At 36.9% G+C, this 128,938-nt stretch overlaps 3 protein-coding genes across 5 annotated transcripts in view; 1 reads left to right on the top strand and 2 right to left on the bottom strand.

Annotated features, from left to right (window-relative positions):
- Positions 1–12,446: 12,446 nt before the first annotated feature.
- Positions 12,447–32,690, bottom strand: FAM76B (family with sequence similarity 76 member B). 2 transcript variants are annotated; one of them, XM_008688380.2, is made up of 10 exons: positions 32,399–32,690; positions 31,507–31,571; positions 30,580–30,634; positions 29,387–29,542; positions 27,391–27,590; positions 23,914–23,961; positions 23,586–23,666; positions 22,792–22,924; positions 20,137–20,238; positions 12,447–15,119 (listed from the first exon to the last, which is right to left on the bottom strand). In XM_008688380.2, the coding sequence occupies exons 1-10, from the start codon at positions 32,483–32,485 to the stop codon at positions 15,030–15,032; spliced, it is 1,017 nt and encodes a 338-aa protein (XP_008686602.1). In that variant the 5' UTR covers positions 32,486–32,690; the 3' UTR covers positions 12,447–15,029. The 2 variants fall into 2 exon arrangements, with proteins under 2 accessions (XP_008686602.1, XP_008686601.1); XM_008688379.2 differs by having other exon boundaries at positions 22,792–22,927; positions 32,399–32,688.
- Positions 32,691–33,483: 793 nt separating this feature from the next.
- On the top strand, positions 33,484–68,893 carry CEP57 (centrosomal protein 57). Its single transcript, XM_008688381.2, has 11 exons — positions 33,484–33,750; positions 44,054–44,210; positions 52,554–52,733; positions 53,120–53,241; positions 54,546–54,662; positions 55,234–55,311; positions 57,556–57,663; positions 58,211–58,288; positions 64,201–64,442; positions 65,213–65,357; positions 67,074–68,893. Exons 1-11 carry the CDS (start codon positions 33,706–33,708, stop codon positions 67,305–67,307), a joined length of 1,506 nt encoding a protein of 501 aa, XP_008686603.1. The 5' UTR covers positions 33,484–33,705; the 3' UTR covers positions 67,308–68,893.
- A 7,018-nt stretch (positions 68,894–75,911) lies between these two features.
- The window catches only part of MTMR2 (myotubularin related protein 2), a 118,824-nt gene continuing 65,797 nt past the window's right edge, over positions 75,912–128,938 (bottom strand). For both annotated transcript variants that reach the window (XM_040630977.1, XM_040630978.1), the window contains 12 exons: positions 125,489–125,583; positions 125,223–125,333; positions 122,216–122,317; positions 121,014–121,097; positions 105,085–105,234; positions 104,139–104,327; positions 90,859–91,044; positions 88,030–88,236; positions 83,324–83,416; positions 80,033–80,146; positions 77,974–78,150; positions 75,912–77,253 (listed from right to left, as the gene is read on the bottom strand). In XM_040630977.1, the coding sequence (XP_040486911.1) occupies positions 77,092–77,253; positions 77,974–78,150; positions 80,033–80,146; positions 83,324–83,416; positions 88,030–88,236; positions 90,859–91,044; positions 104,139–104,327; positions 105,085–105,234; positions 121,014–121,097; positions 122,216–122,317; positions 125,223–125,333; positions 125,489–125,583 (1,670 nt within the window). In that variant the 3' untranslated portion in view covers positions 75,912–77,091. The remainder of the gene's footprint in view (positions 77,254–77,973; positions 78,151–80,032; positions 80,147–83,323; positions 83,417–88,029; positions 88,237–90,858; positions 91,045–104,138; positions 104,328–105,084; positions 105,235–121,013; positions 121,098–122,215; positions 122,318–125,222; positions 125,334–125,488; positions 125,584–128,938) is intronic.

Raw genomic sequence — 128,938 nt, 5'->3', positions numbered from 1 at the left:
TCTCTCTCAAATAAATAAATAAATAAAATCTTTAAAAAAATAAATAAAATAAAAATATTTAACTAAATATGGCAAATCCACTCTAAAGGTTAATTCCTATTTGTATGTGTATGTACGTGTGTAAATTTTTTAAAAATTTTCAGGGCGAAAGTTTTCAACCATATGCAAAAGAGAAGAAAATAGTATAGCAAACCCCCATGTTCTCATTTCTGTAATTATTTAGCCAATCTTGTTTGAGCTATACTCCCATGTCCCCCTTCTTCCCTTACTGGGTTATACTGAAGTAAATCCAATACTTCATATTATTTTATCTGTATTTACTTTAGCACATTTGTTATATCAGAAAGAACGAGTTCTCAACATTTGCTGCAACTTGGACGGCACTGGAGGAGATAATGCTAAGTGAAATAAGTCAAGCAGAGAAAGACAATTATCATATGATTTCTCTCATCTGTGGAACATAAGAACTAGGAAGATCGGCAGGGGAAGAAAGGGATAAAGAAAGGGGGGGGTAATCAGAAGGGGGAATGAAGCATGAGAGACTATGGACTCTGAGAAACAAACTGAGGGCTTCAGAGGGGAGGGGGGTAGGGGAATGGGATAGGCTGGTGATGGGTAGTAAGGAGGGCACGTATTGCATGGTGCACTGGGTGTTATACGCAACTAATGAATCATCGAACTTTACATAAAAAACCAGGGATGTACTGTATGGTGACTAACATAATATAATAAAAAAACATTAAAAGAAAAATAAGGCCTCTTTTTTAAAACAAAATGACATCATTTTTAACATACCAATGATATCATTATCATACCCGAAAATTACAGTAAACTTTCAGTATCAACAATGTTCCAATTTCCCTAGTTACCTTCCCGACTCAGTCTGCAGTGAGCCTTTGCTTGGTAGGCCTCCACATGCACCTTCCCTGGTCTTCATCTCTGGGGTCCCGGATGCCCTTCCCCTGAAGCTCCTGAGCCAGAGTTTATCAAGCCAGGAATGGTAGTGGCAGCTTCAGGCACCAGCAAGTGGATCGGGAAATTAATTTTGTTGCCATAACCCTTTATCGACCAGGGCTCAGTCTGATTTTAATTTGGGCTTCAGCTTGGATTTTCCCGATAAGCCACTGACTATTTGTCTACTGCTTTCATGATTGTCTGTGGTGGTTTTAAAACTTGGCTATGAATTCTTTGGCACTCCTTCTTTTGAGAAATGGTGTCTATGCCCACTTGAATCTGGGTGAGTTTTGAATGCTTTGACTAATAGAGTACAGCAGAAGTGATACATGACTTAGAAAGCTGGGTCATAAATGGTCAGGGAGCTTCTGTCGTGTCTGCTGGATCAGTCCACCATGCTGTTAGGAAGCTCAATCAACATGGAGATTGCGTGTGGGCATTCTAGTTGACAATCCCAGATGAGCCCAGTTTTTACACCATCCCACCAAACACCATATCCATGGTTGAAGACATTTCTAGATGATTCCAGTCCCTAGTCATTTGAGTCACTCCAGACATTTGAGTGTTCCCAGTTGAGACTCTGAAGGGGTATAAAGCAGAGAAAAACACCCCCAATTAAGTTTTATTAGAGAATACCCTGCCTGAAATCCTGACCACAGAATCATTAGCATAACAAACAGTTTATGTTTTATGCCACTGAATTTTGTAGTGGTTTGTTATATATAAAATTAATAATCACTCCAGGTCTTGTCATGCCCGTTTCCTTTAGAGAGCTAAATCCTCCCAAACTCCTACTTCAGTGCCATATACTGACTGTCCATGATTTGGGAGACCAGTGAAAGAAACAGACTGAGAGATCTTACCATTCATTGTGCAGAATTTAATGGAATCCCTATTGCTAGAAGAGTGACTCATTCTGACCCCAGGCTATACCCGTTCTCACTAAGTCCAGAGTGTTGAGGTTCCAATTTTTCTGGAAAATAAACCTCTAGATGCCAGGGTTTGTAGTGGTGGGAGAAGGGCTCAAATAGCCTAAATTTCAGTCTATCTTCATTAAGCCGTCCCCACCCTGCCTCCAGTTCCCCAGCCGTTCCTGGGTCCTGCAGAGTGAAGCCTCGTTGGCACCCTGTTTGCAGGCACTTACATTTCAGTTGTTGTCACTTGGCTCAGTTAACATCCACCAGCTTTCTCCCTTCTAGAGTATCCATTGGCATATCATACCTGGTGTGGTTTTCTAGCCCCTTTTCTCTACCCTTGTATATTTGTATCTTGTTTTATTCATTCTCAGGTTTCTGATATCCTAGAAGAAGGACAGGGAGAGTGGCTGGATTTTCTGAATGTGGACTCTCCCTCATTCCCTGCTTTCTTAACCTCCCCTCACCCTAGCCACACACAATGCCAAATATGGCTGGGTTCTGAACTCGAACTTTGCTAGAGACCTTCAAACAGTCTTATTTTCTGGCTTGTGCCTCATTCCCAACCTCCACAGTACCTTACACCTCCGAGTTCTGAGCCTTGTAAGATCTCTGTGGGGTGGACCAGCTCACTACTGGCAAGTCTCTTCTTTTGCAGACTCAACTTTGGTAAAGTTCTATATAGATCTTATATAGATCTTAATTTTAACAAAAGAAAAATGATTGGGAAAATTTGAACACTGATACTTAACACACTAAGAAATTATAGGCTGGTGATAGGTATTGAGGAGGGCATGTATTGCAATAAGCACTGTGTGTTATACGCAAATAATAAATCATGGAACGCTACATCAAAAGCTAATGATGTGTTGTATGGTGACTAACATCATAATAAAAAAAGAAATTATAACTTTTCAATGATAACTGCATTAAGAGTTATGTTTTTTGAATCTTTTCCATTTAGAGATACATACTAAAATATTTATGAATGAAATTACATGATGATTAGGATTCGCTTCAAGATACTTGGGGGGAATTGGGTATAGATATAGATAAAATAAGATTGACCTTAACCTTGAGTGAAACAGCTGGTTTCCTTTCCTTCTCCAGACTTTTCCTTTCCATGTAGCCTTTCCATGTGGTCTCCTTAGCAGCACAAATGGCCTTCTTACAGAACGGACACCCTGAGAACACAACACTGGAAACTGCCAGAACATCTTGAAGCTTAGGTCTAGAACTGGCACAGTGTCACTTCCTTTGCATTATATTACTTAAAGGAAGACTCCAAGCCATCCCAGATTCAGTGTAGGAGGGGACGACCCGAGGATGTGAATACTGGAAGGCATGATTCATGGGTTAATTTTTGGAGACAGCTATCGCACCTATATATTAATGAAAACTTCACAATTTTCAAGTTAACATGTCTTTTCTTCTCCAACTGAGAACGGCCATGGGCTAGCCATTTGCAGTCGGTAGAGAGATCAAGATCCTTCTTTCCCCCTATTCAGCATTTGTCCTCTTCTGTAGCTTGCCACTGTTTCTGACCCAGCCAGTATCAAAGCAGAGAGATGCAAGGGCAGTAAGCAAAGTGGGAGCTTTTAGTGTCATTATTTTATTATTATGTTATGTTAGTCACCATACAGCACATCATTAGTGTTTGATGCAATGTTCCATGATTCATTGTTTGTGTATAACACCCAGGGCTCCATGCAATACGTGCCCTCCTTAATACCCATCACTGTACTATCCCATCTCCCCACCCCCTCCCCTCTAAAACCCTCAGTTTGTTTGCTGGAGTCCATAGTCTTTCGTGGTTCTTCTCCCCTTCTGTTAATGTTATTATAAAACGGTCTCAATCTATGAGGTTTGGCCAATGTTTAGAGCTGATGTCTTCTCTTGCGATGGGATGGGTAGCTGTGGCCAAGTTGGTGCTTTCATGAAAGTTCTTTTGAGATCTCCCTCCATGCCACTGTGAACTTTTTATTGTACTTTCCATGACTCGGGCAAGATATTTTCCTGTGGCTCACTGTGTGTCCTTAAAGCCCAGGTTTTTGTTTTGACTATTCAATGAAGATTCTTTGCTGGAATCCCCTCACTACTCATCTTCTACCCACCCAAAGCAGCTCTTGGGCAAAACTTGGAACAGTTCCAAGCTGCTGAATCACATTTCACACAACTGAAAATACTATCCATTCATCCTTGACCAAATAATCTCTGAGAATGGAAATTAATCTTGATATAACATTTCCTTTCTTGGTGCCATCAGAGAAGCTAGTCAAGCCAGCCGTATCTACCAGGTGTTATATATTCCAGGAAGAAGTCAGACACCAGTCCATTTTGTCCGCACAATGGCAGGGAACATATCAAGCTCTTCAAGTGAACTCACTGAAGATCCTCTTTTTGAGGGATTATACACCAAATGTCCTTCCTTGGATGAAGATGAAGGGCTTGTAGCTCAGCTCTCCCCAAACAAATCTTCTCCTAGTTACCACCCTCAACTTTTTTAGACCCTCATTGTTGGTGAGGGATTTAAAAATTGTGTCCTGAGTTTCCAGTTACCTCCTTTTCACAAGTCCCCAAGGGTGACCCACCTCACGCTGGAATCTGCTATCGAGTCTTGGTGTCTCAATCGTGACTTTCAATCTCGTGTCCTGTCACAAATGATCTGTGTGCACAAGCTGAATTCATCACCCAATTCCTCTTTTTTTTTTAAAGATTTTATTTATTTATTTGACAGAAAGAGACAGCCAGAGAGAGAGGGAACACAAGCAGGGGGAGTGGGAGAGGAAGAAGCAGGCTCCCAGCGGAGGAGCCTGATGTGGGGATTGATCCCAGAACGCCAGGATCACGCCCTGAGCCAAAGGCAGACGCTTAACGACTGCGCCACCCAGGCGCCCCCATCACCCAATTCCTAATTCAACTATTTGCTTTGCACTCCTTTTCAACTGCTCCCAAAAGGTACTTTGAGACAGGTGGATTGAGAACACAGTTATTTAAAGAATACAGAAAACATATAGTGCTTTATGCTTTAAAAATAATTTGTATCACAACATCCTCATATTTCTTTACTTAAAGGAGAGACTAAATACTGACAAATGCCCTTTTCTCCCTTTACTCTGTACAGCCACACAGATATTTATAGTCTAGGAACCAGGCCACTTTCCTGACATAGAAGATCAGGCATCGTGGGCCCATCTTGGTAACCATAGAAGCAGGGAGCCAATGACAACAGAGGCTTGTATGTGGCTCCTGTTTGCTCAGTGCTATTATGTTTCACGGAATCACAAGGTGATATAAAGAAAACATTATATAAAATGCCTTTCAGTCCTTTTAAGATGTACTTGGGAATGATTTCTAAAAGAAGTATCCAAATTCCTGCAGCCATTTTTGAACCATCAACTTGTATTAATGAAATTTATATTAGAAAAGAACTTAAGATAATTTGAAAATGATGTAAAGTAATAAGAATGTAGATTCTATTAGCAATTTGGTTGGTTGTTCCGTAGGCAAAGGAGAAATGATTTTTCTAGCTGCATTGACAATTAAGAGTAGAAAAAGAGGAGCTTTCAGTAGAAGCTGAATGGCCCAGCTCATATAGGTTCCTGATACCTGGCAGATCTGTGCCATTACTAAAGAATAAGGGAGGCTTTAATCATCCACTCAAAGAAAAATCCATGACACATGAAATGTGCAAAAATGAGCAAAATCTACAAAGAAAGGATCATTTCAGAGCCATCCAACACAAGCAATAGCTTGACTTAGAGCCTACCATTCCAGCCCAGTGGGTACTCCAATCTCAGGCCATCATTCACAGGCTGTATATTAATAACCCCAGGACTCCAGGACATTGTTGACACAGCCAAGTCCATCTCTGCTGAGTCCCTGTCAAACCTCTCTGAGAGACACAGCTTAGCTAGAGACGGTGGGCTTCTGACTTAGAAGTTATGCTACCCTATAATGGGTGCAAGAACTCCCTCACAAGTAGGAGGAGGAAGGAAGAGCCAAACAAATGTTGTGTTTCGTGCAAAAGTGGGACTGGCTTTAGAGAGAAAGAGAAATGTGCACGAAAATTCAAGAGAGAAATCTTTAAGCAACTCTTTAAAAAATAATACTTCTGAATTAACAAAAAAACCTGTCTCAAAACAAACATTTTTAAACTCTGTGTGTGTGTGTGTGTGTGTGTGTGTGTGTGTGTGTGTGTGAGCTAATCCATTGACTGAATTAAAGAATGGTACGGTGGAATTGTGAAAAAAGCAGTCGCTTCTTATCGTATATAACAAAACTTGTTAAGAAAGGTAGTTATAAGAAAATAATGAATCATGGAACATTGCATTAAAAACTGGGAATGTACTGTATGGTGACTAACATAACAAAATAAAAATTATTTAAAAAAAGAAAAAAAAAAAAGAAAGGTAGTTAGGAGAAATGCTTGCTCTTAACCACGGTGACTCCCAGGGCCTGTCTGCTAAGGCGGTGTGGTATTATTCAGCAGTGCAGTGCTCCATCTAGTGGGCATAAGCAGGAATTTACGTAAAAAGGTAAAATCTTCAATATATTTCATTTCCTCTTTAATATTTAACTCATGGTATTAAAGAAGTAGTAATCGCTGCTTCCCTGATGGACCATAAAGCCTGTACTGTAGCAGAAAGACTTGTGTTAAGGTCAAATCTTTTTAGGCCATTGTAAGAGTAGAGATGTAAAAACCATTATAGGGTTTCGAGCCGCCCACATTTTCTCAACCTCAGCACTATCGGCATTTGGGGCTAGATAATTCTTTGGGGGGGGGCTGATAATTCTGTGTATTGTAGGATGTATAGCAGCATCTCTGACCTCCACTTAGTTGACATCAGTAGCACAACCCCCCTCCCCCCTACTAACCACCAGTCCTGATGATGAAAAATGGCTACAGACATTGCTAAATGTCCCCAAGGAAGCAAAACACTGCCCAGCTGAGAACCATTGGAATAGAGAAATGACACGACATGACATCATTTACTAAGATTGCTCTCTGCTTCTCTGTTGCAAAAGGCCTGCAGGCAACAGAGAGACACCAGGTAGGGATAGAGATAGTGAAAAGTTGTCAAATTCTGGATATACTTTGAAGTTAAAAACTGACGGAAAGTTTAGGATAGGAACAGATACAGAGTGAGAGAGAAAAGACTCAGAGGTGACACCAAGGATTTTAGCCTGAACAACTAGAATCAAGTTGCCACGAATGGTGGTGGGAAGACAGCAAGGGGAGCTGGCTGGGGATTTGTTTGGACTTAGGGAACACACAATTGTGGGCATGTTACATTCTTGAGAGGCTTTTAGACACCCACTTGGAGATGCCAAATAGCATTGGATAGTCTGGGAAATTAGGAGAGAGATCCAGGCTGTTCATATAAATCTGGGAGTCATTAGCTTATAGGTAACATTTAATGAGCTTATCTAGGAAGTGAAGAGTGGAAAAAAATTATGTTGTAACATGATCATAGCCATTTCTCATGAATAATGCCAGAAGAAAATGTACCAAAGAGAATTTGGTAGACTTATGAGTGGGTGAACTTTTTTCCCCTTTATTTCTACTCTTTTTTTGTATGTTCCTTTTTTTTTTTTTAGTGAGCCTGTATTTTTTTGTTTTTTAAGATTTTATATATTTGTTTGACAGAGAGAGCGAGAACAAGCAGGGAGAGTGGCAGGCAGAGGGAGAGGGAGAAGCAGGCTTCCTGCTGAGCAGGGAACCCACTGCAGGGCTTGATCCCAGGACCGAAAGGCAGATGCTTAACTGACTGAGCCACCCAGGCACCCATAGTGAGCCTGTATTTTTAAGGTGAGCTATAATTTGGCAGGGGTAATGGTAGGGGTGATGGTAGTGGTGATGTTGTTACTTTTCATTATGAAAAGAACTTACATAAAGTTGAACTGAGTAGTGTAATGACCTGCCATATACCGATTCCTCAGTTCCAATAACAATTCACAGCCAATCCTGTTTCATTTATAGTCCCATTCACCTTCCACCTTATATTTTCTTGAAGAATACTGAACATCATGATATTTCACTATACTTTAATAGGTGTCTCTAGAAGGACTGTTTAAAAAAACATATTTGCAAATTATACAAATATCAAATTATTATGTTACATACTGGAAACTGGTGTTACACGCTAATTATACCTCAATAAAAAATTATACATGGCTACACCACCACTATCACACTTCAAAAGTTAATAATTCCTTAATGTCATTAAAGAAACACCATTTAAATTTCCAGTTGCATCCTACATGATTAAAAACATTTTTCCTCCATTTTTAAGTTTCTTTGATTCAAGGTCCGCACACTGTGATTGGTTGGTATCTCCTAAGTCCCTCTCACTCCATACTATTTTCCCCTTGCAACTTACTGAAGAAACAATAGGCCAAATCACATCCCTTCGGTGTCGTTCATCATGATCTCTGTCCTATTTCCTGTAAATTGGTACATGTTTGATCGGATCTAGGTTTGCGTCTTTTCTGGAAAAAGTATGAGCAGCAGTATTCCTCGATCAGAAAGCGTGTGATGTTAAGAATGTGTGTGTGTATTTTCAGCAGCTGACCTAAGCATGAGCAATGCTTATTACTCCATCAAGTCATTAGAAGTTGCAAAACGGAGATACTGTAATTTCGGCATTCCTTTTTTAATTATTAGCTGGAATGCTTTTTCAGAGAGAATGTATCCCTCATTTACTATTTACCTACCCAGAGATACAGTTTGTATGAGAACCATAGAAAATATTCTTGTCTGTTTATTTATCAATTTTTAAAATAGTTAGCTCACTAGCATCCTCTAATGGTGAGCAATTAGTGCTTTGTTTCTCGTGTGGCGTGTCTATTTAGTATCATTTTGAACTCATGTATTTAAAACATATTCAATGTTTCAACCCATTGCAGTTATGATTTTCTATATTGATGTTCAAATTGTGCGATCTTCCAATTGTCTTATGAGTCTTTTCAAGAGCACACTAAATAGTCCTTAATAGCTTTCTTACTATCTGGCATGATAAGATGGTGCATACTTTTCCCACTAAATATGTCTATTTTTTTCTTAAAGTATCTTGAGTTTATACAGATAATTCTAATTAAAAACATGACATGGATTTTGCTAAACGTCTCTCTTTTCTCTTTAGCCAAGAATCCCAGGCCTGAGCGACAAATGGAATAATAGAATATCACATAATTATTCACTTGCTTTATCCCACAAAATTTTATCCCACACCATAATTTCAGAATAATAATACTGACACTGCCACCAACACTATGATTATTGTCAACAGTATAAAATTATTTTTGCAGATTTTTTTTTTTCACCTTAGAACGTATCCCACTTAGGAGACACAAGCTATTGCGTTGTATGGCAATTGGAATAGTCCTCTGTGCGGTTATGGCACCAATTGGCTGTATTTTAGGTACATTTCTTTCTTTTTTTTTTTTAAGACTTTTACTTCATGAATGAAGGGAGAGGGAGACACAGGCTTCCAGTTACGGGATGAATAAGTCATGGGAATAAAAGGCACAGCTTAAGGAATATAGTCAATGATACTGTAATAGTGTTGTATGGTGACAGATGGTGGCTACACTTGTGAGGATAGACAGCATCATGCATAAACTTACAAATCACTATGCCATTTACCTGAAACTAACGTAACATTGGGTCAACTATACTCAAATAAAAAAATTAAAGATTGTTTTATTTTTATAATTTTGTAAAAATATCTAAAGGACTCCAAAGTCAAATCAATAAAACATATGTTCAAAGAACTCTAATTTCTAACAGTGTCCCTCCAACATATTTTCTTCCCCACCCCTCACTGGTAACCATTTTTAAACAATTATGGTTAAGCGTTCAATTTTTAAAAATGTAAGCAGATACTTCTGTGTATGTATGTGGGTGTAGCCCTACCCTTCTTAACATGCTGCAGCGTGACTTCTTCTCCTTTGCCTTTTTCACTTCAACAATGTAGTGTCAGAAGCTGAGCAAATTCTACAGCTACATAGATTCCATTATATGGATGTCCCAAAGTTTTTTGACCAACCCCTTAATTTCAATTGTTTTCTGTTTCTGGTACTGCAAATAATTTTGAGTTGTGCATATGTCTTTTCATTTTTGTAAGAATGTGTTTGGAACAGATTCCTAGAAATTGGATTGCTAGATCAAAGCATAAATGTGCATGTAATGCTGCCAGTTATTAAAACTCCATAGGACTCTCTTGCAATGGCCATCAGGAATGTCAGAGTGTCTGTTTTCCTACAACTTTGTCAACAAAGTATGTGGTCAGATTTGGAATATTGCAAACCTATAGGTGAGAAATGGTTAACTTCACACACTTAATTTAATTTTCTTTTTTTCTTATTATGAGTAAGGTCATTTTTTAAAATAATTTTTTATTATATTATGTTAGTCACCATACAGTACAACCCTAGTTTTTGATGTAAGGTTCCATGATTCATTACTTGCGTATAACACCCAGTGCACCATGCAATACGTGCCCTCCTTAATACCCATCACCGGTCTATCCCATTCCCGCACCCCCCTCCCCTCTGAAGCCCTCAGTTTGTTTCCCAGAGTCCATAGTCTCTCAGAACTAGGAAGATTGGTAGGAGAAGAAAGGGAAGAAGAAAGGGGGGGTGGTAAACGGAAGGGGGAATGAAACGTAAGAGTAAGGTCATTTTTTCACATGGTTAAAAACCATCCGCATTTTCCCTATGAACGGTCTACTCATTCCTGTGGCCCGGTTTCTATATGGTTGTTGGTCTTTTTCTTATTTTAGAAACAAGTCAATCATTTTAGTCAAAGTACATTTTTCAACCCTCTTATCATATGACTTCTCAGATAGCATTTTTCTTGAAAAGTGGTGACTAGCATAACAATTCCAAATGTGGTCATACCAGCATCAAACATGAGAGAAAAACCACTGGGCTTGTCATCTACTATCCCCTTGTCAATTAAAAAACAAATTCTGCACCTTATATGCCAAGACGTGGTTTAGAATTAAAGTTTTTCTCTGCCCATAAGCTTGTCCTATCCAATTGACGCCGAATTGATGATTCTCATCATCCTCCACCTCTTGGCTATGTCTGAGAGGACAACCATCCACACACCTCTTCAATAATGATTTTCATTTGTGTTCCAAACTGTCTAGGTACAAGTCACTTGAACCAAGCTACCTCAAATTCTTTTTGGAGAATGGCAGGGCATTAATAAAAGTCAATACTCAAGTCATGTACCACTTCCTGCTCCACTTCCTTGGCTACAAAATAAAGCAGTTGGAGAAAATTATATGTAACCATCGTCTCAACGTGTTCAATTATCTGGTCTTATATCCTTTCCTTTTCAAAACTCTAGTAGAGACTAGCCAAACTGCCTTTAAAACATAGCTCCAAATAATTTTTCCAAGTTCACTCCCCAACTCTTCTCAAATGTCCTCTACTCATTAGCCCTTCAATCTTTCATGCCTTTTTTAATATTCCACTTGTTTCCAGAGTGTGCGCTCTGGGCCAGAAGCATTAACATTACCTGGGAACTCAGAAATGCAAATTCTTGGGACCAATCCCAGATTTATGGATTCAAGAAATTGGGGTAGATGCCCAGCCACATGTGCCTCACGAGGTCCTCCATCACGCCCTGTGACCGATGCATGCTCAACTTTGAGAAAGCAATGACTTAGATTAACCTTTCCCACAATTCTTAGAATGCCCTTGCTAAAAGCTATTAGCTTCCTAATTGCACTTCCTAATACCAAAGTTCCAGATATTTTTTCACGTACATGGTCTCTCCAACTAGACTATAAAGATCTCGAATAGGTCTATAGACTATAAAGGTCTATAAATCAGGTCTTTAATCATTTTATCAAACATAGCACGGTTTTAGTCATGTTCCAAAGTTTGCTAAAACGTAACTACATCTAGCTTGATTTGCTTTATTGTTCCTCTGAAATATCTCAATAGCTCGATAACTTGTTTCATTAAAGTCTTAATGAACATGTAGCAAAACTGAATGTGTTTGCCTGATCCAGTTCTCTCAAATCTGTTGTTAATTTTAAAGCTTCATACTGGGGAAATGTAGATAAAGCTAATAGTAGGCTTAGTGATGGTCCCCCAAGATGTCCATGTTCTAATCTCTATGACTAGGTTATGTTATATGACAACAGGGAGTTTGCAGATGTGACTAAGAATTTGAGATATGAAGATCCCTGATCATCCAGGTGGGCCCAATGATGTCCTTATAAGAGGGAGTAGAAGGAGATACCATAACCAAAGAGAGAAGACCACATGATGACAGGGCTAGAGAGACTTGAAGATGTACATTTTTTAGCTCTGAAGATGGAGGAAGGGGAAAAGGGCCAAAGAACACAAGGAATGCAGCTCCAAAAGCTGGAAACGGCAGGAAAACAGATTTTCCCCTAGAGCCTCCAGAAGGAACCAGCTCTGCTGACATTTTGACATTAGCCTAGTAAAACTGATGTTGGACTTCTGGCCTCCAGAACTGAGAATTAATCTTTGCTGTTTTAAGCCACTAAGCTTATGGTAATTTGTTGCAGAAGCAATAGAAAACTAATACAATACTTTTGACAAGTTTTTATTGTGAAATATTGGATTTAGAAAAAAGTACAAAATGTCAACAGTCAGATGTGTACAAGTACAGTATTTCAATAGTCTATACATGTGAACAGCTTACCAGGTTCACTGGAGAATGCATATTTAGACCAATACAATCTAAAAAGAACTGCAATATTCACAGGCTAGTAATACATAAATAACTTGGGCCAAAATGACCCTCACTGGTAAATGCTAATTAATAGCTGAAAACGGGCTAAAAAGCACAATACGGCACACCATAGTATCTCCTTACAGGGCCACATTTAAAGAATATCAGCTCATTATGTCAATACACTACAGATCCAGGACTGGGACTCAATTACTAGTTTATACAATTGCAAAAAAATTAAGTTATAAAGTAAGGTCATGGAATAAAGAGAGGGCATTTAATTAGGACTAAATACTGTGAAGCCCCTAAAAAGTTTTAGCCTTGGAATTTACAAAGGTTAATTATTGAGACTGATTTTCAATTTTTAATCTGTTTCCTAAAAAAGGGGGAAGGGGCACCTTGGTTTTTAGTAGCAGCTCCAACATGTTATAAGAACTATTACACAGTTTATTTTAAAACCATAATGAGCACTGTGGATTGATAAATGGCTATGAAACCAGAATATAAAACATTATAAATTTTAAAGAAAGGTAATGACTATCTTAGGAATTTAGCAAATCCTGCAAACATTAAAATCTGTGTTAAGAAGGTATTATCTATCATTGTTGAGAGTACTGAATTTAGGAAGATTATTGCATGAAGAGCTCATAAAAATAAATTGGTTTAATTTTTCCAAGTCAAGTCTGACTGATTCAATCTTTTGCTATATTATTTCAAAATTACCCTAGATAATAATGTTTTCAAATTGGTTAAAGAATTATTTGATATCAACATATAATGAAAAACTGCAGGAATCATCTCCTGAAACATCAGTTATGTTAAAAACAATTATTATAATCATCTTGTGTTCTGAGGAAAGATGATCTTTGACCTGACAGTCATAATCATTCTTTAAAAACAACTTAAAAATTAATAAATTTAATAACAGTTTACTTAAAACAAATTTATCCTTACCCATGAATTCCGAAGAGAAGGAACTCTCTCCCACTCTACAAAGTATATCTAGCTGTACAATTGAACTAAAGGTCTGAACTGGCATTTATTAAGGAGATCAATTCCATTAAAGGCTGAAAACCACTGGACCAGAAAATAGTCAATAACTTTACATAACGTATCCCAACCTACCTTAACCTTTTATAGACAATTTTAAAGACTCTGATATAATTTTCTTATAAATAGTGCCTGTATCTTACAGTAGATTCCAATTTATTCAAAGATACTCATGGATTGATTTAAGTTATTTAAATTTTTCCAGATTTGTTTTAAACTTACAAATCAAACATGGTGTACATAAATATTAACTTAGATAACCACATATTATAGGGAAAGCAGATATATGGACCACTGCAGAAAAATTAAAAATTTTTAAAAACTTTATAAAAGAAAAATAAAGCAGAACATGTAACTCACGAAATATGAACATGAAGCCATGACATAAAAAATAAAATTACTCTATCAGAAATGATTTAAAATTAAATCTTTGGGGAAGTATTTTTACATAATTCAATGAATTCAGTGACCAACAGCTTCTCATATCACACAGAAACAAACCACAAAATCATCTAGAGTCTATACGCATTATCAGTTCTTAATGCAATCTCAAACATTTTACTAACAACTTTGATTTCCTTTTGAATAGGCTTCTGTACATATGCATTTATATACAAACATTTATTAAACATGATTTTAAAACAAACTGTATGTACAAAAGATCAGCATTCCTATAAATAAAAACATTAGGTGGCAAAAAGGCACTTGTAAGTAAAAATCTACAGTAGTTTATACAAAACAGAACACATTTTACCTTGGATACTGTACAATAAACATTAATTCCTATACCAATAATGAAAATACTAGTTTACTAATTAATGTTAATGATGTAACTTTTAAAAACATATTTACATATACTCTGAAGTTCATTTAATAAAAGCACCATGATTTTCTCCTAAATTCATGTTGATGCAAAGTAAAAACACAATTCCCAAAAAACCAGTGTTTACCATTTTCCTTGTTTAAAAGTTTTTGTATTTCTAATTGAAAACTGTTTATCTGAAATCAGCATAGTGTAAAACAAAAAACAAAACAAACCGAAAGCCCTGCTGCTCTGACTTCTGAACACTGTAATCTACTCTATTATTGCATGTTGCATTTTATAAAGAGCACGACTCATGCACTCCTTTACAAGTGTTTAATACTATTGCTGGCAAAAAAGTTCCTGGATATCAAATCATTAAAAAGTAACTTCAAGCCAGTTGAAGTTTTATTTGAACGTTTTACAACTTAAAAAATGCTGTATATCAGTTACAAAAGTGAATAGGAAACACGCCAATTCATCTGGTGTGCAAAAATATTTCTCCACTACACAGAATTTAAGGGCTTCACAGAATTTTTCTCAAATTTACATTTTCAGCAGAAACACTACATGAATAACTACTTTCTCAAGGGGACGTTAGTATGCTTCCACTTTTGTCAAACTTTTTACCCTTTGACAATGCTGCGACCTGTTTGAGTAGTTCTCTGTTTTTGGCCTGTGGGAGACAAAAACATTTCAGATGAAAAATGCTTGAAATATTAAGTCATGTTGAAGAATACTACTTATTTAATACTGTTCTTTTCACTTATACAACAAGATTTCATTTAAACACTAAGACCAGATGAAAGAGTTGGTAGATTAAGGTTCATCTCTTTAATGCTGGATATGAAAAAGGAAAATTCTAGACTGGTTTATCAGCCCCCTTTGTAAATGTAGATATTAGTGTAACTGTTGTCCAAAGATACAATCAGTTAGAAAAAAGGCAACTTAAGCAATTCACATAAGAGAGGGTCAAATTTTAAATAAGGAAAAAATGTCTGGCTCTTTAACTTAAAGATAAAATGAAAACTATGAAAATAAATTTTATAATTAATGACTCAAATAATGATTTGGGAGGAATACTGCCCAACAAACTATACAAAGTCTTCCATTTGATGTTTACCTATTTATAGAATAAGCAGAAGAGGTCCATTTTGCAAAAATATTCACACTTTATCACTTTGCCAAAGGGACCTTCTCAACTTAATGCTATTCAACTAATTTTTTTTGAAGCACCCATCAGAAATGCCCTCTCTGATCTCATTTTTGTTTCTTTAATTGCCATAACAGTCTTTAGGTACTGGCTTTCATGTAATTGGAACATCTACACATCATTGTTTTCAGACCTGTGAAAAGATGAAATTATTTTTCAAAGATTCCAAGTTTCACCTTGCCGCTGATCTGAACTGAATGTGTCCTTCATTCAAATGTTCCAACCGGCAAAGACACTGTCCTTGAGCCAAAGCACTAGGACAATCACCAGTGTTTAGTGAAGAGGAATGTGTGAAGAGAGACCTTCAAGTGAGTACTTTCATATTTTGACTGCCTTTGTCTCCCTATGCGATCTCTTAACTGTGGAAACACAGGTAATAAGAACACTCCATATCTACAAATATATCAATGATCAAACACTTCTGGAGTTTTTGAGCCAAAGTAGGGACAGTGTTGACAACAGCCTAGAATCTGAGTGCTGCCCTAAAAGCAACAAAATTTTTCCTCTGGTTTATGTAGGAAAAGCATTTATTTTCCTTCACAAGTCTCAAAATTTTTTATTATCTAGATAATATATTCTTTTAACCTCAGTGCTTCATCTTCTACTTAACTTTGGCCTTTGTATGGCAAGATAACACTCTGCCTTCTCTGTACACCATCTTAAACCAGTTTCATGAAACATAAACCTTTTCTAAAGCTTTGTACTTCCACTCCCCCATCTTTCTTCAACCAAACTCTCCCCAATACCTATTACCTCCTAAATGCAAATATTCTTAGAACGGTTTCATATTTGCAAACCTAACCATTTTTATGTTCGACTGCCTGATTAACTGCATTTCTCTCTATTCAATAGTTTTTAAATAAGGTGGTAATTAAAAGTTTCAATTTCAGGGGTGCTTGGATGGCTCAGTCAGTTAAGCGTCCAACTCTTAATTTCAACTTAAGGTCATGATCTCAGGGTCATGAGATCGAGGTCCACGTCGGACTCTGTGCTGGGCATGGAGTCTGCTTAAGGTTCTCTCCCTCTGTCCCTCAGCCCCCAGCCCCCAGCCCTCTTTAAAAAAAAAAAAAAGTTTTAATTTCAAACTTGATTTCAATTTTAAATCTAGAAAATCACGAAGAATTTCATAGGACTTTGTTTTCCCTTTAAGTAGTTTGAGAAACTCAGAAGACAAATAATGAGAATGCCTGGTAGTTAGCAGTAAGTCAAGTGAGTACACTTATGATCAACTGGTTTATCACTCAGCTGACCAGTCCTAGTCAGTGTAATAGTTTTAAATTGTTTTCTTTTTATTGTTAGCTACATGTTAATTTGTAACTATAACAGATTCTCTTTGCCAAAAATAACAGAAATCTTAACAGAGATTTTAAAATACAGATTAATGAAGGGGATAAAAAAATGGTGTTTGCAAATGTGGTTCAAAGAAATCGCCATCAGATCTGTAAGTTATATTTATCCAAAACCTTTATACTGACAATATTCAAATTATCTTTTCTCAGTCACCAATAAGAAGCAAACACAAAAATCAAAGAGTTTATAATTTTCATATTCTAAGTATGAAACACAAGAACTCAAACATTAGGTGTTGAAAGCAGTTTTCCCTTTTAATTTTTTAGCAGCTAATTTTCAATTGGCATTTATATATTCAGTCTCCTAATTGCAGCAGTAATAAATTTGCTGATAAATTATGTAAAAAAAAAGACCTTAAGAAAACAATGTATCAGTTGTTAAATGGAGGTAAGTCCAAATGTGTCTTATTCTAATTTAGGTACATAAAAAATGTATTTTACAATGTACTTAAATATGTATGTATTTAAAATTTTTTATCCTAATGTTAGTTCTTTATTATGCACCCTGCAAAAATCAAATAATTTAAAACTCTTAACAAGTTAAGCTAAAAATGTTTAGAAACACTGGCCTAAACACTGACTATCTGGAGTAACACTGATCCTACTGTGTAACCTGGAGTCGATTTTCTTGTTGGTGAGACAGAAACCTCACCACCACCTCAAGAGGAGTTGAAAGAACTAATCAAGTATATAAAACACTTAGCCCAACACAGAGGATGATACATAGCAGGCACTCAAATCTTAATCCCCTTCCCCCCTTCATTAACTTCACTCTTGAACAAAAAGTAGATTTTTTATTTGGTATTCTTGTTAGACAACTTAGGTTGTTTGTTTACTTTGGTATTTTGCACAATTTTCTCTTCTGCTGCTCACTGCTTATTTCCCAGGTTTAATAGTTTAAAATGTTTTGAGAACTATTAGAACATAGTGAATTTTCTGCTACAGGGTTGTTTGTTATGACAAAAAGTTAAGAAAAATAGTTAACTGTTTACTCAACTAAATGGAAAACCTACTAGTACATGGTTGCTGAAGGGACTACAGTTAAAAGAGGGTACACAACTGTAACAAAATGTCTTCAGCAATTAACACAAAAGGTATAGGGAAGTGGTCTGATTACAAGGAACAGAAACCTAGGTGACCTGAGGAGGTAGGAACACAAGAGAAAGTAGTTTAATCTGAGTCACAAGATACAGGTTTCTATGTCAGTTCTGATTAATTATGTGACCACCATTTCATCTGTAAAATGGAACTCAAAGTTACTGTAAAGAGCAAATAAGACAGCCTATGTAAATTCATGTTAGAAATGTCATACTTCTATCAAAACATTAGTTGCTATTCTGTTACATGGAAGTTCAGCTACTGATCAAGAAGAGTTATCAGGCTTAAGCTACCAATCAGGCTAAGATGTCAAAGAGAAGGTCCCCTCTGTTTACAACAACAAAATAAAACAAAAAACTGCTCTTTTGGACAGTGAGGTGTACTAAGTTGTATCATAAATTTAAGTATTGGTCACAGTTTTTCTGTTACCTCGCTTCTGGATTTACTCCAGAGTTTTGGTTACACCGCTTTAAATCAGAGATCATCATGCAGAAGATTCTGTTGCCAGATAATCATTCAGCATTAATAACTGAATGAGAAAAATAAGAAAATTAGAAAGCAAATATATACTGGTGGATGATAATGTCCAAGAACCCCAATTATATGGGCAATTTCTCAGGACAGAAGGCAGACAGACACCTCCATAAATCAACACTCATTCAACAAATTATTTGAGTGCCTACTATGTGCCAGGCTCTACACAAAGTTTCTCTTTAAAACTCTTTGTAGGACCAATGTTAAGACTGGGCTGTAACTGAAATTCACGTTCTTAAATCTATTTTACAATTTCATGCAATTTAAGCTACCTCAGAGAAGTATGAAGAATACAAACCAAAAGGCAAGAATAGCACATATAGCCTGGTTTTACAATGAAAAAAAAAAAAACAAAAAACCCAAAAACCTCAGGGCACTACTACTCCCTTCCTTCCCAAGCTGCGTTCTCCCATGAAGTCTAAACTCTATGTGCTGGCATGCATCCTCTATGCTTTTAAGACTTAAAACTATTAAAGTTTAAAAGATTAATTAAAGGATTAATCCCTCAGATGTCAGAATGTATAAATTGACAGAACATGTAATTAATTTAGTGTGGTCTGATTTCTAAATTTATGAAACCAAGGTGAGAAAAGGCTTAAATAAGGGAGTAATGTCTATCCCTGCTGGATGCTCTCATATCTGCATGCCGGACATCAGATACTACCCTGTCACTATGGTAACTCCTGGCTTCACCATTCAATTGTTCTGCATATTGAAATCCTCCTGAGTATACCTTGCAGGACTCTTGGGAGCCTGGCCTTGGCCTTGATCACTAGAGGCTCCCTGCTACAGCACACAGAATCCTATCTGGCACTTTGAAAATCACAGCACAAAAGTTAAAGTGAACTCCTTTGTCTTTCATTACTGCATGTAGCATAAATTTCCTCCACTTGAGGGCCCTGAAAATTGGTTTTGTTCGCCACCTCCCTTCCCATTCTCTGGGAAGAAATAAGAATGATTGCACAATGTTCTAAAGACCTTATTTTCACCTTACTTTCATAAATCTGATCTTTAATTTTTTGTTTTTCATGCAATGATCAACTGAACATACTCCACTGGATCCTCCTCTGAAAACCCCATAACAAGTTAAGGCAAGTTTTCAGAATTAATATACTGAATCCCCTTATCAAGTGATTTCAAGTAATAACTCTTAATGGGAGCAGGATTAAGAAGTGGTAAAAAGTCAAAATCAGGGATGCCAGGGTGGCTCAGTTGGTTAAGCATCTGCCTCTGGCACAGGTCAAAATCTCCAGGTCCCGGGATCAAGCCCCGTGATGGGCTCCCCACTCAGCAAGGAGTCTGTTTCTCCCCCTTTCCCTGCTCCTGCTCTTGCTATCTCAAATGAGTAAATAAAAAAATCTTTAAAAAGTCAAAATTGAAGTTGAAAATGCACCAACTACACATCAAATAGGGATACTAATACCAGTCTAAGACAACATTAACAATTAAGCAAGGTTAGCCCTCCTTGCCTAACAGCTCGTATAAATAATGTCATTTACCTGAAGTTGTTCCACAGTTTCTTTGTGAGCTTTTTCCATACTGTTCATCTTTGTTCTCAAATTTGACTCTTGGTATTGAAAGTCCGCCTTTAGTTCAGTTAACTGAGAAACAGATAGGCATATAAATTTATATACACGCATGTGTAAAAAAATATACATGCACAAACATATCATTTTAAACATTCTTCATTATAAATTCACAACTCATTATAGAAGTGGAAGATGTCAGCAGTTTCCTGAGGTTTATAACTTATTTAGAGTTTCTATTTTGTGAAATGAAATTCTACTTTATTATATTTTAAAGTTAAGATAATACTGAACTGTCAGTAAAACTTTTGAGAAGATGCCTTTTATTGTTTCAATTTAAAGACGGCTTCACTACTGGTATGCCAACAGGAAAGTTTAATAGCTCATACCAGGGAAAAATGCTTCAGTTACAACATACTTCATATTATATATAAACAAAGTAAATGTTAAAAGTGGTTTCAGGTTAAAATAATCCTTCAATGGCAAAAGATGAAAATTTCACACTGGGCAAGTACAAAGAGGAGTGGTTTTATCAACCATGAGCTGTACTGCTTTTACTTTAAAATTCACATCCAGAATTACGAATCCAATACTACCTAAGACTTGAGGTAAAATGGAGAACAAAGTACAGAAATACAACTAACATGGAATGAGAAAGAAAAGGGAGTTAATTTAAAATTTCTGCTAACTTAGACAAATGTAAGAAAAAAAATCAGTGGTTTGAGGAAGCTACATTTTCTTCTTAAATATCAATGACATACATAAAAACACAAAATCCTTAAGACCTTGAACCAAAAAATAACTTGATATTAGTTTCATAATCAGAACCATGGATAAGAAAGCTTAAATGGTTTTTATTATATATAAACTTTAAAGGTTTGCATGTTCTTTTTTGTATAGATATGTAACAACAGCAAAAAGAGAATGGAAGTCATGGTGTAGAATATTCTTATTGTCTGAATAAAAGCCCTTGCTTCTGCCAAATTCAAAGAATAACTGAATTCTCTCTCTGTTTACTACATTACAAAGGAATTCCTGTTCTGAAATGTCAATTCACATCAGATCAGCTAAGATAATTATTCTTGTCACTCCATTGTGTGTTGCCTTCAGATTATGAATCTCTGGAAGATAAGGATCGTGTCCAATTTATTTATTCATATTTGTATCCTCATAATCACTATAGGATACATGGCTGGTCCAGAAGTCACTGAATAAAATGAAATAAATTTAAGAAAATATCTTGGTTGCCTTAGATTTACATTATAAGAAAAAAATAGTAAATATGTAGCTATTTTAGGTTTAGAATTATCATTTTCCTTACAATACTGCTTATTTCCATTTCCATTATTTCTTTTAAAGGAACATTAACAAAAGCAGAAAACTTTCAACAAACTGCACTAACACAGAGGAGTCACGCTATGGAAAAAAAGTCAAAATTTCACAATGCATTACTACTTGGTTTTGGAATTGTTCCTTTACAGCAAATTTACTATTTTATTCAACTTCTACCTAGATTACCTAGGTTAATATAGATAAATCTTTGTGCAATAGAAATGTCTCTAAAATTTTGTGCATAAAACAAATTTCCATAAAAGCTCATTAATTCAAAAAATTCTGTTAATCAAAAAAGAACCATAAAAAGTAAGACACTCCTAACTATCCTATTTTTATCTCATGTCAATCCTAAATTTCATACACTGAATTTGCTTAAACTGAGATACAAATCTATTAAAATAAATTTTAATCCACTAACCATTAAGGCTCGGGAAAATTTAACACAAAAGTTGTTAAACGCGAAGCTCAGATTCAAGCATCACTACGGATACTCAGAAATAGAGATAATTCATACACATATTTATAATCAAGTCTTATTCATAATTTTAAAAGGAATGTTTTTAGTGTTTTCCTACTGCATAAGGCATTTGAAATAAGTCAAACTCTAGAACAGTCTAAGACTATTAACAAGTACAAAAGTTGGCTTTACCCTTGAAGACGATCCAACATCAGAAATAGCAGCTATGAGCTCTTATACATGGCAGGAGCTGTAGTAAGTACTTTATATTTTCATTTAACCCTAACAACCATCTCCTGAGATGGTATTAATACTCCCATTTTTAAAAAAGTGAGGACCAAAGATGTGAAAACATTCTGCTCAAGAACTTTTCATTAAATTGACAACATATATTTGATCCTCCTAATCTGACAAAGTCCTCAGAAGTACACTTAGTTCCTATAAAATGATCTTAGACACCTATTACTAATCACTGACTACCACACAGGAAATTCCCAAAGTATGTCAAAGACTATACTCAACTACTTTCTCAAATCACAAGAATTTACATAATATTCCATTTACGTGTCATTTTCAAATTATTAGGCTTATTTTTAAACTACAGGCTTATTGGAAACTAATGTTCAGAAATTATTACAATTCTAATTAGCTCTCAGTTAATTCTGAAAGACCATTTTTACCTACCTTCTTTAGATGGCTTATGTTCCAATTTGGTTTTTGTAATGTCTTATAAGAATCATGCACATTACCAAATTATTAAAGTCTAATAAAACTTGCATTTTTAAGCAAAACTCAAGATGTCAATCTTACCAGGCTTCAGTGAACCATGTTCTTACCTTTTTATCTTTTTCTAAAATGGTCTGGTCTCTCTGCTGTAAGAGACGTTTAAGTGACATCACTTCTTCTTTCAGTTGACTTATAAGGACAAAATTGTCTGTTCCCCCACTATCTGCTGACTGATTTATAGAGCTACTAAAAAGAAAAAAGTAAAACACAGTTAAATGAAGTAGAAGGAAAATTAGCAGGTGTTCAAATTGCATAAATTAGACAATTCCACAAACATCCTTAAGGCTAATGCAAAAAAATATGTACCTGACAGAAATGGATGCAACTGGCAAATTACCTTACTAATGGCACACATTACATACACCTGCAGAAATATAATTCAGTATTAGCTTTTAGGGGGTCAATACTTCTAGTGTAAAGCAATAGGCAGCCAATTTGTACAGTAACATCAGCAAACTTTTGGCTAATGAACTAAAAACAAACTCACGCTCATAATACTTTAAATTTATATACATTTTCCAAGCAGGTCAATTTAAAACATCACAATAAGATTTTTAGATTTGTGTTTCACTGAAGAATAATTAAGATCAAGAGAATGTTCTATTCAGATTTGTTCTTTTTTCAAAACCCAATGTATTCCCCAAATAGAACAGTTCAGTGCCACTTGCTTATTGCCAAAATTAAGTTAAAAATTTTAACTAATTATGGTTACTTTTCTAGGTGACTCAAAAAGTCAATGCAGAAGATACATGTTTCTATTCTTTTACCTAGTAATAACTGGCAATCAACTGTAACTGTTCAACTAACTTGAATCTTTCGTAGCGCTAAAGGAATTCATTTTTACCTATCTCCATTAGATGGCTTAGATTCCAATTTGGGCTTTTTCTTTGGAGTTTCATTCTGAATTGCTGCAGAGGATTTATGGCTGAAACCAAACATTAATAAGAATAATTAGAGTGAAAAGAGCAGAGGCACCAAGTGATAAGTTATTCTTCTTCCCCTAAAATATTACTGAATATTATTGATTTTTTAAAAGCATAAATAACAAAGTTAAAGAGATATCACATTAAATAATATATATGTGTGTGTATGTATGTGTGTGTATATGTGTGTGTGTATCCATATATGTAATATATATCAAAATGCTTCAGAAAATATGTTAACATATTTACCTCTGTTTCCACAGTCCCTGCTCTTGTTCTGGACTCAGACTGCTGATTCTGAAAAATATACAAATGATATCTAACAACAACATTTAATACATCTATCTTTAACAACATTCTTCCTAATGGACTCAAATTACATATGTTTAGAATCTTTTGTTCAGAGAATGCATATAAGTTTTTGAACTAAGCTAATATATAGTGAATAAATCACATTCTGTTGAGATAAGTTCGATTCAAATAACTGCTAGCCAATTGCTACTAAGTTCTTTAACAAAGGTACAGTGATAGGCATTAAATGATAGGTATTAAATGCTCTTTTTAATCAGATCATTTTCCAAAAGTCAATTTAATATCATACTAAGAGTTGGGGTATATAAGCATGAAACCCACCACGATAAGGTTCTATAATTATAAAGTATGACAATCATCATACCTAGGCTGCCTTTACTATTTCAGACAGGAAATGTTCTATCTTTAAAGTTACGGCCTTCCTAATAATCCTATCTGGAGATTCCTCCTTTGGAGTAACTCAAGTTGTTCAGAATAGTGTGTCAAGTTGAACCAGAAAATATCTTAATTTGTTTCTTTCCTAGTTTTCCTAAGAACCCTCTCCAAAGTCTCTAGATGTTTCTTTAGTCAGTAATGTGGAACAGACATGCTGAAAATACTGGAAAATTTCATAGTAAGAACTGATTTTACTTTTACTTATAATTAAATGCTGTATTACTAATTCTTTTCCATTATGCTGTACCACTAATAATGACTTTATAATTCACTATGAATCCTAGAAGTTTTCCTGTAGTTGCATATCAGCCAATCCTGCATTAACCCCTACTTTATTGATTTGACATGTATAGAGCACCTCCTACATACCAGACGCCACATATTTATACAATGTAAGATGTTAAAAGACCTAGGATGTATGACCTTTTGCCAGTTACTTAAAATTCCTGAGCCTTAGTTCCCTCATCTGTGAAACAGGTATAATTTATAACTTATAGGGCATCAGACTTAAATGAGTTTATATACATAAAAGCACTTCATACATTACTAGCACACATACAATAAATAAAAATATGTACAAATATTTATGAGTATAATATGTACTACTGTAGCTGTATAAGTTTTTCAAGCAAAAGTAAAAAAAAAAAAAAAGAAAAGAAACAATCAGACCATGTTCTTAAAACTCAGCTGTAAATAAATACCAAGTTGGGGAAAAATGCTGTAATTCTATAAACCTGAGTTATTCTTTATTTGTGGCAATAAATGGCAACCCTACTGAGGAACTCAGATGCCCTTTCTTTTACAAATTCCATCAAAAGCATTAGCAAACCATATAATCACACATGAATTAACAGCACTATCCAGATCTCAAAGTAAGAACAATCACATTACTAATGGCTTAACAAAAACACTTGGAATTCGCATCTTTGCTTTCTGAGGTGGCCATTCCTGGATCCAGACCGATCTGGTTTTGCTCTCCTCTATCGCCACCCATCACTATATATCACAATATGTACACTCCTCCAACTGTTCTACTAAACTTAAAATAGAACCTCACAAACTGGATGCCTACTCATTAAATGGTCTATATCCATCAAATACAAAATAGTACTTCTATTTCTTAAGCAATGAAAGGAAAAAAATTAAAAGTCAATACCATCCTTATTGCTTTTACTTTTGACACCTGTTATTCTTTCTAAAGATTAAGTTACTGTCACAGAATTTGATCTTTATAAACATACTCTGGGTGTGTCCTATGACACACTAAGAAAAATGTATCTATAAAGGACAGGGGGGAAAGGGACCCTTCAGTTAAGTTTCAGGAGTAGGTCTGTGATAGTTACTTTGTCACAGTTTTTCTTAAAGAAGCAAAACCAAGAAAGATTTATGTTCCTTTGTTCCTTGAGACAGTCTGACAGAAGCACCACAAGATTTCCTCAGAAGACCCAGATTAGAAGTCACTATGCATTCCACCACTGTGACATGCAGAAAGCACTACAACAGGGTAAGGCAAGTGGAAAAATTGCTACTAAGTAAACATCAGTACCTCGATAAAACTTCATAATATGTGCTTGCCTACAATTTAGAATCAAATCTTGTTAATTAGCACTACATTATATTCTAAAAATGTGTTCTTAAATGTTGTAGGCATCAATTTTCTATAAATGAAATTGTATTTTATCTACCTGGAACTTTAAAGACTTGAGAAATTTGGGAAAAAACAAGTTCTTCTGAAAATTGGTTATCACATTCCTGTTTTATCCATTTTGTGTTTAATGTGTGCTTTAATAGTTTGATTTTTCCATAAAGACTAAAACCACAGTTCAAAAAACTTTATGCTACACACATATTACCACTATATACGTTTTTCCTCCGAAAGCATTTTAAAAATCAAGTAGTTGTTTATATTTGAATAGAATTCCTGCCTATGTGTTTTAAAAAAAGAAGCAACGTATTGCTAATTTAAAAGATTATTTTTCATACTTTTGGAAACTTCAAGATTTAGAACGCTTCTATCATGATCAAAGGATATGTACATTCAATATTTTTGTAGAACAGATAGTCTCAATCTGTTCTACAAAAATATTGAATGTACATATCCTAGTCACTAGTAAATATAACTTCATAATTTGTATTTGTAACTGCAAATACAATTTTTACAAGTAAAATCCTAACAGTTATTTAAACAAAAAAAGAATATCGAGGGCTTTGATAACATAAACCAATTAAGTATTAACTCTGGTGTACTTGTATTTTTACTTCGTATGACCATAATTTTATGTAATTCCCTTAATGTCCTATCTTTATTTTTACAGTAAACAGCTAAACACACTCCAAGTGTATAATTTTATACAGGCTTACCTCAAAGATACTGTGGGTTGGGTTCTAGACCATGAAATATAAATAATATTTCAATAAAGCAAGTCAAATAAATTGTTTGTATCCCAGTGCACCTAACTGATGTTTATACCATTCTATAGTCTATTAAGTGTGCAAGAGCATTACATCTAAAACAATTACATACCTTAAAAGTAATTAAAAAATTATTGCTAAAAAAATGCTAATGTCATCTAAGCTTTCAACAAGTCATGAATCACTGATCACAGATCACCATGACAAACATAATAAGGAAAAAATCTGAAATATTGTGAGAACTACCAAAATGTGATGCAGAAATGTGAAGTGAGTAAATGCTGTTGGAAAACGGTGCCCACAGACTTGCTCAATGTGGGGTTACCACAACCCCTCAATTTGTAAAAAATGCAGTATCTGTGAAGCACAATAAAGCAAAAATGTGATAAAAGAAAGTGTGCCTGTATACTGAATAAAGTAGGGAAAAGGCCCTAAACACTCAAGAAGCTTACCATATACAATAGAAACTAGACTTGCACAAAAGTAGTATTTGCAAAAAGTTAAACACCAATACATGGCATTAAAATGCCAAGAAGTTTTTAGAAAACTTGATTTCGAAGTACTTACTTGTGATGGCTACTGCTGTGACGATGGTGATGGTGATGATGGTGGTGGTGGTGTTTTGAATGATGCTGGTCTTTGTCGGTAAGAGATGAAGAAGATGAGTTTGAATGTGAAGATCCCAGGCTCTTCCTTTGTTCTTTTGTCTTCTGTAAAACTCTCTTGTATGATAAAGTACAGAGCCAGCATAATAACTTTCCATCAACCTTTTTAAAGAAAATATCTGTATTAGATTAAGCGTACCTATAAACTGAGTTTAAGTGAAAAATAAACTATTCAACTTCTAGTGCAGGCGTGCACTCACGTGCACGCTCTCTCACACACACACATGCACACACAGTTGCAAAATGGAAATAAAATTAAACTTTTATGAAACTTGGGAAAATGCTCATTCGGTATGTCATAAAATTGGTGAGGATGATCTATGGACTTCCATTAGTTTTGAGGCATTTTTTAATTCTGAGAGAAAAGTTTGTTTTCTTATTACTGGGAAATAAGCATAAATTGACATACTTCAAAGTATCTTACCTAAGCACCGGCCTGAATTCTTAGGTCAATGTGTAATTACTAAAATGAAAAAGTAATTCCCACTACAGTGAAAATTGTTAGTTTATAGAAATAAGGAGAGCTTGAATGACATATACATTTGATTCTCATTATCCACAGGTTTTCCCCATTTGCAAATTCAACACCTACTTGCTAAAATTTATCTGTAACCTCCAAATCAACTTGCAGTGCTTTCATGATCATTCACGAACAAGCACAAAGCAACAAAAAATTTCTGTAGCCGGACAGGAAACATTCCCTGCGGAGGTTTAACAAGGTGACACTCCATGGCCGCCTTCTTTTAGCTCTTACACCATAAACAAGTGTCCTTTTCACGGTCTATTTAGTGCCATGTTTTCGCATCTGTGCTTTCTATTGGTGATTCCACTGCTTGTAATGGTCCCCAAGTGTAGTGCTGAAGTGATGTATAGTGTTCTTTAGTGCAAGAAGGCTGTGATATACCTTATGTAGAAAATACATATCTTGGATAAGTTCCATCAGGCATATAGTGCTATTTGTCATGACTTCAATGAAATCGAACAACAGTTTATATTAAGTAAGATGTCTCTGAAGAGAAACATCCACAAAACAAGATTAAGTATTGATCAAATGATTACCATGTTGTGACCAGAGGCAAGAACCTAATCCTATATTGCCCCCTTTGAAGCAATAGTTCAATATTCTCTAATTCAGTGTTTGCAGCAACTTAAGAGAACCTATCTATCAGGGATAATGAAGATCATATACATGTGTCAAGGGGGAGGAAAAGAGACTTCTTCCCAAAATTAAGACTAAACCCTATAAAAATAAAATTAAGTTTCTTTCTTCTACTTGTTCACACAAGAAGTGCTGGAGGAACATGTCTTACAACTAGGGTACATATACTGCTGTAGAAGAACCTGGGGGAGCTTCTCAAAGAGACAGTCATCCTCCAACTCAACTGAAACTGACAGACAACAGGAGGCCTAGTGAATGCGGATCAGCAGAGGAATGCCACAGGCACACACATACTTTTTAAGTCACTGTAGGTAGAGAAAAACAAACAATAGTTGAGAACATGAGCCCCAAGTCAAAAGGCACGAGACTAACTTTGAATTATACGTTTTAATGTGCCATCAGGTATTTTTTTCACACCAGCAACTTCAAGTAACCAGCAAAAGGATAAGTAGCAGAAAGGATTTAAAAGCAGTTAGTAATTCTCCCGAACAAAACGTTGGATAACCAAATAGTACAGAATAGCTATCACAGAGTATTTTTTAAAAATACAGTAATCTCAAGTGATCAACATAAATCTATGTATAATGCAAACACAGAGAAAATGCAATGTTTCTGCACTTCCATCTTAACTGTTTTCAGGGATCCAAAGGCTACGTCATGTAGCAGTAGTGTATTCATTAAAATAACTCCCAACCCGTGTGTTTCATTTAATTTCCCGAGGATATCATAATATAAATACCTTTCTTCTTCCTTCCTCCTTGCGATCAAAAGCACATTGTTGTTTGCACTGTTCACAGGTCTGAGGAGGTCCATATTTTTTTTCTGAATTTGTACAACGCTGACATTTTGTACCAATAAATGCTGCAATTATGTTACAGTACTGACAAGGCTTAGGCTGAAAAGCAGATATACATTTTAACTGAGATATGTAAAAATATTAAAAATTTGCCACATAAAATATGTATTTCTGGAACTAATTAAGGAAACAGATAAAAAATTTTTCTGTCAAGTATGTTACCCTGTCATATTTAATGACATTCATCATGTTCCTTTCATTTACTAACATTTATTTCTAGAGTTATGCAACTTTTTGTTAATGCTATTAAATAAGATCATGAGAAATGTATTTATGATTGGATAGTATGTTACATAAAAGCTACATATGAAAAAGATCTCAAAGAATGAAAATAAAGATACACACTCATAGAAAAGTTTTGTGTATTAAGTATTTAGGAGTATGAACTAATTTAATATCCTAATTACTCTTATTACTGTTTCATTTATTAAAAATACATTTAATGACATTTCATCATATACAGCTATAGATGATGAAAACAATATACATTACATATGAGCTTTCAACTTAAGAATTGGCACAAGCATATTCAACCTAAACTATAACAAACATACCTTGATTTTCTTTGATACTCAAAAGACAAATTCAGGATTTTAAAGAACCTTAAGGCCAGCACTTTGACTAATCATGACTGTACTATACCAATAATGACTGTCATATACATGTGAAAAAAATTTATACTAGCATAATGTCATGACTTTTGCGAATAAATGCCTGTACTGTGTTACTATATAAAAACTGTTGGAGGTTCCGAAGAGGGGGGGGGAAAGTATGATTATGCAAACTTTATAGATAAGTGGGTTCTCCATAACCAGGAGTTTGTTATATTTGAGTCTTTAAAGAATAAAATCATACATTTCACACTGAAATTCAATATACACAAAACATGCACATAATATGACTGTTTTTAAATGTTGTCATTCTCCAATCAGACTGTCTACAGAAAATTTCTTTCCTGGAATATTTTAATATGTTGAATATTTAAGGACACATAACAATACATATTTTTTACAAAGTCCATTTTGTGAAAAACACTGACTAGTAACAATAACATGAAATAAAAATGTAAGACTTACCGTGCCAAATTGCTTCACATTTTGAGCACACTTCTTACAAATTGTATTAGTTTTGCTGAAAAGGAAATTGAATATAGATGATCAAAATTACATAGCTTTCTGAGGTTATTAGCACACTGTCGAACTAAAGCAAATACAGTTTATATCTATTTGCTTTAGTAGTTCTTAAAACTTCTAATACAGACCAAGGATCTTTTTAGGGATATGTATTTCACACATTTTCTCTTCTCTCATTAACTTCAGATAAATAATAAATGTTTTTAAACATTTTTATTGTGTATCTTTTGGTAAAGGAAACAAAACCAAAAAAAAAAAAAAAAGAAAGAAAATCCTAATGCTTCCTACCTAAGTTCCAAAATCTTCACATCTGCCACTGTTTAAGCACAGCCTTACATCTCAGTGCCTACCTAACCTTCCTCTGGGCTTTCTCCACTATTATGATGCCAGTTATCTACTTATGAAGAAATTACTTGTTCTTCTCCTTAGGCTACGCTCTTATATGTGCTCTGATCCTTTAACAGGAATCACCCTGTTAAAATGTGCTGTTCTTCCACTGGTAACAAGTTACTAGATTTCACCCTTCGAAGATAGTTGGTAACATTATAGACCTTTCTTCAGATCCATGTCAGCACTAATGTCTTGTCATTTTTTACAGCTCAATAGTAACTTTATATTTGCATTTTTAGTCAGCGAGGCTGTACATTTTCCATGCAATAATTTATTCTTCATTTCCTCACGTGTAAACTGAAGTCTAGCTATAAAAGTCATTAATTTTTTGTCAACATGGTCTCTCCCACCACATATACAAGGTTTACAACTTAAAATTTAAGAAGCTAAACCATATAATACCACAAATACGGGATTACAACCCCCCAGTATTCCTTACAGACAATGGTGTCTTTATCAAAAACTGTTTAGTATACAAACCTCTCTTGCTGAAATTCTGATCTGCAGTAAGTACATTTTACAATAGGATGCGCAATCCGACATTCCTGTAATAAGACAATACGTTAGTATCTATCTCAACGTCCTAAATTTCACTTTTCTAGTAGAAAATTGTTACACAACCTAGTCAAATTCCTAAAACATCAATAATACCTGTCCTGCAACGTACACAATTGAGTAATTTATCATATAAGCAGCCAATTACAGCATATTTCTTTAGGAAAGGCATAGGTGTCTTTGTCTTTATTTGATGTGGGGGGTATGCTACAAATAAATTAAGAAAGCTGTCAGGGCCGATTTCAAGGGTTGGTTAAATGTGAAACTACTTAAAATTTTGCACCGTTGCTCACAGACAGCATCCCGGCTTTAATGGGATGGGAGGAGCTCCAAATCATAGAGCATTCTGTCCCCAAACCAGTCGCTTCGCTTTCCTGGACAGGGAAGAAGGATGCCATCAGCTTTGCGGCTTCAGGTTCCTAGCAAGAAAGTGCAAAAACCGTCCCCTGCCTCCCGGTGGAAGGAGAGGACAGTCCAGGCAGAAAACCGAGATGAAAACATCTCCACCCCAGGGTCTCTGCGGCATAGACAGGTGGCTGCCGCCTCACTCAGCCCCACCCCTGAGACCCCTGAATGTTGGTGGGGGCCCGGCCCCCTTCTGGGCCGACAGGAAGAGGGCAGAATTTTGTCTTCCCCTCAGGGGCCCCTCCCATCTGATGCCCACGTCCTCGGATAAAGGGGTCCCGGTTGAGGAAGCAAGAAAGAGCTCCAAGCCCCCAAGGCGCCGGCGAAGAGAGCCGGGCTGCAGTGCAGCGGACACCCAGTTCCCTCGGGCTCTGGCCGAGGAAACCCCGCCCGCCGCCCAGCGCCCACGGACCTTGCAGAGCTGCTGGCCCTGGGAGAGCTCCTCGAAGGGATAGCGCTGGGTACACTTGGTGCAGGCGTACAGGGCCGAGGCCGCCATCCTGCTCCTCAGTCTCCTCCTCCACCGCCGCCCGCTCCAAGGCGGGGCCCTACGGGGAACTCGGGCGCCGCCGCCGCCGCCCGGGCCGCGGGCTCCTCCTCCTCCCCCTCCCCTGCCTCGCGCCCACCAGAGCCTCGCCGCGAAGGCCCAAGGCCCTGCGGTCTGCACCGTCTCCCTCCGCCTCCACTTCCGCCCCCAGCCCTCTCAGTGACGCCGTCCCAGCCGCTCCCGCTTAGGCCCCTGTAGCGGCGGAGGGAGACGAAGAGGATAGTTCGATGCGGTTTAGCTGCGCGGCAGTGGATCCGCTTCCTTCTCGGCCTCCCCTCCCCATCTCTGATTGGCTGGGAAGGCAACTGCGTCACCCGGTCGCTCCTCCCAACCCCTAACCCAGGCTACGCTGGAAGCTCCCACAAAGGGAGGAAGTTGCTGGCCAATGACGGCCCGACGCTCTCAGCGCGCGAAATCCGCTTCAAACTCGCCCCGCCCAAAGGCCCCGGTAGCGCCTGTACATAGCAGCCAGTCCCAGGTTTGGGTGAGACCACCCCCATCCAATTGGGCAAGTGTTCATGAAGGTTTACTCTCTGCCTCCACTCTTTTTTCCCCTTAACTTCTATTGGACCAAATCACTAAAGCTCCTCCTGATTCTATTTGTTATTGGTCAAAAGCTAAGTACTTCACCTAGAGAGGCGTCTCCGAGTCGAGCTCACGCTCTCTCCGGCGTTTAGTCCAAGGGAACTGATGGAGTGTTTGAACTTCGCACTCGCTTTTATTCTGTTTCAGTCATTCTATTTGATTGCCATTGGAGACAACACAACCCGTGGCCCATGTTTCCTCTTCGGTGTGGCCCGCCCCTTTGTAGAGTCCCCTCAGAACCTTGTGGGGGCCGGGTGCGTTAGCGCCCCCACAGTTTCAGCGTTGCGCTACCTTGTGACGTCAGCGAGGGAAGAGGCGGATTCTCTCCTACACCGGAAGACGTCCGCTTTTTTGATTGGCTACTCATACGTCCGTTAGGACGTGTTGCCTTTTCCGTGTGCACTCTGAGCGTGGGCGTCCCTGTGGGGGTGTGTGCAGGGGTTTCTAGACCCGGCACCAACACCCCAGCCCCTTCCATCAGGGGTTCGGCTTAGGGTCGCCCCTGGTGGGCGGCTCTCGAATCTTGAGGAAGAACTCGAAAACCCAGACCCCCCAGGGCTGCGGAGGTCCTCGGGGTAGGCAGGAAAATGGCGGCAGCATCCGTCTCTGCGACTTCTGGTTCTCAGATCTCGGTAAGAAGAGGCCGACGTTCGAATAGCCTCGGTCCCGGTGCTTTTTTCCTTTTCCTCACCCTTCAAAGCGCTCTGGGCCCAGAGTCTCAGCCATCCCAGGGATGCCTGGTCGCCCCTTGCTCCTCGCACGCCTACTGCTCCTCTGTTGAGGCTGCACCCTTACCTCGAAACAGGCCTGGCCCGCCTCCATCACCTGTGCTCCCTTCACCTTCCGGCCTAGCAGCGCAGGTTGCCGAACTTTGCCAGGATTCGCTAGGGTGTCTACCCACGCCCTGGCCCGGCGAAAACATTGCAGCTTTGGTCACGTGGGTCTAACGGCCCCTCTTGGAAACTAGCCGAGACCAGGTAGGCTCACGAGTTGGCTTATTTGGCAGCTGTTGAATAGTCATCAGTCGCAAGTGCTTACTAGTTGCTGCTTGTGCTGATTCCATTGCCTGCAGTGCCTCCCCTCTTAACATTCCCGGTGACTTTGTTCTTGTTTGTACCCAGAGCGCGCGCTTTCCACCTCCGGTATTACTTTGCAACGTGTACATGCCGTTCTAGAGAGGCGACAGCGGGAGCTGCACATAAATATTGTTTTTCGCGTCTCCAAGGGCTACCAGCCAGTTCAGTCACTATTATTTGTCGAATTGGAATGTCAGTGCTTAGTGTTGGGGATCCGCCACCTTGGGAATAGACAGAAAATGGGAGGAGGCTCAAGTGAGAGCTATTATATCTTCATTTAGCTAAGGCGGAGGGCTTGGCATACTTTGAGGCTCTAAGATTACACAGGTAAGTGAAATAGAATCCCTGCGCTGAAGGAGCAGATACTGAGGAGAAACTGCGTGTAATTAAGCTGTTACACAGTTCAGTTTGATAAATGCTGCTCTACTAGAATAACATAGGCATGAGTGGTTTGCAGTTCTTGGGTAGGCTAGAAATAGTTTCCTAGTAGGGAAGATGGAGCCAGCTAGCTGGGTGGGGAAGGAATTGTAAATGCTTGTCACAAGAACTGAAAAGAAGAAAAAGGCATCACAGGCATTTCTAGGTATATGCCAAGACAGTAGGAACTTTCAGGAAACTAAATAATTAGGAATGAGCAGAGTTCATGTGCTGGTAGAGTTGGGTTAGATGAATTGTGGAAGTAGGTAAAAACGTGAAAAAAGAGGGATAGTGAGGGAAGAAAACAGGGAACTATCAGAGTAAAGTTATGTCATAGACACTAAGGGGGAGAAGTTTAGGGAGCATTAAGGGCCGAGTCATCTAGGGGAAGACAGTTTTCCTCAGTTTCAGCTTTTGGTGACTTAAGGTTTATGATAATGAGGCCAGAAGTAACTCAGAGTTTCTGCAGAATGGGAGTGGAGTTTGCCTAGCAGTCAGGGAAGATGAAGGAAAAGGAATGAATGAAGCACTTAGAGTTCATTCTGGAATTAGGTCAGTGAAAGGGAATATAAAAAGAGGAGCTGTTAGGAAGTGTCCCTAAGTAGATGGATGAGATTATATAGGAGTTGTGATTAATTAAATTTAAATGGGAGAAGAAGGTTTTTCACTGCTTTCAAAACTTAGCACTTGGAGACTGTGCAAGAAATACTCCTATAAATGTTAATTGAGCTGTACTCTGCCAAGCGCACCTAGCTGAACAGTGGTACTGGGATGTGCTGTCAACCCTTATTCCTTAAGGTAGCCTGGGCGTAAATTTCCTAGAGTGTTTAACAGGAAAGCATTTACTTTATTAGCGTATAAGAAATGGCCCTGCTCAGACAGTTTAACTGGCCTGTCAGAAATAAGGCTGGCATTTCCAGCAAAATTTAAAAAGCACTTTAGCTTAGCAAACAGCTGATCATAAAATAAGAGAACACAAAAATATCTTTAAAAACTACAGCATAAACTCAGAGGCTACTCATATTCACATTTTAGGGTTGTATTAACAATTCATATAAAATCAATTCATATGTATTCAACACTCATAAACCCAGCTTGGAACTTGGTATAGTAAATAGAGATGCTCTTACTAGGCAAGGTATTTAACAGGCAAAATCACAAATAGCTTTCTTGAGAAAGCAGCTACTATGTAAATCTCAAATGTGAACAAGATGGAAGCAGGTGATACATGCAAATTGATTTTTTTAAAGTATTTTTTGCAACAGCAGCAAGAAGAGTAACATGGTAACAACAGGTAACATGTACTGAGTGATTGCTATGTATTCTTTCAGGAGTGGCAGCCTCAGGAAAGCAGCTGTGACGGGGCACAGTGACATTAAATAGAAGTATAGGCAGCATAGTGTTGAAATAGAAGAATATCTTTCCTGTCAGCCCTTTTTTATTTTCCCAGTATCCATAGTCAGAAATCTTACGTCACTTTGGACTTAAGCTAATCTCCTAACTGGTCTCTGTGGCTTTTTAGCCAGGCCCTGTAAGTAATGTGCTCCATATTTTTTTTTCTTAAAAATTTTATGACTATATCATAATTTTTTAATACTAAGTATATAAAAGATTTATCTTTGAGAATAATAAAATGAATACCTTTATGCTCCTTCATGCATCTTCCTGCTTTTCTCTCACATACATAACACCCCCATATGTTTTGAGATTATAAAATCTGTAGTATTATCTGGCAGTCATAGTTTTAAATGCTTTTCATATATTAGCTCATTACTATTTCATTTTTGAATGAGCAAAATGAGGCACAGGGGTTAAGTCAAGTTTACACAACTAGTAAATGGCAGAGCTAGTTTTGTTGTTCACTAGTTTGCCAGCCATTCAAAAACATTTCTCTGTGATCATCCCTAAATGTTCCACTAGTGCAAAAATTTCTCTAAAGCAGCAGTTTTCAAAGCATGGTCTGAAGACAGTTGAGGGTCCCTGAGGCCCTCCCAAGAGGGTCTACAATTACCTTCTTTACCCAGCCACTTTGTAGGGGACCAGATTTTCTTGTGTATCAACCAAAATCGCATTATCCAGCAGAGTGAATACGAAGCAAATGTAAGAATTCAGCAACCTTCTTTTTAGAATTCAAGAGATCTGTAAAAATGTGTTAAAAAAAGAAAGTGACTCTTTTCATTAATTTTTTGGATGTAGTTATTAGTAAATATGTTAACATTTAGATAAAACCCACATGAACAAAAAGTTCTTGGCGTTTTCAGTAATTTTTAAGAGTGTAAAGGGGTCCCAAAACCCGAAATATTTGAGAGGGGCAGTAGTGGTTTTAACTGCAAATGGGGCTGTGGGTTACAACTCGGTGGTGGGTTGTGGAATATGTTTAGTGACTGAGGACATAATCATTTTTTTTAAAAAAAGAGGAAAGAGAGAAAATAGTTCAGCAAATAGACCTATGATTGAAATGGCAGGGTCATAGAGAGTGCATCTTTGGCTTTCTTTGATGATGCTGAATTGTTTTCCAAAGCAGTTGTACCAGTATATTCCCACCAACAGTCCCTTTAATCCATATCCTCTTGAACAGGTGGTATTGTCTCACTTTTGAATTTTTGCCAAGAAGGGAGTGTGATATGCTATCCCGTTCTTGTTCTGACTTGTGCTCCCCTGATCAATGGAGAAGATGCACCTTTTACTTTTTCATAACTTTACTCATAGTTTTTCTTCTATGAAATGCTTGTTTGTGTCTTTTGTTTGTCTTTGTCTTTTCCTGTTGATTTATAGTCACTCTTTATGTATTCTGGATGTTAATGCTTGCCTGTTTAGCCATATTCTAATTACTCTTTAGCTTGTCTTTCACTTGTCTAATATCTTTTAATGGGAGTTCTTAATGTTCATGGGGTAAAATTTATTAGTCTTTGTGTTTAGTGCTCTTTGGTTAGGACATTCTTATAGCAAAGGCCATTAATGACGTTCTTACGTATTTTTCTCTACAAGTTTTAAAGCTAGCCCTTTTAAGTCCTTAATATGCTTGAAGTTAATTTGTGTGCTGTGAAGTAGGGATCTAGTTTAATCTTTCTACTTAAGATGCACAGTTTCTCCAACATTACTTGTTAAATTTATCTTTCCCCAATGGTTTGCATTTCTAGCTATCAATATATTTCTCTATGTGTATGTTTGTTTTACTGGGCTCTTTGTTCCATGGTTGTGTTTGTCTCTCCCTGTATCTATACTCACTGTCTTAATGATTCTCCTTTTTATATTTCTGAGAGAGTACCTGCCTGTCTTCCTTGTTCCTTCAAGAGAAATGTTAGCTATTCTTGGTCCTTTGCTGTTCTTCAGTAGAAATTATAAAATCTGCTATTGGAATTTCAGTTGAAACTACGTTGAATTTCTAGTTCAATTTGGGAATAACCAATGCCTTTACGATACTGAGGCTTCTCTCTGTTTCTTGTTACTCCAGTTTTTTTGAACTTAAACATTTTTCAGTAAGATTTTATAATTTCAGGTCTTGTACATCATTTATTAAATTTATTTTTAGTTTATTTTTTATATGTTTTCATAAGTTGCATTTCCTAGCTGGTATACAGAACTATTATACATTCTTTCATATTAATTTTACTCAGCAATTTGTCCTAAACTCTAATTCTAATAATTGAGGATTCTTTGGTATTTTCTATTTAGATGATCATAACCTGTGAAAGTTTGATTCTTTGTTTTCAGTCTTAACATTTATTACTTCCTTTCTTTATCTTAATATGCAGGCTACAAAATGCAACACAACATTGACTAGAAGTTGCCTTGCAGATATCTTTGCCTTGTTTCTGAATTTAAAAGGAATGTTTTAAATTTTGTACCATTAAATATGTTGTCATGTGTTTTTGTAAATTTTCTTATTACTGTAAGAAAATAGTTCTTTAATAATGGCTGGATATTGAATTTTATTGATTACTTTTTTGCATTTGTTGATGATAATATGGATTTTCACATTAAAGTGAAATGGATGTTCTAATGTTCACTCAGTCTTAAACATTCCTGGAATAACCCCATTTTGATCATACTGTATTATTTTTTCTATATAGTTGAGTATTGTTTGCAAAATTGTATTTTTTTTATGTACCTGATTTCTTCCAGCCATGTTGCACGTTTCATTTGAAAAGAAGGCAAATAATACATGTTTCTTATCATCCTTCATACTTAATGCAGTGCCGTACACAGAGATGTTCAATAAATACTTGAATCGTAAGTGTTCCTAAGTCGGAACTAATGTTACCAGGGAAGAAAGTCATCAGACTAAACGTTTTGCCTTTAATCCTGAAAGTTTCTCTTAGAATCATATCATTTTAGGTGGAAAAATATTTACTGAATGCTTGGGGTCTTGGAAAGCATACTGATTAGGAGTTAGACTCGGGCTAAGTAGCTCTGAGACCTTAAGCAAATGGTTTAAGTTTTCTTAGCCTGTTTTTTTCACCTACAAAATGGGGACAATAATAGTTGCTATGCTTCCTTTGGGGGCTTTTGTAATAACTAAAAGAATATGAATGTGCTTGGAAAAAATAAGTTGACAAATCTAAGATTCTATATTTACTGTTCTGAAAAATCCCAAATATATTTTTCTGAACTCTAAGTGTAGATACTTTCTTACTTATCAGGATTGTTGTGAGGATCAACCGAGATAATGGAAATTGTAAATTGTAAAGTACCATGCAAGTTTGAGGTTTGTGGGTTGTTTTGTTTTTATTTTGCATATGTATATATTACATGCATATGGGGGAGCCTAATTCTGCTTGAAAGATCCTTTGCCCTTCAGTAGTTCTCAGGTACCCATGAAAGCAAGAAGAATTCACTTGAAATCTATCATCTCAGATGGCTGCTATCTTTAGAAAGGACAGTTGTCAGGGTTAGCTCTTGGTAAGCAGGTGTGGACTTAAATGGTGAACAATTTCTTACACTAATACAAAACTTTAAATGATGAGTACCTCACTCTGCCTAAACTGTACAAACAGTGTGGTTTATGCTGAACACCTGCTTTCTTTCTGGGAGTCAGGAATGTAACCAGCCCCCAATGAAAACTTTGGCCACTGAGTCAAAGGAGCCTTGGTAGAAAACACTTCACAAAAGTTGTCACTATTAGTTGCTGAAGGAATTAAGCATATCCTGCAAGCAGCTAGAGAGGAATTTTGAAAGCTTGTGCCTGATATCTTATGGACTTCACCCCCATGGGTCTTTTGCTTTTCCTGATTTTTGCTTTGTATCCTTTTGCTGTAATAAATCCTAGTGATGAGTATAACTATATGCTGAGTCCTTTCAGCCCTTCTAGCAAATCATCGAACCTTGGGCTGGCCCTGGGGACTGCTCACAGTCATGGTGACAGTAGTTGGAACCTTCTCTAAATTCAAGTTCCCAGATACCAGCCAAGAATCAGCCTTGTAAGCAGACATCTCTTAAGTATAGCAGTTGAATGTCTGCTATGTTAATCCTTTCTGCACAGTCTTTCTATGACGTTTGTGCTCTTTGTTGTTGTTTGGTTTAAAGGAAATTGTATTTTGTAATTTATATTTTATAAATATATGTTTGTAATGTTATAATTTATATACTTGAATGGAATAATTCAATTTTATGGACAATGTGCAGTTTTCCTGTTTTGCAGAGGAATTATATAATTAATTCATTCAACAGATTTATTAAATATCATTATTGAGTGTTTTTATTGGAACTTTAGTGGGGATGACTATGTTTTTCCAACATCAATTCTCCGGTGTTAACTGGGTGTCTTACAATCTATTTGATTCTGCTGCTAACTAGTTGAAGATAGTGCAGGTCCCACAGGTTAAGGGGCTGGGTCCCACATAACTGCCCCTACGTCAGTCCCAGGTGTCCTGAAGGTAGGTTTTTGCACTTCTGCCCAGTCAACAACAAATGAAGGAGTTCCCATGACCCTTTCTCCTCACATTTATTAATTTGCTAGAATGACTTACAAAACTCAGGAAAGTCTGTTATGCTTACAGTTAGTTTTTTTTTTTTTAGAACTCAGAAACAGCCAAATGGAAGAGACACATAGGGCCAGATATAAAGGGTCTTCCATGACCACTCTGGATGCTCCTGGAACTTCATTGTTCAAGAGTTTTTATGAAGGTTTCATCATGTACTTGTGATTTATTCAATTATTGGCATTAGTAATTGAACTCAGTCTCCAACCCCTCCCTTCTCCTGAGGTCAGGGTGTGGGGCTGAAATTTCTAACACTAATCACTTACTTGGCTTTTCGGGCTACCAGCCCTCATCCTGAAGCTATCTAGGGGGCCCCACTATTGGTATAACAAAGACACTTATCACTTTACAAATTCCCAGAGCTTTTGAATCTGTGTGTCAGGAACCAAGGACAAAAACTTTTTTTTTTTTAATTCCACATGGCATAGAGATACTAAATATATCAAGTAGGGATAAGCATTTTTTTTAAAAGAATAAAGGCTTCAGAGTGACAGAAAGGTGCTATTTTAGGGATGGTAGTCAGGGAAAGCCTTACTGACAAGACTTTTGAGCAGATGACTAAGTGGCATGAGGACGGGAGCTTTCCAGGCAGATAAATCTAGCAAAGGAAAACAGTGTACTTTGCATTTTAGAAATTCAAAAGTTGGTTAGTATAGCTCAAATAATGAGGGGGCAGAAGGGTGTGGAGAAAGAGTGGGAGGGAATGAAGTCAGAGTTAGCCTGAGGTCAGGTATGTGGGGCCATAAAAGCCATGGTTAGGAGGCACCTGGGTGGCTCAGTCAGTTGAGCTTCCGACTCTTAATTTCAGCTCAGGTCATGATCTCGGGTGGTGAGAACGAGCCCCACATCAGACTATACGCTCAGCGCAGAGCCTGCAGGAGATTCTCCCTCTCCTTCTGCCCCTCCCCCTGCTCGTTTGCGTGCACATGCACTCTTATGTGCGTGCTCTCTCTCTCTCTCTCAATGCATAAGCCATGGTGAGAATTTTGGATTCTATTCTGTGATGGAAATCTATTGGAGGGTTTTAATTAGGGGTATTACTCTAATATACTTTTTTTTTTTTCTTAACTATCATAACTATTACTACTTGGAGACAGACTAAGGGGATGAGGACAAGAGTGATTAGAAGGCTATTAATGCAGTCCAGACAACAGATCACAGTAGTGTCAACCAGGGCATTCGTAGTGGAATTAATGAAAAATTGGAGAGTTTCTGGAGATACTTTGAAGACAGAGGCCCAACAAGATACTGAAAAATTGGACATGGGTGTATGAGAAATGACTTCATCCAAGTGTTTTGACCTGAGCAGTTGGGTGCATAGTGGTGCCAGTTGTTGTGGTATGCTGGGAGAGGAGCAGGTTTTGGGAGTTAGTTCAAGAATTTGTTATAGGCATATAAAATTTGAGGTGCCCATCCAAGTGGAAATAATGAGTAGGAAGGTTAGTTTGAATATAGAGTAAGAGCGCAAAAGAGCTCTGGATTCCATAATTAAACTTGGAAGTCTCAGCAAGTAAAGGCTTCTCGAAGTCCTAGGAGTTGATGAGATTAAAGGAATTCATGTAGAAGAAAACCATAAGTAAAAGGACTAAGCTTTGGGGCACTTCGGCATTTAGAAAGAGGAAGAAGAGAGCCAAGGAGATTCTTAGGAAGAAGCCTGTATTGTTAGGAAAACCAAAGAATGTGCTCCATCTTCTAAGGAAAGTGTTGGGATGAAGTGATCTCTATCACATGCTTCCAGGGGTCACCGAATTCAGCAGTGTAAAAGTCACTGGTGAGCTTGATGAGCTGTTACTCTGAATTGGTGAAGACTCAAGTCTGATTGGAGAGGGTAAGAAGTGAGGGACTAAGAGGCAGCAGCAGTTACAATTATTTTAAGTCTTTGTTGTAAGTGCTGAGAAATGAGACAGGCGCTGGAGGAGAGTCCTAAAGTTCAGGAAAGCTTTTGTTTGTTTTGTCCTTAATGATGATGTGAAAGGTCTAGTGGAGTGAAATAGCATCAGGAGTGGAAGGGATTTTATGGGAACCAAAACTTTGAGCAAGTAGGAGGAGATCAGTCCTTTAAACAAACTTTAAACAAACCTCATTCCTTATTTCAGGGGAGGGAAGGCAAAATGTATGGGAACAGGTGTAGTAGGTAAGCTGGTGGTTCTCTTTTGAGAACTAGTTAATTGTTCAGTTAACCACCTCTGATTCTATAGAGGGTGAGATTGGGGTGGGGGTGAGGTAGGTAGGCAAGTCTAGTGTTTTGAACCTCCTTTTCCTCTTTTGTAAAACAAGGAGCGTATATTGGATTGTTTCTGTAGTTCTTCCCAACTGTTAATTTATTACTTTTCTCATCCCTGAAGTTTATAACTTATCCCCAATTGTTTTTCTCACTTGGAAAGACCTGGCTATTAAGACCACATACTGTTTTTTTCTTGCTCTATTATTATTCTTAGGTGTTTACCTAACTCTTTGCCATCTTAACCATTTTTAAGTGTATGGTTCAGTAATGTTAAGTATAATAATATTGTGGTGAAACATCTCCAGACTTTTTCATCTTACAGAACTCTCTCTCCATTAAACAACTCTCCTTGGCAATCTCCCCTGCCCCAGTAACCAACATTCTGCTTTCAGTTTCTATGACTTTGACACCTCATGTAAGTAGAATCATAAAGTATTTGTCTTTTTTGACTAGCTCATTTCACTAAGCATAATGTCCTCAAGGTTTATCCATTATGTCCCATGTAATGGGATTTCCCTCCTTAAGGCTGAATAATACATATGTACATACCACATTTTATCCTCTTACTGTTTTTATTAGATACATTTGTGTGTATATGTTAAGGGTTGCCAGTTCTGTATTTCTTGGTTTAATTTTATTTCAAAATAATTCTTGTAAATAATTTTTTCAAGTCCATTTTATTTTCTGTTTTGCTTTTGATTTATGTATTCTTCTCATTCATAACAGAATGGTGTTTGTGTGTAAATAAAATTTTATATTTGGGTATTTGATATTTCTAATTGCCCCCCTCCTACCTCTTTTTCCTAAAGCATAAATTTTTTGAAGCAAGAACTATGCCTTTCTTTCTGTATACCACAGCGTCTGTATATTTTACACTACATATTTTTAAGTAAAACATACTAAATTTATTATGAGTATCATTTAAGTATTTCTGTGCAGCATTTCTATTCAAGTTGTTTGAAAATTATTTCCTTTTTACAGTGTCTGGCATATGGCTATATTTAGACACATAAGAAACACTTGAAAAGTTTTATTTTTTTTAAGTAATGATCGAATTGTGTTGTGTATCGTCAGTGGGCTCTATTTTTTCTGTCATCTCTGTCGGTGGAACATGAGCAATACAATTCTGAGTCAGGAATAAATCGTGTGTGTGCGTGAGCTTGTGTAAATGTGTGTATTCACATCCCATTTGCAGTTTAAAATTTTGAAAGGTAATTTTTATATTTTTATTTTTCAGAACATCTTAGTCGAACCTGCAAGGTCTAATGGAAGTATGGTTCGCCATTCCTCATCTCCATATGTAGTATATCCACCTGATAAGCCTTTCCTTAATAGTGATCTACGGCGCTCCCCGAACAAGCCTACATTTGCCTATCCGGAAAGTAACAGCAGAGGTAATAGAGCCTAACAAAATAGATGGTTTTTTGGTTTGTTTGTTTATCCACTGCTCTAAAACTCTTGTGTCTTCCATGTATTTTAAAATTAGGGGCGTGGCACCTGGGTGGCTTAAGTCAGTTAAGCATCCAACTCTTGATCTCTGCTCAGGTCATGATCTCATAGTCTTGATTCTCTCTCTCCGTGTCTCCCACCCTAACCCTACTCCCCGCTCACGCACATGCTCACTCTCTCTCTCTCAGAAAAACAAACAGGAGTATCTATTTCCCCTTTCCTATTTTTAATCTCCTCAAAGTACAGCACTTTTCTTCTGTTCACTGATTATTAAACAGTATCATCCACCAAATCATCCAGGCTAATAGATACTTTGAGAAATCTAGGACTGCTCTGTCATATGCAGTATCAGTCAGAAGCCAAAAATCAGTATTTTTGCCTCTGAAATATCCCAAAGATTTATTGGTTTTTTCTCTTCATTCTCATTGCTTTTGTGCAGAGTCTCATCATCTATCACATAGGTAATTGTGATATACTTCTAAATGATTGCTTAGCCTGTGGTCTCCCTCTCATCCCCATTTAAACAACATTCCTGCCATCATCTCTCCTACTTTTCTTTTTTTTTTTTTAATTTTAATGTTTTTTTATTATATTATGTTAGTCACCATACAGTACATCCCTGGTTTCTGATGTAAGGCCCAGTGCTTCATTGAGTATAACACCCAGTGCACCATGCAACACGTGCCCTCCTCACTACCCATCACCAGTCCATTCCATTCATCTCTCCTACTTTAAACAAATTTTAGCACCTCTCCATGGCTTACATAACAAAGTCCTAGATTTTTTTTTTTTAATCTGGACTCTATCTGCCTTACCAATTTCATCCCTATCTTCTCTTACGTTCTTCCTTACCCACAGATCCTTTGCCCTGGCTACTTTGAAATATATTTGTTCCCAGAACTTGCCATCTGTATTAGCTTTCTTGCTGCCTTAACAAATTACCACAGCTCAGCAACTTTAACACAAATGTGTCATCACACAGTTTCTGTAGGTGAAATCTGGATGGGCTTAGCAGGGTCTTCTGCTTAGGGTCCTATGAGCCTGAAATCAAGATGTCGAGGGCTGTGTTCCTTACTAGAGAGTATAGGGAGGAATCTGCTCTCAGCTCATTCAGATTTTTGGCCACATTCAGTTACTTGTAGTTATAGAACTGAGGTTCCATTGTCTTGCTTTTAGTCAGGGCAAGTCTTTCCTCCTAGAGGCTGTCTGCATTCCTTCGTTTGCTTTCTTTATGGCCCTGTTCAGGAATGCTGGGTCATGTGTCTTTCATGCTTCATATCTCTCTATTTAGGGTCCTTTCCCAAAGTCCCTTTTGCCAAATAGCAGGTAGTCAGAGTTGGAAGGATTAGGACATAGGTATCTTTGGGTATCCATTCTGGCTATCAGACTGTCCATGTCAAGCTTATAAGTCTTTCTCATGCTGTGCCCTCTTACTGAAATCTTTCTGTTGTAGAATTGTACTCTTTAAAACGTTATATATTATTTATTTTGAGAAGTCTACCAGCTTCCCCAACACATACCTCTTCTTGCTTTCCTCAGATGTCTCTTCCTCTTGGTCCTTTACTCATACTTCAGAGCCTTCATCAGGGGAAAGCTGGTAGTGGTGTCCTTGTCTGTCCATCCCATACTGGAAGTAGATATCATTGGATTGATACAAAAAATAAAAGCATAATGGATCATAATGAATATCCTGAGGCATTGCTTAAAGAGTTCACCATGCTCTGAAGGGATAAAAGATGCCGATTTACTGTTTACACATTATTTTTTCTTTTGTTTACTTTCCTCTTCATCTCCTTTTTCCCTCTTCTCTGATGTGTTCTTTAAAACCAGTAGTGACACACAAGCAGAATATAGCATTATTGCTAACACACTGGGCTGAACATTTGCTGACTTTCTGCTCTATGAATAAATCTGCCCATTTAACTTTTCTTATTCTTTTCATTCTTTAGTAATTACTTTACTCTGAACTTTTTTTTAAAGTTTTAGATAGAGGTAAAGATTAGAACTAGATAAAATACTGTAGCGGAAGGATTGATATCTAATTCCTAGAACTTGTACTCCTGCTAGAACTTTGTTGCATGATTATTTTTGTGTGTGTACTTATTTTTTAAATAATTACTAAATTTTAACAGATTTTTATCCACTGTGGGCTTCAGTTATTTATTCTTTGCTTTTTTACCATATGTTGTTTGTATGCTGTACAACTTTAATTTTTCAAAATTGCTAAAGTCTTTAGCTGCTGTGTTCGGATGAGTAGCATTTTATTACTTGTTTTATTAACCATTTAATTAATTAGCATTTTCTTTATTATCATCATCTTTGAAACACTATATCCTGTAAGTAAGAGGTTTCTAGTTGGTAAGTTGAGCATTGATATAGATATTCGTGGAAAACACCAGACTTCTGTTTGAATGAGTGGAGTCTTACTTTGAATAGCTACTCTGTATGATAAACTTTTCTTCTTTACATGTGATAAGTGCTTTTTTTGCACTAATACATTACAGGAAAAAAGACTTTATTATTCTTCTTTAGTTCTAGTTTAATATATTTTCTTTTGATAAATTACCGTTTCACTTTGCTATCTAATAATCACTTTGAAAATGTAGTTTGATTACTGCCATGGAAAGAGATAAAGTATGTTTCTTGTAATTCTTATTTTCATATTCATTTTGAGTTTTAGAAAAGAGATAAGCAAGAAATTAGAAGTTATTACTGCCTTCAAAAAATGTATTGTCCTTGGAATCCCTTTTTTCCCCTCCCCCTTGGAGCCCTTTAAAAAAAAAATGGTAACTAATGTCAATCCAATAAAGTTTAACCTATTGTTCATGTGATTTAATACATTTCACATAATGGTAGTGTGTAGAATGGCTTGAACATCTGAAGCAAGATAACTGTGAGGCAATTCTGCTAGGCCTTTACTGTCTAAACCTTTCACTTATCCTAGTCCATGTGGTAAATGACATGGTAACACATGTATAGCACATGGAGATAAACTGACGGGGCTGATGGGAACTAGTCTGGGGTCTTCCACTGTGCCAGGCCACTCATGGCCCCCGTAAGAGCTGAGAGAGAAAACATCTTAGCCTATTACAAATTTGTGCCACACCTGTTGGGAAATGCTCAGCATTACTGTGACCAGTGAGAGAATCAAGTTATAGCTAGTGTGCTAGGTATTGATAACAATTTACTGTCCATCTGTTCTTCTAAAGTACTGGTTCTCCAATTTTTTAGTTCAGGAAACCCTAATTAACCCACTTCATGTTTACATAAATATGTTAATGAAAAATAACTGTTTTTCAAATTTAAAAAATATGCTGCTAAGAGTGACATTGTTTTATTTTATAATTTGTAAATCTCTCATTTCTGACTTAATAGAAAACTCCTTGATTCTTACCTATTTTTGCATTCCATTTGTGTTAATAAATTGTTTTGATTGAAGTATGTGAAAAAAATGTGGCCTTACATGGATATGTAGGAGGAAAAGAAGTAATACTTTAATAGCCTTTCCAACAATTTGTGGATATTTTTATTTGATATTACACCAAAACTTAGCAAGTGGTTTCTTAAAATTTAGTTGCCTTGTGGAATGTGAAAACATCATTGAATTTTTCATATTCTGGGACCTCAGGACCACCTACATGGTAGGAGATTAACTCAGAGGACTCACAAGTTTCAGAAGTGGTTGTAATTATGGCTGAGACTTACTACAGTAGAATCTGTCCGAGATGCAGGCTTCCAAATTTCTCCCTCATGGAGGTCACACAGAAAAACACTTCTTCCTCCAGCAATAAACTGTATTGATGTGTAGTTGTTTCTGCCCAGGAAAGCCCACTTAAGGCTCAGACACTATGGCTTTTATTTGGAGCTGGTCACACAAACACTTTGTGCCTGTGCAGTCATGATATTAGCCATAAAACACTTCGTTTACACAATCAAGGCAGACTTGGGCAGCAGGATTTAGTGCCATAGGCATACAAAACCTTATTAATTAGTAACTTAGGGAACATTCCAAGAGCCTTGTTTCCAGAGGGTAGCCAAGGTTCAGGTCTGCTGTATAAATTTTTTTTGTAGGAATTTATTTAATTGAAGGATAGTTGACACACAGTGTTAGTTTCAGGTATACAACATAGGGATTTGACAGTCCTATATATTACACTCTTCTCACCACAGTAAGTGTAGTTTACTATCACCATGCAGTGTTATTGAAGTATTACTGGCTGTGTTGCTTGTGCTGTACTTTTCATCCCTGTGACTTACTGTAACTGGAGTTTGTACCTCTTAATCCCCTTCACTATTCTGACTATCTCGCACTCTCCTCCCTCTGGCAACCACCAGTTCTCTGTATTTATGAGTCTGTTTCTGTTTTGTTTGTTTATTGGGGTTTGTTTTGTTTTTGTTTTGACTCCATATACAAGTGAAATGATACAGTATTTGTCTTTCTCTGGCTTATGTCATTTAGCATAAACTCTCTAAGTTGATCCATGTTGTCATGTATGGCAAGATTTTGTTCTTTCTTATGGCTGAATAATATTCCATTATGTATATATGTGTGGAATATGTAATACTCCATTATATATACCACATCTTCTTTATTCATCTATGGATGGACGCTTAGATTGGTTATTATAAATAATGCTGCAGTAAACATAGGAGTGCATGTGTCTTTTCAAATTACTGTGTTTTCTTTGGGTAATCAGTAGTGGAATTATTGGATCATATGGTATTTCTTTTTTTTTTTTTTTTTTTTTTTAGGAACCTCCTTAATGTTTCCACAGTGTTTTCCCCAGCTCATATTCTTATCAACAGTGCATAAGGGATCCCTTTTCACATCCTTGTCAACACTTGTCATTTCTTGTCGTTTCGATACTGGCTGTTCTGACTGGTGTGAAGTGATACCTCATAGTGGTTTTGACTTGGCATTTCCCTGATTATTAGTGATGTTGAACATCTGTTCATGTGTCTGTTGGCCATCTATATGTCTTCTTTGGAAAAATGTCTATACATGTCTTCTCGTTTTTGGTTGGATTATTTGTGGATTTTTTTGGTGTTGTGTTTTAGGAGTTCTTTGTCTATTTTGGACATTAACCCCTTATCAGAGACAGGATTTGCACATATCTTCTGCCATTCAGTAGGTTGCCTTTTCGTTTTGTTGATGGCTTCCTTTGCTATGTAAAAGCTTTTTAGTTTGATACAGTCCTGATAGGTTATTTCTGCTTTTGTTTCCCTGTCATAAGAAGACATATCTATAAAAGTGTTGCTAAGGCCAGTGTCCAAGAGATTACTGTTTATATTTTCTTTTAGGAGTTTTATAGTTTCAGGTCTCACATTTAGGTCTTTAATCCATTTTGAGTTTATTTTTGTATTTGGCCCAAGAAAGTGGTCTGGGTTCATTCTTTTGCATATAGCTGTCAGTTTTCCCAGTACCACTTATTAAAGAGTCTGTCTTTTCCCCAGTGTATGTTCTTGCCTCCTTTGGTACAGATTAACTGATCATACAAGTTTATTTCTGGGCTCTCCATCCTGTTCCCATTGATCTGTGTGTTTATTTTTATGTCAGTACCGTACTGTTTTGATTACTGTAGCTTTGTTGTGTATCTTGAAATCTGGGATTGTGATACCTCCAGCTTTGTTTATCTTTCTCAAAATGGCTTTGGCTATTTAGGGTCTTTTCTGGTTCCATGTAAATTTTAGGATTAAATTCTAGTTCTGTGAGTAATACCAGTTGATATTTTGATAAAGATTACATTGACGTAATAGGGACATTTTAACAATTCCTTCAGTCCAGGAGCATGGTATATCTTTCCATTTTTTTGTGTTGTTGAGAAACGTTAAAATAATTTTGGTGATATATAAGCAATTCCAGAATGTAGAAAAGGAGAGCATATACCTCAAACTGGGTCTTTTTGTTAATCCAGCACATCTGTGATACTACAGTTGCTGAAATACAGAACAAAAATGGTGTTGTTCCAGCCAATTGCTCTAGTAACTGTAAATGCAGAAGTAAAATACTAGCAAAATATACACTATTAGGTATAATCTAATGAAGGAATGCAAGAAATGTTTGGTATTACAAAGTTTTAGTAGTTCAGAAGAGGTTTAAAAAAAAAAACCTGTATTGATGGAGCACCTGGGTGGCACAGTGGGTGTCCCACTCTTGGTTTTCGCTCAGGTAGTGATCTCATGGTGTTGGGATCAAGCTCCACATCAGGCTCTGTGCTCAGAGTGGCATGTGCTTGAGTTTCTTTCTCCTTCTCCCTCTGCTCCTCCGAACTGCGTTCTTTCTTTCTGGAATAAATAAATAAATCTTGGTGGGGGGAACCTGAATTGATATTAAAAGGCATAGAAATAATTTTCTCTTTTCCTATTACATTTGTTATCTAATTACTCCGGGTTTTTTAAAGAATTGTTCCTTTAAATACTAATCTTAAGTCTGGACTCTTTTCCTCTTCTCATAGTCTTTTCTGTTGATTTTTCAGGTTTCTACATTGTATGTGTTTCATGTCTGTGTTTTTTCTAATTACGCTGTAGTCTCATTGCATAATAGAAAGAATAAGCTGGCTATGATATAAAATATATCAGTCTCCTGTTTGGGGCCTATAACATTCTAGGCTCTAAAAATTCAGTGAATGAATGAATTATATTAATAAATGGAAAAGTATGCCTTGTTTTGAGTAAGAAGCCTGGATTTTTACAAGACAACAGTTCTTCCTACATATTATATGGTTTACGTAATGTTTCATGTAAGTCATTGTTTAGGCTAAATGTTTCTGAATATTGGTAAGAATAAATTTGAAATGTTTTAAAGATTTCTGTAATGTGGGAGACTGGCAGTATTGATGTTTATAAGGTTTTAATAGTTAAAACACTAGAATAGTAATAGTGAAATCAGAATAAAAGTCCTGAAACTGTGGTTTCAGGTGTGTGTGTGTGTAAGTAATAATTACATCTATATATATTGGTACCTGTGTGAATTTGGTATATGATACAGATGCCTTTTAAAGTTCTTCCTTCAATACAAAAGTATGTTTTATTTCAGTTAAAGAATTAAATATAAACATGTGAAACTGTAAGTACAATAAAGGAAAATATAAAGTTTATATATTCTTGAAGTTACAGAAGAATGTTCTACCTATATAAAGAACTTGATGTGAAAGATTGTTATAATGATACGAAAAATCAGAACATCTTTATACCAAAACTGACAGCATCTAAACCGGCAGCTGTATTTTCTGGAATTAAAGACCAATAATAAAGTGATAGGGGGAACTTTTTCTAAAGGAATTCAAAAGAAAATTAGCCAGTTACATATATATATATACTTTTAATAGAAATGCAAAATAAAATAACCAGAAGTAGTTTTTGTTTCTTAATCAAAATAACAGGAACATTGTAATTAATAGTGGTATCTGTTGCCAAAGACACATACATCTGATGAAAGTATAAATTGATATACAGCCTTTTATGAAGGTACTTTGTTTTAAGAGCCTTTCAAATATGGATATTTTTTGACTCAGCAACTTAATTTTTCAATTTTTAATTATTGATTATGAGGAAGTAATCTTTTAAGATTAGCTGATTGTATGAGGGAATGCTCACAGTCATAGTGCTAATTATCTGATTGTGTGAGGGAATGCTCACAGTTTCATAGTGCTAAAGTGAAAAACAAAACTCAGATTTTGATCTCAGTTTATTTTATGCATATCAAAAAAGATTGAAAGCAATAACCAAAAATGATAGTCATTATCTGTCTCTTGGTAGAAGGAGTATAAGTTGTTCTTTTTGTTGTATTTTCCTGTGCCTTCTGTAGTGACTGTATTATTTTTATAATCAGAAACTTTGGGGGGGGGGCAGTTTAAAGAATGATTAGAATTTTTCCTATATAATGAAAAATAGAGATTTAAAAAAAATAGCCCTTTTTGTGCTTGAGATCTTTAACTCTACAGTTGGATTCTGCATGTGATCCTATTAATGAAACAGAAAAAGGATTGGTAGTTAATGTACTTTGGACAGCTATGAATTTTATATGATTAGCTAAATATTTTTACCATTTTATCAAATCTTTAAAATGTTTTACCAGAACTTGGTTTTTGAGTATCTAGCACATTTCAGAGACTCTGAATATGTCTTTAAATGGATTTTTAATAAAACAATTATGTGACAGTAATTAGCATTTCATTTTTCCCCAAAAGGTGATTCTCCCCTGGGCCCACCCATATTTTATTTTTTATTTAGATGTGTTTTTTTTCATTGAACTATCTCCATATGTTATTTATGTTTGGATTTGGCAGCTATATTTTCTGCTCTGAAGAATCTTCAAGATAAGATTCGACGCTTAGAACTTGAAAGGATTCAGGCAGAAGAAAGTGTGAAAACCTTGTCTAGAGAAACAATTGAATATAAGAAAGTATTGGATGAACAGATACAAGAAAGAGAGAATTCAAAGAATGAGGAGTCAAAGCACAATCAAGGTTTGTTTAATTATGAAGGGAATGAAACCTACAAATACACAAAATACAAAATGAAATATACAAAGTCAGTATTGTAAAATTATTCTAAAAGCAATTTCGCATTAGTATTTTCTAGTAGTCAGTGTCTTTGGGCACTCCAGAATTAAATTATACTCAAGTGCATTTCGAAGAGCACATGCTGATGGTCCTGCATTATATTTACTGACTGAATTCAAGACAGATTGGACTAGCATATAGAAAGGGAATGACTTAGGTCATCTGAATAGGCTTGTAGAGCTACTGTAAAGTGTTTGTTGTATACACAGTAGAGTCAGTTCCCATTAACAGCTTATTACAACTCTTCCATGAGTGAGCTAATTTCTGCTTTTCTCACGTATTCTTTTTAGAACTGACATCTCAGTTGTTAGCTGCAGAAAATAAATGTAATCTTTTAGAAAAACAGTTGGAATACATGCGCAACATGATAAAGCATGCAGAAATGGAAAGGACATCTGTCTTAGAAAAACAGGTATGGTGCATCACAGATTCGTTTTCAAGAACAGTTAGTTATGGGGAAAATTAGACTGACCTAAAGATTTTTTTTCTCAGTAAAGACTAACGGTTCTGTTACAATAATCATTTCTCCTTTTATCTTAATCAGTGATAGTAGTACCAGTAGGTCATCTTGAGAAACAACTAATGTAAGCTTTGAGGGAAAATGTAATTTGTTTCTTCAGCATAGCTATAAAGAGGTTTCCTTTTTGGATGACCCTCACACACCCTGCTGTATCCCCTGCGTACAGCTTTGATAGCTTCTGGCTTTTGAACAGTATGACAGCCCAAGACTGAAATTACTTGGAATCATTTATAGGGTGGGGAAAGGGGTCGTCAGTTCAATCTGCCATATGATTGGAAATGGAAAACGTTATATAGAGTAGTATAGTAATTCTTTTCATTGGGATATTCCAATTCTTAGGTTAGAAAGCATCTATAAGAGAAGAGTAAAATGTTTTGATTAGTATATCTATTAGGCATGTATAATAAATGTCTTTGAATTAATAAACTTGTTTCATAAGTAAATTTTAAATAGTCCATTTCATAAGAATGGTTCCAATACTGGAAATAAAATATGATTTATGCCCATTTTTAACTGTATTTTTTAAGGGCAGCAACTATCCACTAAGGTGGATTGGAGGGAATTAGTAATTCCCACAAATTCCTGGGAAAAAATTACTGTTTTATTTAATCTTATTCAAATTTCTGTTAGTATGACACTTACAGCCATAGTCTTGTAGATGAAGATATGCTGTTTATAAATTTAAGTGCTTAGTGTTTTGGCTTTTTACCAATAGACCTCAATTTAGCCTAGTTTAATGGTTTACTCTGGGACTGTCAGGTGGCCATCTTTTTAAAGCCTTAACACTAAAACTAAAAAAATAATAGATGTTTTACATAGAATTCAGAGGAAGTACAAATGATAGATACAAAAAACATAATTATCGCCTTAGTTTAGAGCTTAACTGTGTAAGGGAGCCAGACTCATTGAAAGTATTAGTGTATATGTATCTAATAAATCCCTGCTATCCCAGAGTGTAATGAAAGTCTCAGTATATGGAACCAAATGTTATAATAGTATATGGTAAGAACAAGATTCCACTTGTATTTTTTGTTTTCCCCCTGTGGTTTCATCTTAATATTGTTCTCCTAGAATTTCTCTGTAGTATCCAAGTAGTTCTATGAAAGGCCAGGCAAATATAGTATATAGTATATGCCCCGTGTCACTTGCTTTTTGTTTTGTCAGATTATCATGCTGTGTTTAATACTGTTCCCCAGGTTTCCCTCGAAAGAGAACGACAACATGATCAAACACATGTGCAGAGCCAGCTTGAAAAGTTGGATCTTCTGGAACAGGAGTATAACAAACTTACCACAATGCAGGCCTTGGCAGAAGTCAGTGAATGTTCCTATTACTCATCAGTGCATAATACTGGTTCTTTTGTAAAATTAATCATTTTATAGTACTGGATATTCATAGGAAGAAAAGTGACCTTGTAGCAAAGAAATAGGAATTTTTAAAGGACAAAAGTGTAAATTTGGAGAAAGTTCACATTTTATAATCTTGCTGCACATAAGGAAGTAGTTCTTCTTGAAAATGTTGGAAGCTTAAATGTTTTTGATCATACTTAAGGCTTGTATTACTTGGTTTAAGTTGTTCTCTTTAGTTTTAATTGATTCACTTGGGAAGTATTTAATACCACTGAGATTAAGTTCCCAATTTAGCTTCCATGTATCCTCTATGCCTACATACAGAGCTGTGTTCTTTGGCCATAGATTTTACCCATAATTCTGTTCAACTGCCTCACAGCTACTTCACAAATGTCTAATAATGAATCACAAAGGAGAGTGTCATGGTTACTGGCAAGCACGGTGTCATTACTAGAGTAAACTAAAAAGCATATATTTACTGTGCTAAAAGACACTAAATCTTTTCACTAACCACTTTTATTATTTTTATCACTAGAAAAAAATGCAAGAGTTGGAAGCAAAACTCCGTGAAGAAGAACAGGAAAGGAAACGTATGCAAGCTAAGGCAGCCCAGGTAAGTTGCAGTGTCAGCAGGTAGGCTCCTCATATTTCATACTTTTCTTTATATAATAAACAAAAGATTAAATGTGGGCTTCTTAGGGGCGCCTGGGTGGCTCAGTCATTAAGTGTCTGCCTTCAGCTCAGGGCGTGATCCCAGAGTCCTGGGATCGAGCCCCACATCAGGCTCCTCTGCTGGGAGCCTGCTTCTTCCTCTCCCACTCCCCCTGCTTGTGTTCCCTCTCTCGCTGGCTGTCTCTCTCTCTCTGTCAAATAAATAAGTAAAATCTTTTAAAAAATAATAATAATAAAAAAATAAACGTGGGCTGCTTAGATTATTTATATTTTGGAATAGCCCAATATATAAATTGTCAGACATAACTTGATATGGAAAATTATAAACCTATATTTTTACAGGCAGAGAGTAAAAGTTGGGCAGTTTTTTAGAGTTTTTCAAATTCTGGGGTTTCAGTCATTTTAAAAATATCAGTAGACTAAAACATCAAAGATAATATATATTATAAGGTAATACATAACCATGTAAAATTTTCTCACATGGAACACTACTGGAAATGGTTGAAAGCCATCATGTAAGTTTCCTTCTTACACATTTTCCTTTTCCTTGGTGGCCTCAAAACACCAGGACAGAAATTGAGGTAATGGGCTGACCCAATAGCTAGTGACCCATACTAATTCACAAAAGCTACCATATAAGGAAAGCGAGCTCTGTTTGCTCCTAGTCTTTGATTTTATCCCATGCATCGGCTACCAGATAGAATAGGTGAGGCAGTGTGAATTCACAGAAACATTGAATTTATGTATACCAACCAGAACTGCATTTCTAAAAGATACAGTAATACTTTTGTACACAGTAACAAAATAAATAAACACCTTGTTTGTAACTGGAGACTCTCTTAAGAGCTTATTTATTCAAATACCTCCCATGTATGGCCCTCCCACTTCCAAAGCCTTTAAGTTTTATAAATTTGTATGTATCTTTTCTCATCATATTAACACAAGAAGCAGGTCTTGATTCCAAAACAGTTAGGAATGGAGGCTCTGAAGTTCAGGCTGGGGTCAATTGCCAGCGGATTCCTGAGCTCAGTTCATATGTGGGCTTGCAGGACTGTAAACATTCTGTTAACCTTTGTCGTCTTGTGTACTTCTTCTATTTCTTCCCAGAACTGATGGAGTTAACATAATCTCTTTCTATTAAACCTGATGTATTTTCTTTCGCAGATATTTACCTTCTGATCAATTTGTGTATTTTTGTTCTTATGTTATTTTATTTTTGCTTCAGTGTGCTGAGTTACATAGTCATGTGGCTTTATTTTTGATCCCCAACAAATTTTGAGATTACTTGGTTTCTCTGCCCATTCCACTTTAGTGTAGGCCATTTTACTGTGTCTCCATTTCCTCACTTGTAACATGCAAACCCACGGATTGTGCTTTATGTACATTGTGGTGGTGAGTTCTATTGTACATGAAATAAAAATTAAGCAAGTTAATTATCTTATGAATTTAAAAAGTTAATTTACAGTATTTTTGCTTTCTTTTTTCATTTCTCAGGCATAAAGAAGGGACCAAATAGTTATTACTGATATTATAGTAAAGGTTTTGACTTCTGAGTTTCAGTCAAGATTTTGAGTTCTGATAGTGAACACTATTATAGTGGAATAATAATGACCATGGATCATACATGGTTCCAAGTTAGGCTAACCTTTTTTTTTAAGATTTTATTTGAGAGCGTGTGAGCACATGGTTGGGGGGGCGGTGGAGAAGGGGGAGAGTGAGAAGCAGACTCCCCAGTGAGCAGGGAGCCAGAAGCCAGGCTCCATCTTAGGACATCTGGGATCATGATCTGAGTCGAAGGCAGACGCTTAATTGACTGATGTGGTGGCCATGTGTAAAAAAGAAGAAAATATTGAGGCATTGGTTTGGAGTTAAATACATTGCATTTAACTCATTAGGTCTAATTTATGGAACAACTACAGATAATGGAGCTAGAGGGTTTCAAGCTAAAAAAGAAAAGGCAAATTATAACACAGCACTTCAAGATAAAATGAGAGACTTTGTATTGATTTAAAATATTTGGTAAATGTTGACAGATTGATTCAAGACAAGTTACACAGCTGTGATGTGGTTTTCAGTCTGATACTACTACTATAGGCTTTTACAGGTCTTTATGTAGCAAATCTCAAATTTAAATAATAGCTTTTATTTCTATAGCATTAACTTTATGCTGTCCTATTTTTCTTAGTTGCAGACTGGTCTAGAAACAAATAGAATTATCTTTGAAGATAAAGCAGCTCCAGTTGTTCCCAGTGCAAGAAGAGTTAAAAAAAAGAAGTCAAAACCACCAGAAAAGGTACAAAAACAGGACCCATAAGTCAAAGTGCTGATTATTACTTAGCGTAATTTATGTGAAAATATTCATAAAACAATGTGATACGTCACCCTTAGATAAGGAAATCTCTTTCATTCAGTTTCTTCATTGGGAAGATGGGATTAAGTAATAACTACTAATAAATTTTCACCTTGATAGATAATATATATGAAAGCATTTTGGAACTGCAAAACACTACACAAGTCTTAATTATTATTCAGTATTGCTATTAACGACCTTTTCCTCTTAAAATGTTTTTAAGTGTATGTGACTATACATATATCACATACATATGCACACTGTTTCTTTACTGAGACTGTAATGGCCGTTTTGGCAGGTACTATGTTTTCCTTCCTAGCCTTTCCTAGGCTAGAATGCATGTTGTCAAGTATTATTAGGAGCTCAAGAACATTCCAGTATTGATAAAGCAAGTAGTAGCCCAGCATTAAGCTGAAATTTCGGGTTAGTTGTATATGGTCAGCTTTTATCATCATGTGAGTAAACTTATTTTTCTTTCCTTTCCATTCAGAAAGGTTCTAGGAACTATTTTGCTGCACAACCACATTATAGATTATGCTTGGGGGATATGCCGTTTGTAGCTGGAAAGGTGAGTTGCTCAAAGTCTGGATTTTTTTTTTTTTCTTTACAACTTAGCTCTTTGAATTAAATCAACTCATAACACCTGTACGCCTATAAATGTTGAAAACATTTTTCTGCCCCTTTATTAGTATGGATCATCGTGATGTGAAAACGAGACAGAAGATTTTATAGGTTTGGGGGAGGAGGGAAGAGACTGGGGGGACTTTAAAGCAGATAAAGCATATGTGCAAGGAAAGTTACGTAACAAAATCCGACACCCTGGTTTGGAGAAGGGGTGGTTGCAGATAGAATTAAATGAAATAGGAAATCGTATATTTATAGCATTGGATTTTTAGTATCAGTCTTGTTCATTTATGTTTAAATATAGGTAAATATTTAAGTAAATAGAAATTACATCCTGTTTGTCCTCACATGCATATTACTTACAGAACTCATTCTCCTCCAAGAGGCAGTCAGAAATAGTGTTTAAATGTAGAGATGATAATTTTGTCAAATATCAGCAAGTACTGCGTGATCTCTAATAAGTGCTTAATACTGTGTTAGTTTAGGGGCGCCTGGGTGGCTCAGTTGGTTGATGGCTGACTCTTGATTTCAGCTCAGGTCATGATCTCAGGGTCCTGGGATCAAGCCCGGAGTCCTGCTTTGCACTCAGCAGGGAGTCTACTTGAGATTCTCTCTCCCCCTGACCTTCCCTTTCTCCCCACTCTCTCTAAAATAAATAATCTTTTTTTTTTAAATATATCTGATGAGACCTCATTAATACATTTCTAGACCACTTTATTTGAAAGTTCCTCAATAAGTTAAAATCTTTCACTGAAAATTCTCATTGTTCTTTTTCTGCTCTCAGGGATCCACATAGAACAAATGAGCCCCTGATGGTAGGGAAATTTTAAAACTTTTGAAAATAACTTTATTCTCATCTCCTTATTCTATTATAGGTTATAAGCACTTCCATTTTCTTCAGCTATTGTGTTTTCTGAGTTTCTTTACCTTCTCATCACTCTTCCTTTCTAAATGTGGTGTGACTAGCACAGAATAGAGACTTTGTCATGTTCTGGGAGTCTCTCAGTCTAGCATCATATTAATGTTCTGGAGGAAGCCACATGATCCCTCCCTCTCATTAATTTTAGAGTCAACTGAGGTAACAGGTGTTTTTCTGAATCTTTGCATTAGCCTCTGTAGTGTAGGTCCTATACTTGTAGATTTATTTTATACAGAATTTCTAAGTAAATGAAACTGTAGGAATAGATTCACTCTATCCCACATTACATTAGAATCTAGTTCATTATTTGTGTTATCTCCAAATTTAATTGCCTGTCTTTGATAATTCTCACTGAAGTCATTAATACGAAGGTTGAACAGGACAGGTTCAAAGACCAGTCTTTTCAACCTAAACTCTCCTGAAATTATTTGTACTCTTTGTGAAATATTATTCAGATAGGGCACCTGAGTGGCTCAGTTGGTTAATTGTCTGCCTTCAGCTGAATTCATGATCCTGGAGTCCTGGAATTGAGCCCCTTCATCGGGCTCCCTTCTTAGGGAGTCTGCTTCTCCCTCTCCCTCTGCTCCTCCTCCGGCTCACACTCTCTCTCTCACTCGCTCACTCTCTCAAATACATAAATAAAATCTTTAAAAAAATATATTCAAATAGCTAAGAATGTGCTGTCACGTAGCCAAGTGTTCCGTCGAACTCTCTGTTATGAAGTATCAGTTTTTATTTTTAATTATGTGTTGTCATAGACCAGTACACTTGTAAAATGCAGTAAAAATACTAGAAAAATGAAATTAAAAAGACATAAAGGCATATTTTATGTCTTTGTTTTAAATTATAGGTCAAATAGATAAAAAATTATATTAAATACAACCAGAAATAACAGGAAAAAGAATTTTAAAAACTATATACTGCTTATTGCAAGTATACATAGGCAGGTAATTAATATAGCAAATACATATTACAGGTTACAAGTGAAATAGTGATTTCACATACTCACAAATTTTCACACTTTAAATGAATACCATCTATATCAGCATTTACATTGTTAATGAAACAAATGAATTTGGTTCTTGATAATCATCAAGGTTGTATTGATGACTGCAGAGTTGCAAGGGAGAATGTATATCTAAACCATTTTAATTGTGGGTGAATTTAAATCATCTTGATAAAAACATAGACTAACTTTTTAATTTTGAAATGATTCTAGATTTACAGAAAGTTGCAAAAATAATAAACGGTCCCACGTACCCTTCATCTGGTGTACCTGCAGCAGCAGTACATTACATAACGTAGTATAGTTTCATGACCAAGAGATTAACACTGGTACAATCCAAAGACCTTGTTCAGATTTCTCTAGTTTTACGTCCTTGTGGGTGTGTACATGTGCACACGCATATGCAGGTTTTGGTCAGTGCGATTATATCACGTTTATATATGTGTAACCACCACCACTCCATATCTCCAGTTTTGCCCTTTCAAAAATGGGAATTACATAGGATGTAACCTTTTTGAGATTGACCTTTTCACTCAGTATAATTCCCTTAAGATTCATCAAATTGTCATGTGTATCCATAGTTCCTTCTTTTCTCTTGGTTGAATATCCCATGGTGTGAATGTACCACAGTTTAATAATTCACCCATTGAAGAACCTTTGGGTTGCTCCCAATTCTTGGTGTTCACAAACAAAACCAGTATAAACATCGTGTATAGGTTTTTGTGTGGACTTAGTATTCATTTCTCTGGGATAAATGTCCGGGAATGTGATTGCTGGATTGTATGGTAAGTGTTTTGTTTTTAAACTACCCAACTATTTTTGAGTGATTGTACCATTTTTCATTCCCAGTATCAATGCCCAAGAGATGAAGTTTTTCCCCATCTTTACCAGCATTTAATATTGTCACTTTATTTTAGCTGTTCTGCTGTGTATGTTATGATATCTCACTGTGCTTTTAATTTATATTACACTAATGATGGTAGTTCTATTCTTTTTATGTGCTTATTTACCATCCGTATATCCTCTAGTGAAATATCTACCTACATTTCTTGCCCTTTTTTAATTGGGTTGGTTATTTTGTTTGTTTTTTTTCCTGTTAGGTTTTGAGATTTCTGTATTTTGATACAAGTCATATATCAGATACGTAGTTTGCAAGTATATCCTCCAGTCTCTCTTCCTCTTACAGTGTTTCACAGAGCAGCTTTTTGTTTTGATGAAATGCAGTCAATTGATTTTTGCTTTTTGTGAATCATGCTTTTGCTGTCAGGTCTAAGAACTCTTTGCCAGGACCGACATACTATAGATATTCACTTACGTTTCATATTTTATAGTTTTATATTTTACATCTAAATCTGTGATCTACTTGAAATGATTTTTGTATACAGTATGAGGCTTGTTAGGTCAAGGTTTATTTTATATTATGTTCCATCGATACATGTGTTCACGTCTTTGCCAGTACCACACTGCCTTGATTACTGTGGCTTTTTATAGTAAGTCTTAACATCAGGCAGAGTGATTCTTTTCTCTATTCTTTTTCAAAATTGTTTGAGCTCTTCTAGTTTCTTTGACTCTTCATATGAATTCTAGAATAAGCTTTTCTATGTCTACAAAAAAAAAAAAGTCTTGTTATAATTTTGATTGGAATTATATTATACTTATAGATCAGCTTAGGAGAATTGATGTCCTTGTTATGTTGAGTCTTCCAGACCATGAATATTGTGTAGCTTTTATTTATTTATCTAGATCTTTGATTTCTTTCACCAGTATTTTGTGGTTTCTGGCATATTGGTCCCATGTCTGTTTTATTAGATTTATACTCCTATATTTTTTTGGAGCAAATGTAAGTTGTATTTAGTTTTAATTTAATTTCTATGTAATCATTGTTAGTGTATTTAGTTTTTGTATGTTGAACTTACATTCTGTGATTCTCTGAATTACTTGTCCTAGGAATTATTTTTTGGATTGGTTAGAATTTTCTATGTAAAGAAGCATGTCATCTGTAAATAGGGACCGTTTTATTTATTTTTAATTTGCATGTCTTTTATTTCCTTTTTTTGCCTTAATGCACTAGCTAGGATTTCTAGTATTACATTAAGCAAGAGTGATGAGAGTGGACATCCTTGCCTTTTTTCTAATCTTAAGTGGGGGGAGAATATTAGCATTCAGTCTCACCAGTAAATAGGATGTTAGCTGTAGGTTCTTTGTCAATGCTTTTTATCAACTGGAGGAAATTTCTTTCTGTTTCTTTTTACTTTGCTTAAAGTACCTGATTGTGTATTGGATGTTTTCAAATGCTTTTCTTCATTAAGTGATGTGGTTATGTGTTTTTTCCTTTTTACTGTTGATACGCTACGTTACGTTGATCGATTTTTTAAAATAATTGAACTAGTCTTGAATTCCTGGAATAAACCCCACTTGGATATTGTATGTATACTTCTTCATATATAATGCTGGATTCAGTTTGCTACCTAACAGTAGAAAGTAGGATAAAAGAGAGTATCCATTAGCTTAGCACAGTGGTTTTCAAAGCTGGCTGGTCAGAATCAACTGGCAAACTTAAAAATACACATTTCCAAGCCTTGATCCCACACTGAGTTTGGAGTGTTACTTAGGAATCTGGATTTTAAACAAGCTGTCTGGATGATGCTTATGGAGGCAAGGTAGTCGTGCCATCTGTTTGTAAACTGAAATAGCATATGGAGATTATTGTTTAATATTCAAAACCAGAAATTTTGAGAAGGATACCAGGTTTTTCCTATTGTTTATGTGACAAGGACGAACTTTGTGCATCTTACTATTTGAGGATAGAGAAATGAATTTGACAACAGTCCCTACCACCTGGGAGTACATACACTATTTAGTAGGTAAAATAAATGTGCAAACACAGTTGTAATATATTGTGATAAACACTATGATAGTAATAAATGCTGTAGGTGATCTGAGAATGGACTACTTAATTGGACCAATTCATTACCTCGAGGTTTTAAGGAATTCGTTAAAAGTTAATATATTTGAACTGGGTTTTAAAGGACAGTAAAAAATACTGGCCACACAAGAGAAATGGCATGTGCAAATACAGTTTATTTAAATAATGCAAATTTTCAGAGATATTTCAGTGATTCATCAGTTGCGTACAGCACCTGGTGCTCATTACTTCCAAGTCCCTTCCTTAATGCTTGTCACCCAGTGACCCCATCCCCCGACTCCCCTCCCTTCCAGCAACCCTGTTTGTTTCCTAGAGTTAAGAGTCTGTCATGGTTTGCTTCCCTCTCTGTTTTCATCTTTATTTTTCCTTTTCTTCCTCTGTGTTCATCTGTTTTGTTTCTTAAATTCCACATGAGTGAAATCATGGTATTTGTCTTTCTCTGACTGACTTATTTCACTTAGCATAATACCCTCTAGTTCCATCCACGTTGTTATATGTTAATTAAATTGGTTTTAAATAAAATAAATAAGTAAAGCAAGCAAGCAGAGAAATTAGGAGATGGTGAGACATAAGGCCAGACAGTATCAGTTGCAGCTCGATGATAGAAGACTTTTTTCTATGCTAAGGAGTTTGGACATTGGAGTTAGTGGGCTTAACATCAAATAATTCAAGTAGGAGAACGCCCTGATATTACTACTAGAGTAATATTTTAGGGGGAGAGCCGATAGCACTATGGAGTTAAAGACTGAACACACTGGGGGCAGGGAGGCCAAATGGAATCTTCCTGTAGCAAGTAGAGGTGGTTGCAAGGGAATGACAGTAGGGTGGAAACTAAGGTGGTTTGGAGATATTTCAGAGGTTAAATGGGACTTGGTATTTGGATTTACTCTAGGAGATTTATATCATAGCCTCTTTATGGGTGGGGGTCTTTTTACTCCGCTTAGGGAGTAAACAAGAAAACAGATTTAGAGGATGCGGCTTCAATTAATTCTCATTTTTCTTCAGTCCACCAGTCCTAGCCATGCTGTGGTAGCCAATGTTCAGCATGTCTTGCATCTAATGAAGCAACACAGTAAAGCCCTGTGCAATGATCGAGTGGTCAACAATGTTCCTTTGACAAAGCAAGGTTCTTCACGAAGTGGTAAAAGTAAAAAGTTGTCAGTAACGCCTTCCTCCTCCAACAGCATTAACGAAGAGTTATCAGAAGTCTTACAGACTTTACAAGATGAATTTGGGCAAATGAGCTTGTGAGTTTTAGTTTTTGGTTTTTTTAATTATATTTAGTTCTAAGGGCACCTGGGTGGCTCAGTCAGTTAAGCGTCTGCCTTCGGCTCAGGTCATGCTCCTGGGGTCCTGGGATTGAGCCCCGCATCGGGCTCCCTGCTCAGTGGGGAGTCTGGTTCTCTCTCCCTCTGCTCCTCCCCGCTGCTTGTATCCCTCCCTCTCAAATAAATAAAATCTTTTTTTTTTTTTAAATTATAGTTGTAAAACTTCATTTTAACTTCTTGGTGACTTCATTAACCATATTGTTAATTTGTTCAGCAAATATCTGAGCACAGTCCTTGCACCAACCACTAAGTAAGTTACTAGGACCTTAACAAATACAACTGTTCTGGGGGAAATCTCTCCCTTTTCTAATACTGTTAAATGTTTTCAAGACCAGGGTTTACATTTAAGTTTTATTTCCTTATTCGGGAGCTTGATATACATTGAGTTTAATTAAATTTAAATGGTAAGTTAGGATATATTTGAGGAACAAGGTCTTTTCTTTCTAGGCTTTCCTTTATACTGTCGTGGGGGAGGTAGAAATATAAATAATTAGGTCTTTGAAATTAAGAACTCCTCTTGCATTTGCTTCCAGTGCCTTTCTTGAACCTTTAAAACGTCTTGTTGCTCTGTTTAAGAAATTGAGACATTTTTTATTGCACAGAGCAGTGGTCCCATGGTGAGTGGGTTGTGGTGGACCTAACCATGAAACCAGTAACTTAACCAAGCCCTGCTTTTATTTTTTATATAGTGATCACCAGCAGCTTGCGAAACTTATCCAAGAATCCCCAACTGTAGAACTGAAAGACAACTTAGAGTGTGAACTGGAGGCATTGGTGGGGAGGATGGAGGCCAAAGCCAACCAAATAACTAAAGTTCGAAAATACCAAGCCCAGGTAACTGCAACTTAATTTCCCTTCCTCTGTTTCTAATGATTAAAAAACAAGAACAAGGCAGAACCAAAAAACCCTTTTCCTCAAGTACATTGATTGATGACATTGAAGTGGACAGATAGGGAGCTGTAGGAAGCATTTCTTTACTGTAGACACTAATGCAGTCCCTTCATGATTAAGAGTTGGTGTTCAGTGGGCTAGGAAGGAAGACTCTGTCTTGTAATCTGTGAGAGTAGATTTTATCATCTAAGATCCATCTTTCAAATACCGAATATTATTATTTAGTATTCTTACCTTTATGTGAACAAACTTTAACTTCTGTGATGAATTTAAATGGTTCTAAATTTACCTAAGTCTTTTGAAAGCACTTGGAAATTCTTGATTTCCAAAGGAATAAGTCAGATATAAATATGTGAAAAAATTTTTGGTTATATTTATGTTGCTAATTAAATTAATAGAACAGCCATGTATTTAATATCTACTAAGTGCAGTGGGAAGGCACACTCCAGGGTTTTCATCTGGAGAGAAACGTAATGATTCATGGCTTCAGAGATTGCTATAGCTGCTGGGAGTGGGCCGGAGACCAGCTGGGCGGGGTGAAGCTCTTCTCCGTTAGAGGTCATCTGTGACTGCTGTGGGGGAGAAGCGGACAGATTGGAGGTATGTTTTGGAAGTAGAAGGATCAGGGCAACCTGCTGCTGAATATCATTTGGAGGGAGAGGGTGGCCTTACCAGTGATGGAAATGAAGAAAGACTGGGAGCAGAACAGGCTTGGCTGACATTTACTGATTGGTGGCTGTGTAATAGGCATGATGGATGCTAAGTGCTTTTGAATATGTTCCCTTACTTAATTTTCATGGAACACTTGTGAACTGGGTGTATTGTCTTATTCTGTAGGTAAGGAAACTGGGCTAAGTTTCCTGGGAGGTAGGTATATCCTGAAGTGAAATTAAGTAACTTCTGTGCAGGGACATACTAGCCTACTGGTAAATGGCAGAGCTGGCATGCAAACATGGGTCTTTTCAACTCCCAAAACCTGAGCTTTTAAGTATTTTTTGTAAAGTTCATGTTTTAAAAAAGAATAAATATAAGCAAATGATTGCTATAGGAGTAATGGTCTAATTTGTTTCTTGTACATTAGATTTTGTTCTGTCTAATGGAACACCAATTTGGCAACAGCTTAAAGTACAAGTAAAGCTCTCTAAAAATAAATTCTCTGGTTTGAATTATTGTGAAATAGTGAAATAATAAAATTAAAAATATTTTGTATTAATACATTACCGTTACATCTCTTCATCCATCTAGAATGTTTCATTGCCACCTCAGACTAGTTTCTAGAACCACTCTTCTCCTGTTCTTCACCTTTAGTATCTACCCTATCCTTCACTTACCATGTCAGACTTTTTGTCTTTTCCATGACACCTTCCCCCAAACCCTCTTGTTTCTCGCTCTATTCTGCACTTTGGCAACACTGCCTTGCCTTCTGAAACAGCACCGGTATTGATATGTTTACTCTTTTTCACTTGTTTGTATGTCGCTTTATATTTTTACACACTGAGTGTTCAGTGACTGGTACAATAGGTTTTTGAAGGCTTTAAAACAATAAACCCAGAATATAGTATTTGGATTTTAGTTTGTATGAAAGTTAAACACCTGGTTGTTGGAAGAGAATGTTTTCATTGAATGCTCTTTTTTCCCTGCCTTGGTTATTTCTTGTAGCTGGAGAAACAGAAGGTAGAGAAGCAGAAGAGGGACTTGCGAACCACCAGAAAGACTCTTGATGAAGAAGGAAACAGCAGCAGTCGTTCTTCTGGAATCACAGGGACCACAAACAAGAAGGACGTTGCCAAACCGAGACCTGGTGAAAAAAGCAGGAAAAATCTTCAGTTATTGAAGGACATGCAGACCATACAGAGTTCATTACAAAGCAATAGTTTATGTTGGGATTACTGACTGGTACCAGGTTATAAATTTTATTCAGATAATCTGTACCTCATCAATCAGATTTTGACAATTTACTCTCCAGGTCTCATACTCTCTTATGTTGGAATTAACAAATAGCAGGTGTTAAGGGGCCCAAGCTTCATTACACAGGCTTCTTGTGTTACACATCATGACTAAATGTTAAACCACCTAAATGGAAACCAGGGGAGTTTTAAAGGCTAGGAAGCCACACAGTCTGCTTCTTTGAGATGAATTTGCTGTACTGAAATACTGCACTTTGTAAACAAATTACCAATTGTTTACTTGTGGGTGTGATTTTTTTTTTATTGGTTCCTTACATATCTAAGTAAAATTAGGTTTAAATTATCAAAATAAGAGGCTGTCCCATAGGCAGTGTTTGCTTAAAAAATATTCTTAAATCTTACCCTGGCATGAATCGCCCCTTTCTCTTTTCCAATACAACCATTAAATATACTTTGTTTTGACTATTGATGGAGGTTTTCTATATTTAAGTATTTATACATATTTAAAGGATTGTTTTGTTTTTCTTTTTGACATTTCAGACATTGATCAGTATTAAATACACTTGTATTGATGTTATCCATCATTAAAAAATTTTTAAAGACCCAAGCATTCATTTTAAGTCCATTCACTGCAAAAATGATAAAAGCATTTTTTAAAGTACAAATTATTAATGAAATAAATGAGCTTTTAGGATGAAGAGAGAACAAATGTTGTAAAGCAAATACATTTGTTGTTTTTAAATAATACCTGTTTGTAATCATGCTATTGAGTTTGAGGGGTTGTTTTTTAATCTTGAAACTTAGAAGAGCCCCTTGGACATGTTATTGGTGTACAGTATGAGTGCATTAACTGTACACGTGCAGCTGTCATTATGTTAATAATGTGAATCATAATTCTGCATAAATCAAGACGTGAACTTTTTATAAATTTGCCACTGAAGTCAATAAAGCAGCTTTTTTAAGGAAACACTGACATTTTCCTTAACAGCCTGTTAATGAAGGCTTTATTTGTTGTAATCTTCCCAAAAAATGCATTTCTAAATAGGATATTAACATATTTTGAGAAACAAGAATGTGTGGTATTACATAATTTGCCTATCTCATGCTTACACAGAAACTAAACCCAACAAGACTGAACCGCCTCATGGCATATAATATACTCTAAAGAGTGCTAATGAACACATTAACCACATGTTAAAGAAATTCCTTTGTATGCCTCCCCTGGGATCCAAGTGGAAGTTCTGGGATTTTATCTGGGTATAATCAGCATGAAATGTAGTGCCTGTCTGGGCACTAAGCTTCTTAGGCCTCTTAATTGAATTATTACAGAGTTCTTGATTTAGGTTCCTTCAATTTGGATCTGTTTGTGAATGTTCCGAAATTGTATGTAAACCTTTGTTTGCGTGTGCAGTTTTGTATCTTCATTGAATTCACAACAGTGAGTCCCCAGATGCAAGGAATCACTGCTCCGGTGACATGGAAAGTATTTTTTTGTCTCAACCACCATTTCAACTATTAAACTTTTGTTATCACTGTGTTTGAATTTCAGGTCATTAAACTGTGTGACACTCATTTTGCATTGTAGTGGCTCTGAGTCCTAATTAGGAGAAGTATATAATGGTGCTAAAACCCACCTAATCCCTCAGGTAGGAATCAAACTCTCAACTCCAGCTTTTAATACCATCAGGTGAGAATTGAAAGCAAGAACATACCAATACTGCCTCTGTCTCCTTATCTGAGAGTTTACAGTGGAGGAGTCTGCTGTTAGACATCTGTTTTGTGTAAGAACGCTATTGCAGTGCATTTCAGATACAAGTATCTTCTGTGTGAGATGCCGATATGGATACCAGGCTAAGTAAGAAGGGTATGCTTACAAGGTAGGTGGTAGACATCTGAATTATTTCAACATTTGTGTGGTGAATGCAGTGGTGACAGCATGAGCACAGTGCTGTGAGGGCACAGAGGAGGAGGTTAACATCCTGGAGGAGGAAGTGATGCCTAGACTCTGGAAAACTGGAATTAGCCATAAGGAAGAAGAGTTCCAGGTCAACAGGATAAAACAAAAAGGGAAGAGGCCAGATTCTGCAGTTGACGTGGGAAAGTTGTGACCAGCTGAGTGGTACTGGTACATAAGAGTTGAGGAATGCAAGTGATACTAGAAATGTAAGCCGACGAGTTACAGGAGGCTAAAGAGCTTCGACATAACCACATGGGTCTCAGTTTTGTAGCCAGGATCATAAAGGAAAAAGTGCACCTATACAACCACTAGTCATAGATACGAAGTTATAAAACAACTGTCAACTCAAATATGAAAGTTGCATAAGCTTCTGAGTTTGATGTAGTCCCATTTGTTAATTTTTCCTTTTCTTATTTGTGCTTTTGGCATTATGTCCAAAAAATGATTGATGAGACCAACATCAGGAAGCTTCCTCCTATGTTTCCTTCTAGGAATTTTATGGCATCTGGTCTTATGCTTAAGTCTTTGATGTATCTTGAGTTAATTTTTGTGAGTGGTGTGAGGTAGGGGTCTAATTTCATTGTTCTCTGCATGTATTTCTCCAGTTTTCCCAGCACCACTTGTTGAAGAGACTATCCTCTCCCCATCAGGTGTTTTTGGCTCCCTTGTCCAGCATCAGTTGACCACATATGCCAGGATTTAATTCTGGCCTCTCTTCCGTTTTTGTGCCAGTACCATACTGTTTTTATTACTATGGCTTTGGTAGTATACAATTGACCCTTGAACAACATGAGTTTGAACTGTGTAGGACCACTTACACATGATTTTTTTTTTTTTTACAGTATTGTAAATGTATTTTCCTATGATCTTAACATTTTTTCTTTCTAGCTTACTGTAAGAATACACTGTATAATATATATACAAAATATGTGTTTTGTTTTTTAAGATTTTATTTATTTGAGAGCACAAGCAGGGGAAGCAGCAGGCAGAAGTCAGGAAGAAGCAGGCTTTCCGATGAGCAGGAAGCCCAGTGCAGGGCTCAATCCCAGGACCCTGGGATCATGACCTGAGCTGAAGGCAGATGCTTAACCAACTGAGCTACCCAGGCACCCCCAAAATATGTGTTTTTTGACTGTTATTGGTAAGGCTTCTGGTAAACAGTAGGCTTTTAGTACCTAAGGATTGGGGACATCAAAAGTTATACTAGGATTTTAAACTGCAGGAAGGGTCTGCACCCCTAACTGCCATGTTGTTCAAGGATACCTCTGGTGGTGGTCTTTTTTTCTTGGGATTGCTTTGGATATTTGGGGTCATTTGTGTTTCGACAATTTTTGGATTGTTCTGTTTCCGTGAAAAATGCCTTTGATATTTTGATGAGTATTATGTAATTTTTTAAATTTTTTTATTTTTTGTATTGTATCGATGAGTATTATGTAATTTTTTGGCACATAATTGTTTCTTATGAGCCTGTGTATTAATGTATCAGTTGTCTCCTCTTTCATTTCTGAGTTTTCTTTTTCTTAATGTAGCTAAAAGTCTGTCAATTTTATCTTTTCAAAGAACCAGCTCTTAGTTGATTCTTTCTCTTGTTTCCCTGGTCTCTCATTTACTTCTGTTCTTTATTATTTTCTTCTTTCTGCTAACTTTAGGCTTAATCTGTTTTTTCTACTTTCTTGAGATATAAAGTTAGGTTATTTGAGATCTAATTAATATCTGTGTTTATTACTGTAAACTTTCCTTCTTTCCCTTTTGATTTCTTCTTTGACCTATTGTTTAGAAATGTGTTGTTTAGGTTCCATATATTTATAGATTTTCTCATTTCCCCTTTGTCGATTTATTTTTTTTTTGTATATATATATATTTTTAAATTTATTTGACACAGAGAGCGAGAGAGGGAACACAAGCAAGGGGAGTGTGAGAGGGAGACGCAGGCTTCCTGCTGAGCAGGCAGCCCGATATGGGGCTTGATCCCAGGACCCTGAGATCATGACCTGAGTCTAAGGCAGACGCTTAAAGGCTGAGCCATCCAGGCGCCCCTCCCCCTTGTTAATTTCTAGTTTCATATCACAGTGGCCAGAAAAGATAGTATGATTTCAATCTAAATTTGCAAAGATTTGTTTGGGGTCCTACCATATGATCTGTTCTGGAGAATGTTCATGTGCACAAGAACAATGTGTATTCTGCTGTTTGATGAATTATTCTGTGTGTGTCTAGTAAGTTTATTTGCTCTAAAGTGTGGTTCATTTCCAGTATTTACCTTGTTGATTTTCTTAACCCAGAGCCTTAGATCACTAGGCCACTGTTAAGCACATCATCCTTATTGATTTTCTGTCTGGATGATCTTCCCATTAGTGATAGTGGAATATTGAAGTCCCCTACTCTTATGTTGTCTATTTCTCCCTTAATGTATTTTGGTGCTCAGGTGTTAGCATATATATTTACAATTGTTATGTTTTTGTGATGTATGGACTTCTTTGTCATTATATAATGACCTTTGCCAGTTTTATGACTTCTGGCTTGAAGTCTATTTTGTGTAAGTAGGTGATGCCTGCCTTGTTTTGATTTCTGCTTGCTCTGAAGGTCATTTTCCATCCTTTCACCTTGAGCCTATGGATGTCTTTAGAGCTGAAATGAGTATTCTGTAGAGAGCATATAGACGGGCCTTTTTTTTTTTTTACCCATCCAGCCACTCTGTGCCTTTTGGTAAACTCAATCCATTTTGCATGTAGGGTGATTATTGATATGTGAGGAATTACTAATGGCCATTTTACCTTTTGCCTTCTAATTTATCTCTCCATTGTTTCTTTTTCCTTCTGTTTCTGTCTACCTTTGTAAGCTGGTGTTTGTCCTTGGTGATTTGCTCAGTCTTCTTTTTTTGTTTTGGGGCTTTGCTCTATTTTTGCTTTATGGTTACCAGAAGGTTTACTAAATAAAATATCTCATAGAGGAAAAACAAGTCATTTTATGCTGATAAAAGTTTATCTTCATTTACTTAGCTTCATCTATTTATACTTTAGATGTCACAAATGATCTCTTGTTATACTGTGAATTGTTACCAAATTTTAATAGCTGTCATTTTTAATGCTCCTTAACCTTTATGCTGCAATTATTTTATATTCTAAAATAATTACAGTTTTATGTCTGTTGATCACCTTAATAAGAATGTTGTGTACTTAGATCTTTTCAGCTGGAAGATCTCCCGACATTTCTTCTAAGGCAGTGTTAGTCGTGGTGAACTCTCACGTTTTATTGGTTTGGGAAATCCTTTATTTCTCTTTCATATCTGAAGGATAATTTTGCCACGTAGAGTATTTTTGCCTGGCAGTTTTTATCTTTCAGTTGTTTGAATAGCTCATTGATTCCATTCTCTCCTGGCCTGTAGAATTTGTAGAAATCTGATAGCCTAATGGGGGAGGGAGGGTTCCCTTGTAGGTTTTTTCCCCGCCTTTATAATTGACTTTTGACAGTTTCATTACAGTGTGTCTTGGAGAAGCTCTGTTAGCTTTTGTATTCTTGTATATCCAGTTCCTTCCCCAGGTTTAGGAAATTCTCAACCTTTATTTCTTTCTATAAACTCTCTGCCTCCTTCTCTTCTCTTTCTGGTATACCAATTAATCTTATGTTAGCTTTTCTAATAGAATCTGATAATTGTTATAGGTTGTGTCCACTTTTTAAATATCTTAGTTCTCTCTCCTCTTCCTCCTGAATCATTTCTAAACCCTTATCTTCCAGCTTGCTTATTTTCTCTTCCATCTGATCTGCTCCATTTCCAGTGCTTTCTAGAAGAAAATACATTCATTTCAATGAGTTTGTCAGCTTCAGATTTTCATTTTGGTTCTTTTTTAGAATTTCAGTCTCTTTGGTAAAGTACTTAATGTTCATTAATTTTATTCCTAAGTTCGTTGAATTGCCTTTTTTAATTTTCTTGTAGCTTATTGAATTTTGTCCTGTTATTTTGAATTCTTTTATCAGATTGCAGTATTCCGTGTCTTTGGGTGCAGTTGCTGGAGAATTGTCATTGCCTTTTTGTGATACTGTATTACCATGATTTTTCATAGTGTTCAATGAAGTGCACCTGTGCCGCCACATTTAAAGTAGCAAACACCTTCCTTATTTACGTAAGGCTTTGTTTAGATTTTAATAATTCATCAGGTTGGCAGTTAGAAGCCTTTCTTTTGTTTTCCAGAAGGTGGTGCTATAGCATAAGCTTTTGGGGTTTCTTTTTACTGGAAATGACTCCCTGCTAAAGTTTGACATGTGCTTAAAAAAGGTGGCATTTTATGTTCAAAATCATTAGCCATCAGGGAAATTCAAATCAAAACCACACGAAGATACCACCTTATGCCAGTTGGAATGGCAAAAATTGACAAGGCAAGAAACAACAGTTGCTGGAGAGGATGTGGAGAAAGGGGATCCCTCCTACATTGTTGGTGGGAATGCAAGTTGGTACAGCCACTCTGGAAAACAGTGTGGAGGTCCCTTAAAAAGTTAAAAATTGAGCTACCCTATGATCCAGCCATTGCACTACTGGGTATTTACCCCAAAGATACAGACGTAGTGAAGAGAAGGGCCATATGCACCCCAATGTTCATAGCAGCATTGTCCACAATAGCTAAATCGTGGAAGGAGCCGAGATGCCCTTCAACAGATGACTGGATTAAGAAGATGTGGTCCATATATACAATGGAATATTACTCAGCTATCAGAAAGAATGAATGATTTCTCAACATTTGCTGCAACATGGACGGCACTGGAGGAGATAATGCTAAGTGAAATAAATCAAGCAGAGAAAGACAATTATACGGTTTCTCTCATCTATGGAACATAAGAACTAGGAAGATCGGTAGAAGAAAGGGATAAAGGGGGGTAATCAGAAGGGGGAATGAAGCATGAGAGACTATAGACTCTGGGAAACAAACTGAGGGCTTCAGAGGGGAGGGTGGTGGGGGAATGGGATAGGCTGGTGATGGGTAGTAAGGAGGGCACGTATTGCATGGTGCACTGGGTGTTATACGCAACTATAATGAATCATCGAACTTTACATCAAAAACCAGGGATGTACTGTATGGTGACTAACATAATAAAACTTTAAAAAAAAATGTGGCATTTAAAAAAAAAAACACTGGGGGCACCTGTGTGGCTGTGTTGGGCATCTCCTGGTTTAGGCTCAGGTGATGATCTCAGGATCTTGAGATCCAGCCCCACCTCAGCTCTGTGGGGGGCGCACAGTGCAGAGTCCCCTTGAGACTCTCTCCCTGGCCCTCTGCCCCTCCCCCCCCATGTGCACCCATCTGCTCTCTCAAATATCTTTGGTTTGCTTTTGTTTTTTAAAGACTGGAAGCAGAGTGGGGGGAGGTGTATGCTTAGCACTTGGGGCTTTAGGTGTGCCCATGGCAATCCTAGAGGGGGGGATTCCCAAAGGCCCATGAATGGACCTCTTGCTGGAATTCTGTTTGCCTTTTTTCATTTCTCTCTACCGAGTCATGGAGGTCTCTCCTTAAAAATCTAGGTGTTCCTGAAATGCAGTCGAACCCTCCAGCTGCAGCCCATGCAACTGAGCAGACTTTCAGCTTCCCCCTTTTTCTGCCACCTCCACGAGAGAGAGGTGGCGGCAGTCACTGCTGCCGTAACTCCCTTGGCTCCGCAGCTTCCTTTGACTCCAGGCGCACGGATGGCTGTCCCGGTGTGATGTGTGGAGGTTATGGATGTCCAATTAGTTACAAGTCGAGGGCGAGGAAACAGGAATGTGTCCTGCCATCATGATCCTGACCTTACCACCAGGGGGTTATCGTAAATGCACTCCACTTTGTAGACTCCTGTGAAGGTGAAAAGGAAACCCCTAGAGAGTCTTAAAAAGGTAAGTGAAAGATTTGCATTTAGATTGCCCTGGCTTTTGAATAGAATTTAAAGTGGATGTGAGGGTATTGAGACTAGAAGTTTGAAATTCTTGATCTCTTCAGTCATGTAGTGTCAGACTAAGATGATCAAGGGTTAAATGAGGAAAATGGTAGAATGGACAGGAAAGAATGGATTTGTAAAATATTTGGAATAGAAAAATTAGCTTCAGTCGATAGGCTGGCCACTTACATACCGTTACTAATTTTTTCTTTTTTTTTTTTTTTTAAGATTTTATTTCTTTATTTGACAGAGCGAGAGAGGGAACACAAGCAGGGGGAGTAGGAGAGGGAGAAGTCAGCTGCCCGCTGAGCAGGGAGCCCAATGGAGGGCTTGATCTCGGGACCCCAGGATCATGACCTGAGCTGAAGGCAGATGCATAACGACTGAGCCACTCAGGTGCCCATGTTACTAATTTTCTTAAAACGAGTATCATACAAAGACCAAATCATCTTGGTATTAATTTTGCTAATATTGGAAGTACTAGGAGAAATTATAGTTCCTCACCACCAGACCCAAGAACAGGGCTAAGTCCAGACTATGGTGAATTAACAGGTGAGCGAACACTGCATTTTTGAGTACTGTTTGATTCGGGTATAGAAGCAAAATGGGTTGAAATTGAACATTTCAATTTGGAGCACGTGCTAAGCTACCCCTTCCTTCAAAAACTTTCCAAATAACATTTCTGCAAAAGACACTTAAGGCAAACAACTTAGGATAAGGTCAACGTTTTAAAAGTCAGTTGAAATTTCCTTTTAATTAAAGACCCAAGGGACAAGAAGCTCCTTTGTTACAGTACATAACATATGGCTCTTAAGATATCAAGGAGTCAACTGTTGATACCAGCGCTGACCTGTTACTGGCAGGTGAACAGTGAGGCAGTATTTCCTTTACTGGCATTGAGATTGTAATACATTTGTACATGCAGTAAGTTCTTTGGTAGACTTAATCTTTCAGTGGAATTACAGAATTTGCAAAGTAAAGTAGTAAAATATTTCACGTAGAATTTGAGCATCGCTATTTATACAAACTTCAGGAAAAAAGTCAATCCTAGTAAACTTTTTAAAATATTGCCTCAAAACTTACCAATTCTGTGTTCAGACAGACACACACACAAAAACGTAAATGCAATAAAGTAAGGTAGTAATGAATTTGTAAAATATGTTTCATTATGTTTCTAGTAACTGGGCAAATGGAAACTAATCTGAAGGGTGTAGAATTCTTTGAAATCCTGGACGGCTACCACTTCCTCCTCTCAATCCCGCCCCCCACCCCCAAGCACATCTCAAAGGCATCCGTTTGGAACAGCTATCTACTACATCTTAAATACATATGCCGGTAATGACAGCAATAATTTTCAACTACTACTATGCCATAATATCCTCAAGACCTTGCCATATCATACATGGAGAGTGTGGGTGCAGAAAGGTGATCAAAGTAAATGACTTTACTACAGAGGAGAAAAACCCACGACGGGGAAGGGAGTATCGAGTGATGCTGAGCTTTCATGCCATCGAGGCTCAGTGTATAAAATGCCGCGGACTGCAGTGTCGGTGCGCTGAGATAACGGGGATGCTCCTAACCTTTGTGCAGCGACAGGAATGTTTCTGAAGTAGTCTGTATTTTGATTTTAAAATCAGAAACTTGTTCCCACTGTGGATCTGGTATTGAAGCATCTTAATATTCTTTGGGTGACTTAGAAGATTAGTGTCATAATTGTGTCATTACACATGGGGTTATTTCACATACACCACCTGCACTGCCACAGTTCTAAACCCAACCTGGAGAGATTTAAAATAAATAAAGCAACTGCATTTCTCCCATGGGTGGGTTCTAACTTCCGAAGACTGTATACTCCTAAAGCTGCCATTGTAATCCAGAGTTCATGGCAATGACGGCCCCCCCTCAAACAGTCCCTTCACACAACAGTTTGGACAGGAGTGACACACTGTGCAGGGGAACTGGCTCTCTCAGAGGATGAGGTGGATCTGTTGGAAATTTCTCTCTGTAGTTCCTCTACTTTCTTCTGAAGCTCTGCCCGTTTAGCAAGAAGTTCTTTATATCTGTTGTGAATGGGTTCCTATAAGAGCAAAACACCATAATGTCATTCAAAGAGGCAATCCTAAACAAACCCAAAGTGAAATTGTTCTGGAATATAGTTCTTTTCCTAAGTGCTGCAATGTGCATTTTCTCAGCTATGGGGACCAGGCTGACCTTTCCAGCACATCAGTGAGAATTAACCGGACTCTACTGACAACACTGCTCTTTCAATGGCTTTCCCAGTGCCCCCAAGTATTTCCACAAGTATACCCTGCAGCTGGTAATTAAACAAATACAACAAACAACCAAGGAACCAGACAATCTAAAAGCCAAAACTCAAAAGATTTCCTATCACTTAGTTGCAGGTTTTTAGTCTTTTAAACAGTTCTAAGTAGTATATATTCCATAACATATTTCAAAATGGACCAGAACCGGTCAGGGTTTTAATTTTCTTTAAGCTATTTCCTCAAACCTATTAAAATGACCTACAGAAGTTATCCAATGCACCACACTCATTTTCCCGAGGGGGGAAGAAAAGACAAGTGATTCACCCAAGACCATACAAGCAAAATCAGGGCAAGAACCAAGTATATTGATTACCCCAATGTAGTGCTTTTTCTACTATACAATTGTAACTATTAACAGGGAAAAAGGAAAGTTTTAAATATACCTCATTTTTCTAGCTGCTTTAAAGGTGATGAACCTAACTATACAACCGCATGGATGAAAACTCCCACTGTACACTGGAGAGCATATATACCTGTGGTTTCATCCGTGGGTTCCACCTGACGTAATAACCCACCCAGAGCTCTAGGTGGCGCATGCTGGCTACCGGATAAAGGACATGATTGGCGTAGCTCCCATAGAGAGGATTAGTGAAGTCTTCCAGCTGGCTATTTATGTAAGACCACAGTGACACAGTCCTTTTAGGGAGATTCTGTAAGAAGGAAACATAGGTATTTTTGATTAAAATCTCCTTGGAGAGGATATGGACACTTCAGTAATAGCCCCACTTTCATTAAAATCAGAGAGTACTGCAAAACATCACAATTCATTAAAAAGTTAAATGAGTTCCCATACTAGCAATTCCACCCAGGTATATATACCAAGAGAACAGAAACATATGCATACAAAAACCTGTACACAGATGTTCAAATCAGCATTACTCATAAGAGCAAAAGGAGGAAACAACCCAAAAGTCCATCAACTGATAAAATGGATAAAATGTAGTATATTTGTATGATGGAATAATATTTCACCATGAAAAGGAATAAGGTATTGATGCATACTACAACTGAACTTGGAAACATGCTAAGTGAAAGAAGCCAGACACAAGAGCCTCATCTTGAATGATTCCATTTATAGGATGTATCCAGGAGGGGCAAATCTGGAGAGTAGTGATGGCCAAGGGACCAGGAGAGGAGACTAGGGGAAAACTGCAAACAGGGACACAGTTACTTCTCAATGTTAATAGTGGTGATAGTTGTACAACTCTAGATAAACTGAAAACTACTAAAGTATACACTTTTCATTTTATGGACTGCAAACTATAGCTCAGCAAAAAAGATTCTTTTCTTAAAATCAGGATATACTTAAATCCTATTCAAGACTCTCAAAAGATGGGAAAAAAAAGTATCTTTGGAACTTGGCTATTTTTAGTTATCTAACATTCTGTAGGTTCTTAAGCACTTCCTCTGCATAGGAATACTGACTGTGGGCTGGCCACGGAAGATACGGTGTATTCAAAATTTCCTGGGGTGGCTCAGTCGGTTAAGCGTCTGCCTTTGGCTCAGGTCATGATCTTGGGATCTGGGATGGAGCCCCACATAGTCAGCTTCTCCCTCTCCCTCTGCTGCTCCCCACCCCTCGTGTGTGCTCTTTCTCAAATAAATAAAAATCTTTAAAAAATTTTTTAATATCTGCCTTCAAGGAACTTACCATCTGCTACATGGCAGTTACTGTAGTGTTTTGTAGTTTATTTTATTTACACAATAGTAAGTACTATTTTCCCCAATTTCCCAAAGCAGAAATGAACTTGCCCAAGGTTACACAAGAAGGGGTAGATACAAGAGTTCAACCCAGGCAGCCTGGCTGCAGAGCAAGCTCCCTGCCATGATGCTTTATAGAACAGCATGAGTAAACTAGTTTGTAACCACATGTTTAGAATGAAAATTGATGAAGAGGGAGGCACCAAATCACAAGGATTTGGAATTTCATACATAGGACAGATATATTTTGAGGTCAGAAGTAAAAATTGAAACATCATCCTTACACAGGTTCTTCTAAATAATACCAACCACTTACCAGTGATGATCTGGTGACGCAGGGAAACGGTAACTTTCTACACAGCATCTCTTCAATGTCTAGATGTTTCACAGTATTATTTTACAATTTCAAAAAAAACCCTAAAATGGCTATGTATGCACAATGTATTTGGGGATCTATTCATTCATATGTATATTTTTTGCTAATTAGATTTTTCTGCACTTGCTTTGAAGGATTTCCATCCTGCAAGGACTGGTGCTCCTATGATTACACAGACTTCAGTTCTCTTTAGCAGACACTACTTTTCACCCATAAACGCACCTGACCTTCCACTAGCTGGTACCTTCAGCCTTCCAACAGAGGTACTGGAGAACAAATCAGGCTCAGATATATGGAAAGAAGTCATCGTTTTACAGTACATGAGAATAAAACATGACCAAAGAAATCATCCAAGAGGACTGTTAGGTTGAAATCTATCAAAGATAGATGTTCTTCGTAGAGAACATCACACGTACTGGGAGGAGAGGAGGGGAGGGTCACGGCTCATATTTTACCTCTTTTCCTCTCTGATGTTCACTGTTACAGAGGAATGTTCCAAATAAACAGCTATATAGATGGTCCAAAATGGTTATGAGAAAATATTCATTGAATTCAAATGCTGTAGGAAACTGCAAATTGAATATCACAAACACAAAATCATTAGGACATTTTTTTAAGCATATTCATCCCCATATATGGGTAGATTCTTTATAATACTTCTTAAAATGAGGTTAAATAATATTCAAAACTATGTATTTCTAAGCCATTATGGCATTATCTGCTTCGTTTTCTGTTGAAAAATCACTCTACCACTTTTCTGAGATTTCTCCCCAAACCTTTTCTTGAACAGCAAGAGTTTGAATGGTGCGATCTTGGTGTTTCTGTATCTCCTGTATCTGTTAATCCTAAACTTGGAGAGGGATGAATTTTGACTTCGGCAATTCTAGCAACTCGCAGCCTTTCTTTGCCAAAAACGACCAAAGACAACATAGTAAGATTTTCTTTAAAATTTCAGCAACATAGTTTTGGTTTCAGGAATTACACAAAAAATATCACCGTCTCTAGAAAATGTCAGCAACACACAAAAAGATCCAAGGCAAATGTGCAGATCACTTAAGAGCCAACCTAGTCAAACCTGAGTATCCTGTAATCCAGTACTTCGGCAGCCTCTTTCTAACAGAAAATTCACTTTCTCTTTAACCTAGGACAAAAGCTGGACTAGATATCTTAATATTACATAAACAACCATTTTTGGGGATTTATCAAGGATGGATGACAGATCCCAGGAAGGGAAAGAGTTAGTATAACCCATCCTCATCCATCTAATACTTCAAAACTTTCAAAGAGTCTCCATGAAAATTGTACCAATTCTAGGACTGTGAAAAAGAAATTCTGTGAATATTTGGACTGCAGATTTGGGGAATAAATATTGGTTCCAAGTTTTTCTTAGAATGATCCCTATGCAGTAGTGCAAGAAAACAGCCTGAACTGCATGCAAAAGGGACAGGGGTGAAACCACCTTTGCCTCGACATTTCCTAAATGTATAAGCAGGGTATTATGGTAAATTTCTTGAACACTGAAGGCTAACCCGCCCTGTCGTGAATGATAATTTTTATGGCTGTGAAGATGAACCAGGTGATTGGAGCAAATGCCAACAAAAGGCCAATTACCTGTAAGAAACTTGGTCAAATCCCACTCATTCACTTACAAAATAAATCCCATCCCCTGGACTGTTACACACTCTACAGCCTTATTAGCCAGCTATGAACGCGCACTCACTCATTAAAGAGCCATCCAACGGAGCTAAGCCTGTGGTCAGTTTTTCATCTTCTTGGCAAAAACACGTGCTCAGTCATGAGAAGAGCGCTTCAGCCACGGACAGGTCCTCCGCACAAAACGGTGGCAGAGCAGGAACTGCTGTGAGCAGAGGAGGAGTATTTTCTCCTCCTCAGGGTTTACAATCTGAAGGGCCCTTCACCAACTGCTTCCTGACCCAGGAGTGAGGGGCTGAGGGTGGGGGGACAGGTACAATCTAGCTAATTACCACATAGTCAGTGTCATTTTGACAGATGTGCTTACTTAAGTCTCTGCACAAAAGTTCAATTATTTATAAAACTGGTGATTGCCAATAAACAGGTCTAACATGTTCTATGCTCCAGAATATCATACAGAAAAAGAGAACTAGATGTCTAAAAGACTCATCACTATAGGACATATTTTCAGTTCTACTGGAGAAATGTAAGATCAAACTGATTTTCTATGCAGTAACTTAAGCTCAAAATTAGAGTGAAGCTGCTTTTAGATCAACAGTGTGTAATAAGTGAACACAATTACCGAGGAAGATACTTATCGCGTACTCTTCTATGCAAACTATTGGCAAATGTGATTTTATTTCTAACAAACATCCCAGAACAAATACAGTCACACATGTTGCCCCTTCAAGGTAATTCCTCTGGGAGAGCAGTACACTCAGCCATCAATGGTGCCATGGTTTCAAACAGCTTTTCGAGCCTTTTTATAGGACATATTTAATTTTTGCCAAGATTCAAACGTTATTTAAAAATCAAATACGGTAATGGTCAATAGTGGCTCTTCTTGTTTTGGGTCAAACACCCAAAAAAGGGCTGGCAAGGGTTTGTAGAGCTGCTATACCAACTCAAGAGCAATTCCAAAGGAAAAATTCAAACCTAGTCCAAGAAGTAGTAAACACCATTAAACTATGCCGTTAGTGCCCCCCAACACCCCGAGGGCCTGTTCTAGAACAAAACTTGAGCTGCCATACACACCTGCAGCATGTACGTTAGAATACCAGCCTCATCGCACCGCAGTCGTATCCACTACAACACTTCATGTAACCCAGCAGCTTTCAAATAATCCATCCAAATCGATATACTTACAGGGGAAATGCTTATATAATCGGTGTGTTTCACCTGAAGATCACCATTTGTTTCTTTTAATGAAATAACAGCACTTTCTTGAAGCTAAAGTGCAATCCTAAAGCAAAGCAGAGTCAGCAACTGCCCTAGTTTATATTCATGTCGTGGTCTCACTAAAAACAAACCAGACTTCCAGTTGTCTGAGGTCTAATAAACCCTCGGTAAATAATTAGCTGACATAGCAGAGTGAGCCGTTGCCAAGGTCTGAGATGAATTTTCTTGAGTTAAATATTTTTAAGACACCAACCCCTTGCCTCACTAGTGAACTGATCCTGTAATAAACCAGGTGTTTTCCAATCTCCTCTGATATCTTTCCAAAGGACTAAATCCATTACCATTAATATTTCAAATCAATTTGTTAGAAAGTTAATAGAAGGTCTAAAAAACAATCTCTCCATACCTAAGAACAAAAAGAACTGAATTTATTACATACTTACCTACCCATAATTCCCACATAAACACATTTTTCCATTAAAATTACCTAAAATAGGATTTCATTTTGCTTGAGTTACCTAGCCTATTGCTTCATTTCTTTACCTCCACCTTTCTTAGCAATGTGTAGATGAGCTTCCGGGTAAATATATTGCCATTATTTAACTACTTGTTCAAAAGGAAGGAGGAAACCTCTTGGGTTATTATTAATGCCACTGGTTGAAATGCTAATGGATCAAACCGTCAAGTGTTTAATACGATCTCCAAATAATATCCTTTAACTTAGTTCATAATGTAACAACAAGTAATAGTTCTATTACTGAGAAATCTTCCAAGAATTTCCATTTTACATGAAATGTAGGATAATCACTGACCAAACCTCCCAACTCCAGATGGCTTAAAAGAAAGACTAAGAATGACTATCCCAGGTAAGTTACCTGTCTTGTCATTTGCCAGACACAGTCAATAAACTGAAGAAACACAGGCGATCTGTCCGCATCTGCATGGTTCTTATCTCCATGGCCGAGCCTCTGAAGCAGAAAGGGTGAGATACTACATGAGCTTTGTGGGGTTTTTCATTTTCATGGAAATAATTTTATTTTGCAATAAAAGTAATATCTTCCAATATTTTTTAAAGTTCAAAAGTCTTTAAAAGAGCACAGCAAGGGGGCACCTGGGTGGCTCAGTCAGGTTAGGTGTCTGCCTTTGGCTCAGGCCATGATCCGGGGGTCCTGGGATCGAGCCCCGCATTGAGCTCCCTGCTCAGCCGGGAGCCTGCTTTGCCCTCTGCCCCTCTCTCTCCCCCGCTGGTGCTCTCTCTCTCTCTTATTTTACTAAATAAAATCTTTAAAAAATGAATTAAAAAAAAATAAAAGCACAGCAAGGAAAATAGAAATCACTCTCAGTCTTACCAGAAGTCTCTATTACCATTTTGATGTACAAATGGCCACATGATTTTCTGACATAAGATGCTGGTAATAGGAAATTACAACTTTGTTTAATAAGTGGAACCCAGATCTTAAAAGGTTGATAACGGAAGACAGGAGCAGTCAGACCTCAGAACCCACATTTTTTGTCCCAGAGATTTAACATTCCCTAAATATTAACAGCTACTTGTCCAACAGCCTCAGGGAACACCCGTCTCCTTGAACCACTTGGCCAGTGTGTGCAGGCACCTGTCCTATCTCAGCTCATCTGTCTTTATCAAGAAGAATCACATCAGCACAAACTCTTGAAAACCTTTAAAGAATGCTTGACATCTGCCTTCCAAGCATGTACTCACGTCCTTTCTCAGTTTTTTCTCTTCCAAGGACCTTTGCCCCAGATGACTGAAACAGACCCTCCACACTCCAAATCAGTGATTCTAAAAGTCTGGTCCATAGATTTCCAGGGACCGGGGGGGGGGGGGGTCTGTGACATCAAAACTATTTTCATAATAATACTAAGACATTATTTGCCTTTTTCAGTGCACTGACATTTACACTGATGGTGCAAAAGTGACAAAGGATAAAACTCTGGGTTCCTTAGGAGAAATCAAGCAAGGCACTCGAATCAAGTTGCACGAGTCGTGTCATATTCTGCCTTGCCACACACTTGCAGTTAAATGAAGGGGGGGGCAGTTTCCTTGATGAAGCAGTAAAAATTAATCCTGTTATATATCTCCCCTTAACAACAGCCTGTGTAACAAAATGGGAAATACACATAATGTTCTTCTGCTGCAAACGTAAGTTGATGGTACAAAACACCACTTTTTCACGGAACATCATTTTGACTTTGACTTGAAAGAACAATTGATATATGAACTATGATTATTAAGACCTGAAAGTCTTGCAGGCATTTTTTTTTAATGTACAAAGAGAATGTGTCATTTCAAGGAAAACAATGATAAAACTCAAGCTTTGAGTGCACATTAGATTTTTGGAAAACTACCTGCCACAATAAGCTTGATAACAGACTTTTCTGATCAAATCTTTGGTGATACTAACCAATGAGGTATTACGATGGTATATAATGAAAAGCATTAACATTGGAAGAGGTATGTAAGTCAGTAAGCCAGTATCTTCCAAATAACCAATACCTGATCTTGTAGAATCATGCATGGGTAAAAGTTCTATTCAAAGTGCAAGACAGACCAATGGAATTTAATGGAACGATGAAAAACTCATTGATCTAGTTTTGGATCCACATTATAAGTAACCTCGAAGAAATCAGCATTTGTTAAATTTTGGCACAGTATGAAAGAATATCCACAATTCCCTGAAAAAGCTATTAAGACACTCTGATTTTCAACCTGCATATCTGTGTCTGGTCAGATTTTCCTCATTTACTTCAAGCAACAGCAAACATTGCAATAAACTGAATGCAGAAGTAGTTGTGAAATTCGGCTATCTTCTAATAAGCCAGACATGAAAGGAATTTGCAAAAAATGTAAAACAATTCCACCCTTCACATTAAACTTTTTTTGTTGCTGTTCTGGAAAATAGAGTCAGTTTTCTATAAAATGTTATTTAGGTTTATATATAGTAGTACTACGGCCTGAAGTTTGTGTCCCCTAATGGCAGGAGTCATCGTCTGGGAGCTGCTAGTCATGAGAGCAGAACACCAATAAAGGGGATTTGTGCTCTTATCAAAAGACCCCACAGAGCTCCCTAGTTCTCTTCACCATGTGAGGACACACCAAGAGGCTGACAATCTACAACCCACAATCTAGGGCCTTCCACAGAACCTGACTGTACTGACACCCTGACCTTGGATTTCCAGCCTTCAGAACTGTGAGAAAAAAAAATTCTGCTGAAATTTTACAAGCCACCCAGTGTGTGGTATTATGTTACAGCAACTCAAACAGACTAAGACAGATTTATTATTTAATTAATATTTAAACATTTGTTAAAATCTAATTTCTAATATGGTAATATTGGTAGATATAAACCATACAAACAAAGTTCTTTGGGGTCATCGATAATTGTTAAGAATGGAAAGAGACCCTGACATCAAAACGTTGGAGACCCACTACCTTACATTCACCAGGTGGACGTACCCTCTTGACCAACTGTCCTTTAACTGTCAAATTCTGCTCTCAGATAGATTAAGGGGAAACAATGGAGTAGGGAACCAGAGTTAGCAATCTAGGAATCCACAGCAACTTCCAACGGTCTTAAATGTTTACTATTTTGGTCCCATTTATATGAACACGGGCAGCTCTGGATGACTAACACTTCATTTTTTGAAGTAAGAGAGTTTGTTGTAATGCTTATTTCATGGTAAGTATATTTTAGAGAGAATAGAAAAATGTGGAGTATCTGAAAAGATACTCCAGATGCCCAATTTTATTTAACAGTTCAAGTTCAAAAGAGCAGACTACCTTTAAATGTCTGTTTCTTTCAAGTTAACAGCTGACTCTCGAACAATACGGGTTGCGCTGCATGAGTTCACTTCCATGTGGATTTTTTACAGAACTGTAAGTGAATTTTCTTCCTTCTGATTTTCTTAGTAACATGTCCTTTTGTCAGCTGACTTTATTATAAGAATACAGTATATTGTACATACAACATACAAAATATCTTATCGGTAAGGCTTTCGTCAACCATAGGCTATAAGGAGTTAAGTTCTGGGGAGGAGTCAACAGTTACATGTGGATTCTTGACTGCACCCCCAGCCCCCACACTGTACATTGTGCAAGGGTCATCTGTATTTATAAACACTGCTGATACTCCCTGGTAACTACAGAATAGTAGAGGTTAACATTCGAGACGGCATCTGGGTAAACATCTTTCAGAAACTCTTTCAGCTAATCTAGGAAAATGCTGCCAGGAACCATGCGTGCCCTCAGTGGCTTCAACGCCTCTGACAGTCTAACTCTCCCCCTTCATGATTCTCTAACCCCACCCTTCCCTCAACTCTACTCTTGCCACGCTCAATCCCATCTAGACTTTTGCTCACCCTGTTCCTCCTTTGGGGGAAAATATTCCTACTCCTCACGCTCTAAATTCTATGATTACAACTAACACAGAGGAGCAATACATAAAAACCAAGGCCTACATGGTTACTGTTCTCAAGTTTTCTGATTGCAAATTTAGCGTTCAGCAGAAACACAGCTAAAAACCACGTGAATGTTTAATTAAAAGGTGCATGAATCCAAAGTATGATGTATCAAAAAAGCAAAACTGAAAGCTTATTATCCTTTGAAAAGGACATAGTAACTCCATTCCTCTATTTTAGGAACTGTGATTAGTTTTGGATACCACACTTGACAAAAGACATGACCAAAGTCCAGAGGACAACTGGGGTAAAGAGGGGATTGAGAGGGGAAAACACTGAAGAAAATGAATGTTTAGCCAGAAGAACTGAAGTTTATGCAGGACATGGGTAGACAGCTACTGCGGCTGCTGGTTTCTGGAGGTGTAATGCAGAAATTAAACAATCATTTCATGGAGACACGGTAGAAGATATTCAACAATGACACCTGGACGCTGAGGTCCTGCCAACTCAGATTTGAGACAAACGACAATATCAACATAAATTTTGAGGCAAACAGAGGGCACGAAAATTTGTCATTTCCACAAAACTAACTGTAATACTCTCCATACGTATGCTCATTACAGTGTTAGTACTTTAAGAAGGATCTTCGAAAAGCTGTTTTATTCCCCACTCTGAGTTAAATTTTCCTTTTTTTCTCTGATATTTCTTTTGGTCCCAGCCTGAGGTCCCAGCCTGATTTTTCTTAAGACCCTGTTCCTGCGTGAGCACTGCTACTCTGAAGTATTCTTAAATTAAGAATAATAATTAAGCCATTCTTGGCTTCTTTTACATGAGATCAAAGTGCCCTGTAATTCCACCACCATTCCTGCTAATCTGCATTTGAAGGTAGAGACCCCCTGTGCACACGAGGGAACAGTATCTGATGTCTCCCCTGGCAGGGATCACAGAGGAGACCGAGCCAGACACGGGACCCGACAGCCCTGGCCAGACTGCAGCTATGAGAGACTATCCTAACGCTCTCCACAACTAACGAGAAAGTTCTCTCTAGAAGTTCACCCCTTTCGTATAAAGGGTTTTCGATGAGTATCTAATGAATAAAAGGCACTGTTTTCACACGCCTTATGTAGGATGCATGTGATACATCAAGTCAAGGTTCTTTACTCACAAGCTGAAATCGATGTCCAAAGCTTAGCCATTCTTTTTCCACAAGGACCTCAAAGCCTCGGATGCTCCGATAGTAGCCATCCAACATGAGCATGGCAAGGGAAGTGAGCTGAGCTGTGCGGTCCCAGCCATCGCTGCAGTGCACCACCACAGACGTCTTCCCGGACTCTACCTTGTCAGCGATCCGAAGAGCCCCCGCAAGAATCAGCTGCAAAACAGATTTTTAAATGACATTCTTAAAAAATTAAGTGCTTCCTTCTTCAAAATTAACTAATACAGTTTATTACGGATGACTGTCTGAATAACATGTGGAGAAAAACTATCAGTCCCTTCCTAATAATAAGAATTCTTGTAAGTGGCAGAAGGTCTATAATATTTTGCCTTTATAACTAGAAAAATCTCATACATACAAGCTCCTATTAATCTGTACAATGAATGAGCCAAATGAACGGTACCTATGGGTTCTGCACAAACCAACAGTATGAGTGAGAGAAAAGGATTAAGTTTTAAAGAGATCTGCTTCTAAGAATCTTCAAATATTCCAACATCGTCTATTTAAATAAAAAATAATATGCCAAATGAAGTCATACACATTACTTAAACAACACATTAAACAATCCCTACTTAATCAAATTAGAATAAATACGAAAGCAATAAAATTGGATCTCTCTTACTCTATAGCTTCTATAGCATTTATTTTACTGTTTTTATATGTGTCACACAGCTTACAGCAAGCACAGTATAAAACTTGAAGCTACTTTTCTGTATCAGTATGAATAAAAATTACTATGTCAACTGGTATTTAAAATAATTTCAGTTATTTTTTTTAAATACACAGATACTGCAAAATAATCATCTTTAGGAAGTTGATCTCGAGTTAAAACTAGACAGAATTAGATATAACCAAATAAGAAACACAAAAGTATAATATTCTTTAAAATGAGTAATATAGTCCCATTCTTCTCTGCAATGGCTAGACCATACATACTTAGAGAACAGTATGGGTCCACCAACATGGATCAGAATGAAAAACAGATTTACTAGACTTGGAGAATCTCATGATAACCTCCTTTTGATTGTAACTACAGGCATATTCTGGAAATGGGGTACTCTGAAGCAATGTCAATCTTGACTATGCATCAGAGTCAACTGTGAGCATTTTTTTAAGTGTCTGGGCCCCATTCCCCACTACTTCTAACTTACTATTTTAAATATCTCCCACTTGTAATTCAGTGGATATCGAGACTTATGAATCACTGACCCAAAGGACTGGAACAGCTGGAAAGTTAAGACTGACCAGGGAGTTTTCCAAAGTGGTCACCGTCCCACCTTCCTACCTTCCTACCTTCCTGCCTTCCTGCCTTCCTGCCTTCCTTCGCTTACAAAGTAAACATTTTGGAGACCCTTACCATGTGGCAGGCTCTGCTCTAGGTGCCAGAGATAGAGCAGTGAACCAAACAGACAAAGGGATGGTATATTCTACTCAGGTGAGGCCACCCGGATGCAAATAAATAAGAAACTACATACTATGCCAGAGGGCAGTGAGGGACAGCACCCTGCTGGTGGAGCTGTGACTTTGTAAGGTGTGGTTGGGAAAGGCCTTTCTGAGAAGGTGATACTTCAGCAGAGATCTGAAGAAGGTGAGTAGGTAAGTTTTGCTGGTGTGGGGACTGCGGGTGGAGAAGGCGGACCAGGCATAGCCGAATCGCTTACACCTCTAAGGAGGCTTGTTTCTGTTAGAGCAAGCTTTTTGGAGAGTCTGTTATCTGCGCTGGTGGAATGCCCTGCAATTTATGTTCGCTTCAAATCAAGTTTTTCTGTTTTCTATTTACACTTCACATGCTGCAACAGATGGGCCGGGAACATGCTCTCTGCCTGAGGAATGTGTGCACTCTGCCACATGCAAGCTCCTAGGCGTCCAGAAGATAAATAATAAAAATAATCTTTAATCCTCAATTAGATCAATTTGGCCTTCTCTTCAGTTCTGTCTGAATTTTAGAGATTCTAATGTGAGCACGTCTGCTCCTTACCATGAAAAATCTCATTTCCCTGTATTTCACAGTATTAATGTGTATGTGGCTATAGAAGTCTACAGCTCGGTACGCTGTGTTACTGAAATTCAGACCACATCTGAAAAAACTTATGTAACTGTACAAAGTGCAATCACATCTGGAGCTCCAAACAGGACAGTGACAGGCTGGGCACACAAGCGTCCACAGGGCAGTCTCCCCATCATTTAGCCTTCGTATGCTTCGTTCACTGCTTCGCCTCCCTTCTCCGACCAGAACGCACCCACTTCACTAGTCGTGTAACAGGGATTTAGAGGGTGCCCATTATCTACCCACACAGTGCTGCTCTAGCTCCGGAGGGGTCCAAAAACATTAACAAATTATCCAGTCCAGGTCTCCATGAATTAGGAATATATACCAGCTGACACAAAGTAATTAGATGAAGTGCAAGGTCGTACCTGATGAGCTGGAAAGAGAAAGTAAAGTGAAAAGTGCAGAGAAAATGAAAGTGGGTGCAATCCGGGAAGACGTCATGGACAAGAAGAAACCCAAACTAGGGTCTGAAGGACAGGTAGAATTCAGACAGGGCGGGGAAGAGAAGATTAGGACAGAACCAAATGCGCAGTATAGGAAAGTAATTCATTCAAGCAACACACCTTAGAAGAACTTACAATTTTCAAAGCAGTTACTAATTTTTCATTGTATAGAAAGAGACCTTCATCTGAATTTCAATTTGAAGAAAAGTGCCAAAATAGAGGGGCAGAGAAAGTCCTTGTCTAATATTCTGTAATAATATAAGGAAATAATAACATATACCTAACCTTAATATGTTCGAGCCAGTGAGTAGATTCCAAGTTAGACAACCAGTGAGTCTCCTCAATGTTAGGGTACACAATCTCCTTAAGTTTTCGTAATGATTCTCTCATAACGTGAATATTGTGGATATCCAGAAAAACTAGTTCTGCATTTTGATAGGCATCTTCACTCTCATAACCTCCACCCTTCGCCTGGGGAAAAAAGCACACACCACAGAAAATTATAAATGAACGTACACCCACTGTATGTAAACATATGTGGAAAAGTGCCATAAAATATCCAATAGTGTAAAACATGATACATATTTTTTTTTTTTTAAGATTTTCTTTATTTGAGAGAAAGAGAGAGCAACAGAGAGCATGTGCTGGGTGGGGGGACGGTAGGGACAGAGGGAGAGGGAGAAGCAGACTCCCTGAGCAGGGAGCCCGATGCGGGGCTCAATCCCAGGGCCCTGGGATGATGACCTGAGCGGAAGGCAGACATTTAACCAAATGAGCCACCCAAGCACCCCGATGATACATATTACTGAAGAATAGGAAAACTCCATTGGAAAATGTCAATAGCTCATGACTTCTTAACACAGCCACTCTCTATTATACATTCTTCTTTATAAAACAGGAATATACACTCTTACCCTGACTTCCTTATGTGACTGTTATTAAAAAAAAATGTGATACCATATATGAAGGTCCTTAAACATTTTAAAGCACTAAATTTTTCCTATCTATATTTCCAGTTCTACCCAAACATAATTTACTAGAGAAGACTGAAATCACCGGCTCTGTGTGCAGGCACGATGTCTATCTGGTTTCGTCCTGGCGCATGCTTCTTTACCACCTTCCTTCCTCTTCACCTCATTTTAATCTTAATATTTGCAAAATACTTTGCAATCATAATGACTTGCTTCTATTTTAACCACATAATTATTTCCAAATAAAAAGATGGAACAATTATAAAAGCACACAATACCATAGTATTTTACTATTCCTATCCTCAAATACTTAAATGTACTGTACGGTGGCTAACTTAACATAATAACAACAACAACAAATTTTTAAAAAAATCTACATCCACAGAACACAATGAAAAATACTTGCTGTCCAAAATAAGCTGTGGCTGAAAAAAACCTTTTTTTTTTTTGGACTGATTTTTTTAAATAAAATATTCTCCTACTTCCTACCTATCATGTATAAGATCAAACTTCTTAGAGAAATAATGGGAAAAAATTTAGAAAAATACTAGGATAGCCACTGTAGCTGTATAAAATTAAGTGATGATATGATTGACACCATGGAAAACTACAAAACCCACCAACTCCAAACCAACAACAAATTACCAAAAAGCAGAAAGTCTGTTTCTGACACTGACAGTCTGGGAAATAGTTTGGATTCGAGATAGGCACAGGTACAAAGTTAACAGTGTTTCAGTAGGTACCTGTTAACAAAGATTATTTGTGGAGCATGGGAACTGAACAGGTCAGGGGTAAGAGACACTGTCAATTCAAATTGGTTGCAACAAATTCTAGAAAGATGGCAGTGGAAACTACATAAAACCAGTCACAAAAACAAACAGAAAGAAAATACTCTGAAATCAGACAGTCGGAGAACTTTGTGAGTGTACTAAAAACACTAAAATATATACTTGAAAAGAGTGCATTTTTTGGCTTGTGTATTATATTTCAAAAAAATTGACATTTAAAAGAAAATAGAGCAACTAGGTAGTAAAACCAAAAACACACAAATCATTTAAAACAGAAATGGGGACAAAGCATTCTGTGAAACGCCAAAACCACCCACAGCCACAAGATCTGAATGCTGTCAGTGAATGTGTGGGAAGAAGCAGAGGAAGTAATGGATACAAAAGGACTGCAGAACAGGAGAACCACGAGAGAGCTTTATACGTTTTAGTGTTTGTTCTGCTTCCTGCGTTGGCCTTCATCTTCTGGAACTACAGGAAAGCCCAACGGGTCAATCTGAGAAGTGCCGCTGAAACCAGGAAGGGTTCTGTCCGTTCTAACAACCCATGAGTCTAACAGATCTACAGTAGATCTAAAGGGGCCAAAGCAGTCTAACCTTTATGAACTCTCCTAACAGACCAGCCAGGGATTGCTTCTGCTAAGCACATCATCAAAATTGAGCAGGACAGAGTCAACGGAGATGGAGGAAGAGAAGGTCCAGAGAAATAAGACAAAGGAAGAGAAGTTTCAGATAAGGGAATGGGGGGGATGGCGTTGAGTGGGGGAAACAGGATAGAGCCAGGAAATGCCAGAAAGTAAGACTTCATATTTTTTAATGCTACATGCAAACAATAAAAGAGACAGCTTGGTGAAATTAGCTCTTCTAACTTCTGGGGACACCTAACTCCTGAGCCATGCCTTCTAACTGAACCAACCATCCTGAAGGTTCAGGAAAACTAATTTCAACTAAAAATGAGTAATAGAGGGGCGCCTGGGTGGCACAGCGGTTAAGCGTCTGCCTTCGGCTCAGGGCGTGATTCCAACGTTATGGGATCGAGCCCCACATCAGGCTCCTCCGCTATGAGCCTGCTTCTTCCTCTCCCACTCCCCCTGCTTGTGTTCCCTCTCTCGCTGGCTGTCTCTCTCTCTGTCAAATAAATAAATAAAATCTTTAAAAAAAAAATGAGTAATAGAAAAGGATCAAGGTCAAGTCCCATAGGTGCCATCCTAAAAAGAGAATGAGCAGCGCTCATAACATATCCACTGAAAATGCCCCTCAACACCGAAATCTTTTTTCAAGCAAGCTAGAGACACACAAAAAAAATAATGCCAGGCATGAAAAACAAAATAAATTGGAATTAGAAAACAAAAATGAAGTGATAGAACTTGGGAACAAATTAGAAATAAAAGGAAAGAATCAGGAAGACTAAAGAAGAAGAAACACAAGAGTAATACAGCAGATATCAAGTTAAAAGAAACAGAGAAGGGAAATATTTAAAACCAAAATGAAATTAGAAAGACATAAGAAGAAGTCAAGAGAAAGTGACAAATGATGAAGAAAGGTGAAGAAGAGCCAACACAGCAGTCCTTTTTTTTAATCACAGAATTCTCATGCAATTTATTTTTTTAATAATAATATTTTTTATTATGTTAGTCACCATACAGTACATCCCTAGTTTTTGATGTAAAGTTCCATGATTCATTACCTGCGTATAACACCCAGTGCACCATGCAATATGTGCCCTCCTTACTACCCATCACCAGCCTATCCCACCCCCCCAAAGCCCTCAGTTTGTTCCCAACACAGCAGTCCTGAAGAAGAAAGTCAGAACAAGGAAACAGAATGCTAAGGACTATGATTAAAGAAAACTGCACAAAATTTTTTTAAATTGGAAATTACAAATTGAAACAGCACACATGCATACCTGAGAATACAGACCCAGCACACCCAGCATGAAGACATATTCGGGCAATAAGTGCACTTCAAAGGAAAAGAAAAAAGTCCTTTGAATATCCAAGTAAAAAGAGTGACTTAGAAGGTAAAGAAATTTAGTTTATCATTAGCCTTTGAAGCTTTATGCCAAAAGAAAATAAGCAACATATTTAAGAAACTCAGGAAAATCACATGTAAGCTAAGGGTTTTATGTCCAGCCAAACTGACTTTCAAACTTTAATAAAGGACACAAGCTCCTATTAGCACACAAACACTCAGAATATTGTTCCCATGAGCCCTTGCTGAAATATTTAGAGAACAACTTCAGACAATAGCAACAACAGCAATAATAATGTCTAGAAAGACATCCATATACGAATTGCTTGTGAGCACAAAATACGTAGCTACTTGTCGAAGTCAGAGGTAAAAGGGAGAGTGTGTGTTCAAAAGGGAGAATGCGTTAAAGCTGTATGTGCTGACAATGTTAATATAATACAATGTATTTTAAAAATGGAGGAGAATGGGGAGAGCAAATGAAAAACTTAACTTTCCAGTAAGTACTGGTGATGGCGGTATTATTATTGTTATTCTGAGACTGGTAGGATGAAGCACACAAGTAATTATGGAGCATACATATCACCCCCTGGGTCTTTGAGAACCGGGATTGCTGGTGTGGAAGAAAGGAGTACACAAGTAATTTAGAAGAAGCTATATAAAAACTGTTTAGCACCGAGTTTAAATTGAAAACACCAGTAGGAACTCCTGAGGTACTTTATCTTTAAAAATATGTAAATATTCCCTACTACTATTCACTGGAAAGACCTCGAAACAGTACAAATCCTGCAAAGATATCCTCAGCACCCCAGACAATGGTTTGCAACACCATTTGGTACTAATAGGAATGAGAATTTCTTGGAGAAATAGCTGTTTCAGGCATCTGGGTGGCTCAGTCGGCTAAGCGTTTGCCTTCAGTTCAGGTCATGATCCCAGGGTCCTGGGATAGAGTCCCACATTGGGCTCCTGGCTCAGTGGGGAGCCTGCTTCTCCCTCTCCCTCTGCCCCTCCCCCTGTTCATGCTCTCTCTCACTCTCTATCTCAAATAAATGAATTAAATAAATAAATAAATAAATAAATCTATCTATCTTAGGAAAAAAAAGAAGAAAAGAAATAGCTGTTTCAAGTCTGGAGCTAGGCAATGCACAAGACTTCCTGATGAGTCTGGGTATCTCCCTATACCAGATGGCGAAGATTATTATGGTTATGCCAAAAGAACTCAGGAGATAACTTGAAAAGCCTCCCTCTGACCAAAAATGAGAAATTTTACCTTCAAAAAAATATTATCTGTGATGGATTAGAAAATGTTGAATATGTTTAAATACACACATTCATAATGATACTTTAAAAAATTAGTCACCTTCATGGGATGACAGGAAGTAAGCTCATCACTGGAAAAATGGACCTAAATTGCTGGTTAACCAAAATATAGATAAAAGAAAATGTTTCTTTATAGAAAGAGTTCAACCAATAGCTGAAAGAGAAATCATGAAATTACAACACCATCATTTTGCAATCACAGTGAGTTAATGTGTCTAGGCACTGAGCATTAACAGCTGCTAACACCCCAAAAAAGAGAATCAGCCACAAATGATGTGCCTCCTCTTATGTTCCCTATAGCCTTGCAAAGGTATCAAACCTGGATCTGAACAAACCTCTAAATTCATGTAAAAGAAATTCAAAGGACAGAAAAAAGCTGAACCATACCATAATGCAACAGCAAAACTCGGGACTATGGAAAACTCTACAGATAAAATGTCAAGAAAAGAAAGTGATGGACAATGGGAAGATTACAGATGAAGAGAGACTTAAAACACATATCAAACACAATATTAAAAAAAAAAAAACAAGGCTAAACTAGAGTCTAGGGATATACACTTCAGTAATGAAATATAAAGAAATGCAACAAGATGATTATTATAAAAGTTAGGATAGCAGTTACTTTTAGTAAGGTTCAGAGGTTGAACTTGATTGAAGCAGGGAGCCCAAGGAAGACTTAGTGCTGCCAAAGTTATAATTCTTGACATGGGTCATGACTGCAAAAGGATCTGTCATATTCATATTAAGTTATAAAAATGTTCTGAGAGTTCAGGTTACAAATATTTGTTGCAACAAGGATGTACATTTTTGCAAATTAAAAAGGGGGAATAGATGTGGGGGTTGGGTGAAGGTAATCAAAAGGTACAAACTTCCACTTAAAAGATAAGTTCTAGGGATAACATGTAAAACGTGATGACTATGGTTAACCAGACTATATTGTATGTTTGAAAGTTGCTAAGAAAACAGACTTTACAAGTTCTCATCACAAGGAAAAAGAAATTTGTAATTATATGAGATGATGGGTGTTAACTAAACTTATTGTAGTGACCATTTCATAATATATACACATATAAAATCATTATACTGTACACCTTAAACTTATGCAATGTTCTACATCAATTATATCTCAATAAAACCGGGAGGAAAGACATCAGGCTGATAAACTGAATCAACTTTACTGAAGAATATTGACTGTATGTAACAAAACTCTTAAAAAACACATATTTTAAATTTTGATACTGTCTTTGTGTATCTAGGATACTCTTTTAAGGAAATAAAGATGCCAATAAAAGATATTTATTTCAGTTAGATTTAAAATACTAAACACTTAAACACCCAATAGAAAAATGACTAAATGAATAATGACACAACTGTAATGAGTACTATTATTTTTCAAGAATATTGTATTAGAAGAAATAATTCCTATAGTATTAAGAGAAAAACAAAGAAACAAAATAACCAACATGTAAGTGCACCAAAAAAATAATGGAGAAAAATATAGCAAGATATTAGTAGATATGGGCGATTTTTATTTCCTTTCTTTATTTATACCTGCTGAGTTTTTCTATACTGTCTAGTACATATCTTGTAACCAGAAAAATGTAATAATAAGTAAAATATACCAGTCTTCAAAAAAAGAGGGGATTTGCATACTGAAATATGTATCAGAATGCTTTAAAAAATAAGATATGGAATATAACACTTTGCCTTACCACCTTTTCTACATTACATTTTTCTTTCCTTCTCCTCTCATGCTAGAAAACATACTACGTCTCGCTCTTGCTAATTCGGAGTAAAGTTTCAGAAGGGGAACAAATATTTACTGGAAAAATATATGCCAGTCCCTGTGTTGCAAGCTTCACATACACATTATCTCATTTCTCCCTTAAGGGGAAACATTTACAGTTTAATAGAGAATGCCTGGAACTCAAAATGCCTTCAAAACACTACATAGGATGGAAATACTTAGGCACAGGCACCGTAATTTAATTAAAAGGATGATCATCCCAGCATTGTTTATAAAAGCAAAAAACCCAGAAATAACCTAAATATCCAATAACAGTTGATATTATTAGTTATTGTACCATTAAAATAATGTCGTATATAGATGTTCATTGGCACTGAAAGATACAGGGTCAATGTTTTAAAAAGGAAGCTACAATTATCCCACTGCTTCAAATATACATGTGCATGCATATATTCATAGGTCTGGAAGAACAACCAAAGTTTAGTGGTGTTACAGGATTTAGAGTGTTTTAAAATATGTTCTTCTTTTCGCTTATCTGCATTAGCTGATTCTATAATACAGACATTGCTTCTGGGGGTTAAAAAGGTAACTTACTAAAGCTAAATTATATCTCTTCTCTCTCCCTCTCCTATGGTAGATTTTGTAACTGGACAAAAATTTCTATTTCCACAATGTAAATATTTGTTCTACAGCAGAAACCAGGCCTACTGCTCTAGCTATAATTGCAAGTCTTCAGTGTGAATAACTTGATTAGGTGGAGGCCAATGAGAAGAAGGCACCCCTGGTCACTGAGAATACTGCTTTCCAATTCCTATTTCCAATTTCCAATTCCTGAGTCATAAGCTCAGTTAGCTGTCAAGTCAGGAGAAGGGAGAAGAAAACTAATAATTGCTGAATACTTATTTATTATGTACATGAGCATAGGGTTATGCACTACTTTTTATTAGATGAGTTTTGCCCCCAAAACAACCCTGTTAGCTATTATTGTTCTCATTTTACAAATGAGCAAATGAAGGTCTAAAAAGATTAAATACCCCATCCCCACATGCCACTTCACTTTGGCTCCATCAAAGCCAGCTGGTGCATGTGAAGCCCACGTAGGGGACACCCACTGAGTGCACGACTCTGGTGGCCAAGGGGGATTGTGTTTCTGGGCTCTATGGGTCTGAAACATTTGGAGATGCATATCTTGGTAGACTACCAGCCTCGGAGCATTGTACAGTCAGTAGACTTAAATACATCTCAGTCTTCCTCTGAAAACGGCCTACCTACTAGATCTAGAGCTTCAGCCTCAGGGAAAGGCATCAGATTTGTAACACATCTAGAGGCTATGGAAATGCTCTCAGAAAATATAAGGTGAGGGATACTATCTATCTATGAGCTCTCACTATGCCCTGCTATAGCTCACCAGTAGCTCCACAAAAAAAAGCCCATATACTTGTCCAAAGCCTCAAATTTTGCAATTGTCACTAAGGGCACACCTCCAGATCACTTGGTCTGGAGGCCAGCAAGGTCTATAACTGCAGTCCCATATGACTGTATATATTTGCCTATCTTAAAAGATGCTGCCTGAGGGTCTAGCTTCCAATCAGCCTGAAACATGGAGATGACTAAGATCTCTCCCCCTGGAATACTCAAGGTCTTGGTACACCCTCAACAACTGGGACCTACCAAAAAAACACCAGGCTGCTTAGACAATCAAAAAGATTTGAAAAACAACCAAAAACTAGCCCAAGCTTAAATGATAAGACTCATCTCCCAAACAACGCCACTCCTGCAAGACTAGGAAACATAGCTGTTTTTTCACCTAATACACAGAAATACAGAGACTCAGGCAAAATGAGGAAAAAGAAAAATATGTTCCACATGAAAAAACAAACTAAAACACCAGAAAAAAAACCTTAACGAAATGGAGATAAATAATTTACCAGATAAAGAGTTCAAAGTAATGGTCATAAAAGTGTTCACCAAACTTGAAGAATGGATGAACACAGTAAGGTGTTCACCAAACTTGAAGAATGGATGAACACAATAAGAACTTCAACAAAAATATAGAAAATTTTAGAAAGAACCAAACAGAAGTCACATAACTGAAGAATACAATAATTAAACTGAAAAATGCAAGAGTGGTTCAACATCAGACCAGATAAAACAGAAGATAAAATCAGTGATCTGGAAGACAAGGAAGTGGAATTCATCCAAAAAGAGAAGGAAAAACAAAAAAGAACTTTTAAAATGTGAACATAACTTAAGGGACCTATCAGTCAACACAAACTAAAATGGTGTTTGCATTATAGGGGCACCAGGAGAAGAGCAACAGAAAGGGACAGAAAACTTATTTGAAGAAATAATGGCTGAAAACTTTCCTAGAGAAAGAAATAGACATTTCAGTCCAGGAAGTCCAGAGAGTTGCAAATAAGATAAACCCCAAAAGAGCCATACCAAGTCACATTATAATTAAAATGTCGAAAGTTAAGGATAAGGAGAGAATCTTAAAGATAGCAAGAGAAAAACAACTTGTTATAAACAAAGAAACCTCTATAAGACAATCAGCAGTATTTTTAGCAGAAACTGTGTAGGCCAGAAGAGAGTGGCATGATATATTCAAAGTACTGAAAGGAAACCCTTCCTACCAAGAATATTCTTTCTGACAATATTATAAAGAAGAGATTAAGAGCTTTCCAGACAAACAAAAGCTAAAAGAGTTTATCAGACTTACAAAAAATGTTAAAGGGACTTCTTTAAGCAGAAAAGAAAGGGTACTAATTAATAACAAAAAAATATGAAAGTAAAAATTTCACTTGTAAAGACAAATCTATAATAAACATAGTGCATTAATAATTTACAAAGTTAGCATGAAGGTTAAAAAAATAGTGAAAATAACTATAACCACAATAAACAATTAAAGGATACACAAAATAAAAAGTTGTAAATGTGACATCAAAAACATAAAATGTGTCGGGGGGAGTAAAAGTATAGTTTTAAAATGCATTCAAACTTAACCTGCTATCATCTTAACATAGACTGTTACGTATAAAGGTAGTAATATATGAGCCTCAGGGTAACCACAAAGCAAAAACATGGTACTGAACAACCAATGGGTCAACAAAGAAATCAAAGAAGAAATGTAAAATACCTTGCGACAAATGAAATGGAAATATAACACACCATAATCTATAGGATGCAGCAAAAACAATCTTAAGAGGCAAATTCCTAGCAATACAGGCCTAACTGAAGAAATAAGAAAATATTAAATAAGCAATCTAACTCTATACCTAAATAAAGTAAGCCCAAAATCAGAAGAGGAAACTAATAAAGATCAGAGTGGAAAAATGAAACAGACACTAAAAACATAATAGAAAAGATCAATGAAACTAAGCCAGATTAATAAAATCAATGAACCTTTAGTAGACACGCTAAGAAAAAAGAGGGAGGGCTCAAATAAATAAAATCAAAAGTAAAAGAGGTTAAGTCCCGACTGATACCAAAGAAATACAAAGGATCATAAGAGACTACTACTATGAACTATTATTACATAGCAATAAACCAGACAACCTAGAAAAAAAAAAAAAAAGGATAAATTCCTAGAAACAGACTCTTCCAAGCCTGAATCAGGAAGAAAACAGAAAATCTGGATAGATGGATTACTAGTAAAGAAAGTGTATCAGTAATCAAAAACTCCCCAACAAACAAAAGTCCAGTACTGGACAGCTTCACCAGTAAATTCTACCAAATATACAAAGAAGATTTAATTACCTATCCTTTTCAAACACTTACAAAACTGAAGAGGCAGGAACAATACCAAACCAATTTTATGAGACCAGCATTACCCTGACACCAAAAACGGATGACAAAAGAAAGAAAAGAAAAGAAAAGAAAAGAAAAGAAAAGATTAATTAATTAATTAATTAATTACAGGCTAGTATCCATAATGAACACAGATATAAAAATCCTCAACAGAATATTACCAAATCAACAATATTTTAAAAGATCATACACCACGATCAAGTAGGATTTATTCCAGGGATGTAAGGATGGTTCAACATCTACAGAACACTCAATGTAATATAACACATTGACAAAATTAAGAATAAAAATCATAATCATCTCAAAAGATGCAGAAAAAGCATTTGACAAAATTCAACATACATTCATGACAACGACTCAAAAAAGTAATAAAGGCCATGTATAACAAGCCCACAACTATCATACTTAATAGTGAAAAGTTGAAAGTTTTTCTTTTAGATTCAGAAACAAGACAAGGATATGCACTCTCACCACTTTTATGCAACACAGTATTGGAAGTCCTAGCCAGAGCAATTAATCAGAAAAAGAAATAAAAGCCATCGAAATTGGAAAGGAAGAAGTCAAATTGTCACTTTTTGTGGACATAATTTTATATAGAGAAAACCCTAAAGACTCTACCCAAAAAACTATTAGAACTAATAAATGAATTCAGTGAAGTTGTGGGGTACAAAATCAATATATAAAATCTATTACATGTTAATACATTAACAATGAACTATCAGAGAATTAAGAAAACAATCCCCTTTATAACTGCATTGAAAAAAATAAAATACTTAGAACTAAATTTAAGGTGAAAAACCTTTACACTGCAAACTATAAGACACTGATGAAAGAAACTGAAGAAGACACAAATAAATGGAAAGCTACTACAAGCTCATGGACTTGAAAAATTAATTTGAAAAATGTATTTCCCAAAGCAATCTACAGATTCAATGCCATCCCTATCAAAATTCCAATGGCATTTTTCACAGACATAGAACAATCCTAAAATTTGTATGGAACCACAAAATATCCATTACCCTGAGAAAGAAGAACAAAGCTGGAGGCATCATGCTGATTTTAAGCTATACTACAAAGCTATAATAATCAAAACAGTTTGGTATTGGCATGAAAACAGATATACAGAACAACAGAACAGAACACAAAGCCCAGAAATGAACCCCATGTATACATGGTCAGTTAATACACAACAAAGGAGGCAGGGATATGAAAGGGGAAAGGACAGTCTCTTTCAGTAACTTTGCTCAGAAAACTGGACAGCCACATGCAAAGAATGAAACTGAACTACTTTCTTACACCATACACAAAAATCCACTTGATAATAGATGAAAGACTTGACTCTAAGACCAGAAACCAAAAATTTCTTAGAAGAAAACTAAAGTGATAAGCTTCATGACATTGGTCTTAGTGATCTCTTTTTGGCTCCTACTCCAGAAGCAATGGCAACAAAAGCAAAAATAAACAAATGGAACTACATCAAATTAAAAAGTTTCTGCATAGCAAAGGGAGCTTCTCACTAGTGAATGAGAGAAGATATTTGCAAATCATATATCAGATAAGAGGTTAATATCCAAAATACATAATGAACCCATACAACTCAATAACAATAACAAAAAATAATCCAATTGAAAAATAGGCAGAGGATTTGAATAGACATTTCTCCAAAGAAGACAACAGATGGCCAACAGGCACATGAAAAGATGCTCAACATCACTAATCATCAGGAAATTCAAATTATAACCACAATGAGATACAACCGCATATCTGTCAAAATGGCTATTATCAAAAAAATAAACATGATGGAAAACACTATGAAGGTTCCTCAAAAACTTAAAACTAGAAACACTATGCAATCCAGCAATTCTACTTCTGGGTATTTACTGAAAGAAAACAACACCACTAATCCCAAAAGATCTGTGCATGCTATGTTCACTGCAGCATTGTTTATCATAGCCAAGATATGGAAAGAACCTATATGTCCATCAGTGGATGATAAAGAAGATTGTGTACATGTGTGTGTGTGTGTGTGTGTCTGTGTGTGTGTGTGTGTGTGTGTGTACACAAAATGGAATACTACTCAGCCATAAAAAGAAATTAAATCTTGCCATTTATGACAATATAAATGGACCTCAAGAGTATCATGCTAAGTGAAATAAGTCAGAGAAAGACAAATTTTGTATCATTTCACTTATATATGGAATCTAAAAAACAAAACAAATGAACAAACAAACAAGACTCATAGAAACAGAGAACAGATTGGTGGTTGAAGGGTTTGTCAGGGAACAAAATTGGTGGAGATAAGGAGGCACAAATTTCCAGTTATAAAATAAATGTCATGAGAATGTAACATACTACATGGGGACTACAATAATATAGTTATTGTGAATTTGAAAGCTGCTAAGAAGGTAAATCTTAAAAGTTTTCATTATAAGGACAGTATGTTATAAATCGGTATGGTGACAGATAGTAAACAGACTTGATGTGGTGATCATTTCATAATCTATACAAATACTGAAATATGTGGTAAACCTGTAACTAATACAATGTTGTACCTCAACTGTACTTCAACAAAAAGTGAACAAATATAAAATTAAAAGATCAACTAACTAAGGGCACCTGGGTGGCTCAGTCAGTTAAGGGTCCGACTCTTGGTTTTGGCTCAGGTCATGATCTCAGGGGCATGAGATCAAGCCCCATGTCAGGCTCCGCACTCAGTGGGGAGTCTGTTCGAGATTCTCTCTCTGTCCCTCACTCTTGCTCTCTAAAATCAATCAATCTTAAAAGAAAAAAAGACAGAAATTGAATAACTAACTCAAAGTCATACCATCAAGGAGGACAGCCGGTATTAGAATCTACGTCTTTGTCACTGGAGAGTCTGAAATCTTTCTACTACTCTTTGTGGCTCCCACCAAACCCAGCCAATTCATGAAACATAATTGTAATCTTAATTACTGAAACACAATCTCACCTTATTGGCAACAGCATTGACACTTGGCCGGGCATCAAATATAAAGATTTTATGAGATTGGGCATTGGAGTCCATGATAGCTTGAAGGTATTTTTCATCTTCTTTGCTTCGCTTTCCACTCACTCCTACCATTGGCTGGCTACACCGAGTGATAGTGGCTTGACTTTCAGGATGAATCCATGATAAAACCTTAATGGGGGAAAATAGTGACACACTCTTTATATATTTCTCTGTTTAGAATTCTTCTCAAAAACATTACTCTATAAATTTCTGCTTTCTGACTGGTTCCAAAGCCTAACCATGAAAGGCTAACTAAAGACTCCTATAAAAATCATCACTTTCTTTCAAGCTAACTCTGGCTTATGGAAAATTTGGTCTAATCCTTTAATCAGGTATTGATTTATGGAAGTCATGATTATTCAGAAGTGTTGTCTCTAGAATCAAAGTACATTAAAAGGGGGTTAAGTAAACCCCTTAAAGTTTTATTACTAAAGCAGCAAACTATCCAACTGTAAAGTCTTCAAAACCTATGAATTTTGTGCCTAAAATTATTTGAGCTGATCTTTCTAAAACATGGTAATTCATCATAAATTTGTAAAGTTTTCTTCTTTCTAGGATTTAAAGGAAAAGAGCATTTACCACCATGATTAAAGAATATATAATAAAACAAAGAAACAGTGAACAATAAAGAGCCAACTTTGTTTTCAAGTTAAGTATCACAATTCTGTGCAGTTCTCTCCTACCCATGTCAGACTCTACAGAAACTCTTTTAATTTAAATCTTGCCTCCAGTTTTAATTTTACTAAATAACTCATTCTCTAAAATCCCCATAAAAGACATGTTGCTGTAGCTATTTTTATCCTGCATCCATTCTCCCATTCATTAATCTCAGCATTGCATAGAGTACAAAAGCATTTGCAAAGTCTCATCAAAGCTTCACACTTACTGGGATACGGCCCCTTGATCTGAAGGATGCCACTCTCTTTAATTCTTCATCAGGAATATTTGCTGGCACAACCAAAAGGGCAGGATATGTATCACAGAGCTCATAGCGTTCATTTATCTTTGTTATTCTCCAGCTCTCATTCGGAATTCCCTACATGTGAAATAGAACATAAGACAAATTACCACCTAAAATATTAAAAGATACTGAAATAAAAGCCATCTTATTTAACCTCTCTTATCTCCACTATCTGTCTCTTAAGTTCCTGGAATAGTTACTGTCTACCTGTAGTGAGCAGGCTTTTAGGATGAGCTACTTTAATGTAGGGATCTGTGTTTATGTTGATGCTCATTTATATACTGAAAGATTTCTTAAATCATTAAACACTGATAGATTGCTGGGTCTGTGTTAAATATCTCCAATGGGAAGGAAGGACACAGTAAGACTGCAAATGTCCCCTGTCTTAAAAACAAAAACAAAAGTTTCATTCAGATTGACTGGATGATTGATTTTGCTGCCATTCATCTACATAAAGAAATTTCAGGGAGCGGGTACCCAGTATCCGCGAGAACACTATACATATATTTATCATTTATATACTTAAAGTTTTCCCTCCTACATTATAGCACTAATGGAATGTCGCTAATCTAACACATATTATAAAAGCAAGGGAGTAACAGATGGCAAAACCAAGAGGCAAGAAATACTTTTTAAAAGTTTTTAAAAACACATCAATTATTCAGCTCTCATTTGATCCTTCAATATTAGCTATAATTAGTCTACAACTTCACATACAGGGTTACCTAAATAAGATACTTAAAACTTTTCTCTTTCATTCTACAGAAAATAAAGCTATTAAATTAACTGGAATTAAGAAAATATACATATTTAAAATTTTATGGCCCCCAACAATTCATATAATCAGAAAAAGAAAGAATTGAAAGAAATCAAATTATAGTTTTAAAAAAAAAACCCTTTATTGAGTACCTATTATGCGCCAGTACATGTCAGCAGCCTCTCTGCACACACACATGCACATATTGTATCTGGGTTTTGTTAACTACATTTGACAGATGAAGAAGCAAAGGAGGTAATCAAGAACTCCATGTACATTCTACAACTATCCTCTTTATTTAAAAGTACATTGTTCCTAAAAAAAGAAAAATCAGTATCCTGGTTCACAGAATTGTTATAAAAATCTGAAATCAAAGGGAAGAATGTACTCTCCTTTATTTTCCTTTTTTTTATAATAATTTTTTATTATGTTAGTCACCATACAGTATATCCTTAGTTTTTGATGTAATGTTCCATGATTCATTATTTGCGTATAACACCCAGTACAGCATACAATATGTGCCCACCTTAATACCCATCACCGGCCTATACCAGTCCCGCACTCCCCTCCCCTCTGAAGCCCTCAGTTTGTTTCCCAGAGTCCATAGTCTCTCATGGTTCACTGCCCCTTCTGTTTACCCCCCCTTCATTCTTCCCTTCCTTCTCCCTTCCTTCTCCTACCGATCTTCCTACAATTTCTTATGTTCCATAAATGAGTGAAACTGTATTATAATTGTCTTTCTCTGCTTGACTTATTTCACTTAGCATAATCTCCTCCAATCCCGTCCATGTTGCTGCAAATGTTGTGTAATCGTTCTTTCTGATGGCTGAGTAATATTCCATTGTATATATGGACCACATCTTCTTAATCCAGTCATGTGTTGAAGGGTATCTCGGCTCCTTCCACAATTTAGCTATTGCGGACAATGCTGCTATGAACATTGGGGTGCATATGGCCCTTCTCTTCACTACGTCTGTATCTTTGGGGTAAACGCCCAGTAGTGCAATGGCTGGGTCATAGGGTAGCTCTATTTTTAACTTTTGAAGGGACCTCCACACTATTTTGCAAAGTGGCTGTACCAACTTGCATTCCCACCAACAGTGTAAGAGGGATCCCCTTTCATCACATCCTCTTCAACATTTGTTGTTTCCTGACTTGTTAATTTTTGACATTCTAGCTGGTGTAAGGTGGTATCTCAAAAGTGGTTTTGATTTGAATTTCCCTGATAGCTAATGATTTTGAACATTTTTTCATGTGTCTGTTAGCCATTTGTATGCCTTCATTGGAAAAGTGTCTGTTCATATCTTCTGCCCATTTTTTGATTTGATTATTTGTGTCTTGTGTATTGAGTTTGAGAAGTTCTTTGTAGATCTTGGATACCAGTCTTTTATCTGTAGTGTCATTTGCAAAATCTTCTCCCATCCTGTGGCCTGCCTCATAGTTTCTTTGACTGTTTCCTTGGCTGTGCAAAAGCTTTTTATCTTGATGAAGGCCCACAAGTTCATTTTTTCTTTTGTTTCTCTTACCTTTGGAGATGTGTCATGAAAAAAGGTGCTGTGGCAGGTGTCAAAGAGGTTGCAGCCTATGTTCTCCTCTATGATTTTGATGCATTCCTGTCTCACATCGAAGTCTTTCATCCATTTGGAGTTTATCTTTGTGTGAGAAAGTGGTCTTTCATCCATTTGGAGTTTATCTTTGTGTGAGAGAGTGGTCAAGTTTCATTCTTTCGCATTTACCTGTCCAATTTTCCCAGCACCATTTATTGGAGACTGTCTTTTTTCCACTGGATGTTTTTTCCTGCTTTGTCAAAGATTAGTTGCCCAAAGAGCCACGGGTGCATTTCTGGGTTCCCTATTCTGTTCCATTGGTCTATGTGTCTGTTTTTGTGCCAGTACCATGCTGTCTCTGTGATCACAGCCTTGTAGTACAGCTCGAAATCTGGCATTGTGATGCCCCCAGCTTTGTTTTTCCTTTTCAACAGTTCCTTGGCGATTCGGGGCCTTTTCTGGTTCCATACAAATTTAAGGACTATTTGTTCCAGTTCTTTGAAAAATGTCATTGGTATTTTGATTGGGATGGCATTGAAAGTGTAGATTGCTCTGGGTAGCATGGACATTTTAACTATGTTAATTCTTCCGATCCATGAGCATGGAATATTTTTCCATCTTTTTGTGTCTTCTTCAATGTCTTTCAAGAGTGATCTGTAGTTTCTAGAATATAGATCCTTTACCTCTCTGGTTAAGTTAATTCCAAGGTAATGTATGGTTTTTGGTGCTATTGTAAATGGAATGGATTCCCTAATTTCTCTTTCTTCAGTCTCATTGTTCATGCATAGAAATGCAACTAATTTCTGAGCATTGACTTTGTATCTCGCCACATTACTGAATTGCTCTATAAGTTCTAGTAATTTGGGGGTAGAGTCTTTCGGGTTTTCCATATAGAGTATCATGTCATCTGCGAAGAGAGACAGTTTGACTTCTTCTTTGCCGATTGGAATACCTTTTATCCCTTTTTGTTGTCTGATTGCTGTTGCAAGGACTTCTAGTACTATGTTGAATAATAATGGCGAGATCGGGCATCCTTGTCGTGTTCCTGATCTTAAGGGAAAGGCTTCCAGCTTTTCCCCATTGAGAATGATATCCGCTATAGGCTTTTCATAGATGGTTTTTAATGAAATTGAGGAATGTACGCTCTATCCCTACACTCTGAAGGGTTTTAATCAGGAAAGGATGCTGTATTTTGTCAAATGCTTTTTCTGCATCAGTTGAGAGGATTGTATGGTTCTTGACTCTTGTTGATATGATCTATCACACTGATTGATTTGCGAATGTTGAACCACCCTTGCATCCCAGGGATGAATCCCACTTGATCATGATGGATAATCCTTTTAATGTACTGGTGGATCCTATTAGCTAGGATCTTGTTGAGAATTTTGGCATTCCTATTCCTCAGGGATATTGTTCTGTAATTCTCCTTTTTGATGGGGTCTTTGCCTGGTTTGGGGATCAAGGTAATACTGGCCCCATAAAATGAATTTGGTAGTTTTCCTTCTGTTTCTATTTTTTGAAACAGCTTCAGGAGAATAGGTATTATTTCTTCTTTGAATGTTTGGTAGAATTCCCTGGGGAATCCGTCAGGCCCTGGGGAGGTTTTCTGATCACTGCTTCAATCTCTTCCTAATTAATCGGTCTGTTTAAATAATCAATTTCTTCCTGTTTCAGTCTTGGTAGTTTATAGATTTCCAGGAAGTCATCCATTTCTTCCAGGTTGTTTAATTTATTGGCATAAAGCTGCTGATAAAAGTTTCTAATGATCCTTCCTATTTCATTGGTGTTGTTCATGATCTCTCCCCTTTCATTCATAATTTTATTAATTTGGGTCCTTTCTCTGTTCTTTTGAATATGTCTGGCCAGTGGCTTATCTATCTTATTTATTCTTTCAAAGAACCAGTTTCTAGTTCTGTTGATCTGCTCCACTGTGCTCCTGGTTTCTAATTCATTGATCACCTGCCTTCTCCTGGGTGGGTTAGGCCTGTTCTTCTGTTCCAGCTCCAGCTTCTTGAGGTGAGAATATAAAAACTGCATTTTAGGTTTTTCTATTCTTTTGAGTGAGGCCTGGATGGCTATGCATTTTCCCCTTTGGACTGCCTTTGCAGTGCCCCATAGGTTTTGGACCGATGCGTTTTCATTTTTGTTGGTCTCCAGAAATTGTTTAAACTCTTTCTTAATTACCTGGTTTGCCCAATCATTCTTGAGCACGATGGTTCTTAGTTTCCAAGTGTTTGAGTTTCTTCCAAATTTTTCCTTGTGATTGAGTTCCAGTTTCAAAGCATTGTGGTCTGACAATACGCAGGGAATAATCTCAGTCTTTTGGTATCGGTTGAGACCTGTTTTGTGACCCAGTATATGGTCTATTCTGGAGAAAGTTCCATGCGCATTCGAAAAGAATGAATATTCTGTTTTTCTGGGGTGTAGTGCTCTGTATATATCTATGAGGTCCATCTGGTCCAGTATGTCATTCAAAGCTCTTGTTTCTTTGTTGATTTTCTGCTTAGGTGATCTGTCTATTGCTGAGAGCAGAGTATTGAGGTCCCCCACTATTAACGTATTATTACCTATATGTCTCTTTATTCTGGTTAAGATTTGGCTTGTGTATCTTGCTCCTCCCCTGTTGGGGGCATAGATATTTATAATTGTCATATCCACTTGTTGGATACATCCTTTAACAATAATATAGTGTTCTTCTGTATCTCTAACTACAATCTTTAGTTTAAAATCTAATCTGTCTGATATGAGAATTGCTACCCCAGCTTTCTTTTGAGGTCCATTGGCACGAAAAATGGTTTTCCATCCCTTTTCCTTCAGTCTGGATGTATCTTTAGGTTCAAAATGAGTTTCTTGTAGAAAGCAAATGGATGGGTCATGTCTTTTTATCCAATCTGCAACCCTGTGGCATTTTATGGGAGCTCCCCCCACTTCCGTTTATCTTCCCATATCTGAGCACGGATTCACGGCTCCCCGCTTCGTACCTCAATACTCAGCGCTGGAGATGTTCGTTTGTAAAGATCCAGGTGTATCTTCCTATGTCTCAGGCTGATTTTGTGGGTGTTCAGGATGGTCTGGTAGATATCCAGCTCGATTCAGGGGACCAGCTGAAAAAAAGGGTCCTCTGCTCCTCTGCCATCTTTTTCCCTCCCTCCTGTATTCTCCTTTAAAGAGGTATTTCTCAAGTGACTGCCAAACACCCAAGAGGATATTAACATTAAGAAAAGAGAGAAAATTCCCTCCCCGTAATCATATGGTAAATATCATCAATAGAGTTTCCATGAATTCTGAGCCATGGTATGTTTCTTTACCGGTGCCTTACACTCTATTTATATCTTATTTAATTAGCCTTGTTCCAACCTACTTCTTATGATATACATCACCCTCTCCTTGCTTTCCACAACTTTTTTGTATACTAAACAATTCAGGTAAGATCCTTATTTATAAAGGAAAGAATTAAAGGCTTAAAAATACACTTCCATGCTATAACAAAAAAGGACAGTGAACTGGCAAGTTTATAGAGGTGATATTCAAGCAAAAACCTTAGATGCCATGTTTAACGCATCCCTTCCCTTACCCCCTTACATCCAATCAGCGACTAATTTCTATGATTTTTTTCTTCTAAAAATACCAAAAGAAAACTCTGTTCACTATTTTCAATCCTCATTGCAAGTTCCCTAATTCAGGCCACTATCGCTCCTCTCCTGTCCCTCTGCAATCTATTCTCCATGCTGCCTCTACAATAACCATCTAAGAAGCAAGTTATGCCATTTCTCTGTCTAAAAACTAACAGTGGTTACCTATTCCTTTTCACATGAAGCATAACTCCTTTATGGAGAGGAGTGATGTCACCAAGATGGCAACATAGGTGTTCCTGACTTCACTCCCCCACACAAGAACAACTATCAACCATTCAAGAACAAGACAGCACTGAGAGAATTCTCGAAAACGGGACTGAAGCATTTCCTGCACTTCAGAGACTCGGAAAGACTGCATTAGAAGGAAGGGTAAGACAAGTGGCTACATGTTGACTGCACTGTCCCTCCCTTCCAGGCCAGCCCAGCACCACAAAGAGAGGTGTCCCCTGAGCCAGAGGAGAAAGCCAGCACCTCGCCAGCATTGTGGGTCACCTTGTGGGAGCCCCTACTCTGATACTGCACCATAGGAACCACAGGGGATTCTGTGGGGCTCAACCACTGGGAATCTGACTGTGATGGAGAAGTGGGGAAGGGCTTACAGCAACCAGCACATGGATCTTGACAAACTGAGTTCATACCTCCTGGGGCCAAGGAGTAATCCATATGGATGGTTTTGCTCAGCTACATAGTGGAGTCAGGGACGTACATAATGACCAGGGAACACAGCAGGGTGCAGAAGTCTCTAATTTGGACCCTCAAACGAGAAGTTTTGCCAGCCCTAGAATTCAGTTTGTCCATCCCCAGGCCAGAAGCTAAATCATAGCCCCACACACCACAAAGTGTCTTCCCACCCCATCTGACCAAATGACTAGCAAAAACAGGAAGCAGTGTGGACAGGGAGACAGGAGAGCAGAGCTGACTGCTGCCAGAGCAATGCCAAGACTGGGAATGCAGCATTCCCAAGCAGTGGAATTAATTCTTAGCTGGGGCTGAGGGTAGCTCTTGGCCCTTCCCAACACTGAGCTTGTTGGGAAATTGAGAGTAACTAGAAAGGTCCCTTCCCCTCCCACCAAGGCAAGGAGGCTAAAACACAGACTGACCAGTTAGCCCCACCTGACCAGAAAGGGCTGGCAACAACTCATGGTAGCAGTGTAGTCCAACGGTACTCAAGCCAAGAAGTGGCAGATAGCCAAGATTTTGCAGAACAAAGCTAGTGGCCCTGTTTGCTAAGGGAACTTGGGATCTAGATCAGCTTGAGTTAACACAACAAAGAGTTTTACCGGCTTTAGAGCTGTTTCTCCTGCCGCACCCAGGAAGGGAATCCAACTCACTGCCCTGCTCATTGCTGAATATAGCTCTCAGTCTGTCTGGCCAGGGAACCTAACTAGAGAACACAAGAAGCTCCACAGCCTATCCAACAGCCCTATGTACAGTGACACTTGAACAGAGCACACAGCCCATGACTTCTCCAGTGTGCAGAGTAAAACCAGTGGCCTTGCTTGACCAGGGAATTCGCAGAACGGTAAGGCCTGATTTGGGTCCCCAAACAATGAGCCCTGGGTCCCATCATGCTGTCTTGCCAGGTCAGGAAAGCTAATTAATAGCCCCAACTACAACTGAATACAGTATCCAGTCCCAGCAATCTAGTACACCTGACCGGAGAATCCAGGTAACTGTAGAGCCCATGCTACAGCCTCACTTGGGTAGGGAACCAAGCCAGCAACCCCATCCAACTGCTCTGAAGCAGCAGCAAATCCTTCCCAATCTCTGTCCCCAGAGTTCAAACAGTTGCCTCACCCCAAAACAGACCATAACAGTAGGTCCCGCTTGCCCAAGGACAGTACCAGCAGACATTCCCAGACACCCAAACTGAACTGATTAGTGAAGAATGGTCTCTGCCAAAGAAAACCTATAAATTCTGGAAGAAAAGCCCAATCACTCAAATGTGCAGATACCAATGTAAAGAATTAAGAATCATGAAAAATCAGGTAAATTTGATATCACCAAAGGAAACTAACAAAGCTCCAATAATTGACCCTAAAGAAATGGAAAGATATGAACTGTCAGAAAAGGAATTCAGAATTATCCTCTTAATGAAATTTAATGAGCTGTAAGAACACACAGACAAACAAAATTAGGAAAACAGTGATGAGCAAAACAAGAAGTTTCACAAGAAAAGAGCAGGCATAAAAAACAAAACAAATGAACAAAAATCCAGAAATCCTAGAGTGGAAAAATACAATAACTGAGCTGAAGAATTCAACAGTTTCAAAAGCAGACTCAACCATCCAAAAGAATCAGGGACCTGGAGGATAAGATATTAGAAATTAACCAGTCAGAGATGTCTGGGTGGCTCAGTCAGTTAAGCATCTGCCTTCAGCTGAGGTCATGATCCCAGGGTCCTGGGATTGAGTTCCGCATATGGGGATCCTTGCTCAGCAGGGAGCCTGCTTCCCCCTCTGCCAGCAGCTCCCCCTGCTTGTGCTCTCTTGCTCTCTCTCTCTCTGACAAATAAATAAATAAAATCTTAAAAAAAAAAAATTAACCAGTCAGAAAAACAAAAAGAAAAAAAGAATGAAAAACAGTGAGGAAGAAAGCCTACAGGAATTATGTGACACAACGTAAAGAAACAATAGTCACATTATGGGAATCCCAGAAGAAAAGAAAAAGGGATAGAAAGTATATTTAAGACAATAGTGACTGAAAATGTCCTGAATCTGGCAAAAGAAATGGACATCCAGATCCATGAGGCTCAAAGTACCCTAAATATGTTGAACCTGAACAGGGATACACTGAGACACATTATAATTAAAACCTCAGAACTCAGGGCACCTGGGTGGCTCAGTCAGTTAATCCTCTACCTTCAGCTCAGGTCATGATCCCAGAGTCCTGGGATCAAGCCCCACATCAGGCTCCTTGCTCAGTGGGGAGCCTGCTTCTCCCTCTCCCTCTGCCTCCTTCTCCCTCTTCCTGCCACTCCCCCTGCATGTACACGCATGTGCTCTCTCTGTCAAATAAATAAGTTTAAAAATCTAAAAAACAAAAACAAATAAAAAACCATCAGAAGTCAAAGGCAAACAATTTTAAAAGCAATGAGAGAAGAGTGAGCTTCCATTCAACGGCACCCCCGTAGGAATAGTGGAAGATTTCTCAACAGAAACGTTTTAGGCCAGGAGAGAATAGGATGACATACTCAAAATATTCAAAGAAAATAACTCAGCCAAGAATTCTATAGCCAGTAAAACTGTCCTTCAGAATTGAGGGAAGGGTAGACTTTTCACAAACAAAAGTTGAGGGAGTTCATTATTACCAGATCTGCCTTATAAGAAATGGTAAATACTGAGTACAAGTGAAAGAATGCTAATTAGCATCATAAAACATAGAAAGGTAGTATAAACCTCATTGGGTAATGGTAGATATGCAGTCATAGTTATATTCTGCAATATGGTAACAGTGGCATGTAATTCACTTACAACTCTAGTCGGAAAGTTAAAAAAAGAACATAGTAAAAGTAACCATAACTACAATAATCTGTTATTAGTTACACAATACAAAAAACATGTAATTTATAACAGTAATAACCTAAAATATAAGGGGGAAGAGCAGTAAAAATATAAAGTTTGTTAAGTTCTACTGACATTAACTTGTTATCAGCTTAAAATGGCGTGTTAAAAGTGTAAGATATTTTATGTAACCTTATGGTAACCACAGGGAAAATTCTGTAGTAATCACAAAAAACGTGATAAAGAAGTCAAAGTGTATTGATACCAAAAGACATCAAACCACAAGAAAGAAAGAAAGAAAGAAAGAAAGAAAGAAAGAAAGAAAGAAAGAGACTGCAAGATAAGAAACAAGGAGCAATTAATCTACAAAACAACCAGGAACCAATTAACAAAGTGGCAACAGTAAGTCCTTACCGTATTAATAATTACTTTAAACAGAAACCAATTAAATTCTCCAATTAAAAGATGCAGTATGACTAAATGGATAAAAAAAATAAGATCCAACAATATGCTGCCTGTAAGAGACGCACTTTAGCCTCAAAGACTCACATAGACTGGGAATGAAAAGATGGAAAAAGACATTGCAAGCAAACGATAAACAAAAAAAGAGGGGTAGCCACACTTAGGCAAAAGAGACTTTTAACAATAGTATAGAGAGAAAAAGTCATGATATAATGAGAAAAAGGACAATATATAAGATAAAACAACTGTAAATATTTCTGTGCTCAACTTTGGAGCTCCTAGATGTACAAAGCAAAAACTAACAGAGCAAAAGGAAAAATAAACAGTAATACAGTAATAGTAATAATACAGTAATAATAACTGACATACACCATTGTCAACAATGGATAGATCATCCAGACAGAAAATCAATAAGAAATCAGAGGATTTGAACAACACTATGGTAAAAATAGACCTAACAGGTACATACAGAATACTCTATCCAACAGCAGCAGAATACACATTCTTCTGAAGTGCACATGTTACACTTTCTACTATAGACCACATGTTAGGTCACAAAACATGTCTTAGCAAATTCAAGAAGACTAAAATCATACTAGGTATCTTCTCTGTCTATAATGGCCTAAAACTAGAAATCACTAACAGGAGGAAAACTGAAAAATTCACAAACATAAAGAAATTAAACAACATTCTCCTGAACAACCAACAACCATTTGGTCAGGGAACAAATTAAAGGGGAAATAAAGTCTGTACAAACAAAAGTGGAAACACAACATACCAGAAGTTGTAGGACGTAGCATAAGCCTTCTAAAAGGGGAGTTCATAGCAATAAATGCATACATTAAGAAGCAAGAAAAATCTAGGGCGCCTGGGGGGCGCAGTCGGTTAGGCATCCAACTCTTGGTTTTGGCTCAGGTTGTGATCTCAGGGTTGTTAATTTGAGCCCTGCGATGGGCTCCACGCTCAGAGTGGGGTCTGCTTGGGATTCTTTCTCCCTCTCCTTCTGCCCTTCCCTGCCCCCTCTAATAAATAAATAAATCTTAAAAAAAAAAAAGAAGAAAAATCCCACATTAACAACCTAAGTGTATATCTTAAGTAACTAAAAGAAGAACAAACTGAGCCCAAAATCAGCAGAAGGAAACAATAAAGATCAGAGCAGAAATAAATAAAACAGAAAAGAAGGGGGGAAAAAAGATCAACCAAACTAAGTGTTGGTTCCCTGAAAAGATAAAGTTGGCAAACTCTTAGACTAACCAAGGAAAAAAGAGAAAGGGTCTTAATCAACAAAATTATAAATGAAAAAGGAGACATTACAACTGATATGAACAACCATGAAAGCCCTAGAAGAAAATACAGGAATAGAGCTCCTTGACATGGAGCTTAGCAACAATTTTTTTGGATATGATACCAAAAGCACAAGAAACAAATATAAAACAAGTGGGACCACATCAAACTAAAAAGTTTCTGTACGGCAAAAGAAATCATCAACAAAGTGAAAAGACAACCTACAGAATGGAAAAAAATATTTGTAAACTGTGTATCTAATAAGGGGTTAATAGCCAAGATATATAACTCATGCAACACAGCAGCAAAAACCAAATCACTATGTTGTACACCTGAAACTAATGTAACACTACATGTCAGCTCTACTCAAATAAAAAAAAAAAAAATTCAATGGTCGAAGGACCTGATGAACATTTCTTCAAAAAAAAGATATGAAAGGCCAATAGCAAATGAAAAGATTCTCAATATAGTCATTAGGTAAATGCAAATTAAAACCACCATGAGCTATCACCTCAGATGTATAAGAATGGCCATGATAAAATAAAAAATAAAAAAAATAAAGAGATGACAAATGTTGGTGTGGATGTGAAGAAAGAAAACCCTGTTGAGGGGTTGTAAATTGGTTCAGCTGCCATAGAAAAGACTTGTGGTTGGGGGAATGAAAACTGGAGGAAAGCGGTCAGGTGGCAAAAGGGTACAAACTCCCATTATAAGAGAAATGACTATTGGGATGTAATGTACAGCATGATTACTGTAACTAACACCGCTGTATGATATATAGGAAAGTTGCTGAGAGTAAATCCTATGTGTTCTCCTCAAAAGGAGAAAATTGTTTCCTTTTTTCTTTCTTTTTAGTCTGTCTATATGAGAAGATGGATGTTAGCTGAACTGATTCTGGTCATCATTTCACAACATATGTAAATCAAACCGTCATGCTGTGTACCTTAAACTTACACAGTGATGTATGTCAATTCTTTCTTAATAAAACTGTGAAAGAAATTCCTTTATGCTACTCAGCAAAGCCCAGCCCTTCACACTCCAGCTTTCCCCAGTCTGATCTCTCACCACTCCAGTCTTGAGTCAAGTCTATACCAATATTTTCAGTTCCCAAAGGGCTTCATACTCTCTCACTCGAGTACCTGCTTTATCAGTCACTGTATTCATCACTGTATATTTTATTTTATTTTATTTTAAGATTTTATTTATTTATTTGACAGAGAGAGACAGCCAGCGAGAGAGGGAACACAGCAGGGGGAGTGGGAGAGGAAGAAGCAAGCTCCCAGCGGAGGAGCCTGATGTGGGGCTCGATCCCGATACGCCGGGATCACGCCCTGAGCCGAAGGCAGACGCTTTAACGACTGCGCTACCCAGGCGCCCCATCACTGTATATTTTAATCGTCAGTTTACTTCTTTGAATCCTCCACTAAATATATGCTTTTTGGAAGTCAGGATTGTGTCTGCCTGTTTCATGGATTTAGCCACCAGTAAATGTAGTGCTACATAAATTGGATGGATGGATGGATGAGTGAAGGAAGGAATGATTAATGAATAAATCAATGAACCACAAGGAAGCCTTCATAAGAAGCAAAATTAGTTTCTCAAGTTTTCTTAGCAAACATGGAGTCAGAGCTAAAATGGTCGGATCACCGGAGAAGCATACACCACCTGAGATCCTAATGTACATCCCAACCCAGGGAGGTACTCTCATAGCTCAATCCCTTCTTGTATCCTTAAAAAATCACTGCCGGGGAGAACTACTATTACCAGTGGGACTGCGTCACATTCTTCAGGAAACAGGCAGGGTGGGGGTAGAGTCACTGACTTAACTTATACTAATGCATATTGTCTTCCTATTTTTAGATAAGGTGATACACCTATCTCCACTAAAGGAACTGCCTTCCAAATGGGAAAGTGGAGTTGACTAGTCAGCATATACTCTTTGTAGACAGTGCTAAAGACATACGGACAACTACGGATCTTTGGCATACATTTTTATAATCTCCCTACAAATCATTGTCCTTTAGTTAATGTATCCATTTGTCAGAGTCAAATTACAACCCAATTAACTGGATTATAGCTGTCCTTAGCTATTTACATTCCAATGCTGAGGATAAAGTCTGTTTTCCTTGACTGGACTTGAGGGTTTTCCAAATTTGTTAAGCAACACATCTATCTACCTTATGATTGAATATTTCTGCAGAAGGCCATGTTTATTTCCTTAAGACTGATTTTTACTGTTTTTGCAACTGGATTTTTCTTGATCTTATCCACAAATTTCAAGGGTCCTCTGTATAATCACCACATGCATCAAAAGAAACATGTTCTTAACACAACAAATTTAAATAAAATTATTAACAATTTGGCCCATTAAAAATTATGTATGATCAGCACTATAATATATAGGTCTACAGAATTAACGTGGCTGTCCTCTCGTGTTCTAGCGGCTGCACACGATGAAGCTCGCCAGTCAGGAGTTCTGTGTTTAGAGCTTTACAAAGTAATAAAAACAATAATAATCACTTGGATAGATCTCTTTGGTTAATAAAATACCTTCCTGTATATTACTAATCCTTCAAACATTCCTATAATGCAGTTCCTATGACCAAGTAAAAAATAAAGGCACTGTGACATAAATGACTCATTCAAGAACACATACCTAAGACTGGGAACTAAGTAAGAGCTAGAGATATGATTCAAGCTCACTGGAATTTGACTGTGGTAATAGTTGCACAACTTTGTGCATATGTTAAAAGGCAGTACACTGTATTTTAAAGTGGTACGTTTTATGGTATGTGAATTATACTTCAACTTAAAAGAAAAAAATAGGCAGATCTGTATGTTCTGAGACAGTATGTATCCTCCAAAATACATTAAATGAAAAAGAAGGCATAAAATCTCTGAAAGCATACACAGATAACCAGCAACATTATTTCCTAAAGAGAGAAGAACTGGGCTGGCTGGGGGACAAGGTTGTCCCAGGAGGGAGACCTACCTTTCAATTCAAATTCAATTCAAATTCAACTTCTGAATTTTATACAGAGTGCAAGTGTTACCACTTTTAATTTTTTTAATTGAAAAGAACAAAAAGAATACTCTGATGTGTTATCTTTGGTCTTAAGGTTTATATTAAAAGATTACCTTCATTTTCTTCTATAATAAACTTAATATACATCAAAATCAACCCCTGAGCTTAGTTGCCTCAGAGACAGTGTCTAGCTCTGCAGGAAAAAAAGTCAAAACTTCATCTAGTAAGTCAAAGATCACAAAGCATCTGTATCATTTCATGTAGAGTTCAGTGCTCTAGTCTGACAGCCACATTTCCTAATCTCGTAATTCTCCTTCTGTAGGGGTATAGTTGTTTATTTACTCTTTGATTTATATTCTCTTTTCCATAATAACTTATTTCTTTTCTGTGGACACAGTTATCTCACCTGCTTTCCAAAGTTCTATGTTGATGGCAGTTCTTGCCCAGATTCCGAGATAATATTTCACATTTTGACAATTCTCAGGACATTTGTTGGACTTTCTGATTACTTTCCCACCTAAATCTGACATTGGCTTTTTGAATTAGCAAAAATCTTGCAAAGTTACTTGTAGACTCTTAATTTTTAGTTGATCCACTTATTGCGCATTCTGCTTCATACTTTGCCAAGCTGATGGCTTCATAACTGAATAAGCAATTTTCAATTTTACTGGCCACATGCTATTGAGCAACAAACGATACTTCAAACCATTTGGTATCTTTAGTTCTCCAGTGGTGGATTTTACTTTTCCTTGCTTTGTGAAACAAACTTAAGTAAATTAGAAGCTCTGTAATTCAAACGCAGTGTTTGAAATCTAAATTCAAAAATCACAGCTCATTTTCGTATCTGAATTCTAGAATAATCTGGATCTCAAATCTAATGATTAGCAAAGAAACAACCAATGTGTCTGAACTTAAATTCTCAAGAAAGCAGAGTGAACATGCAGAAAGTTAAAGACTATTTTAGGCAGAGTTTAAATATTCAGTAAAGGGCTCTGGCAAGTGGTGTACTGAGAGAGAATAGGGGGGATGACAGACTGTCACACAGATTTCCAGGCTGAATTCTGCTTTCATCTCTTACTGTGGTAAATCACACTGATAAGTTTTCTCATAGTAAACCAACCCACCTTAGTCATGATGTATTATCTCTATTGTATACTATCAGATTTGATTTGTTAATATTTTATGTATAAGTGTGTCCTCTATGAAGACCTAAAACTTCCAAAATTTCACGGGGAGCTAAGTTATAAGCAGAATGAAATTTTTATATAAACTATGAAATATTTTCAGAATTATATTATAGGATATCCAAGAGAGAAAAAGGTGAGTGAATAATGTTGAATGGCATATACGAATAGTAAAATGTAAATATATTTACCATTTAATTTTTATCATTATTAAGCATTTTTTAATAAGCTGATTTACTTGTTAGCTCTTAGATAAGTAAAGATTCATAAAAGATCACTAACATAGTCTCAAAACAGTTTAAAGAAACTGAAAGGTAGACAAGAAATCAGGATTAGCCTTCATTAAACAACAACAAAACCCACACAACTATATAAAGTTATATACTTCTACCCTTAAGTTTTTTGTTTTAATGAATATAATGCAGAATATTAAAGCTGAAAGAACAAAAGTACATACCTGTCTTCTATACTCTAAAAGAGAGTCATATAGCTTCCACCCATTTTCAGGAAATACTTCTTTGTATTCAAAAGCAAAAACAGGCTACAAAACAGTAAAAAGAGTTAATAGCTACAAAAAGACATTCCAGGAGGGCATGAATCAGAAATGAATCCTTATCATACCCAAAGTTTTCATTTACTTATCGGCAAGGATATTTTGTAGTGGTGTCCTTTTTCTATATTGTTGTTTTGGCTCTTGTTTTACAATTTTGAAAACGTATCGTTTTTTCATATTTTTCAAATACATAGAAAAGCAAAAAGGCCCACCACCAAAATGCATCAGATGCTAACATAATCACCATATTTCCTTCAGATATAAGCTGTTTAGGTTTCTTCTAAATAATCAAAGGGTTTACAGAACGAAAGACATCTTCTGATATAATTAAGTAGTTCAATATCACAGATGTCAGCAGTTAAGCAGCTGAAGTTAATGCTACATTTTCTAAAACATACTGAATAAACATATTATTTTTTGGCATGCGATCAATGCCAAAAAAGAAAATCTAATTTATCATTTATGTAGACAGAATGACAGAAACAACTATGATGAAAAACATTTAAACAAGAGTCAAAAACCCAGTACTGATTACAAATTTTACTCTCTACTAGTTGTGCCCTTGAGTTAATTGCTTACCTGCCCCTGGTTACAACTCTAATAGGGATAAATACTATTTACCACCACAGGACTAATGTGGAAGTTAGATTATATAACATTAATGAGGGAGCACCATTACTAGCAGATAGCAGGAACTCAGCTAAGTATTTGCCCACTCTTTCCTCCTAAAATTGCTAGACTTAACTCTCAGCTCCTAGTTTAAAAGGAGATTTCAAATAAATACAATCTTTAGAAAAAAGTAAAAAGGAGATTTCAAATCCTAATGAAGACCACAGATAGCTTTTCATCGTGGGAACGCCCTCTGCAGAAAGAGCATATAATTACAGAATGTCAGCGAGCAGGAATGGACCTCAGAAATCAGCTGGTCCAGCTTCTCATTTCATACCTAAGAGAAACTGCTCCAAGAGATTAGATGAAACCTAAATTATGCATGTGGGTTAATGGCAAGTAGGATCACAAATGCAGATTCTAGGTAGCCTAAATAAGTTTCTTTACACTACATCAAAAATTACAATACACATTTTTCAAAGATAAAAACATCTTACCAGGTTATTAGAGACAGGAAATGCATATTTCATTAGATTCTCAAAAATGGATCTTCTTGTTCGCCCCTCAGGTTTATGAGCAAACCGTAAATTCCGAATATCCTAGAAGAGATTTAGGATCCAAGTTATCGATCCTTGTTCATCTGTTATTTAATGAACACATAAGGTAACTTGCAACTATCTTGTAAAATATTAAGATCTGTGAATGTGGGATACAAAAATAAGAAAACAGCTCCTGGAGGCAGGGAAATCACAATGCCTTATTGAAAGATAAAAAAAACCCACAAGGCGCTCTAATACAAGGCAAAATTCAGAGGACAGAAATTTTATTTCTGCTTATTTACTCAAGATAAGCCAGTAAAGGAGACATCACCTGATCAGAGATACTGTATCTGAGGCTCACTATCATGACTGATACACAGCTCATTGTTTGTCACTTCCCTGGGAAAGCCCATTTCTTGTCATGAATTTCCCTATTAAAAAACCTGATTAGCTCTTGTTGTATTTCGTAAGTGTCTTTGTTCCCATTATGCCTGGTGATAACTTTCCTACTTATGATCCCTTCTTTTCATTGGATCTTCATTAAGTTTCCTGCTACTAGACTGATAGAATCAAACTCTGCTTAAATCTCTTCCTCCTCTCTTTGTCCAAGTTCTTCAAACATCTCCCGGCAGATAAACTCTCAAATGTTTGGTTGATATCATCCTGGCTCTACGATCAGCTCTAAAGCCCCAGGCTCCCTTTTGTTATTTGTCCTCAAGCAATTTTCTATGCTCAGGCTCAATATAGATATTTATGCTCTGGTTTACTGACATCTTAACTGCACCAAGAAAAACTTGGGGATTAAGAATAATTTCAAGACTACCCATCTTATCTAAGTGTTTTAATCTAAGCAGAATTCAAAATAGCTTTATTATACCCCATTCTGTAAAACTGAATACAGGAACACTGCACTCTAATGCACCTGCAGTACATGAACAAATAGGACATTTTATTACAAAGCTGACCCAAAACTAGGACGTTAGCTTTACCTTATTTTAAAACAAACATGTGCGGAAACCTGAGCTGATACCTTGTTTTTTCCTCAGTAAATATCTTTACAACTAGTAGAGATATTCATAATCACTGTTAATCACAAAGTTCTCTAAAAGTACCCCTACGAATGTTTGGGTTTGTCAGTAATGATCTTGTTCCATGGAAAAAATTATATTTAAAAGCATCAAGACTTCAAAATCTTCCTCTTTCATGTCCTCTCATATTCTATGCTCTATTTACTATTAGATTACAGAAAAGTGATCAGGAGACAATGTGCTCGACACATGGTTGGCAGCTCTTATACTCTTAGAGCCCTTCTGACTACGAAGGAAAACGCATAAAAATAATTACTTAGTCATTACCTTTATTACTAGATTTACAGGACTTCTAAGATTAGCATAAGAAAGTAACTTGAAAGTTATGCACGTGCTGCTGCTTTTACTTTTGGCACTGGCAGAACAGCAGGAAAAAAAAAATAAGGTGATCTAAAACTGAAATGTGCACAGGTGTTAATTAGGCCATAATGAGAAGAGAGACCTATTGAAGTGGCACCAGGTATGAAATATCTATGACTGAACAGAATAATGAAAGTGTAAAAATCTAAGTTTCATTCAAGTACCAATGCACTTAAGGAATACAAGTTAAACATCATCAAAACAATGGGATAGCTCCTACACCTGTCAGAATGGCTAAAATCAAAAACTCAAGAAACAACAAGTGTTGGTGAGGATGTAGAGAAAAAGAAACCCTCATGCACTGTTGGTGGGAATGCAAAATGGTGCAACCACTATGGAAAACAGTATGGAAGTTCCTCAAAAAATTAATAACAGAATACCCTACAATCCAGTAAACACATTACTGGGTATTTACCCAAAGAACACAAAAACACTAATTCAGACAGATACATGCATCCCTATGTTTACTGCAGCATTATTTGCAATAGCTAAACTAGGGAAGCAGCCCAAGTGTCCATCAGTAGATGAATGGATAAAGAAGATGATGTACAAACAGAGAGAGAATGGTGTATTACTCAGGCATAAGAATGAAATCTTGCCATTTGCAATGACATGGATGGAGTTAGTATAATGCTAAGCGAAATAATCTAGCCAGAGAAAGACAAATACCATATGATTTCACTCATATGTGGAATTTAAGAAACAAAACAAATGAACAAAGAAAAAAAAAAAAAGAGACAAGCCAAGAAACAGGCTCTTAACTATAGAGAATCGATGGTTACCAGAGGGGAGATGGGTGGCAGGGAGGGTGAAATAGGTGAAGGGGATTAAGAGTACACTTATCTTGATGAGCACTGAGTAGCATATGGAACTGCTGAATCACTATATTGTCCACCTGAAACTAATATAACACTGTATATTAGCTACACTGGAATTAAAATTTTCTTAAAAGGTACAACAGTTAAATTCTCCGAGTTAGAGAATATTCATGGCAAAGATAAATATGGGGAGGAAAATAAAACAGAGCTGATCATGAGGAAAAAAAAAAAAAAGAACAGGAGTTAGGTAAGAAAATAGGGAAGATTTATAATGTCAAGTTTTCCACACCATTGTTTCAGGAAGCAGAAAAATTATGAGAAGTAGAAATAGGAAAGACAGGTTATGATGAATGTACCTGAGCCAGTTCTTCCACTACAAAGTCCTATGCCTTAACCACTCAGCCTATGTTTCTAATTTGTAAATTAAAGGTAATAATGTCTACCTTGTCTACTTCAGATTTTTCGAGGCTCAACATTATGAAATAATCAATGTCAAAGTACCGTGTACTGGGTCCAAAAGAATTTAAGCCTAATTCATGATAGATCACCTTTTATTACTCTTAAATGTTGTTGTTGTCTTCTAGGATGATATTCCAGTATGAAATGTACTTGACAGTTTGGAAACCAGTTTCTACACCCAGGCTCTATTTAATTGAAAGCTTTTCAAACCAAATAAAATTGCATAAATAAACCATTTACCTTACACACAGTTTCTAGTCCATAAGAATTTTCACCTCGACTAGAAGCACCACCAATTTTTTCTACTCTACTTATCACACCAAGAGAGGCATCTAAAACAAATGGGGGATCCTAAAGGAAGGAAAGAAAAAAACAATTAAAACTAAGCAATTGATACTGTACAATTATCTTAATTAGAAATGCCTTAATTAAAGATGATCAGAAATGAACAAAACTGCAAAGAACATACAGATGTACATATAAAAATCTAATCAAACAAGTCTTACCCGTTCCATGCTTTTAAAATATAACCTGTAATTCGTGACAGTCAGAGTTCCTCGTACAGCACCAGTGAATGGACATATATAAGTCACATCTTTGGCTGCAAAGGCAAAGAGTCCATTATTAAAAACTGCACTCTCATCTTTTCACAAGTGAAATTTACTAAAATTCTGATTGCTGTTCTAATCTATGCTTAAAAAAAAAAAAATCACAGAATCAGTGTTCCAACAGAACTCAGAAGCCAAATCCAGGCTTCTAACCATGCAGAAATCTGGGAAGGACTGAAGAGGTAGAGATAACCCCTACCTTCAGACAGGAGACAAGGCTAGCCACTATCCCTGCTGGATAAAATACATGTGGAAGTTGGGGTAGTGGGTGGAAGGGTAGTAGTAATGGTGGTTAACAACTGCAAATGTTGCAAGCCACAGTCACCAGTCATCTAGTTTCTAGATCACCTCACCAATCTGCTGGTTGTCTTCTGGTCGGTCTAATTTGTCAACATTCCTCTAAAAATATATTTGAAATACATAATACCAGCAACTCCTGACTGATTTCCTAATGGGAAAATACTGTAGGAGAAATGCAATGTATATGAAATATAATTTCTTAGAAAGGTAATAATTAAATAAGAGGATATTATATTCCTGACCAAGCAACTGATGTCAAAATTTATAGAGAAATAATCACAAGCATTGTTCTATTAAATGATAAATGATGAATCTGCACAGTATAATGCTTTTTAAAACATTCATTAATTAAGCAGTATAACTCAGCTACCACTAGCTCAAAATAGTATTTAATATGGTAGAGTTCATAATACCCACTACAAACTTTTTTATATCTTAAAATAGTCATAAATCCCTGGTATGTCATTATAGCAGCAAATGAGCAAATAAAGAAATATCTTCATCGCTCCGGAAAGTAAGGCACAACTAGGAGCAACAAACTGCTAAGAACTTTCCAAAGGACTTCTGGGAAAATGTAGGGACATAAAATACATTTAATAAGGTATTGCAACTTCCTGACTTTGCTTTTTACTCACCACTTTGAAGGACTGAACACTTTGTATGGAATCTGAAATGAGACTGATCTTATAACACACATTTCTAACCTTCAAAATAGTTCCCTTAGGAATGTTCAAGTATGAGCTACATTTTTTAAATCATTGTTTTCAATGCATGTTTCATTTAGAGGGACACTTTTAAAATTAAATAAACCTATCATTATAGAAAGATACACAAACTTCCCTTGCATATACTTTCTTGCCCTTATAAATTTTTACCTCAAGTAGAAAAAGCTTTATTCAATGCTACTAAAACATTTCTGGATTCTTTCCAGAGCCAGTTTTCTTACTTACACAAGAAAAATCAACCTCATTATTCTATATGCTGCCACAAGATATGTTCCCCTTCGTCCCATGTTTTTGTTACATCTTGCCTTTTATTCTAAAATCATGAGATAATACTCATGAAAGTGATTCCAAAATTGGAAGTACTATACATACATAAGGGTTTATATCTATGTTATTATTATCATTGATCATTTGTTCTGCCCCCTTTATCCTTCCTTCTCAGTCTGGTGGCAGCTAAATCACACTGAAGGGAGAATTAATGCTTAGCAGGGTTTGCACCAAGTAGACAAGAGATTATGACCGGGAGCCATACCAGAGTAAATGACAGTAGTAACAACCAACACTGATGGCCTTGCACTTCAAAGTTTATAAAGTATTTTTCACCTGAGTACTTCCTTTAACCTTCATAACAAGCCTTGTATATAAGACCTATAATAAAACCTATAAATTTTAGATGAGAACACCAGGGCTCAGAGAAGTATAACGAATAGCCTAATATTTCAGAACCAGGAACTGCAAAGATTAAGACTTAAAAGCAGTTCCTCTGATTACAAATTCAAATCACTTTCCATCACGTCATGCAAAGCTAAGCCACTAACATAGCACCATCTGACTTCTAAAGTGTAAAGGTTGAAATACTGTAGTCTGGGGCTATCTCTACTTCTGAGATGCCCAGGCCACAATACTCTGAGACTGTTACTTCCTTAAATTAGTATGTTGTTGATGTTCCTAACACTACTCCAACTTTTAAAAAAACTAAACTGCAGATTTACATTAGACCAACTAAAAATTAAATGTCTTTTTTAGAGGAATTAATATAATCTAGGTTATTCTAGCCTTACGCTTTATGTTCAAAGTAATTTTGCATAAAATCAAGTCTAGATAGGTTATTTTGAATCAGAATATTTAATATACTAGGTATTCCTCTAAATTTTGCAATACTGATACCGCCTAGTGGTACCAAAAGAGCTTAGATTTACTAACCCTCTCAAATTTTCACTGAGTTCACAGGGGAAGAAGCCATAATATTTTCTGTGAGGTAGACTAAAATGAACCTTGAAAATACATATTTGTAAGGATATAAAATACATACAAACAAATGTAATAAACGAGAGCATGCAATCTGTACAGAAAGAGAGGCAGAAAAACATATGCTAAGTAATACAATGAAGGGGAAGTCCATTCGGCTGTGGGATCAGAAAAGGTTCAAGGAATAGAGGCATATAAGTTGTGCCCCAATGGCAGGTATCCATTAGATGGGCAGAGATGGTGAGATGGCCCTCAATGCACAGGAAGCACCGAATCCAAGATACAGACATGCAGAAGTGAAGCACCTACCTGGACAAAGGTTTAAGTGTACAGTCTGGCTCTCTTTAGTTCTTACTATGTCACACTCTCTTCACTCCTCAATTTCCCTCCCTGGCTCCTCTTCTACCACATGTTGTAAATTAACAATAAAATGAAAGGTGGTGTTTCTTTGGCGAAGAAACCATTTATTCTCCTAACACACTACTTTATTTCTTAAAATCTATGGTATTTTGTAGATTACCACATAGATTTAATAAAGTAAAAGCATGAGGACAAAAAAAAATCTTAAATGCTTGTTTCTAGTCCATACAATAAGTTAATGCTTAGTTCTTTGGGCTGCAAAAGAAAAGCACCTAGATGCAAACACCTTGCTTTGCAATGGAGATGAAATATCTTTATTCAAAAACTGACGCAAGTTTATTCAGAGTAGAAAAAATAAACAGAAAGAAAGAATGTGTTATAAGAAAAATTACTCATACAAAGTGACAATCCAATGTTTTATCTAGGCAAACCAATATCTTACTGCAGTCATTCAAATTAATGAAATATTCTTTTGAAAATTCAGCAAGTTTAAAAAAAAAAAAAAAGCCCCCTACTTTCAATGAATGTAAAGCAAACCAGAGAAGAAGCAGAATATAATTCAATTTGCATGTTTCCCTATAGTCCAACTACAAACATAACCAGCAGGTGTAGTGGATCTAGGCATACAGGACCCACCAAATGTTGGGAAGGGTGGCAGTAATGAGTGCTGCCAGACAGGAGGTATCTTGGACAGTGAACCTGTTCTCTATACACT

This window comes from Ursus maritimus, unplaced genomic scaffold (assembly GCF_017311325.1).
Source record: "Ursus maritimus isolate PB19 unplaced genomic scaffold, ASM1731132v1 scaffold_16, whole genome shotgun sequence".
Lineage (NCBI taxonomy): Eukaryota > Metazoa > Chordata > Mammalia > Carnivora > Ursidae > Ursus > Ursus maritimus.
This window is presented reverse-complemented; position numbering and strand designations above follow the sequence as displayed.

Coding starts and splice junctions, on each gene's coding strand:
- CEP57 (XM_008688381.2), top strand. CDS start 33,706: ATGGCGGCAGCATCCGTCTCTGCGACTTCTGGTTCTCAGATCTCG. Junction 52,734..53,119: donor GGAGTCAAAGCACAATCAAG/GTTTGTTTAATT, acceptor TATTCTTTTTAG/AACTGACATCTCAGTTGTTA. Junction 57,664..58,210: donor AGTCAAAACCACCAGAAAAG/GTACAAAAACAG, acceptor CTTTCCATTCAG/AAAGGTTCTAGGAACTATTT.
- FAM76B (XM_008688379.2), bottom strand. CDS start 32,485: ATGGCGGCCTCGGCCCTGTACGCCTGCACCAAGTGTACCCAGCGCTAT. Junction 29,543..30,579: donor ATGTGAAGCAATTTGGCACG/GTAAGTCTTACA, acceptor TCTGCTTTTCAG/CCTAAGCCTTGTCAGTACTG. Junction 22,928..23,585: donor AAGCCATCTAATGGAGATAG/GTAAAAATGAAT, acceptor TTTTCTTTTTAG/TAGCTCTATAAATCAGTCAG.